Raw genomic sequence first — 142,147 nt, 5'->3', positions numbered from 1 at the left:
TAAAATAAAATTCTTATTTAAAGAAAAAAAAAGACATAAGACATACAAACACAGAGGTAAGCCAGGCAGAAAAAGTCAACTTCTGTCATTTATATGTGTAATTGGAAAAAAGTCAAATTCTTTAAAAGAGCCCTTATTGAACTGCCATGATATTACATGATAGAGGTACTTAATATCTCTATAGCAGCTATCATATCGTGATATTATTCACAGTATATAAATGATCACAACACACCGCACACCTAAATATATACAATGTACATGCCAACTACATTTAATAAAATGCAAATGAGAAGTAAGAATTTTTATACTTCATCCAAATGATGTAAGGAAATAAACCTAAAAGGAATGCTTCCTGAATAAGCAAACAATAAAATTAATTCAGAAGACCTCCTTTTCAGTGGATTTGCTGGACAAAATAAGGGATAAGGTGGAAGGGGTGGAAAGTAGGAGAGAGAAGGAAAATGCGAAGAAAATAAAAAGAAATACAAATTTCTATTGCTAAAAGAACAACTTCCTAACACAAAAAAATTTATTTAATTGGGTTGCAAATATCTAACCCCAACTGTACTAAAGATAATTTTTTCTGGTGTATGATTGACACTGTTTGAATAACCTATTTAAACACCAGGTGAATTTCAAAATGATTCCGCATTGCTGAGACAATCATGAAAGGTGGACTTGGAATCTTAAATGATATGATATGTTACTATCAGTATAAGTGTATCCAACATGTGTCTAATTTCGCCTACACAGCCTGAAAATAATAGGTAACAAAAGCTTTTAAGAAATACACATTTGTATAAGTTCCATTTTCTTTTCTCATTATCTATTGATACCGTATCTCATGTTCTAATACAATGGTTGTTTGGATGACACAAATTACACAGAAATGTACTGTTTTCCCTCAATCTTACCCATCACTCACATTCCAAAGTAAAGAAAAAGTTCCTCTAAATGAATTTTAGAACCTCCTTTTCTATCTATTAAGTTTAAGAAATAAATTAGGGCCCGAAAAGAGAAAAATACACTCAATATATTCCATGGTTATTTGCAAATATTATATTCCTGGGGAAGAGCCATAGAGCACTGTTTTTTTAACTCAAGATCAATAAACATCACCCAGCATGAACACACACACACACACACACACACACACACACACACACGCACGCGCACATCCACTGTGCTTTATATGCGATGCTGGGACTCGAGGAACCAGAGGAAGATTTGTGGAGTAAAATCTTCACAAAGCATATTACTCTGGATAAGATTTGGTGTCTATGAGTTAATAAATTTTTTGCCTGGCTGGCCCTTAGGATTACTCTTCTGCCTGAATTTTGGTTTTGTTTTCTCTCTGTCCCTCCCTCGCGGTCTTGAACCTGGAAATAGCATCATTCTTGAGCTCGTTAGTTTGATAAACTGGCCTAAGAGTGCAGCCACAATGGGTACCTCCAGCACAGAAGCATTTATGGGTACCCAGGGATTTCTGAAAAACACCAGAAAGTGTTTAGGTACTGAATCACAGCCAAGTATTCTGAATCTTTAATTTGTTTTCCCTACGAGGATGTCAGCATTAAAATATAGAGCGTGCTTCCTCCACTTGGTTTCTATTACCTGGAAAGAATTTCTAGGCCAGAATTTCCTGCATCCCAAGCAAAAGAACAGGCAAAAATTCCAAGGAACGTGAATTTTCTGTTCCTGCTGTTCTTCTGCTACCTGTTTGACCCAACATTAGAGGAAAAATTACTAAATTCCCAGCTCGAGATTCAAGCTTCTAAAGCCACTCTCTTTCTCTTCCTTCCTTCCTTTCTTCCCTTCCTTTTTAACGATATTGGTCCCTGCCATGATCTCATCTTTGGTGGTTTAGATAATGCTTCTTGAAATGTTTCCAAAGATAACTAGTTTATTTTCTGGGGTGACACATCTACCCTCCAAATAATCGGGCAATTATGACACTGAAAACCTTTCCCATAAATGGTTTGCTTTGAAAGGTGGTCGAGGTTACAGATACAAATTAGCGTTCACAGCAGCGGCAGGAAAACAGACACAATCAATGTTTGTAAATAAGAATTTACAATTGAATTTGGGCGGAGTGGCTGCCTTTGTCTGGTGAGTCTTTGTTTTTAATTAAACACATTTATTATTTATGTTGGGATTCTTCACAGCGCTGGGGATAGAGAGATTACAACTCTATTGTCTGAAATCTCCCTCTGTTTTGTTTTCTGACTGCACCAGTGTTTGTTTGGTTTTTTTTTTTAACAAGCCGCCCTCCAGTTTGAACACTGAGCCATGTATTAAATACAAATAAAGGAAAATGTAGGTACAAAGGTGTCAGGTGCACCGTTATAATACTAGCTCGTTGGAGACAGTTTCCCATGACTGGGGAATGGTGAATAGATTTTGATTCCAGTCAGATGATAAAAGTGTCAAGACCTTGCAGCCATGGCTAAATCTTGGACAGGGGGGCTGGAGAGAGCTCCATGGGCTTTGCATGCGGGGGGCCTGGGTTTGATCCCCAGCACCATACTATTCCCTAAGCAGCGCCAGAAGTCACCCCTAAGCACTGAGCGGGGGTCAACCTGAGGACCCAGGCGTGGCCCAAAGTTAACAGCAAAAAGAGCTGGACGACTGCACGTGGACTGCGGGGCTTTTATCCAGGATCTAGCGGCACATGCAGACAGCACTGGGCCTGCAGAATGTAATAGAAAGAGGCACACGGGGACTAGGGAGCATCATTTGCATTTTGCACCATCTATAAATACGGCAGTGGGGCTGGGGGGAGGGGGAGGGGCAAGCCAAGTGCCCCGGGCTATTGCTGGCTCTGCTCACGAGTGACCCCTGGTGGTGCTCAGGGACACCGGCATCACCACCAGAGCTTCCACTAGCAAAGTGCCTTCCTTCCGGTACCACCTATATTTTTTCACTGTCACTGTCACTGTCATCCCGTTGCTCATAGATTTGCTCGAGCGGGCACCAGTAACATCTCCATCTTGAGACTTCTTGTTACTGGTTTTGACATATCGAATATGCCAAGGGTAGTTTGCCAGGCTCTGCAGTGCGGACGAGATACTCTCAGTAGCTTGCCAGGCTCTCTGAGAGGGGCGGAGGAATCAAACCCGGGTCAGTCGCGTGCAAGGCAAATGCCCTACTGCTGTGCTATCACTCCAGCCCCCTATATTTTTTAAATAAAATTATTTTTTATTTAAAAAAATTTAAGAATTATATTATTTACATGCCCTTTGGGACTCCAAAAGGTTCTCAGGGCTTACTCCTGGCTCTGTGCTCAGGGATCACTCCTGGCAGCCTCCGGGAGGTATGTGGTACTAGGGATCAAACGTGAGTCAGCCACATGCAAGAAACAGCCCTACCCACTGTCCTATCTCTCTGGCCCTTCATATTGGTTTTTCATGATTTTCTAAAAAGTTTAGAAGATTCCAGATCAGACTGACTATGGTGCGGCTTGAAAGTGCTCACGGTGCCAGGAACACACACACAGTAGGGGTGTGGATGTACGTGAGACCCTGGGGGTTAGAACTCACCACGGTGCCTTGCAAAGCAGGTGCTCAAAACCCCTGTACTTTTCCTTCATTATTTATGTGTTGGTTGGTTTTGGTTTTTGGTGGGTTTTTTTTTTTAATGGTTTTGGGTTCTTTTGTTTTTGTGTTTTGTTTTTTGGGTTGTTTTTTTTTTTATTTTGGGTGGGGTTTTTTTTTTTTCTTTTTAGGTCACACCTGGCGATGCTCAGGGGTTACTCCTGGCTCTGCACTCAGGAATTACTCCTGGCGGTGCTTGGGGGACCCTATGGGATGCTGGGAATCGAACCCAGGTGGGCTGCATGAAAGGCAAACGCCCTCCCCGCTGTGCTATTGCTCCAGCCCTGGATTTTTGTTTTGTTTTCTTAATTTTTTTTGGGGGGGGGGCAGGGTCACACAGTGGTGCTCAGGGGCAGGCTGTTTGCTGTGCTCAGAAATCATTTCCAGCCAGGCTCAGGGAATCCCATGATGCCAGGGATCCACCCAGCGGCTCCCACACGCAAAGCCTGTGGCCAGCCCTGTGAAGCATCTTCCCGGCCCCACAGCTGGAGAGTTCTTTGTTTTGTTTTTTGGGTTTTTTTTTTTTTTGCTTTTTGGGTCACACCCGGCAATGCACAGGGGTCACTCCTGGCTCTGCACTCAGGAATTACCCCTGATGGTGCTCAGGGGACCCTATGGGATGCTGGGAACTGAACCTGGGTCAGCCACGTGCAAGGCAAATGCCCTCCTCGCTGTGCTATCATTCCAGCCCCAGCCAGAGAATTCTTAACAACAGCTCCAGAGTAACTAGGTCTAGAGAGAGCCCAGCGGGAAGAAGCCGAGGGGGAGGGAGCGTCGACAGACAGGAGCAAGCTGGAAGGGGGTCCCCCTCTCAAACCTGGGGAGACTGTGGAGGGATCAGAACGAAGAAGGGACCATTGCTGTCCATGGAGTGCTGAAGAATTGGGCTGGTTTCCTAACCTGCTGCACCCTGTGTGGGGACCAGCAGGACACAGGAGAGGTCAGGCTGGCAGCCCGGGCAGTGAGAGGAGGCGGCAGGGCCCGTGTGAGTCAGGAGAGTTGGCTGTGGGCCTGGCAGCTGTTCTCTGGTGTGGAACAAGAGTGGAGATGCCACAGGCACCCCCCCACACCCGAAGTATGACCCCCGCCTTCCCTGGTCTGGCTGGAGAAAGAAGCAAAATCAAGAGTCAGACCCAACCCAATAAAAATACCAAATGCGGGGCTGGAGCAATAGCACAGCGGGAAGGGCATTTGCCTTGCACGCAGCCCACCCGGGTTCGATTCCCAGCATCCCATATGGCCCCCTGAGCACCGCCAGGAGTAATTCCTGAGTGCAGAGCCAGGAGGAGCCTCTGTGCATCAGAGAAAAAAATATATATATATATATATATACATATATATATATCCCGAATGCCCTTAACAAACACCATGACCTCTTAGCACCTGTGTTGCAAACCATAATGCATAAAAGGAAAAGGAGAGAGAGAGCAAGAAGGAAATGCCTCCCATAGAGGGAGGCTGGGGGTAGGGGGTTGGGGGCTGAGGGATGGTGGTGGAGAAACAGGGGACATTGGTGATGGGAAATGGACACTCGTGGAGGGATGGGTCCTGGATCACTGTATGACTGAAACCCAATCATGAACAGCTTTGTAAGGGTGTATCTCACAGACACCCAATTCAAAAAAAAAAATTTTTAAGTCATGTGGAGTTCATGCTCAATTCAATCAGCTTAATCAATGACTGAATAAATATCAGTACGCCTACATTTGTAATCATACGATAGCACAGCGGTTGGGTGTTTGCCTTTCATGCAGACAACCCGAGTTCGATTCCTCCACCCCTCTTGGAGAGCCTGGCAAGCTACCAAGAGTATCGAGCCCACGAGGCAGAGCCTGGCAAGCTCCTCATGCGTATTGGATATGCCAAAAACAGTAACAATAAGACTCTCAATGAGAGACGTTACTGGTGCCCATCACTCAAACAAATCGATGAGCAATGGGATGACAGTGATACAGTGATATGCCTATATTTAAAAAAAATAATAAGAGGGCTGGAGCAATAGTACATCGGGGAGGGCATTTGCCTTGCACACGGCCAACCAGTCAATTCCCAGGATCCCATAGGGTCCCCCGAGCATCACCAGAAGTGATTCCTGAGTGCAGAGCCAGGAGTAACCCCTGTGCATCGCCGGGTGTGACCCAGAAAGAAAAAATAAATAAATAAAACAAAATAGGGAAGGGATATTAACACTCCGTACATCTCAGCTGCTTCGTAGCTTTGCTACTGCCAGTTGAGGCCTTTCTGATTCTCCAGGACAGATGGGGTCACAGTGCCATGTGGCCACAGCAGCTTTCTCAGAAAAAAGAATGGCAGGTGTTAGAGAAAGAGCATGCCTGGGTCCTTGTCGGGGATCGTGGGATGGGTGTTCTGAGTGTGGGGGGCCCACCTGCATCATGTGAATGATACTCTTTGCATGATTTGGTTATGTTTTTATTTATAAGAACAACGTCTTATGCATATGTATGCATTTGGGGCCACACCCAGCAAGGCTCAGGGCTTACCCCTGGCTCTGCACTCAGGGGTCACTCCTGGGGGTCTCGGGGGGACCATACGAGGTGCCAGGGGTACCTAGGTCAGCTGTGTGCAAGGCAAGCTTCCTACTGTGCTATCTCTCTGGCCCCAACAAACTCTTCATTTTGTTTTTTTGTTGTTGCCACACTGGCAAGGCTGAGGGGTCACTCCTGGCTCTGCACTCAGAAATTACTCCTGGCGGTGCTCAAGGTACTGTATAGGATGCTGGAGCTTGAACCAGGTCAGTCTCATGCAAGGCAAACGCCCTCCCCTCTGTACTGTCACCCCACCGCACCCCTGCAAACTCTTATATTTGAAAACTAAAAAATCTTATTATTAAGAAAACGTCTTGGGGCTGAAGCGATAGCACAGCGGGGAGGGCATTTGCCTTGCACGCGGCCAACCCGGGTTCGATTCCCAGCATCCCATAAGGTTCCCTGAGCACCCGCCAGGAGCGATTCCTGAGTGCAGAGCCAGGAGTGACCCCTGAGCATTGCCAGGTGTGACCCAAAAAGCAAAAAAAAAAAAAAATTAAAAAATTAAAAAATTCATTCCATAAGAAAACGTCTTGTGGTGGGGGTGTCAGGCTTGATGTGCTGTTGGGTGGAGTTTGTAAGATGCATAAGGATAACCCAAGAAATCTTTTTTCCCTCCTGTCCCCTCAGGGGTGCACGCTCTGGAACATTCTGGCAAAAGGTGGGTTACTGCTCTGAAAAGACATTCTTCAAATGACTAGCTAGTCTTTCCAAGAGTGATTATGATTTCCTTCTCTCCGATTTGATGAAGCCATTTGAAGCCCTCCAATGCGTTACTCTGACACTTCCCGCGATGTTTATGCAACAATCATAAAAATTAATTGTCTTCCTTCCCGAAACGATTTAAAACCCCCATCTCCAGCCTGCCTATTGGCACGTGCACATTCAAGTATGGCTGTGTGACAATAATAATTTTACCACCAAGAGTAAACGTCAAATTAATTATATTAAAATAGCAATTTGTCTACTTCCTTTCTCCCCTGTGTAATTATTAATTGGGGGGGACATGTGCAGAAAATATTAAGCACTTTTGTCAGAAACAACAAGGTCCCACCTCTGGAGAGAGATTCACTCTTCACTTCTGGAATGTATTGTTTGGGAGTTTCCGAGAATAAGTATGGGGGAAACTCCGGGCCATGTTGAAGATTTCAAACCAGACTCACCTGCCACATCCCCTGCCTCGCTGACTCACCCACCGGCCGTGTTCTACTGACTCAGGAGGTGCAAGCTAAACAGCTAACACTCACGAGAATGCCAGTCCCCCCCAGCTGGAAACTCCGGAGCATCCTTGGGAGGGGGCAGGCCCTGCCGTAACCACACCCGCCACTGCAGCCACGCCAAGGATTCAGCTACAGCGTCACTAATATTCTCTGCAGAGACACCAAACTGCGAACAGCTCCAGGTACCCCGGTGCCCTGGCTGGGAATGCTGGGGTCTTCTTAGAGCCAAGGGAGGCAGCCTCCCCCCAGGCCCGCAGCCACACTCACCTTCTCCAGGCACGCCCATGCCAACTCATTGGCCCAGACCAGAGATCCTGACGTCTGCAGACCAGGAAGCCTGGCATCCAGCTGTGAGACACCTTCAAATTCATCGGCACTGAGATTCCAGTGGGAGCACCCAAAATTAGATAGGAAAGTAACATAGACACCAAGAGAACTCAGCAAACTAAAACACTCACACAGAAGGCTCATCTGGCAACAAACAGCTTAGTAAATTCTTAGACAAGGACTGAATAACTGGGGCTGGAGTGATAGCACAGTGGGTAGGGCGTTTGCCTTGCACGCGGCCAACCCAAGTTCGAATCCCAGCATCCCATATGGTCCCCTGAGCACCGCCAGGGATAAGTCCTGAGTGCAGAGCCAGGAGTAACCCCTGTGCATTGCCGGGTGTGACCCAAAAAGCAAAAAAAAAAAAAAAAAAAGGACTGAATAACTCTGTGGCGAGATATAAGAGTTTTCATATTTTAGGGGCTGGAGTGATAGCACAGCGGGTAGGGCATTTGCCTTGCACGCGGCCAACCCAGGTTCGATTCCCAGCACCCCATATGGTCCCCTGAGCACCGCCAGGAGTAATTCCTAAGTGCAGAGCCAGGAGTGACCCCTGTGCATCCCTGGGTGTAACCCAATAAGCAAAAAAAAAAAAAAAGAGTTTTCATATTTAGAAAGGGCTGGAGCGATAGCACAGCAGGTAGGGAGTTTGCCTTGCACACAGCTGACCCGGGTTCGATTCCTCCATCCCTCTCGGAGAGCCCAGCAAGCTACCAAGAGTATCTCGCCCGTATGGCAGAGCCTGGCAAACTACCCATGGCGTATTTGATATGCCAAAAACAGTAACAATAAGTCTCACAATGAAGACGTTACTGGTGCCCACTTAAGCAAATTGATGAGCAATGGGATGACAGTGATACAGTGATATTTAGAAGACTGATTTTTAAACTTATCAATTTTAATATTGAAGCTTTGTTATTTAATCAATTTCAACTCCAGAATTATATCAATGGTTGCAGCTTTCTTCTACATTTTTAAAAAATAATAAAATAGCATTTTAACTAGGAGACTAGGAGATACCACTGATTATATTAACAGGACTTTCTGCTGATAAAAACTTTGAAGTTTTATTTGAAAGGAAGATCTTTCTTCTCTCATGGTGCAATAGTCTACCTTGAAAATTTATTTGTTTGCCCAAAGAGCATAGTCTTGACCCAGTTCAGGGTAATGGATAGATGGGAATCATATGTTCTGTGCATGCTTGAATTTTCCAGAAAAGAAAAACAATTATATCACTTAGAGAGTTTTGCTATATTATTTTTGTATGTGTGCATATATATATAGATATATATTATCATCCCCCATTCATTTTTTAAATTTTTAATTGATTTTTGTTCATAACTTTTTTCTATTTTCTACATAGTACAAGATCACTGCAATAATAATGCACTTCTAAGGCTGTCTCTAGACAATTCATTCATATTTCATTCCTGCTTTCTATTTAATTTTTGCATAAAATTATCTTATGTTATTTTTATAACTTCTGTTTCCATTTATTACATTGTGGCATTATTATTTCTACTATAATTATTACTTCTACTACCATTTTTTCACTAGATTTTTCTTTTTTCTTTTTTTTTAAATTTATTTTATTGAATCACCATGTGGAAAGTTACAAAGTTCTCAGGCTTATGTCTCAGTTGTACAATGCTCAAACACCCGTCCTTTCACCATTGCCCATATTCCACCACCAAAAACCCCAGTATACCTCCCACCCCCACCCCCCACCCCCGCCTGAGTAACTGATAAATTTCACTTCATTTTCTCTTTACCTTGATTACATTCCATATTTCAACACAAAACTCACTATTGTTGGAGTTTCAACACACAACTCACTATTATTATTGGAGTTTACCCCCAAAAAATATGGCCCTACTGACAAGGAAGCATTTGATAATTAGTTTTCCATACATGAGAATGAAGAGATATGAGGTCGCGTGGCCACAGTAGCAGCCACGCGGTTTAGGATTTTTGTATTTTAGTAATTAAGTCCAGGGAGATTTATGTTGGAAATTGCATCATTTCCCTTCCTGGGGCAGCATGGGGCTGAGGCTTAGTTCACAGTGGAGACATGGCTGCAAGCACTGGCTGGGACCAGAAGTAGTGTAGCTGGTTCTGGATCTTGGTCGTTCAGCAGCAAAGCGGCCGTGCAAAAGCATGGCCACCCGGGTCGAATCTCGGTGGAGCACGAGCCAGTATCAGCCTCAGCCCGAGACTGCCCAACCGTCCTGCTGTTTCAAGTTCAAAACACATGTTTTTTTCCTCCTTTTCACGCCACCAAGTTCATACCTGCTTTAAAGTCCCATAATATGGCGGATGCCACGCCGCTTCTTCCCACAAAGGGAAGAAAAACTGAGGAAGAAGGATATTTCCCCTCCTCGGCCAGCGTGGGGCAAAGGCTTAGTTCACAGTCTAGACAGATTTTTTCTTTTCCTCCCAAGTCCATAGGATTCATTCTTCACCATATGGCCTCCCAAATCCATTCCAGGAATAACCCCTGAGCACTGCGTGTGCGTGATTAGGTTTCAGTCATGCAATGTTGCAGTACCCATCCCTTCACCAGTGTGCATTTCCCACTACCAATGTCCCAGTTCTGCAAGCCATCCCACCCCATACCCAGTCTGCCTCTAGGGCAGGTACTTCTCTTCTCTCTCTGTCTCTGTCTGTCTGTCTGTCTGTCTGTCTGTCTGTCTGTCTGTCTCTCTCTCTCTCTCTCTCTCTCTCTGTCTCTCTCTCTCTCTCTCTCTGTCCTTCTGGTCATTATGCTTTGCAATACAGGCACCAAGGGTTATCATGTATGTCCTTTTACCTGCTTTCAACATGCAGTTCTTGTCCAGAGGGATCATGTCCAACTGTCATTGTCCTACTGATCCCTCCTCTATCTTAACTGCCCACCCCCTGCCCTTGCACTCTTGGTAAGCTTCCATCTAGTGGACAGTCCTTCTAGACCTGGTTCTTACTGCCGTATTAGTCTCACATTACCTATTGCAAACCAAGTATAGTTTCATTTATTTATTTGTCTTTTGGGCAACACCCAGTGGTGCTCCAGTGTTACTCCTGGCTCTGCACTCCTGAGGTTACTCCCAGTGGACTAAGAAGACCAAATGGGGTGCCAAGGATGAACCCGGATGCAAGGCAAGCATCTGACCCACTATGCCAGCTTTATGGCCCAACACATATATAGTTTTGAGCACCCATGATCAGAATACAGACACATGTTTATCCCCTCCCTCATCTCCCAAACAATACCCTTGGTAATCAAACCTCCCCCTTCCCTCTGAAGGATGGCTTCCCCTGATCTGTGCTCTGTCACTCTCATTTTGCTCTGTAGAGAATCCCCTACGTGTGGCATCATACCGTCACCTTTGGAAATGGGCGTCCCTCGTTGCACATATCTTTGGGAATCAGCCACATTTTTACCTGTGTCCATCATTTATTAATGAGCAACATTCTATCAGTGTAGAATTTTAAACTTGGAGTTGAAGCCATAGTTGAAGCAGGCAGGAGCTTGCATTGCAGCCGGCCGACCCAGGTTCTATCCCAGGCACCCCATACATTCCCCTGAGTCCACCAGGAGTGATCCCTGAGCCTGGGGCAGTCCCTAAGCACTACCAGGTGTGGCCCCAAGACAAACAAAGACTAGAATATTTTTTTTGGCTTTTTTGGGTCACACCTGGCGATGCACAGGGGTTACTCCTGGCTCTGCACTCAGGAATTACTCCTGCCAGTGCTCAGGGGACCATATGGGATGCTGGGATTCAAACCCGGGTTGGTTGCGTGCAAGGCAAATGCCCTACCTGCTGTGCTATCACTCCAGCCCCCCAAAGACTAGAATTTTGAACCCAACTTATCAATAAAATATAAGGATGCATGAATTAAGTAGTCAAAGTTACTTGTCCTTAGTTACTGTAATGTGTACTGTAATACACACACACACACACACACAAGTAAGCCAGGGGTCAGAGAGTTAGTATAGGGGATACAGCAAATTGGCTTGTACAAGCTAATCCCGGTTCAATCCCTGCACCCCCTATGGTCACCCCACCCCACCAGGAGTGATCCCTGAACACAGAGCCAGGGTTAAACCCTGAACAACACTGGGGATAGGCACCCCAATTTTTTTAAGAATAAGCCAAGAAGATAAAGATAGGTGGGCCATTGAATGAGAGGCAAGGGTCCTCTACCACGAGGATGTAAAAATCATAAACCCCAGAGTACAGGGAGGGCAATATCCTAGGACAATAGGTGCTGACTGCCTCAGGCCAGATTGAAGCATCTTCCTCCTAAGACTAAATCAATAGAATCTATAATGTGTTGGAATACAGTGAGGAGAGATTTATACACCTGGTAGTTGACCAATTCAGATGACTTAGTACACCGAAAAAGTATGCAGACAAACCGGAAAGGACATTTTTTAACTCTAATGAAAACAAAAAGTTGTGCAGAACAGAAAAAGTCATCAGAAAATACAACAGCTCAGCTGGGACTGGTATTTACATAATGTAAACATTGCATATTCGTCTAAACATAATTATGCTATAATTCCTTTGGGGCCCGAGAAATAGACATGGGGAGATCATTCTTTTTCATAACAAGCCTTTGGAAGATGATTTAACTCCTTAAACTGTGGGCCTCGATAATGTAGATCAAAATCGAAATGCGACTTCAAAATTCAAGATGCTAAAAGTCCTTCTTCCTCAGTGGGCGCTAAGAGACAGAGAGACCGTTGCTGACGCTACTCGAAGGCAGAGTCCCAGATCTCTTCTTGGATGAAAGCCAGTTCCAGCTGGGATGTCTGTCATTCACAAATAAGACACAATGGGTAGATACCAGAGAGGTGGACCTCAGTCTTCTCTTGGGTCCTCTGCTGGCCCGCCCCTGTGGGGCTTGCGAGGTAGAACACAGCCAGAAGCAGTGACCAAGACATCACAGACATGCCGGAGGATTTCTTTTCCAGATGTTTGAAAAACATGACACCAAAACCCACCAGTATGGGGAATAGTTGGGACCTGAAACACCTGATTATTCCTGGTGTTTTTTTTTTTTTATTATTTAGCTTTTTGGGTCACAGCTGGCAATGCTCAGGAGTTACTCCTGGCTCTGCACTCAGGAGTTACTCCTGGTGGTGCTCGGGGGATTGAACCGGATGTCAGGGATCAAACCTAGTCGGCCATGAGCAAGGCAAATGCCCTACCCACTGGACTATCGCTGTGGCCCCTAGTGCTAATGTTTGACCTGACATGATTAGGTCCCCGTTCTGCTCTCTCAGGGCCTGCCTCCTTCATGGGTTCCAGTGAGCTGCTGAGATTGTCGGCACCATGTCTGAAAGTTCTGTAAACAGGAATCTCACCATTTGTGCGAAATACTGCTAGCCCTCATTTTAGACCCTTCACTTTATTGCATCTTCCACCAAGCTCCCCACCAGGAAAAACGATTTGGACAACGGTTTGTATTTTTGGGAAATAAAGTGCCATTTTGTTTTGTTTTGTTTTTTTAAGGAAGCTATGTCCATTTTTTAAGACACATTATTATGGCCACAGTAGAGAGGAAACACAATTTGTATGTGCACCAGGAAACTGAGATACACATGGGACTACCGTTATTGCAATATTTGCTTTGTTGTGGTTTTCTGGAACGGGACGGGCAATATCTCTGGGGTAAACCTGCTCATAGGATTGCATCTGTAAATCTAATTGGATTAGAGAGCATCTGCATTATCATGAGAAAGTCCGACATCTGTCAAGGAGATGAGACAGACAGCAGCTAAGGGACCCCTGGCTATGACTTTCAGGGAGGAATAAAACCAAGTTGTGATTGGAAAAAAGAGACTTTCCATCAGCCTGAGATTTGTGCTTTGGAGATAGAGGATTGGGAGCTGATGAAACCCTAAATGAAGCCTGTGCCAGCCCAGAGAAGGTTGCCCGCCCCCCAGGAGAGGGAAGGAAGGAAGGAAGGAAGGAAGGAAGGAAGGAAGGAAGGAAGGAAGGAAGGAAGGAAGGAAGGAAGGAAGGAAGGAAGGAAGGAAGGAAGGAAGGAAGGAAGGAAGGAAGGAAGGAAGGAAGGAAGGAAGGAAGGAAGGAAGGAAGGAAGGAAGGAAGGAAGGAAGGAAGGAAGGGAGGGAGGGAAAAGGGAAGGAAAAAAGGAAGTAAGGAAGGAATCAGTGACTATGAATTTGAATGGCTACAGAGCATTTAAAAGTTTCCAGACTTTTTGTAAATCAAAAAATGTGTAAGTCAACTTTGGGGATGTCCTATAAAGGAAGGGTATGTGAGAGGTTTTTTCTTTCCTTTTTCTTGAGGGGGGCAACTCTCTGAGTCTTAATCACTCCCTCCCAAAAAAAAAATACAAATATTTGATTTTTTTTCTTTCACAAAGAGGACAGACTTAGAATTCCACAGAAGGGATGGGCTCCCGTTTCCCCCCTGTGAAATGAGAACAAGGTTGGGTTATCAAACCACAGCGTGACTGAGCGTGTTCCCAAAAGCAAATGTGTCCCATCCACTCAGGGTCAACTTTAACCCACCAGTGGAACAAGCTGCAAACGCACAATAAATCCCTGCTGGCCCCACACACCTGGGGACCCCAGCCAGCTGTGGGTGACACTTTCTGATGAGCTCATTCAGATGCCAAGCCAAAGTGTCTCCCTGGCCACCCGTGCCTGATAGTTGAGCCTCTTCCGAGTCAATAATTACAAAGATGGTGACGATCTCTCTGAGTTTGGTTGGAGGTCGCTGAGTGTGGTTGTTTGCCGCAATTCAGACCCGTGTCCTAATTAGAGAATCATCTGCTGACATGTCATGTTCGCCCCCAGGAGTGGGACAAAGATCAGAACTCTAACGCTGCAAGATGAAGACATGTGGCACAGGGGTCGAGCCGGAGTGCTGAGTGGCAGAATTAGTGCTCGCTTGAGGTGGGCTTACAGGACCCCCAAAACTATGACATTAAGAAAAACATATAGGGGCTGGAGCAATAGCACAGCGGGGAAGGCATTTGCCTTGCATGTGGCCGACCTGGGTTCAGTTCCCAGCACCCCATATGGTCCCCTGAGCACCGCCAGGGGTAATTCCTGAGTGCAGAGCCAGGAGTGACCCCTGTGCATTGCCGGGTGAGGCCCAAAAAGCAAAAAAAGGAAAAAGAAAAACATACAGGAACGAAAGCAAAGCTTCAAGTTAAGCAGAAAAGCATGATTTGAGACCTTCTGTAAAACTCTTTCGGATAGTTTCAAAATCGGAAATGCCTCTATCTGAAAAAATTCGGAGGTGGGAGTGGAGGGGGGTCGTTGGGTTTTAGGTCCAAGCCTGGTACTCAGCAGTCACTCCTGGCTACATGCCAGGGGCCCAAACTAGGTTTGGGGGATCAAACAGGGTCCGCCACATGTAAGGCAAGTGCTTTAACCCCTGGACTAGCTCTCGGGCCCTGTCCCAGATATTCTACTTTAGCTAATCATTTTTTTGTGGGGGGGGGCACACTCGATGATGCTCAGGGGTGACTCCTGGCTCTGCACTCAGGAACTACTCCTGGTAGTGTTCAGGGGACCCTATGGGATGCTGGGAATCAAACCCAGGATGGCCGCGTGCAAGGCAAACGCCCTCCTGCTGTGCTATATCACTCCAGCCCCTTTAGCTAATTATTTTACCGATGCCCTCTCTCATGTACAGATCTAGATAGAACTTGCAGGATTCCCTGCAGTAGCTGAACAGTATAAGCAGGCTGACCATCCATCAACGTAGATTGCTTCGTCCAGTAGCTGTGTACATACAACGGAAGACAAAACTCTTTTCAAGAAGCTACAAGGCCAGGGCGCATCCGCCTCTCAACGATATTTCCCAAGGTGACATTCCGAACCACAGTCGGAAGGTAGAAGGTAGAACATAGACTAATGTCTGCAGTAGGATAGCAACATGGACAAAGAGAAAGGGAGGAACATACACAGATAGTTTTTTTCTTGAAATGTTCTAAAGAACACTCAAGAGATTGGCTGTGGCAAAAAAAAAAAAAAATTGGGGCTGTAGTGATAGCACAGCTAGTAGGGCGTTTGCCTTGCACGCGGCCGACCCAGGTTCGGTTCCCAGCATCCCATATGGTCCCCTGAGCAGCGCCAGGGGTAATTCCTGAGTGCAGAGCCAGGAGTGACCCCTGTGCACCGCCGGGTGTGACCCAAAAAGCAAAAAATAATAATAATAAATTAAAAATAAATAAATAGAAAGAAAGAAAGAAAGAAAAGAAAGAAAGAAAGAAAGAAAGAAAGAAAGAAAGGAAAAGAAAGAAAGAAAGAAAGAAAGAAAGAAAGAAAGAAAGAAAGAAAGAAAGAAAGAAAGAAAGAAAGAAAGAAAGAAAGAAAGAAAGAAAGAAAGAAAGAAAGAAAGAAAGAAAGAAAGAAAGAAAGAAAGAAAGAAAGAAAGAAAGAAAGAAAGAAAGAAAGAAAGAAAGAAAGAAAGAAAGAAAGAAAGAAAGAAGAAAGAAGAAAGAAAGAAAGAAAGAAAGAAAGAAAGAAAGAAAGAAAGAAAGAAAAAGAAAGAAAGAAAGAAAGAAGAAGAAAAAGAGATTGGCCGTGGCAATGACTTCTTGGAAGGGAAATGGGGAGAGGGTTTGAAGGGCACCCACTTTTCACTGTAGACCCTTTCATGCTGTTCGAGTGCCTTCATGTTCTTGCATTAATTATATAAAAGAGTGGGGAAAGCAGGCCTGTGCGTGCTTGCTCGTTTGAAATGATCCAAGTGAAGACGCCATTAAACACAGGTGTGCCACCCTCCGCTGGATGCCAGGCAAGCCTCCAAGCCAGTGCTCGTCAGAATAATTGGCTGTGTAATCAACGCTGACCGCCCCAGACAGGTTGAGTCTTGATGGTCTCCCATTACGCAGGGCTTCTTATCCTTATTTTAACTTGCAGTGTTTCTTCACTGACTTTTATGTTTATGTAAGGGGATTGCAGGCAATTGTTAAATGTTGTCAACAAATCCACTCTGTGATAAATTTGCCCCTAAACTCTGCCAAGGTTTTGGATCTGATTTCAGTGATGATGTCAGGGGGCACGGGTTCAAGTCCGCTGAGGTGTGTCTCCATGTGAGGGCCTGGACCACACGTCAGCCTGAGATTATATTCCAGCTCAGGGAGTGGTGCCCGAGCCTGTGTGTCCCCGGCAAGCTACTCTGGAGAGGAGGAGTCACACCCTAGCTAGAAATCACTACAGGTTCCAGAAAGGCAAGAATAAAATTATAGGTCCCACGGCTCTTAATCCAGCCGTGTCACCAGAAAAATAGAGATGTAAGAAAATTCATGGCATGTGTCAATGATAAAAGAGGCCAGAAGTCAAGTGGGGATGGATGGATGGATGGATGGATGGATGGACGGATGGGTGGATGGATAAATGAATGGGTGGATTGGTGGGTATATGGATGGATGGATGAGTAGATGAGTGGATAGTTGAATGGGTGGGTGAATTGGTGGGTACATGGATGGATGGATGAGTACATGGTTGGATGGATGGATGGATGGATGGATGGATGGATGGATGGATGGATGGATGGATGGATGGATGGATGGGTGGATTGGTGGGTACATTAATGGATGGATGAGGGATGAGTGGGTGGGTGGATGAATTGATGGATATATGGATAGATGCAACTGGAAAGATGAATGGATAGATACATGGATGGGTGGGTGGATGGTGGATGGGTGGATGGATGAATGGATGGATAGTTGAATGGATGAGTGGATGGGTTGATAGGTGTCCACCATCAAGGCTTGTGTATGTACTCTCTTACATTTACACAATGACAAAATTGCTAAAGATAAACTTCTCAAAATGTATCACATTGTTAAGTAAAACAATTGACACTTTAAGCCACAATGTCTTATTATTTTTGAGAAAAGTGGGAAATTTGCTGCTTCAATCACATTGTTGTCCCTGCTGTCTTGGAGGGAGTTTGAGGGCCAGTGAGCGGTGGGGATCAGACTCCCCCACCTCCCCAGGGGCAAGGCAGGTGCTCCACCACTGAGACTGCAATCCAAGCCCTCAAGTACTTTTTTTTTCTTTTTGGGTCACACCCGGCGATGCACAGGGGTTACTCCGACTCATGCACTCAGGAATTACTCCTGACAGTTCTCGGGGGGACCGTATAGGATGCTGGGAATCGAACCTGGGTCGGCAGCGTGTAAAGCAACTGCCCTCCCTGCTATACTATCGCTCCAGCCCCCCACAAGTACTTTTGAGTACGCAAACTCCTACGTTAGTCATTCTTGGTAACCTTTAGAAAATGAAGGACAGTTTGCGATAGTGCAAGGATGAAGGTGGTCAGCCTGCACATGCCCAACCCAGATTCCATCTCCAGCACTGAGCCCTTTTGGGAGTGGCCCCTGAGCACAAAGCCATAAGTAAGCCCTAAGCACTGCTGGGTGTGATCCACCCCCCCAAAAAAAAAACAAGAGGGACCAGAGTGATACTACAGTGGGTAGGGCACATGCCTAGGTTGTGGCCAACCTGGGTTCAATCCCCAGCACCACATATGGTCCTCCAAGCCCCACCAGAAGTGATTCCTGAGCACAGAGCTAAGAGTCAACCCTGAACATTTGGGTGTGGCCCAAACACCAACAAATAATAAAAAGAGGGGAGGGGAAACTAAAGGACAGGACTCAGTCTTCAAGCCTGTGTTCTCCCTCAAGTGCGTATCTCACTGAGGGTCGTCACTATGCCTCAGCTTTACCCCCCCCAGAGAAGCCTGTGTTCTTCCGTGAACACATGCTGCCTCTCTTCCCCTCTAGTCACCTCTTTCTAAATAGGTTTCATACAGTAAAAACTGTCTTGCCCTGGGGCTGGAGCAATAACACAGCGGGGAGGGCGTTTGCCTTGCACGCAGCCGACCCAGGTTTGATTCCCAGCATCCCAAATGGTCTCCTGAGCATCGCCAGGGGTAATTCCTGAGTGCAGAGCCAGGAGTAACCCCTGCGAATTGCCAGGTGTGACCCAAAAAGTTAAAAAAAAAAAACTATCTTGCCTTTTTGCTTCCTTCACTGCCTCCAAGAAAGCATGATGGGTCATGAGCACTTCTATTGGAGTCATCTGAGAAAATCTGGCCAACGATGGCTCTCTTGCCGCGTCTGCTCCAACCGGAAATAAGACTTCAATATGTGCCACCAGTGTTTCCACCAGCGTGCGAAGGACATCGGCTTCATCAAGCTGGACTAAGTGAACTTCCGGGGTTGGTCATCAGAGAATCTACCTGACGGCAGAAACACGAGCTCTCTCTACATAAAATAAAGTGACTTCAATGATAAAAAAGAAAAAACTATCTTGCTTCACCTTTTTTTTTAATTAAAAGAAAAAGCTATGGGGGATTTGAAAAGATCTGCATAGCAGCACCTTAGAATTTACATAGAATGTATTGTTTTTTTAATAAATTATTTATTTTTAATTAGTGAATCAACGTGAGGGTACAGTTACAGATTTATACATTTTTTTTAATTCTTTTATTGATTCACCATGTGGAAAGTTACAAAGCTTTCAGGTTTAAGTCTCAGTTATACAATGCTCAAACACCCATCCCTTCACCAGTGCACATATTCCACCACCAAGAATCACGATATACCTCCCCCCTTCCCCCCACCTCCCCAGCCTCCCACACCGCATGTGTAACTGGTAAATTTCACTTTACTTTGATTACAGAATGTATTGTTTTTCTAGCTCTATCTCACCAGGTGTGTATGTTGACTGGAAGTGTGGAAACACTTTCCTGTCAATGGCCGGAGGTTTGTTTTAATAGTTATCTTTCAAGGTAACCTTGTACTATTCTTCATTAACCCACCCACTCACCTACATGCACCCACACATCCATCACCGCTACCCACAAAGCTGCCCATCCATCCGTTCATCCATCCATCAATCCCTTCTTATGTCCTAGGTGCTACATATACACAAAGGTACACCAAGAAGGAAAATAAACAAGAGTTCCTATCCTGAGAACTAATCCTCAATTGAACTATAGGTGATTACTAGAAGAAATCACATTTGTTAAAACGTTCACTGTGGGGGAATTTTTGATCACTAAAAAATAGGTACTATTCTGTTCTTTGGACTGGAGCACAGTGGGTAGGGTGTTTGCCTTGCATGTGGCTGACCCAGGTTCGATTCCTCCGCCCCTCTCAGAGAGCCCGGCAAGCTACCGAGAGTATCCCGCCTGCACGGCAGAGCCTGGCAAGCTAGCCATGACGTATTTGATATGCCAAAAACAGTAACTACAAGTCTCACAATGAGAGACATTACTGGTGCCCGCTCGAACAAATCAAAGAACAGGACGACAGTGCTACAGTGCATTCTGTTCTTTGCTCACAACTTATAACAATGACTAACATAGTCCAGTAACTACGACTTTATTATGCACTGTAACACTGTATCACTGTCACCCCATTGCTCATCGATTTCGAACCCGGGTCGGCCACATGCAAGGCAAACACCCTACCCACTGTGCTATCGCTCCAGTCCTTATTCTTATTACAATTAATATTACAAAAAAATTTTCTTTAAAGAATGTATCAGGGGGGCTGGAGCGATAGCACAGCAGGTAGGGCGCTTGCCTTGCACGCAGCTGACCCGGGTTCGATTCCCAGCATCCCATATGGTCCCCTGAGCACTGCCAGGGGTAATTCCTGAGTGCAGAGCCAGGAGTGACCCCTGTGTATTGCCAGGTGTGAACCAAAAAGGAAAAAAAAAAGAATGTATCAGGGGCCATAGAGATAGTATAGAAGTTAAGAAACTTGATTTGCATCTGGTCAGTGTCTGTTCGATCCCCCAGCACTGCATATGGTCCCCAGAGCACCATCAGGAGTGACACTTGAGCAGAGAGTCAGAGTAAGCTCTCAGCACCGCTAGGTGTGGTCCAACCCTCCAAATCCCCCCCCAAAACACAAAGCACCTAAGAAATTCCTGCCAGAAATTATTTAAGCAAGGAAAATCATTCTCATTCTAACATATTAGTTCTGAAACACTACACAAATCTCTGTTCTACAACTTGTCTTTTTTTTTCCCTCTATTTTTGTTTTGTTTTGTTTTGTTTTGTTTTGTTTTGTTGCTTTTTTGGGTCACACCTGGCAATGCACAGGGGTTACTCCTGGCTTTGCACTCAGGAATTACTCCTGGCGGTGCTCAGGGGACCATATGGGATGCTGGGAATCGAACCCGGGTCGACCGCGTGCAAGGCAAACGCCCTACCCGCTGTGCTATCTCTCCAGCCACTTTCCTCTATTTTTGTTAAGAAATATAACAAAAATATAATCCAGAGACTATAAGACCAAGCTCCCGGAAGAGAGTGACGTAAAGTCTCTTGCCCCCGGGCCTGGCTGTCTTCACGGGGACCCTCGGAGGGGGTGGGTTGAGTTTCCCTCTCCGCCCCGAGCAGAGCTCCCGTGGCCGAAGACCTCTGGAACCCAGCCACAGTCATGCTCAAGGCCCCCCTCCACATGTTTGGATGAGCCTCACTCGTGAAGGAACTGGCAGAGGAACCCAGGTGTGTGGGACTCAGGGCCAAGAGTCTCCAAGCCTGCTTGGATCGGGACTGGGCCTCTTCCACCCAGATCCCCCATTTTCCAGTAGCTAGGCAGTCACACCCAGAAACTGCCCCCAGTGCCCTGTAATCCCACCAACGGCCAATATCCAGAGACTATAAGACCAAGTTCCTGGACATCTTATAGCCTAGTTCTCCCTCTTGGAGAACCTGGCAAGCTACCGAGCGTTTCCTGACTGCATGGGAGAGCCTGGCAAACTCCCCATGGTGTATTCATATGCCAAAACCAGTAACAATGATGGTATCATTCCCCTGTCCCTGAAAGAGCCTCCAGTGGGGCACCATTGGGAAGAACGAGTAGAGAGAGGCTGCTAAAATCTCAGGGCTAGGACGAATGGAGATATTACTGAGATCACTCGAGAAAATCGATAATCAACGGGATGATGGATGATGATGATGATGATGATGATGATGATGATGATGGTGATTTTGTTAAGAATCTTTGGTTAAGAGACTTCAAAGATTCTTGATGGAGATAGACTTCAAGTCCCTTTTGTGAAACTTGGTTTCTCATCCATACATGCTCCAACGACACAGTCTTGGCAACATAGCTAAGTCTTAGTTTCTACATCCATACATGCTCCAATGACATGGTCTTGGCAACATAGGTAAGTCTGGAGACATTTGGTCCTTCAAAAATATTTATAGAGGGCTGGAGCGATAGTACAGTGGATAGGGCGTTTGCCCTGCACGCAGCCAACCCAGATTCAGTCCCCAGCATCCCACATGGTCCCCTGAGCACCTGCCAGAAGTGATTTCTGAGTGAAAAACTAGGAGTAACACTTGAGCATTGCTGGGTGTGGCCCCAAAATGAAAAAAGGAGATATTGATATCAGAGGAAGGGATAAACTCTTTCTCTCAGAAACATCATGGATATTTAGGGAAAATTCAAATGTATGCAGTATAAGGGCAGTGACCTTGGGGAGTGACACCCAATCTTGATATCAGGAAGTCAGGGGCAGAGTGAGAACTGAGGTCACCTGGAAAGTGGAAAGGCCAAAGTCCATCCATGCGGTCCCAGACATGCCACTAGGGTATAACCCAGACTCATAAGAAGCAGAGGGACGGACATAGAAGGACTGCACTTATTTGTGGAATATAAAATAACATAATGGGAGCCTGACACCCAAGGACAGTAGACACAAGGGCCAGGAATATTGCTCCATAGCTGGAAGCTGCCTCATGAGCAGGGGGAGAAGGCAGCTGGGATAGAGAAGGGATCACTAAGTCAAGGATGGTTGGAGGGGTCGTTCGGGATGGGAGATGTGTGCTGAAAGTAGACAAAGGACCAAACATGATGGCCTCTCAGTATCTGCATTGCAAACCATAATGCCCAAAAGTAGAGTGAGAGTATGGGGAAAATTGTCTGCCATAGATGTAGGGGGAGGAAGGGGATGGGGGGATACAGGGGACATTTGTGGTGGAGAATGTGCACTGGTGGAGGGATGGGTGTTTGATCATTGTATGACTGAAACTTAAATATGAAAGCTTTGTAACTGTATCTCATGGTGATTCGATTTTTTAAAAAAAATTTTAAATAACTAAATAACCCAGACTTATTTTTGTCAGATATTTTCATTTCCTTCCTCCGCCCCCCACCCCCCACAAATGCTATCAGTCCCATTTTTATGAGAAATCTACCACATTTCAAGCATTTTTGTCAATAGCTGCAAACTTTCTGTAGAATCTAGATTTAGGATTTGGAGTAGAATGACCAATCTGTACCCATAGCAAGTTTGCTATTTCTGTTGTATTGAATCTCTTCCATCACAAATGGTCTAAAACTTAAGAACAGGAGAAACTATGGGCTTCATGTCAAACAACCATGAGTAATATTTTTTAAGAAATGGCATCTTTAAAAAAGCTACTCCAGCCTTAACTTCCCGATAAAAATACTGAACACCTGTATTGGAAACCATAATGCACAAAAGTAGAGAGATAAAGAAGAAAAATGCCTGCTATTGAGGCAGGCTGGGGATCAGGGGATGGTGGGAGGGAAATTGGGAACATTGGTGGTGGGTAATGTACACTGGTAGTAGAAGAAGAAGAAGAAGAAGAAGAAGAAGAAGAAGAAGAAGAAGAAGAAGAAGAAGAAGAAGAAGAAGAAGAAGAAGAAGAAGAAGAAGAAGAAGAAGAAGAAGAAGAAGAAGAAGAGAGGAGGAGGAGGAGGAGGAGGAGGAGGAGGAGGAGGAGGAGGAGGAGGAGGAGGAGGAGGAGGAGGAGGAGGAGGAGGAGGAGGAGGAGGAGGAGGAGGAGGAGGAGGAGGAGGAGGAGGAGGAGGAGGAGGAGGAGGAGGAAGAAACTACTGAGAAAACAGTTTTGAAAGGGAAGGTGTGGGGGAGGGGCAGGGGGATGCTAAAGAGATAGTACAGAGGGTTGGGCACTTGCTTTGTATACTTGTCCACTCCAGCATCCCATATGGGCCCCCGAATCCCACCAGGAGTGACCCATGAGCACTGCTGGCTGTGGCTCACAAACCTAAAGAAACAAAAGGGAGGCAAGGGGGAAAGAATCTTTTCGTGGGACTGAACTCAGTGATCTCAGGGGCTCTGCCAGGACAGCTACCAAGGAATGTATCGCATGGTCTAATAAAAAAGTTACTGCAGTATATTATTCATGATAGCTAAACCAGCATTGGCGACCTCCAGCAGCATATCACACAAATTATAGCACAGCCCTCTAATGAAATATTACGCAACCGTTATGATTAGCGGTGGAGGACGGGCTTGCAAGCACCAAGCCGATGAGCATCAGATGGGGAACGCAGCAAGTGTCGTTCTGCTCAGGTCTACACTGGCCCTTGTGCAGCGGTCTTCACAAGTAGGGCTGGGGTGCTGAGAAGTAGCCCAGCAGACAGAGAACTTGCCTCACACACAGGCAGCCCGGGTTCCATCCCCAGCTGCCCAGGTGGTCCCTGAACCACACCAGGAGTGATCCCTGAGCTGCCAGGTGTGGCTCACAAACCAAAACCAAAATAAACAAACAGCACAAGCACATGTGGGGCACCTGTATATTTAACAACCCCCCCCCCCATTATTCTAATGCAGCCACTAAATTGTGAAAACGTCCAGAATCAAAGTCAATTGTGAAAACAGGCACAGAGTGTTTGTGAAATTAGAATTCAATTCACCACATGCAACACACACATATATACAATCACACAAAACAGTACCTGGAAGAAGAGGCACATGCATTTTCATGTTAATGCAAGTTATATTCTCATGTAAAGCAGAAAATAGAGAATAAAGCTGGCATTTGCTACGATCAGCTCACCATTCCACCATACCCTGACTATAAACAGTCTCATAGTCCAAAATGGCAGCCAGAGCTCCAGCCATCACATTCTCATCTCAAGCAAGGGAGGAAGGGAAAGGAATGAAAGGGGCACGGGATATGTCAGCTGTTTTTTAAAGAGATTTTCCAGACGTCACAGCACAGCCTCTCATTTACGTTGCCAGAATTTAGTGATAGAGTCAGGTAGCGAAGGAGAGGGCTGGGAAACATGTTTCCCAAGAGTTTATACCCTCAGTTGCAAACCAGAAATTTCTAGAACAAAGAAATTTCTTTGAGATAATTGATGTTGGGCTCTACTGGTGTTCTACCAGAAGTAAATGTTCATAGGGTGATGTACTGATTTGAATAATATAAAGTTACCATTTATGTAAAGTAGACTTGCAATGGATGTGATGCACCATTATACTTTTGTAGAAAAAAATCTAGAAATATTTTTCATAAATTACAAAAATTGTATATACTAGTTATCTCTGGGCTGAGATCTCAGATAGTCATGCATGATTTGTACATATTTTGTTGATAATCATTATAAAGGACTGAGAGAGAGTAAGTACGGGGTTAAGATGCTTGACTTACATGCTCCAGCCCAGTGCAATCCCTGGCATCACACATATGGTCCCCCAAGCATCGCCAGGGTGACCCCTGAGCAGAGTCAGACAGAGCCACTGAGCACTGGTAGGGATAGCCCCCAAACCCACAAAAAGTCATGAAAACAGTCGCTGAAAGTGACTTAAAATAGCATATCAGGGGGCTGGATTAATAGCACAGCAGGTAGGGCGTTTGCCTTGCATGAGGCCGACCTGGGTTCGATTCCCAGCATCCCATATGGTTCCCTGAGCATGGTCAGGGGTAATTCCTGAGTGCAAAGCCAGAAGCAACCCCTGAGCATCGCCGGGTGTGACCCAAAAAGCAAAAAAAAAAAAATAGCATATCAATTGTAATCAGTTTTCTAAAATATTCTTATAACATAGTGATTTACCAAGTTAGTCATCTAACAATTGTTTCTGGCGTTCAATGTTCCAACACCGATCCCACCACCAGTGCGACCCTCCCTCCATCCATAGCCCCAGTGTCTCCCCTACCACCCCCAGCCTGCCCCTCACAGGCACAAATTGTCTTCAACACCAAGGCAAATGAAATGACCAAAACGTAGATCAGTCACCGTCCACCTGTGGTACGTGTTCGATCTCACGAGGGTGACACTATTGTCACTGAGGGTCTGCAGTGTTGGCCCGTGCTAGTTCACCCTCTGTGTTATTGTTTTCACATGTTGGCAGGTTTCTCTGCAACTTTCCCACCCCATTGACTGTGATCCTGCGGGGCTGACAGTACTAAGGAACTTATTGGACCGCCACGCCGGGAACGATAGATCTGGAACGATTTGGTGGCCTGGTCATTTGATGGGGTTCAGTTGTGTAACTCAGCTGTGGCTAAGTGGGAGGGTGTCAGGTGTGGCTGCAGACTGCTGGTCCTGCCACAGAAGGGGGAACCCGTTGCCCCCATTCCAAGAAGGCCCCGAAGTTGTCAGCTGCTGCCTGAGAAGGTTCAGCGGCATCACGTTCTGTTGGAGATTAGCTGAAGTTAGAATCATTTTTATAAAATATCCGAGCCCTACGTGTGGGCTTTATGCATCGCTCCTGACACATTTCCACAAAGAAAGAAGCTTAAGTATGTTAGCCAATCAAAATTTATTTCAGAGTCGTTGATCATACATGAGTTTTATATTTCTATTTTCCTCATATTTTTCTGCAATACATTTTCCAGTTTCTAAGAACTTGTGATACTCTGATAAAGAGGAGGCAGGATCGAGTCACTAAAGAAAAGACAAGAATTAACAGAGGCCGTTTTAAGACCAGGGAAACCACCATGGTAGAGATCTTGTGTTCAATGAAGAAGGTCTTACCTGCTGGACTATCTCTCTGGGCCTTTGTATTCTTTTTAATACATTTTCGTTTGTTTTTTTTGAAGCGCCTCCCCTGACAGTGCTCTGGGGTGACTCCTGGATCTGTGCTCAGGAGTCACACCTAGTGATGCCCAGAGGACCATGCACTGCTGGCGATCAAACCTGCCAAGCCTGCACTGAGCCCATTGAGCAATCTCTCTGGCCCTTAAAAATACATTTACATCACCAGAGCTCATATTCCACCACCAAAAAAAAAAAAATAAAAAAAAAATAATACATTTACAGGGGCCAGAGAAATAGTACGCTGGGTAGAAATAGTAGAGTAGGTAGTTTGCCTTGCATGTGGCCGATCTAAGCCAGGAGTAAGCCCTCTGCATCACCAGAAGTGGCCAAAAAAAAGGAAAGTAAAAATTTACCATTTTTAAAAGGAAAAGAGGACTATTTTTTAGTGGCCAGAGGGAGAAGCAACACAGACACACAAACGCACATTTCCCCATACCAGTTCATTAAACAACAGCAAAAGGTACAGAAAACCCCTGGGTGCCAGGCCCCCTTCCGTGTTTTGGGGGTACCCAGGTCAGCTCTCCTGGGACTGCTGGCTTGGTTTGGTTTATTTATTGAGTGAATAAAACTGCCCAGGGGGCCGGAGCGATAGCACAGCGGGTAGGGCGTTTGCCTTGCACGCGGCCGACCCAGGTTCGATCCCCGGCATCCCATATGGTCCCCCAAGCACCGCCAGGAGTAATTCCTGAGTGCAAAGCCAGGAGTAACCCCTGAGCATCGCTGGGTGTGACCCAAAAAGCAAAAAAAAAAAAAACTGCCCAGGCCAACTGTCCTGGGGCTTCCAGTTTGCTTTAGAAGCAGACACTAACCAAGAATAAATGTACAAGGGCTGGAGCAATAGCACAGCGGGGAGGGCATTTGCCTTGCACACGGCCGACCCAGGTTTGATTCCCAGCATCCCATATGGTCCTCTGAGCACCGCCAGGGGTAATTCCTGAGTGCAGAGCCAGGAGTGACCCCTGTGCATTGCTGGGTGTGACCCAAAAAAGCCCAAAAAAGAAAAAAGAATAAATTTACAAAAAATAAGAATAAGAGTTTTGAGTGATTCAAAAATAATAGCATAAAAAATTAAATAATAATAATACAAATTCATTACCCACTTGTATCAATCAGATATGGTTCTCAGCATTTGGTCCAAATGGATGGATTTTCTTTGCCAAGCTCTATGAGCAGATACTAGGGTACCTAATCTGAATGAACAGATACTAGGGTACCTAATCTGTAGGAACAGATCCTAGGGCACCTAATCTGTATTAATAGACACTAGGGTACCTACTCTGTAGGAACAGAGACTAGAGTACTTAATCTGTAGTAACAGAGCCTAGAGTACTTAATCTGTAGTAACAGAGACTAGGGTACCTAATCTGTAGGGACAGATACTAGAGTACCTAATCTGTAGGAACAGAACCTAGGGCACCTAATCTGTATTAATAGACACTAGGGTACCTACTCTGTAGGAACAGGGACTAGAGTACTTAATTTGTAGGAACAGAGACTAGATTACTTAATCTGTAGGAACAGAGACTAGATTACTGAATCTGTAGGAACAGATACTAGAGTACCTAATCTGTAGGAACAGATCCTAGGGTACCTAATCTGTATTAGTAGACACTAGGGTACCTAATCTGTAGAAACAGGGACTAGAGTACTTAATCTGTAGAGACTAGATTACTTAATCTGTAGCAACAGAGACTAGATTACTGAATCTGTAGGAACAGATACTAGAGTACCTAATCTGTAGGAACAGAGACTAGAGTACCTAATCTGTAGGAACAGAGACTAGAGTACCTAATCTGTAGGAACAGATCATAGGGTACCTAATCTATAGGAACATACACCAGGCTACCTAATCTGAATGAACAGACACTAGGGTACCTAATCTTTAGGAACAAATACTAAACTACCTAATCTGCAGGAAAGAAGTCAGAGCAGAGCGCAGAATTGTGGGGGGCAGTGGGGCCCTTCACCCCCTTTTGGCCAGGCCCAGATTGATAGCAGGGCACGAATGGCGAAGGCCCTGGAGGAACGGCTGCAAATCAGGCCCAGGCCTAGGACACTCTGACGCAGTGGATTCGGACTCAGGAGTTTCTTCTTCAGCAAAGCTTCTCGGCTGCCTCTCGGGGACAAAGGGGATAAGGACAGCTCTACTGACAGGAGGACTCGGGGCCAGTGGACTGCGGAGCAGGATCCATTCCCCGGGCCGCGGCAGCCTCGATGGAGGGGCCTGAGCTCGAAATGTCTCTTGATCCAAGGAAACACAGAAAAGACTTCACAAAAAATACTACCTGAAAAAGAGCTCTCTAAAAGAGTGCTCCTCTCTCTGTCTCTCTCCGTCTCTCTCTGTCTCTCTCTCCTCTCTCTCTCTTCTCTTTCTCTGTCTCTCTGTCTCTCCTCTGTCTCTCTGTCTGTCTGTCTGTCTGTCTGTCTCTCTCTCTCTCTCTCCCTCCCTCAGGAAGGGACATGCTCCAGGCAAGTCCTTCGGCCTTGGATGCCAGCAACCAGTGCAGCCAAGATGAGGGGAAAGCAATCCAGGAGGCCCGGGGGAAGCACAAATGTAAAGGACCTGGGGCAGGAAGAATTCGGCTGCTTTGTACAACACTAATGATACAGCTAAGAAAGGCACTGGGAGAGCCCAGAGGCAGCTCAAGAGGCGAGGGCACTTGCTTTGCATGCGGGAAGCTCAGGTTCCATGTCCACACCGCTTTGGGTCTCCCAGGCAAGAGTGACCCCCTAGCAACAAGCAAGGAGTAGCCCTGAATAATGCCAACCCCAAATAAAGGCCCACACTGGGACCTGGGGCCAGGGGAACTTCCCACCCAGCTCTCTGCCTCAGGCGTCTCTCCCACACTATGTACAGCACAACTTCATTTTACGGTCTTCCAAGACCTGCTCAGTATCAAGCAATCAAACTGTGAGGCAGCGGGGCCCCACTGGGCAGGTTCCCTGAGAGCGGGTGTTGTCCCTTGGGGCGCCATCCTTCACTGCAAGCCAGCCCGCGGCCTGGCACCTTGCAACTGCCTCGACGTAAATAGCGCTGGGAGGAATGAGCCCTGAAAGGGGGAAGGAGGGAGGCGCCAGTACCTGCACCAGCCCTGTGTCTTGAGAGCCTGCCTTGTGCCACCACGAAGCCTGCTTGGCTGGGGGAGATTTATCAGAGAAGCAAAGAGATTTCCAAAAACACAACGCTCTCTGTCTGGGACGCTTATAATTTTTTTTTTTTAATTTCACAGAGCATTTCCTCTGAGTACTTTGCAAATACACATTTTATTTTTTTTTTAATTTTATTGAATCACCATGTGGAGGGTTACATAGTTCTCAGGATTATGTCAGTTATGCAATACTCAAACACCCTTCCCTTCACCCGTGCCCATATTCCATCACCAACCACCCCATTATACCTCCCGCCCCCTCCCGCCCCCCCAGTCCCCGCCCTTGTAAGTGATAAGTTTCACTTCGTTTACGCTTTATCTTGGTTACAGTCCATGTTTCAACACACAACTCACTACCGTTGTTGGGGTTTCTCCCAAAAAAGAAAAAGACAGTCCTATTGCCAAGGAGGCATTTGATAGTTCTCCACTGCTAAGAATATAGAGATATTAAGTCCCGCTGTTTGTTACATAACTTTTCTTTTTCCCCCTTGCCCCGCGCCACCGAGGTCACGCCTGTTTAGTAATTGCCACGCTGCCTGACAAGGGAAAAAAAACCGAAAAGGATGGTTATTTCCCGTCATCAGCAGGCGTGGGGCTCTGGCTTAGTTGATAGACTAGTAGAGTGTCTGCAAGCAGTTTCTGGAACCGAAGGTCTTGCGCTGATATCGGCTCCGGCTCAAGATTCCACCAGCGTGGGACGCTTATAATTTGAAGGAAGACCAAAGTTTGTTTTTTGTGGGTTGGTTGGTTTTTTGTTTTTGTTTTTGTTTTGTTTTGTTTTTGGCGTTTGAACTAGAGGGAAAGAAACACACGTGCTCAAGAGAGAACAGGAGCTTCTCCGGAGTGGACCCAAAGTCCCCATCCAAGCAGGGAACGTGTGGACCAGCTCCCAGAACGGGGGAGCCACACCCCAAAGCAGGAAAGCTTGCGTCTTAGTGAGAGGAAGGCGCTGAGGGAAAGAAATCCTCCTCTGGAGGGGGTGGGGGGATGGATCTACATGAAAGGCGGCCTTTTCCTCAGCCAAGTTCCTTTCCACAGTTTCCCCAAACTGCCCCCCTCCATCTCCGTTGCTAGGGTGGTTGCCAAGGGGGAGAACTTGGGGCAATGGATGGTCTTTTGATATTCTTAGTGTGGGCTTTGTCTCCGCCAGGGGAGCCACCCCTCCTAGGGGGTCCAGCCCCCCTGCAGGGTCTTCTGCATCTCAATGGGATCCTTCCTGGGCTCCCCACCCGCTCTGAGGCCTTCATACCTTTGGGGTGATTTAGGTTACAGTGTTTTTCTCCCAATATGTATTCCAGGCCCCCCTATCTATCTGCCTGCAGGTGATGGTGGCTGGAAGGATGGATGGTGGGTGGGTGGGTGGGTAGAGGGATGGATAGACGGATGGATGGATGGACGGATGGATGGATGGATGGATGGACGGACGGATGGACGGACGGACGTGAAGACGACGGAGAGATACAGACATGGGTAGTAAACGTGCAGAGACATTCCAGTGTTAGAGCAATAAATTCTGAGAAGGCCCAGCTGACCGACCGGGGAGAGCCGCGGGGGATCCGCGCTGGGGACGAGGAAGCCGCGGTGCCAGATCAGGTAAGCCGGGGCCGGCTGGGTGGGGGGACTTAAGGGTGGGTGCCGGGTGGCTCGGAGGGAAGCGCCAACACAAAAGCCTCGGGACAGCTGGGGCAGGGAGGCGGAAAAGGAGGAGAGGAGCGAGAAGAGGGGAGAGAAGGGGAGAGGGGAGGCAGGCGGCCAGGAGGGAACGGTGAGGAGCGCCCGGTGCCCTGGGAACTTGCCCTGCGGCGCCCTCGCCGCCGCCCGACCGGGTCAGAAACGGAGGGGGGCGGGGGGGAGGGGCGTGGGTCTAGGTCGTGGGTCTAGATCGTGGGTCCAGGCGGCCGCGATGCACGATCCCGCGGGCCTCCAGCACTGGGGGCTCAGCAAGGGCCCCCCACCACCTCCCTTCCCTGCTGCGGGGCGGCCCCGTGCGGCTCCAGCAGCGCCCCGGGCGCCGGATGCCCCGGGGCGGCGGCAGGTGCAGGGGTGCGGGGGCCCGGCGGGGAGCGCGCGCCCCGGGGGCGGCGGCGGCAGGTGCAGGGGCGCGGGCGGGGGGCGCGGGCGGCCCGGGGCGCGGGCGGCGCGGGGCGCGGGCGCGGGCGCGGGCCCCGGGGAGCCGGGTCGCGGCGTGCGGGCCCGGGCAGCGCCCTCTAGGCAGCGGAAGTGGCGCCGGCCCGACATCCGTCGTCCCCGGCGCGCCGAGTCGGGCCAGGCCGGCCTGGGGGTGGGGGGGGCGCCGCGCGCAGGATCCCGGGGCGGGCGCGGGCACCATGTAGCCCCCCGCCCCGCGCGCCCCGCGGCCATGAACGCCGCCGGCGACGCCGAGAGCTTCCCGGGCTCGGTGCAGAGTAAGTGCGCGCGGGCGCGGGGGGCGCGCTCCGGGGCCCGGGCCCGAGCACGTCGCGACGCAGCCCGCAGGCCGGGGCCCGGGGATCGGGGTGACGCCGGCGACGCGGCGGCCGGGGCGGGGGGCCGGCGGCCGGGGGGGGGCGCTCGGGGGGACGCCCGGGCCCCGCGGGCGCGGTGCAGGGCAGCGGCGGGGAGGGCTGACGGCGCCGGCGATCGCTCGCCTCCCCCCCACCCCACCTTACCGCCACCTCCTCCTCCCCCGGCGGAGTTTAGGGGAGGGGGGCGCTGGGGGGTCACCCGGGCAACGGCGCCGGGAAAACTTCGGCTGGGGGTCCCGCGGGAGCTGCCGCCCGCCGGCCGCGCAAAGCGTTTTCCAGGCGCCCGGGGAGCGGGGCCGCGGCCGCCCGCCGGGGCTTGGGGGGCTCCCCAGGACGTGGGGGGGGCGGGGAGAGCCTCGGGGGGGCCCCGCGCACGCCATGGCCGCGGCGAGGGCGCCCGAGTTTGAAATGAAAAGGCGCTCGCGGCCCCACCCCGCAGGGGCGGCATCTGCGGCCGCGCCCCCGCTGCGTCCCGAGCGGCCCTGGGGGCGCGACCCCAGCTCCGCCCGGTGCAGAGCGCGGGTTAACGCCCCCCCCCCACACACACACACACACACTCGGCCCTGGGACCCCGGCCCCGCCGCCTGGAGATTGGGGGTGGGGGGCGCCTGGGCTGTGGGCGTGGTTAGCCACCGCACACACGCACACCCCACTTCCCGGGTGCTGGGGGGCTTTGGAGAACTTTGCAAAGATAAAGGGATAGCACAGCGGGGAGGGCGTTTGCTTTGCACGTGGCTGACCCGGGTTCGATTCCCAGCATCCCATATGGTCCCCCGAGCACCGCCAGGAGTAATTTCCGAGTGCATGAGCCAGGAGTGACCCCTGAGTATCGCCAGGTGTGACCCAAAAAGCAAAAAAAAAAAAAAAAAATAATAATAATAATAATAATAATAATAAAGGGATTCGTTGGCGGGGGTTGCGCAGGGTCCCTGGACCTCCTCCACCCCCCCCCAGTGGGTTTTACTGGGTGACAGTTTCTCCTCACTGCAAGCCCGTTTATCATTTCGAATAAGCCTAAGCCGGGGGTGGCGGGCGATTTAAACAAGGGTCTCTCCCCGCTGTGCCCAGTACCACGACTGGGACCCGCCCTCTGTGCTAGCGGTTGCTTTTGATTTGGGGGAGCGGGAGCGTTTGGGGCCGCACCTGGTGGGGCAGTTTCTGACTCCGCTCTTGCAGGGACCAGGTGTGGTGCCTGGGATTCAAACGGGGCTGGAGTGGGGGACCCTAAGGCGTGTCGGGGGCCGAACTGGAGTGGGCGGCGTGCGAGGCAAACGCGCTGTGGCTCGCTCGGAGACCCCCAACCCACCCCCAAACCCCGCTCACTGTTGTGGGGTGGCGAGGAGGCTAAGGGAGCCTCGCTTCTTCTCAGCATCCGCACCCAGGACATGCCTTATTATTAAAGTCCTTGGGGCCAGGAGAGATTTTTTTTTAAATTGATGTGCGGTTTTTTTATTTGATTTTCTTATTGAAGAACTGTGATTTACGACGTTATTGGTAGTTGAGTTTTAGGCATGTAATATTTCGACACCAATCCCATCACCTGTGTCAACGTCCCTCCATCAGTGCTCCCATAGGCCCTCCCTCCACCCCCATCCCTCCCCACCTGATCCCTCCCCACCCCAAACTCCTCCTGCCCACCTGACAGGTACATTATAAAGTTTCAGTGATGCAGCACAGATCTGATAATTTTCACCTTTGTTGAGTCTGTGTTTTCAACATATGGCCGTACCACTTACCCGTATCACTGGTATAAGTTGCCCGTTATACTTGGAGACTTGTCCCACAGAACTGGGAACTGCAGGACCTAAAATTAAAATTAAGGTAGTCACACTCGAGACTTATGCGTTATATTTACTTTTTTTTTTTTTTTTAGAAATTCTAATTTGAATGCAGATGTGATGTCATGGTCTCTTGCAGCCCTGTTGTAACTATGAGGAAAATACTAGGTCCCTTTGGATTTTGCCTCTTTATGTGGCTTGGAACCAACCAGCTCTAGATTTCTCCTTGTTCAGTCTTTGCTTTTCACTTCAGTTTTGGGGCCACACCTAGGGGTTACTCCTGACTACACTCAGGATCACTCCTGGTCGGACTCAAGGGGCCATCTGGGGTCCCCGGGATCTAACCCAGGTCTGCCACGAGCAAGGCCAGTGCCTTCCCCGCTGTACTATCTCCTCAGCCCCAGTGCGTCTGGGTTCAAAGCCAGGACAAAGCCAGGACAAGAAAGGAAGCGGGCCAGCCACCGCGGTTTCCTTTTCGGCACGAAAGCCAGAGTTCACCCACGAGCAGCTCCAGCCTGGTTCTGGAGATGTTTCCAGATAGACGGGGGTCCCGGCTCATTCCAGCCCGGGTTCTTAGATTTGGGCAGGCCGCGCAGAACTCAGGCGCGGGGGGCAGGACGCGTCTCGTCTGACTAACAAGAAGCGCAGCTCTCTTTCATTGGGGGAGGGATGTGAGCAGCCCCCCGAGAGCCTCCCGTCAGAGGACTCCAGGGCCCTGCGAGTACTTTGGCTAGGGCACTTGCCTTGCACACTCAGGCTCAATCCCTGGCACTCGGCATACTGAGCACAAAGCCAGGAGTAGTTCCTGAACACTGCTGGGTGTGGCCCAAAAACCAAAAAAAAAAAAAAAAGGTCTGTAGTGCCGCAGAGCTGGGTCCAGTGACATTGCTGCTAGGACAGCCAGGAGTGGCCCGGAGTACCCCCCTCTGCCACCCCACCCCGGCTCCCCACCCCTCCCCACCTCCCCGCCTCGCGCCGTCCCTTCCCGGTGTGGAGAGTTAACCTGTGACTTTCCCTTGGCCCCGTGGAGTCCCAGGGGGCACGACGGTGCTGGTGGAGCTGACCCCCGACATCCACATCTGCGGCATCTGCAAGCAGCAGTTCAATAACCTGGACGCCTTCGTGTCGCACAAGCAGAGCGGCTGCCAGCTGGGCAGTGCCGCGGGCGCGGCCGCCAGCACCGTGCACTTCGTGTCGGAGGAAACTGTGCCCGCTGCCCAGGCCCAGGCCCCCAGCAGGACCATCACCTCGGAGACGCAGACCATCACAGGTACGGGGTGTGGGGGGGGCTCTGTCCGTTTCCACAACCACCACACATACACACACACACACACACACTTATTTAAAAAAAATAGCGAGTCCCTGGGTCCAGCCTCTGCCATCGCTAATTCTTTTTTTTTTTAATTTATTTTGCTTTTTTGGGTCACACTCAGCGATGCTCAGGGGTTACTCTTGCCTCTGCTCTGAGGAATCACTCCTGGTGGGGCTCAGGAGACCCTATGGGAGGCTGGGAATCGAACCTGGGTTGGCCGCATGCCGCATGCAAGGCAAACACCCTACCAAACACCCTATTGCTCCAGCCCATAATTCATTATTTTTAACAAGCTCCGTTAGGGCAGCCACCAGCCAGATTTTGGATCTGCCGGGTTCTAACCAGAAATCTTAGCAGACTTCCATGTCATCACGTGCTCAACGGAAGGGGCAAGAAACAAGATTCCAGAACAAAGATCTAGATGCATTGGTCTGTATATATTTTGCTTCCTGCCAGTATTTTTTTTCTTGCTGTATATGTGTATGTGTAAGTTTTTTTCTTAATAGAGATATAGATAAACTACCGGGAAAGTCAGTGGAGACCCCCGAGTTGGCATTATTTAGGTAAAGGAACAAAGAACATGGGGCTTTATTTGTTTGTCTTAAATCTAAATAGACAGTCTCCCCCCTCCCACTGCCTGGGCGGGTCTGTCCACTCTGCCAACTGGACATTTCAGGTGACAGTTGACAATAAAACTGTCAAATTCCAGGAGGTCAGGCTGGAGAGAGTACAGCAGGGAGGGCGCTTGCCTTGCACGTGGCCAACCCAGGTTTGATTCCCAGCATCCCAGATGGTCCCCTGAGGAGTAATCCCTGAGTGCAGAGCCAGGAGTAACCCTAAGCATCACTGGGGACATGTGTACAGGAGTTAGCACAGGAAGGAAGGTAACCCTGGTTGCATGTAACCCTGGTTGAATCCCCAGTACCACATCGGTTCCCCTGAGCACTTCCGAGGTCACTCCTGAGCACAGAGCCAGGAGTACCCCTGAGCACTGCTGACTGAGCCCAAACCCATACTAACTCTAAAGTAAATATGATGTAGATATAAGATACATACCTGTACATGGGGGCTGGAGCGATAGCACAGCGGCAGGGAGTTTGCCTTGCATGTGGCTGACCTGGGTTCGATTCCTCCGCCCCCTACTTGGAGAGCCTGGCAAGCTACTGAGAGTATCTCGCCCTCACGGCAGAGCCTGGCAAGCTCCCCGTGGCGTATTCAATATGCCAAAAACAGTAACAAGTCTCACAATGGAGACGTTACTTGTGCCCGCTCGAGCAAATCGATGAGCAACGGGATGACAGTGACAGTGACCTGCACATGCATGCTCACATGTATGCACATAATTACACCTATATTTTGTCAGTCTAATTTGACTTAGTCCCCAAAGACATCTATATTGCTTTCCTCTTTCCCTTTAGTTGTACATATTAAACAATTAAGTTTATTTCTTATTAATCACTGTATCACTGTATATCACTATCATCCCGTTATTCATATTCAAGCAGGTGCCAATAATGTCTCCGTTCATCCCAGCCCTGAGATTTTAGCAGCCTCTTTTTACTCATCTTTCCCAATGCTGCCATATTGGAGGCTCTTTCAGGGTCAGCAGAACGAGACCCGTTATTGTTACTGTTTTTGGCATATTGAATATGCCACGGGGAGCTTGTCAGGCTCTGCCATGCAGGCGGGATACTGTCGATAGCTTGCTGGACTCTCTGAGAGGCATATTCATATACTTCCCTCTACGTTTTGTTGCCTTCTTATTAATACTTGCAGTTATTTGGATAAACACAATAAGAGATATAGGCTCCAAAACTTAGATTCTCTGGGCCCCAAGCAAGGCAAACAAGGTTTTTACCATAAATCCTAGACTAAGTCCTCAGGCCATTTCAACTTGTCCTTCCCCATGGGGGGTCCTGTCTCTTAATTAAAAAAGAAAGCACTCCTGGGGGCTGGAGCAATAGCATACCGGGTAGGGCATTTGCCTTGCACGTGGCCAACCCGGGTTTGATTCCCAGCATCCCATAGGGTCCCACGAGCACCGCCAGGAGTAATTCCTGAGTGCAGAGCCAGGAGTAACCCCTGAGCATCGCCGGATGTGACCCAAAAAGAAAAAATAAATATGGGGGGGCGTTTGCCTGGCACACAGCCAACCTGGGTTTTATTCCCAGCATCCTACATGGTTCCCCCAGCACCGCCAGGAGTAATTCCTGAGTTCAGAGCCAGGAGTAACCCCTGAGCATCACCGGGTGTGACCCAAAAAAAGCAAAAGCAAAAAAAAAAAAAAAAAAAGATGGGCAGAGCAGCTGTGCTCTTTCTGCAGCCCCCATCCCAATGCCATGGCGGGACCTCCCTTTGTGGGGTGTTAGGAACTACGGCAACCAAACCCCGAGCCAAGTAATTATGACAGATGCCCAGGAGTAGATATATCTCAGAGTCAATCAACTCCCAGATATTAGTAGCATAACATTAATGGTCTTTCTGTGTTTAAGCAAAGAACGTTGGTCTATGATAAAATATGAAAAGGCTATAGGGGAAATAGAAAAGCAAGTAATTCACTATAAACACAAAATCCAGAGTTACCAGAAAGTTTTGGCTTGGAAGTAACCAAGACTGACTTGGGGAACTGTGACAGTGACAGGTAAAACACAAAGAAAAGGTTCAAGATAAACTCAGGGGGTGAGGGGTGCTCTCAAGAGCACTGGAACTTCTCTGGGAGAAGGAAAAGGGGCAACTCACTGATGAAGCCTAAAGCACTTAGAGTTAATATCCAACGACGTCACAATATTACCTAAAGGACTTCTAGTATGTTGAAGATATTTATGAAATCTATTAAGATAGCAGATTTTTTCCCCCTTCACTCAGTGGTGCTCAGGGTTCACTTCTGACCTTGACCAGGGCTCATTCCCAGCAGTGCTCAGGGACCATACGTAGTGCCTGGATTCGAACCAGGCTCAGCCGCCAGGAAAGCGAGCATCTTCCTCCTATATTAAGATCACAGATTTTGATGAAGCTATGCTAGACCCGCCCTGACTTCCTCTCCCCGAGACAGACTTCTCCTGCGTCCACCCCAGAAATCATTACAAAGCTGCTCCTAGTTGGATTCTAGTCCTACAGTGCTCCAACTCCCACCCCTCCACCAGGGTCCATTTCCCACTTCTGAGACACTCTCCCTGGCTCCTCTTGCCAGCCGGCTGTGCCCACGCCTTGCCGTTCCCCTCGGGGTATTAAGAAATGTTGCATTGCAGGGGCTGTAGTGTTGCATTGCAGGGGGCAGGGTGTTTGCCTGGCACGAGATCCCCAGCATCTCACTGGATCCCCCGAGCACCGCCAGGAGTCATTCCTGAGTGCAGAGCCAGGAGTATCCCCTGAGCATCGCTGGGTGTGACCCAAAAAGCAGAGAGAGAGAGAGAGAGAGAGAGGGAGAGAGAGGGAGGGAGGGAGAGAGACAGAGGGAGAGGAAGTACAGATTTACCCCACAGGCCTGCTGGCTTGTGATCAGATTTAGGATCTGCCGGTCCGAGAGAAGGGGAAGCAGGAAGCCTTGGCACGGCCTGTGGCTCCTGGTCAGTGCTCACCAGACCTGAGGGGTCCTGACACCGGAAGGAAGCTCTGTCCCCCCGGGCCTTGGAGCTCCTTCCGCTGCGTGAATTCCCCGCGGGTGCTGGTGGGTTTTCTTGGACTCAGAACTCTGTTTCACTTTAACTCTCTTCTCTAAGGCTGCAATTTTTTATTTTGGGGGGTTTTTTTGTTTGTTTGTTTGCTTGCTTTTTGGCTTTTTGGGCCACACCCAGCGATGCTCAGGGGTTCCTCCTGACTGCACTCAGGAACCACTCCTGGCGGTACCCAAGGGATCATATGGGGTGCCAGGGATCGAACCCCGATCAGCCGTGTGCCAGGCAAATGCCCTCCCCGCTGTACTATCGCTCCAGCCCCGTGATTTTTGTTTTTAACGGAATCCCCGTGAGATAGAGCATTACAAAGCAGTTCTTGATTGGGTTTCAGACAACGTTCCAACTCCCACCCCCCGACCAGTGTGCACATCCCAGCACCGCCGTCCCCGGTTTCCCTCCCACCAGCTCCCCAAACCCCCCACACCAGCCTGCCTTTGTGTAGGTACCCCTGGTACCCCTCTTTGGGGCATTACAGTTTGTAATACAGTTACTGAAAGGTTATCATGTAGAGCCCTTGACCTATTTTCAACACCCAGTTCTTTTTTTTTGTTTGTTTGTTTTTGTTGTTTTTTGGGTCACACCTGGCAATGCACAGGGGTCACTTCTGGCTCTGCACTCAGGAATTATCCCTGTCGGTGCTCAGGGGACCCTATGGGATGCTGGATATCGAACCCGGGTCAGCCGCGTGCAAGGCAAACGCCCTCCCCGCTGTGCTATTGCTCCAGCCCCAACAGGTGAACTTCTTAAAACACTGCCTTTCATATTGATAACTCAACTAGAAAGATTGACTTTGAGAGGTGATATTATTATTGTGTTTGAAAAATATATATATATATATTTTGTTTTTTGTTTTTTTGGTTTTTTTGCTTTTTGGGTCACACCCAGCAATGCACAGGGGTCACTCCTGGCTCTGCACTCAGGAATTACCACTGTCGGTGCTCAGGAGACCCTATGGGATGCTGGGAATCGAACCTGGGTTGGCCGCCGCATGCAAGGCAAACGCCCTCCCCGCTGTGCTATTGCTCCGGCCCAACACCCAGTTCTTGTCCAGAGTGATCATTTCCACCCATTATTATCATCCCGACCCCTTCTCTATCCTTCTCTATCCTAATTGCCCTCTGCCCTTCCCACACACACACATACTTGTGCTAACTTCCAATCCCTGACCAGTCCTCCGGGCTCGGGGGCTGTAAATGAAGCCGAGCAGGAGATTGATGATGTGAAGGTCACTGTCACTGTCATCCCGTTGCTCATCGATTTGCTCGAGTGGGCACCAGTAACGTCTCTCATTGAGAGACTTCTTGTTACTGTTTTTGGCATATCCAATACGCACGGGGAGCTTGCCAGGCTCTGCCGTGCGGGCGGGATACTCATACTCTCAGTAGCTTACCAGGCCCTCCGAGAGGGGTGGAGGAATCGAACACGGGTCGGCCGCGTGAAAGGTGAAAGCCCAACCGCTGTGCTATCACTTCAGCCCGATGATGTGAGAGAGATGGGAAATAACAGGCTTGAGGGCCGGTGCGGCTGGAGTGAGATCAACCCGGGAACTAGACGTACGTTAGGGAGCTTGAGCGTCTCCCCGCTCCGAAGTATAGGTCCAGGGCCCTGATCAGCCCCAGGCCTGGACACGCTGCCCCTCAGGCCCTGCGGGGCGGGCGATTCCCTGGGTCACCTCAGCGGTGTGCTGGGAAAATTCCAGGACCACACTAGGTGACACCGGGGGGACCTTGTGGTGTTCCGATTGAACCAGTGGGGGGCCCGAGAGATAGGACAGCAGGGAGGGCGCGTGCTTGGCATGCGGCCAAACCGGGTTTGCTCCTCAGCACCCCCCTCTGGTGCCCCAAGCATGTCCAGGAGTGATTCCTGAGTGCAGAGCCAGGAGTAGCCCCTGAGGGTAGCCAGGCACAGCCCCCAAAGAACAGAAATGAACTGGGTTGGCCGAGTCCAAGGCTTGATCTCCAGCTCTGGCTGCATCAACTTAGTGTTAGTGGGACAAACGTTTGTTGTTGGAAGAACAGCTGCGGGTCTTGCCCAGCGCTAACCCAGAAGTCTCAGCCACACACACGGGAACGGGCAGACACGGACGGGATGTGAGCTCTGTCCCGGGGGGCGCAGTGGACCAGCCTGCGGCGGGCAGAGATGCAGAACAGGGGCGAAGGCGCTTGCCCGGCGTGACGCACATCCGGCCGGGTCCTGAGCACCGCCGAGTGAGAGCCCCTTGCACTGCTGGGCCTCACCCCCAGCCCTCCCTGCCTCCGAAATTAAAATAAACTGTGGCCAGATACAATCAGTGCTGTCATGATCCTTATCACAAAGGCCTCACTATTGAAAATAGAGGCGCTCCGGAGAACACTGGAAAATACTCTCGGAAAACTCAAATTTCAACATAGTACTCTGAGGAAAACATATTCTTGAACTTTGGCTGAAGTTTTGAGGAAAAAGAGAAAAATAGGCCATTTTCATTTTTTGTGACCATTGACGTTATCCAAGATCAAATAGGCAGATTCACACCACTCCTTCGAGTTTGTTAAAGTTTGGGGGACTGAGAGGGAATGCAGCCGACATGGGTTCGATTCCCAGAACCACATGGTCTCCTGATGGAGCTGGGCGCAGCCCTGGGGGTAGGGGTGGGGTGGGAGGGGGGGGTCCTTGCACTGAACTAAAGGCCTGATTGCTAGAGACTAGCCAAATGGGGTCCCTGGACCTCCTGAGCACTGCTTAGGAGATGCCACCCACCACCAAAAAACTTTTTTTTTCCACTTTTTGGGTCACACCTGGCGATGCATAGGGGTTACTCCTGGCTCATGCACTCAGGAACTCCTCCTGGCAGTGCTCAGGAGACCATATGGGATGCTGAGAATCGTTCCATCCCCCCAAAAAACTTTTAATTAGAATTTCATGATGACTATGTGTGTGTGTGTCTGTGTGTTCTTGGGGTCTCACCTGCAATACTCAGGGCTCTGTGCTCAGGGGTGATTCCTGGGCTGGGGGTAGAGGGGAATATGGAAATCCATTTGATATAAATGATGAAGACATTTCTTACTTGTTTAATGAGTCTAAATTTGGATGGCTTCAGAGCTCTGGTTTAGCATCTGATTTTTGTTCTTATGGGTTATAAAATAGCTCCCGGATAAAATAAATAAATAAATAAATAAAATAAAATAAAATCGCTCCCAGGACTCCAGGCCTCACATCCTCATCTCAGCATGTCCAGGAACCCCAGGACCATGAAACCTTGGCTGCCTTCTGCCCTCTAAAGCCCTGCCCCCAAATAGAATGACTGCATTTGTCTGTGTATGAAACTAAAATCCAAGGCCAGGGGAAACGGGCCAGGAGGACTGGTCAGTGGCTGGTCACTGGGGTGGGGGGTGGAAGGTAGTTAAGATAGAGGAGGGCCATTGTGACAATATTAGTTGGCAATGGTCACTCTGGACAGGAACTGAGTGTTAAGAGCAGGTAAAGGGATCTATGTGACAACCTTTCAGCATCTGTCTCGCAAACCATAATGCCTAAAATGAGAGTGAAAGATAGAGAGAGAGAGAGAGAGAGAGAGAGAGAGAGAGAGAGAGAGAGAGAGAGAGAGAGAGAGAGAGAGAGGTGCCTGCCATAGAGGCAGGCAGGGCTTGGGGGTGGCTTGAAGGGGTGGGAGGGAAACTGGGGGACACTGGTACTGGGAGATTACACTGCTGAAGGAATGGGTGTTAGGATAGTGTATGGCTGAAATGCAATCATGAACAACTCTGTGATGCTCTATCTCATGGTGATTCAGTAAAAAGAAAGAGGGAGGGAAGGAAGGGAGGGAGGGAGGGAGGGAGGGAGGGAGGGAGGGAGGGAGGAAGGAAGGAAGGAAGGAAGGAAGGAAGGAAGGAAGGAAGGAAGGAAGGAAGGAAGGAAGGAAGGAAGGAAGGAAGGAAGCCTTGTCCCCCTCCCCCGTCCCCAGGACATTGTCTCGGTTAGGACGGGGTCATGTGGCCATTCCTGAGTTTAGAAAGCGAGGGCGGCTGGCACGAGAGCGGTTGAGTTTTCCCAAACTGACGGTCAGGCCCCCCTCCCCCCGGCAGTGTCGGCGCCCGAGTTCGTGTTCGAGCATGGCTATCAGACGTACCTGCCGGCGGAGACCAGCGAGAACCCCGCGGCCGCCGTCCTCTCGCCGCCCGCCAAGTCTCGGGCCAAGAAGCCCGCGGCCCCGCCGGCCCAGAAGAAGCTCAACTGCTGCTACCCAGGTGAAGCCCACCACTGTCCGTCTGTCCTTCTGTCCCGCCAGGGAGGGGCCGGGATTTGCAGGCTTGGCAACTTTGACCCAAGTACTTCCTTTGGCTTTTTGGGCCACACCCAGCGATGCTCAGGGGTTACTCCTGGCAGTGCTCGGGGGGGACCCTATGGGATGCTGGGAATAGAACCCGGGTCGACCGCGTACAAAGCAAGCACCCTATCTGCTGTGCTATCGCTCCGGCCCCTCCCCCAAGTACTTCTGACCCTGGACAAGAGCTGCCTGGCTTCCAAACCGGGGCCACCCCCGGCACCCCTAGGGCCCCCCCACAGCGCCAGGGGGTATCCCCGAGTGCAGAGCTGGGAGGAAGCCCTGGGCAGTGCTGGGTGTGGCCAAAAAATTAATTTTAATTTTTTTTTAATTACCTGGCTTATGGGGCCAGAGAGATAGTACAGCAGGGAGAGCACTTGCCTTGCATGTGGCCGGCCCGGGTTCAAGCTCTAGCACCCGCTATGGTCCCCAAGCACCACCAGGAGTAATTCCTAAGCACCAACGCAAGAATAAGGCCTGAGCGAGGCTGGGTGTGGCCCCAAAACCAAAAGAGTAAACAAACTGAAACTGCCTGAACTAGAGCCCCTCTGAGGGCGAGCGGGGAAGCCCCCGGTTCAGACATTGGCGACACACGTTCCCGCTGCCAGGCGTGACCCCCAAAAATCAAAGCCTTATACATTTCTTTTTTCTTTTTGGGTCCCACCCGGCGATGCACAGGGGTTACTCCTGGCTCTGCACTCAGGAATTACTCCTGGCGGTGCTCAGGGGACCCTATGGGATGCTGGGAATCGAACCCGGGTCAGCCGCACACAAGGCAGACGCCCTCCCCGCTGCGCTATCGCTCCAACCCCAGCGTCACACATTCTTGCACCGTCAAGTCTGAGACTGGGAGGCACACTTTCAAGTGGTTGCGAATTTTCCTTCCCCTACTCAAGTTTAGAAGCAAATGGAAAGGTTTCCTCTCCTTCCTTTTTAAAAACACTATTTGCAGGCTGGGGTGTGGCTCTGAAGTTGAACACTTACTTGCCTTACCTATGTGTTCAGTTCCCGGCACCCCCAAAACTAATAATGATTTTTTTTGTGACTTTTGCTTTGGGGACACACCTGGCAATGCTCAGGGGTCACTCCTGGCTCTGCATTCAGGAATTACTGCGGGCGGTGCCCAGGGGACCGTGTGGGGTGCCAGGGATTAAACCCAGGTCTGTCACATGGAAGGCAAGTGCCCTACCCACAGTACTATTCCTCTAGCCTCATTTTTTTTAAATATTTTATTTGAAACTAATTTTGATTTTACTGAAACATTACAGTAATCATACTTGAAACCTCTGGCTTTCAGGTAGCTTCCCCAAAGGCTGTATATTGTCACAATCATTCTCTCTGGACTGGAGCAATAACACCGCGGGTAGGGCGTTTGCCTTGCATACGGCCGACCGGGTTTGATTCCTCCGCCCTTCTTGGAGAGCCCGGCAAGCTACCGAGAATATCCCGCTTGCATGACAGAGCCTGGCAAGCTCCCCATGGCATATTCGATATGCCAAGAACTGTAACAAGTCTCACAATGGAGACGTTACTGGTGCCCGCTGGAGCAGGATGACAGTGCTACAGTGCAGTGCTATTATTCTCTCTACAGATACGTGACATTTGGGGGGAGGGCCATACCTGGTGGTGCTCAGGGCTTCCTCCTGGCTCTGCACTCAAGGTCTCAGGGGACCATTCAGGGCGACAGGGATTGAACCCAGGTCGGCTGTGTGCAAGGCCCTATCTACTGCACTATCTCTCTGGCCCCCGTAGACATAGAACATTTTTCCCAGGCCAGATTTCCCAACTGCCAGTTGCTGACCTAATGTCCCTTCACCCCAGCTCCGTATTTTCTGGAAACAAAGAATTTCGTTTCTAGAAGCACAGCACAGTCATCAAAGTCAGGCCATCCATGTCCACATCTCTGACCCCAGATCCCCGCCCTTAGGACGGTCTGGCCGAATGGCCCGAGGAGGCCGGGGCTGGCTGGAGAAAAGTGTTTCTCCTGCCCGAGGAGCAAGCAGAGTGTCGCGACCATGTTCCACTTCCTTTTCAGGCGTCCTACATTTCCTTTCAGCCTCAGTTTTCCTCCTTCCTGAGCTCGATGCCTTAGAAAAGCGGTGTTGGTTCTGTGGTCAGCGGGCCCCCATCTCGTTGGCTGGTTCCTTTCCCAGGGCTCCTCTGACTGTGGACGAGGTTGACAAGAAACCAGCGTCGCGTCTGTCCACCTGGGCGCTGATGCCAGCCGGCCCTAGCTAGGGGGGAGACGCTTCCCCATGCACAGACCGTGTTTCCTTCCTAATCCATCTCTCCTTGCGTGCTCAAGGTTGCCAGTTCAAGACCGCCTACGGCATGAAGGACATGGAGCGCCACCTGAAGATCCACACAGGTGAGTCACCTTCCCCTCGAGCCCTAGACCTGATGTCCCAACCGCCAGTGGCCCACATAATGTCCCTTGACCTCTATCTCCATATTTTCTGGAAACAGAAATTCTTTTTTGCTTTTTGGGTCACACCTGGTGATGCACAGGGGTTACTCTTGGCTCATGCACTCAGGAATTACTCCTGGCGGTGCTCAGGGGACCCTATGGGATGCTGGGAATCGAACCCGGGTCAGTCGCATGCAAGGCAAACGCCCTACCCGCTGTGCTATCACTCCAGCCCCCAAGGAATTTCTTTTTTTTTTTTTTCAGCTTTTTGGGTCACTCCTGGCTCTTCTCTCAGGAATTACTCCTAGCAGTGCTCGGGGGACCCTATGGGATGCTAGGAATCGAACCCGGGTCAGTCGCATGCAAGGCAAACGCCCTACCCGCTGTGCTATCACTCCAGCCCCCAAGGAATTTCTTTTATAGAAGCATGATGTATTCGTTCACAACACCAGATCTAGATGAAGGCCAAGCGGATTGCATGATGTATGATTACCGTAACTTTTCAATAAATCCAAAATTAGTTTCAAATAAAATCCTTGTAAAACTTGGGGCTGGAAAGATAGTACAGTGGATCGGGCACTTGGCTGGCACGTGGCCAACCCAGGGGCCACTGAACTCAGCTGCTTGTCATGGAAATGCAAAGGCCAACCAAAGGGAAGTCAGGTGGGACCACTGTCCATGATTTTGGTGGAGAATGTTGGAAGCAGAGAAGAGCAGCGTGGCCAAACAGGAGAGTAAGCCTCAGTAGTGGAAATTGGGAACTTCAATTGGTCAGTCGGAATGTTAGTCTCCCAAGACTAAGAGTGAATTGAGGGGCTGGAGCAATAGCACAGCGGGTAGGGCGTTTGCCTTGCACGCGGCCAAGCCGGGTTCGATTCCCAGCATCCCATATGGTCCCCTGAGCACCACCAGGAGCAATTCCTGAGTGCAGAGCCAGGAGTAACCCCTGTGCATCACCAGGTGTGACCCAAAAGGCAAAAAAAAAAAAAAAAAGTGAATTGAGGCTGTTGTCATTTTGAGGAGAGATCCTAAATCCTCTGTGTAAGTGTAAGATAGACTGTCTCTGTGTGCATTAATGATCAGTAAAGAGAAAAATCAGGGGAGGACCAGATCTTCTTTGCATCTTTTCCCTGGACGTGGTGACTCTTTGGCCATTCTGAAGGAGGGATTGTAAATATGCATATTTTAAAAGGAAAGTGATGCATGAAAAAAAATAATAAAACATGACTACTATTTTTTTATGCTTCCCAGCTTTTCTGCTTGGAGAAGGAATTGCTCCTAGACTGAGTTTTCAGGGACCCGCTAGAGCCAGTGTTTTAAAAGTGGCCGGTAGCGCCCCCTACTGTCGGGTGGTGGGATAACAGGCCAGTCTTCTCCCTGCTGTCCCCAGAGCTCAGGTCTGGATGACTCCAGCCCCTTCAGTGTCTGACTGGGTGTCTTTTCCCTGGTCGCTTTCAGAAGGATTCCCGGTCCGGGTCCCAGGGCAGTGCTCCAGCAGGACCATTCACCAGCAGAATTGAGCAAAACCCACCCTGTCCCCTCCACCCCCTTCTGCTCCTAGTGGCAAGTCAGAGATGGGCAGCCGCTCGTGCTGTTGAGCAGTGGCAGTGCCGAGAAGTGGTTGGTCCTGGCTGGGGACATCTCAGGCTGGACATATGGAGGGCCAGGCCCCCGGTGCCAGGGATCAAACCCAGGCCTCCTGCTTCAGAGCACGTGCCCAGTCCTTTGAGTCATCTCACAGGCCCTGAATAGTTTCCATTATAAAATCAGCATCAGGGGCTGGAGCGATAGCACAGCAGGGAGGGCATTTGCCTTGCACACGGCCGACCTGGGTTTGATTCCCAGCATCCCATAGGGTCCCCCGAGCACCACCAGGAGTAATTCCTGAGTGCAGAGCCAGGAGTCACCCCTGTGTAACATCGCCAGGTGTGACCCAAGAAGAAAAAAAATAATAATAATAATAATAAATAAAATCAGCGTCATTGAGATGCTTTGGGGGCCTTCTTAAACCGCAGCTATCCGGGCTGATGGCGGGCACACTGCTCTGCTCAATGGCTCAGTTGGCGGCGTCCGCCTCACCCGGGCCAAGTATGTTTTTGATAGATAAAATCAGAAGTGAAAATCCTGGGCCAGGGGGCTGGGTCAGTGGGGTCTTGGCCCTGAGCACGGTCAGGTGTGGCCCCAAACACGACCGCCACTGACCTCCCAAAACACACTGCGTGTGTGGAGCCGGAAAGATAGGGCAGCGGGGAGGGCGCTTGCTGTGCACAGGGCCGGCCTGGGTTCGATCCCAGGCACCCCATAGGGTCCCCTGAATGTCAGAGGATTGATTCCTAAATGCAGAGCTAGGTGTAACCCCTGAGCATCACCGGGTATGACCCAAAAAGTAAACAAACAAACAAAAAAACGGAAGTACATTGGGCAGAAAGATAAGATGGTGTGTAGGGGAGGGGGGGGTGTTACTTTCTTCATAGATCAGGTGAAAAGAGACTATTTTTTTCTGGTTGGAATCATGTTTTGTTTTGCTTTGTTTCCCTGCGATGCTCAGGGCTCACTCCTGTCTCTGCACTCAGGAATTATTCCTGGTGATGCTCAGGGGACCCTTTGGGATGCCGGGGATCGAACCGGGTTGGCAACTGCCTTCCCCACTGTAGCTCCAGCCGCTCTGGTTCAATCCTGCCCTTTTTTTTTGTTTGTTTTTCTTTCTGGGTCCCACCCGGCAATGCACAGGGGTTCCTCCTGGCTCTGCACTCAGGAATTACCCCTGGCAGTGCTCGGGGGACCCTATGGGATGCTGGGAATCGAACCCGGATCGGCCGCATGCAAGGCAAACACCCCTCTGTGCTATCGCTCCAGCCCCTGAATCTCGCCTTTTAATCTGTGTGTGTGTGTGTTTGAAGGAGACAAACCCCACAAGTGTGAGATCTGCGGCAAGTGCTTCAGCCGGAAGGACAAGCTGAAGACGCACATGCGCTGCCACACGGGCCTGAAGCCGTACAAATGCAAGGAGTGCGCCTACGCCGCGGCCGACAGCAGCAGCCTCAACAAGCACCTGCGCATCCACTCGGACGAGCGGCCCTTCAAGTGCCAGCTGTGCCCCTACGCCAGCCGCAACTCCAGCCAGCTCACCGTGCACCTGCGCTCCCACACAGGTGAGCCCCGCGTCCGCCGCCCCGGCAGGCCCCGGCCCCCGAGCCAGGGCGCCAGGGCCCCACACCAGGGGGCGCTGCTGCTCTGCCGGCCTCGGCGTCCGCTGCCGGGGCGGGGGACACAGGCCGCAGCCTCCGGAGACGAACAGGATGCGTTTATACACACCCCTGTGGAATGGGAGCACGGGCGAGTGGCATATAGTGACTCAAGTAGGTGTCGGGGAAATATATCCAGGGACCAGAGCGATCGTACAGCTGGAGGGTGTTTGCTTGCACACTGCAGACCCGGGTTCGATCCCCGGCATCCCATATAGGGTCACCCCGTGATCTCTGAGCATAGAACCAGGGGGAAACCCTGAGCACAGCACAGCCCCCAAACAGTCAAACAAGCAAAATAGAAAGTATGTTCAAAGAAATCGACTCGAGCTTGTTAGAAAGCGTGAGCCGTGTGGGGGCTGGAGCGATAGCACAGCGGGTAGGGTGTCTGCCTTGCACGCGGCCGACCCGGGTTCGAATCCCAGCATCCCATATGGTCCCCTGCGCACCGCCAAAGGTGATTCCTGAGTGCATGAGCCAGGAGTGACCCCTGTGCATTGCTGGGTGTGACCCAAAAAGCAAAAAAAAAAAAAAAAAAGAAGAAAGTGTGAGCCGAGGGGCCGGAGCGACAGCATAGCAGGGAGGGCGTCTGCCGCACACACGGCCGACCCGGGTTCAATCTCCAACACCCCATAGGGTCCCCCAAGCACCGCCAGGTGTAATTCCTGAGTGCAGAGTCAGGAGTAGCCTCTAAGCCTCCCCAGGTGTGACCTAAAAAAAAGCCAAAAAACCAAAATACAAACCAAAAATGTCAAGTCAGGAGCTGGAGCGGTAGGACAGCAGGGACCTGCCTTACACCCAACCTGGGTTTGATCCCCGGCATCCTGTGGTCCCCTTAGCACCGCCAGGGGTGATTCCTGAGTGCAGAGCCAGGAGTAACGTGTGACCCTCACCCCCACCACCAAAAAAAAAAAAAAAAAAATGAAGTCTAAAGCCAGAGACATGGTACGTGGGATGAGACGTTTGTCTTCCACATGGCCCCTCCAGTGGGACCCCTGGGCAGTATATGGTCACTAAGCAGCATCAGCACATGATGTTTAAAGCTCTCTCGTACAGAGACAGCTCAGGGCTCAAGGCACGTGGCGTGGGTGGGACCCGCCTGGCTTAACCAGCCCAACCAGAGAAGGTGCCCTGAGCACAGAGGCGGGAAGGACCCCTGACCGCTGCCAGGGTGACCCAACCACAGCAAACAAATCAAAACCCAAAAAACATCTTTCTTGGGGCTGAAGTGATTGTGTAGTGGGGAGGGCAGTTGCCCTGCACACAGCCAACCTGGGTTCGATCCCCGTCATCATCCCTGGCATCTCATAGGGTCCCCTGAGCACTGCCAGGAGTGATTCCTGAGTGCAGAGCCGGGAGGAACCCCTGAGCAACATCGTGTGTGGCCTGATAAGCCAAAAGAAAAGAAAGGAAGGAAGGTCTGGACTGTGTGCGACAGCGCCGGGCAGCTGGTCACCTTCCTACTCTGAGCACTTTTATCAGCACAGGCTGGTACTGGGGGTTTTCCTCTGAGCCGCAGTTGCTGCCTGGGTTAGACCAGGTGCAGCTCCCCGGGGCTTGCTCTGGTCACGGAACTTCTCCCGCCCGCTCCGTCAGCCCCTCCTGAGACGCCAAAGTGCCTTTGAGAGCTGCCCAGGCCGCTCTCCCCGCTATAGGCTGGTGACGTCCTTGCCGGTAGAATCGCCTCGAAAGGGTGTGCATTCCCTGTCTCCTGGTGCCCAGACCGAGATGGGAGGCTTGGGGAGCTCTCCTCAACCCCCGGGAGCTTGTGTGGTCCCCACCTTAGGGGGAGTCTTTCATTCACACCCCGCATTTCTCTGTTCCTCTTTCTGAGATTCCCTTCCCACCATATATATATGATCTTCGGCCCCTGGCTTTTGTCTTTCTTCAAAAAACTTTTTACTCTGAGTCTTCCGCCATTCGAGCCCATCTTCGATGTTTGCATACTCTGTCTAAATTCCGTGTCAGAAGTAGACCCTCTTTCATTTTGTTTCTTACCTTCTTCGAGGGCCTTATCATAAACATGCTGCTTCCAAAATGTTTTCACGCATCTGCCCAGGAAGGATTTCTCCGAACAAGTCCAAAACTGCCTTTGATGCATTTTCTATCTTCTAAGTTCCTGCCCGTGATGGTGTTGCTGAACGTTTGCTGTGCAAGCGTGTGCGTTGCTGTGTTTCTGGTCTCTGCCTGTTCCCAGTCCGCAAGCCAAGCTCTTCAGATCACATCTCCGTTTCGATTTCTATTCAATTTCTCTTGTCATAATAATGCAGCATAACGCAAGTGTCATCAATAGTCATCAATACAGGCCAGAGACAGTGCGGCTGGTCAGGCGTTTGCCTTGCTTGTGGTCGGTCCGGGCTTGATCCCTGGGACTATCTGGTCTCCCAAGCACAGAGTCAGGAGTAAGCCCTGACCACCACCGGCTGAACTAGCAAAGCAAATTAGGTTGGGCCAGAGCCATAATACAGCGGGGAGAGGGGGCTGGAGCAATAGCATAGCGAGTAGGGCATTTGCCTTGCACGCAGCCGACCCGGGTTCTAATCCCAGCATCCCATATGGTCCCCTGAGCACCACCAGGAGTAATTCCTGAGTGCAAAGCCAGGAGTAACCCCTGTGCATCGCCGGGTGTGACCCAAAAAGAAAAAAAAAAAATACAGCGGGGAGGGCGCTTGCCTTACACATGGCCGACCCAGGTCCAATCTCCAGCACCCCCAGAGGGTCCCCCGAGGTCCACCAGGAGTGTTTTCTGAGCGCAGAGCCAGAAGTGAGCACTGCCGGGTGTGGCCCCAAAACCAAAACCCAAAAGATGCCATTGGCGGATACAACAAACCTTCTCACCTGCTGGGGGTCAGTGATGCTGTCTCGAGGCTTTGCCCAAGTCAGCGTTCCCTCACCCTCAGCCTCTGGCTTCCACTGGAATCATCCAGTCTGCTCCCATTTGTCTGTCCTCTGGGGACCCGAGGGCCGGGCCGGGCTTGTCCTCCTCGGGAAACAGGTGAGAGAAGCTGGAGCAGACGCCGGCACATGAGCTCCTGTCAAACCCCTGCTGGCGTCATTTTCCCCTCCCCTCCCAGGGGCCCGTCCGATGACAGGACCGAGCGTGTTGTGTGGGGTTCCAGGCCCGTCATTTTGCCCTTGTCAGGAGAGCGGGCGTAGTGGCAGACACCACGGGGAAGGGGGGAGTGGAGAGATTCGGGGACATGTCTGTCAGCTGCTCCTGCGAGCGGGGACACTGGGCAGAGGCCCGGCTGGTGTCCCGCGGACCTCTCGGGCCACTGGCAGAAGCATTGGCGGGAGTGTCTCAAAACCACCTGGACAGGGGCCGGAGCGATAGCACAGCGAGGAGGGCGTTTGCCTTGCACGCGGCCGACCCGGGTTCGATTCCCAGCATCCCATAGGGTCCCCTGAGCACCGCCAGGAGTAATTCCTGAGTGCAGAGCCAGGAGTAACCCCTGTGCATCGCCGGGTGTGACCCAAAAAAAAAAAATCCACCTGGACATAAGGAAGAACTCGCACTTTGAACTTGGCCTGAGCAAGACGGATTTCCTCGCCCTCCACATGCGAGCCATCCGTGCCTTCTTCCCCCAGCCCCCCTCTGAGCACTCTGTGGTACGTGTGGGTGTGTTTAATGAGCGGGAATTGGCTGCCTCCTTTCCCTGCTGTTTCTCACAGTTTCTCGTCCTCCGTGGGGCTTTGTGGAACCAGAACTCGGGATAGCCTGTGGCAGAAGTGTGCTGGGCACTTCCCGACACGGAGTTCCCACTCTGTCAGGACACCGGAATGAGACAGTGGGCGGGACCCTGCAGGCCGGTAGCTTCCGGAACTTTCCTTTCCCTGCAGCTGCTCACGTGTCACCTTTCAGGGCAGCCTAAAGGGAAATGACGCTTAGGGACTGAGATCCTTTACTTTCACCTCAGAACAGGGGGTTCGGTGCAGCCCTGTGAGGTTTGACAGTCTTGGTGTATGTGTATGGGCGGGACAGGTAGCGGGGTTGCCTTCTTAGGAAAGAAGAAAAGAGCCAGGATATAATTGGAAAACTTTCTAGAACATTCTGGGATGCTGTGGTTTTTGTTGTTGTTGTTGTTGTTGTTGTTGTTGTTGTTGTTTTGCTTTTTGGGTCACACCTGGTAGTGCTCACGGCTTACTCCTGGCTCTGCACTCAGGAATTTACTCCTGGTGGTGCTCAGGAGACCATAGGGGATGCCAGGGATTGAACCCAGGTCAGCCGTGTGCAAGGTAAATGCTCTCCTCACTGTCCTATCGCTCCGTCCCTAAGATTTATTACTCTTCATGTACAGATTCCTTCAACCAGGGGTCCATAAATATAATTCTGGACATCCGGGCCAGAGTGATAGCACAGCAGGGAGGGCATCTGATTTGCACGCAGCCACCCCAGGTTCAATCCCCGGCACCTCATATTGTCCACTGAGCACTGCTAGGAGTCATCTCTGAGCTCAGAACCAGGAGTCAGCCCTGGGCACTGCTGGGCATGGCCCAAACACACACACACACACACACACACACACACACACACACACACACACACACACACACACACACACACACACACACACACACACACACACACACACACACACACACACGGAAAGAATGACATCTTCATTTCCACTAACCTGCAGTAAGATGTGGCATGAGCCTCCGTGATGGAAAGAGGCCACCAGTCTGCTGACAGGGCGCGGAACTTGTCACCAGTTCTCTATCTTCCGAGAACAACCACTTCAGGGAGGTCCAAACACCCCCACACTTCTCCACTTAAAAACAACAGTAGATTCAGGCCTGTTGCTAGAACATTCTGTAATGCTTTCATAAAACAGAGGCTGCTGGAACACACTATTTTTTTCTTCTCGTATTTTATTAAATATTAAAATGAACATTTTTAATAACTTTCAACATAATGGATTTCTTTCATATTCCTGTAGATTTTTAGTTTCCTTTGTGCATTTAAATAGATTCTAAAGAAGCATACGTGGTTTTTGCTAAACTGTCCAAAGGGGTAAAAGGATTTTTTTTTTTTAGGCTAAGAATCAGAGAAATAGTACAAGGCTTAAGGCACTTCGGCCAACCCAGGTCCGATCCCCAGTACCCTTTGTCATCCCCCAAGTACCACCAGGAATGATTCCCTGGGCTCAGAGCCAAGAGTAAGCCCTGAGTGCCACTGGGGGTGGCCCAAAATACAGAAATGACTGAGAAGAACATTCTAGGCAAGTGTCCACTTGTCCTGTAACAGACCAGATAATATTTTAAGCTTTGGGGACCACAGAGTGTCACCATTTGTCACTCACCTCTGTCATTACTTCCATCGGTTTCTGTTGTATTGCTACATTTGACAAAACATTTGTCCATTATTTTTCTACCAGAACACCAGGCACTGCGGTGAGGCTTAGCAAATGCTGACGCCTTGCAGTTGGGGGTCCCTTTACTCCTGGGAACTAAGGCCCCTATCAGTTAGGAGTACATCGGGGCCATAAGTTATCACACTGAAGTATCTAGGCCTGAGGAGAAGTCTGGGATTGGTGGGTGCCAGGGTTATGCAGAAGATCAGGAAATGTGAGTCAGCCTCCACTGGGGTCCAAGCATTTTCCTCATAGTTCCAAAAGGGCTGCAGACACCTCTGGCATCACACCTGCATCCATGACAAATGGGAGTGGCTGTGCTCCCAGAGAATCTTTTTTGTAAGAAAATCAGAACATGCACCGGGTTCTGCCCGTGATCACTTAGCATTTCCAACTTGCGTGGTTTTGACAATGGTCATCCAAAGTATTGTGTAAATTTGGGGCCCTCCGTTTTCTAGACACTTGTGAAACCTTCCCCCGGCTGTCTTCAATCGTACTATCAAACGGCTCCTTGGTGACGTTTAAGACTAGAAAGCCAGAACATGGTCCCATTCATTTGAGCGCGTGGACCAAAAATCTAGCGAACATCAGTCACACGTGCAGATAATTTCAGAGCACCTGACGATAAGGCTTTGGCGACAGCCTGAACTGGAATCCCAGCCCGGCCAGGTACCTTTGGGTAAACAAACTCGGCCCCATGTCTCCCTGGGCCTAAGTCCATCTGCTCACTCGCACGGTCGTGCTGAGACCCGGGTTGGTCACAGTGTCCCCGGGGCCAGGGAGGGAGCGAGCACCGAGGGCTGGAGCACGGAGCGCGCATGCGTGTGGACGGCCCGGGGCCATCCTCGGCAGCACACGGTACCCCAAGCAAGCCCTGCCAGGAGCACCCCAGCCACTGAGCTGGGAGTAGCCCTCTGAGCTCCGCCAGGCCTGGCCCCCCAAGGAAGGATAATTAGGGCCACTCCTGGCGGTGTCGGGAGCCCGAGAGGGAACAGCAGCCTCCACACCAACGCCGCCGCGCGGAAGGGGCTTCATTGGCACGAATCGCCACGCTGGCGCCAACGTGCTAGACCCTATTTGAAACAGGAAGTTCAGCCACATGTGTAAACTTGGACTTGACTTTCCTTGAGGACATTCCCTCGGACCCTCCTTGTCTGTCCTGGGCCAGCTCACTCTCCCTGCTCACCTTGGCAGCAAATGGCGAATTTTTTTTCTTTTTTTCTTTTTTTTAAATTTTAAATCAAGCAGCTGGATCTTGTAACTTCACAAGTAAAGAACACAGCTGGCGGTGGGATAAGTCCATTTTGCACAACAAACGCGTCTTTGCTAATCAGAATCGGCTTGACCGGTAAGGCCAGCAACCCCATCGTTAGAAAATAAAAATAAAAAAAGAATATCCTGATGAGTTGACTAGCCTGGAGCAAATGGACTCACTCAGGTGCCCCCCCTGAATCCGTGGCAGCATCACCACCGATGGACTGTACAAACGTGCCCCACCGGGAACCGTTAACTAGCGGAGTGGGTGCGTGAACTCTGAGGACGGGTGCAAGGATTGTGGCCAAAGGATATCTGGCGCCTTTTTTGCAGCTCTCGTTTCGTTTGGGAACAATTCGGCAGTTCTGTGCTGTCTTCTGCTTGATTTCTGGGCTAGAGAATCGGGGTGGGGGGTGAGATTCGGGAAAAGAAGCCCTCAATCCCCGCCCCCAGTTTTTTTTTTCTCTCTCTCTCTCCCAGGGGCCACGTTAGAAGGTCTCCACCCACCCGGCCGCGGTCTTAGCAATTTTTCTGGTGTGGCTGCGGGGGGCTGCCGTGCGTGGGGTTGTTGCCTGTTCTTACGGAAAACTCACCTTGTGTTGACAGGCGACGCCCCCTTCCAGTGCTGGCTCTGTAGCGCCAAGTTCAAAATCAGCTCGGACCTGAAAAGGCACATGCGCGTCCACTCGGGGGAGAAGCCGTTCAAGTGCGAGTTCTGCAACGTGCGCTGCACCATGAAGGGCAACCTCAAGTCGCACGTGCGCATCAAGCACAGCGGCAATAACTTCAAGTGCCCGCACTGTGACTTCCTGGGGGACAGCAAGGCCACGCTGCGCAAGCACAGCCGCACGCACCAGTCGGAGCACCCGGAGAAGTGCTCCGAGTGCAGCTACTCGTGCGGCAGCAAGGCGGCCCTGCGCGTGCACCAGCGCATCCACGGCCCCGAGCGCCCGTTCAAGTGCGCCTACTGCAGCTTCGACACCAAGCAGCCCAGCAACCTGAGCAAGCACGTCAAGAAGTTCCACGGGGACGCGGCCAAGGCCGAGGCGGCCGCCGAGCGCAAGGACGCGGGCCGCCAGGGCGGCCGGCAGCTGGCCAAGCTGGACGCCAAGAAGACGTTCCACTGCGACCTGTGCGACGCGTCCTTCATGCGGGAGGACTCGCTCCGCAGCCACAAGCGGCAGCACAGCGAGTACCAGGAGGGCAAGAACCCCGAGGTCACCGTGCTGCAGTTCCAGATCGACCCCGGCAAGCCACCGGCCACCGCCACCGCCGCCGCCGCCACCGCCGCCGCGCCCCTCACCGTGGGCCACCTGCAGGTGCCCCTGCAGCCGGGCCAGGGACCCCCGTTCAGCGAGGGGAGGGTCAAGATCATCGTGGGCCACCAGGTGCCGCCCGCCGGCGGCCTCGTGCAGGCGGCGGCGGCGGCGGCCACCACAGTGAACATCGTGCCGCCCGCGCTGGTGACCCCCGGCGCCGAAGAGCTTACCGGGAACGCGCGGCTGCAGATCCTGCGCCAGGTGAGCCTCATCGCGCCGCCGCCGCCGCAGCCCCCGCCACCGCCGCCGCCGCCGCCGCCCTCCGCGGGGTGCCCGGGCGAGCCTGGCACGCTGGCACAGCCCGCCGCCGTGCTCCTGAGCGCGCACGAGCCGCCGGACGCGAGCGCGCTGCACCCCGCGCTCCTGCCCGCCGCGCCCGCCGCGCCCCCGGGCAGCGCCGCCAACCAGACTTTCATCACCAGCTCGGGCATCACCTGCACAGACTTGGAGGGCCTCAACGCGCTGATCCAGGAGGGGGCGGCCGAAGTGACGGTGGTGAGCGACGGGGTCCAGAACATCACCGTGGCCAGCACGGCCCCCCCAATATTCTCCTCCTCCTCCTCTTCCTCCTCTTCCTCCGCCTCCTCCGCTCGGCCGGAGCTCCCCAAGCCGACTTACTCCATCATCCAGGGTGAGACCCACCCGGCGCTGCTCTGCCCCGCAGATTCCATCCCTGACTAGCTCTGCCACGGAGAGCTAAGGGCCAGGAGGTGGGGGGGAGCACCTCCGGTCCCCCACCCCCCCCACACACACACACCTGAAAGCCCTAATTGGACACTTCTACGGGGGGTTTTGCTAAAGGTCATTCTTTTTTTTTTCAGGCTTGTTTTGTGGGAAGCCATCCCTCCCCATCCCCGGTAATAAATTGTAATTTTATACTCCTCCGATCCTTTTTTAACACTGTAATGATTTTGAGAATCCCTCCGACCTCTCCCCCCGCCCCCACCCCCGCAATGTTCTAGAATCTTCTTGGGCATCAAGATGATGCTGCTGATGGTGGGTCGGAATTACATGCATTAAGACATGAAGGCGTTTGTTTGTTCCCAACTCGGTTTCCCAACTCTAATAAAGGGGTTTTCCCGACTCATTAAACGCGTGTAGGAGATGGTACTTTCCAGCCCCTCTGAATTCCCCGTTCTGAAATAGGCCCTCGGAGGGGGCGTTCACGACATGGCTACAGATTTGCAGGCTTGGAGGAGCGTTTTCCACGGAATAATTTCCCCGGGTAATTAATTCACTCCATCACAAACGGTTAAAGCTGCTGAGCAGACAAGGAATGGTTTTCTAATAAATTGATCCATGATTTAAAATATACTGAATGTTCATGATTCTTGAGGGTCATGGTCTAATGGGGGGGGGGGGGGTAGCGTGTAATTAAAGAGCACGGGTAATGAATCTTAGACAAACATCTTACCTCCTTCACAGTCCAATTAAATATGTGTGATTCCCCCAAATACTCCAACTATCGTTTCCATCTTGAAACTCATGGAACCTAATATTTCTCTTCAGAGGCAAAAGCGATGCAAGTGTTTCTAATCTTCCAGGGTTTTCTGTCACTGTCACTGTCATCCCGTTGCTCATCGATTTGTTTGAGCGGGCACCAGTAACGTGTCTCATTGTGAGACTTATTGTTACTGTTTTTGGCGTATCCAATACGCACGGGTAGCTTGCCAGGCTCTGCCGTGCGGGCTCTATACTCTCGGTAGCTTGCCGGGCTCTCCGAGAGGGGCGGGGGAATCAAACACGGGTCGGCTGCGTGAAAGGCAAACGCCCTACCTCTGTGCTAAATACCTTATTTTAGATATTAATAACTGCGCAGTCCTAGTGTCCTGGGGCAGTGGAATTGGAAACCTAGCACTGTCCTCCCTCCCGTTGTTCATCGATATGCTCGAGCGGGCACCAGTAACGTCTCCATTGTGAGACTTGTTACTGTTCTTAGCATATCGAATATGACTCACGGGTAGCTTGCCTGGCTCTCTGAGAGGGACAGAGGAATCGAACCCGGGTCGGCCGCGTGCAAGGCAAACGCCCTACCCGCTGCGCTATCGCTCCAATCAGGGATTGGAAACACTCCTACATTATTCCAAGGAGGCCACTTGGAAAAGAGAAGTCAAATCTGTGTTGCTTTGAGCTGCAATACTATGTGAACGGCAGGTGGCGCCAGAGAGCAGGCTAGAATTACTCTCGCTTCTGCATCTAGCTCTAGCAGGCGTTTCAAGGCTTAGAGATGCTCTAAGTTCACAGACTATCATCAAGAACTGGGGAGGTGCAAAGGTGAGAGGAGCAGAATGATGGGAGCAGGACAACCCTTAGATCCTCCTGGTCCAGAGTTGTCTGTAATCCTGTTAACGCCAGATGCTCCATCAGGACTGGCATCGTACTGTCTCATCTCGCGTGAAAGATACTCTAGCCTTTAGGCCAGACTTAGCAAATGTTGGGGCTGGAGCAACAGTACAGAGGGTTGGGTGTTTGTCTTGCACGCGGCCGACCCAGGTCCAACCTCTGCTATCCCACGGTGAGCACTGCCAGGAGTGATTCCTGAGTGCAGAGCCAGGAGTAGCACTGTAGCACTGTCTTCCCGTTGTTCATCGATTTGCTCGAGCGGGCACCAGTAACGTCTTCATCGTGAGACTTGTTGTTACTGTTTTTGGCATATCCAATACGCCACGGGGAGCTTGCCAGGCTCTGCCGTGCGGGCGGGATACTCTCGGTAGCTTGCCAGACTCTCCGAGAGGGAGAGAGGAATCGAACCCGAGTGCTATCTCTCCAATCCAGAGCCAGGAATAACCCCTGGATATCACAGGGTGTGAGATCCCCCCCAGAAAAGCAAATGTTTGCCCGTGGGCAGTGGATTGTTGGTGTCCCTTTAAATTAGGAAGTTTGCATTGGCCAGTTCCTTGAAGATTCAAACACAATTCTGAGCATTCACCTTTTTTTTGTTGTTTTCATTGCCAGATTGTGTCTTATTTTCATGTTTGCAATGATAATGAATTGATAAGGATGGTATGGCAAGAAATAGAAGAGGCTGGCACTGTGCGGGGATTATTTTAATAATTCTTGTTGAGTTTTTATAAATGTTACATAGTACATACGGTGATTATTATAAAATTACGATATTGCTTTGAGACTTTTTTTAAAAAATGCCCCTGCTGTTGAATCTTAGCTGCGAAACTTCCAGTGTCGTGATGTTCACAAAAACCCTTTCCCCCAGGGTATCTCAGGTTTTTTTTTTTAGATTTTAAAGCATTATCCCAGGGTCAGAGCAATAATCCAGTGAGTAGGGCATTTGTCTTGCATGTGCCTGACCCAGGTTCAATTCCTGGCATTTCTATGGTCCCCCAGCACTGCCAGGATGATTCCTGAGTGCAGAGTTAGGAGTAACTCCTGAGTGCAGAGTAAGGAGTAACCCCTGAGCATCTCTGTGTGTGACCCAAAAATTTTTTTTTAAAAAAAAGATTATCCCTCTGTAGCACTGTAGCACTGTCATCCCATTGTTCATCGTTTTGCTCGAGCGGGCACCAGTAATGTCTCCATTGTGAGACTTGTTACTGTTTTTGGCATATTGAATATGCCACGGGGAGCTTTCCAGGCTCTGCCGTGCAGGCGGGATACTCTCGGTAGCTTGCCAGGCTCTCCGAGAAGGGTGGAGGAATTGAACCCGGATCAGCTGAGTGCGAGGCAAACGCCCTCCCCGCTGTGCTATTGCTCCAGTCCATCTCTCAATTATTTTAAATAAAATGTGTGTTTAAGGTAGAAACTAAGGAAAATGCATCATATTAAGAAAAACAGTTACTAAAAATCTTACTCTCCAAGGTAAATATTGTGAATATTTGGGGGCGACTTTTTGTTTTGGGGTTTGGGGCCACCCCTGGTGGTGCTAGGGGCTATTCCTGGCTCTGTGATCAGGAGTGATCCTTGGTGGTGCTCGGGGCACCGTATGTGGTGCTGGAGATTAAAACCAGTGTTGGGGCAGTGTTGGGGGGCTGGAGCGATGGCACAGTGGGGTGGGCGTTTGCCTTGCACGCGGCCGACCTGGGTTCGATTCCCAGCATCCCATAGGGTCTCCTGAGCACCGCCAGGGGTGATTCCTGAGTGCAGAGCCAGGAGTGACCCCTGTGCATCGCCAGGTATGACCCAAAAAGCAAAAAAATTAAAAATTAAAAAAATAAATAAAACCAGTGTTGGGGACTGTAGTGATCGTACAGCAGGTAGCTGCTGGCCTTGCATGCAGCAGGCCCAGATTCGATTCCCTCGGCATCCTGTATGGTCCCCTGAGCCCACCAGGAGCGATTCCTGAGTGCAGAGCCAGAAACATCAACAGATGTAGCCCTAAAACTAAAATAATAATAATAATAAAAGCAAAACAAATAATAAAATCAGGGTCAAGCCTCACACAAGGCAACAGCCTTATCTTCCTTACTCTCTCTCCAACCCAAATTGTGATTATTTTGATGAGCTTGCTTCTCCTCTTTTTTCTGTGCTTCTGTATATAAGTATTTTGTCCGAGTGAGAGTTGGAGCTGGGTCGTGAAGACGATCTCATTGCTGCTCTGTTTCTGCATCTTTCTGCCTCCGCCTTCCTGCTGCCTTTCCCCCATACACAGACACACACACAGGTATCTGGATTTTTTCAAACAAATTCAGACAGCAATAGTGACTTGCTGAAAATGGAATTTTCTAGCGATTTTTCCAGAACCCCCAAGCCCTGAGTCCCTGTGCCTCCCCTAAGCCCCCAGCTTGCAATGTTCCCTTCCCTCTCTACCTGCCAACAGACAGATTTGCAAAAGACCCTCTAGGGAAACTGCTTCTGCAGCCTTGGTACCACCTAGGACGCGTCTTTTAGCCGCTTGCTCTGTTGTTCGCCTGACCCGATAGACGGCGCGGCTATTCCCAGCATCTCGGCACTCGGGAGGCCGTAGAATGGTTCACCCCTGCTGACTTGAACCCGCTCCCCGAGCACTGCCAGGGGTGATCCCCGAGAGCAGAGCCAGGAGGAAGCCCAGAGTGTCAGCGACTATGGCCTCCCGCCAAGAGATGGTCCTGATGTTGGAGGCGGTGTGGGCACCCACCCCCGTCACCATGCCCAGGGGCTCAGCGCTCTGACGCTGGGAGCATGTGATGCGGGAACCAGTGATGCGGGAACCAGTCCTCTGCCCCCAGCTCCGTCCCCCACCTCTCTGCACGCAATTTTTTTTTAATTTTTTTTTTTCTTTTTGGGTCACACCCGGCGATGCTCAGGGGTTCCTCCTGGCTCTGCACTCAGGAATTACTCCTGGCGGTGCTCGGGGGACCCTATGGGATGCTGGGAATCGAACCCAGGTCAGCTATGTGCAAGGCAAACACCCTCCCCGCTGTGCTATTGCTCCGGCCCTCTGCTACATTTGCTGAGCTGAGCATCATTTGCCTTTCATCCATCCTTCGCTGTGAACTTTCAGCAGACACGCCCACATTTTCTCCTTCAGCGGGTTGGGAGCTTGGGGGGTGGGGAGGGCACCGGCCTGTTCCCAAGTTTTCCACCTGCTGTACTTTTGCTTTCAGCCTCCCTAGGGGTGCCAGAACCAAGAATCACTTCTTGGGGCTGGAGCGATAGATAGCACAGCAGGTAGGGCGTTTGCCTTGCATGCGGCCGACCCGGGTTCGATTCCCAGTATCCCATAGGGTCCCCTGAGCACCACCAGGAGTAATTCCTGAGTGCAGAGCCAGGAGTAACCCCTGTGCATTGCAGGGTGTGACCCAAAAAGCAAAAAAAAAAAAAAAATCGCTTCTTAAGTTCCACTTGAGTCATTTGTAGCTTCTAGTTTTACTCTTTATTTATTTTGTTTCCTGTTTTGTTTGGGGGGCCATGCCTGGGGGTGCTGGGGGCTGCATCCTGGCTCTGCACTCTGAGTTCACACCAGGTGGGGGTGCGGGAACATACGTGGGTGCTGGGAATCACAAATAGGATTTTATTTTTCTCTTTCTGAATATTTACTGCAAGCAAATACAGATTATCTATATTATGTTTGGTTCTATGGACTATCCTAGCAAAAATCCTTATTAACTGGCAGTTTTTGTTAGAAACTGTTGGTCTCTGATAGAGATGATTTATGATGATTATGATAGGCATCTCATTTATGGTTGTTTTATTTCTTTGCTCCTAATGCTATTTATTTTCACTTACAAGAAACCCCTAGTCTTGATACAGCTGGCAGCTCTACTGTGTCTCTAATCAGTTTTCTTACTGAGTTTTTTGTTTTATTTTGTTTTTTTTTCCTTTTGGGGTCACACCTGGGGATGCACAGGGGTCACTCCTGGCTCTGCACTCAGGAATTACTCCTGACGATGCTCAGGGGACCATATGGGATGCTGGGAATCAAACCCAGGTCAGCCGCATGCATGGCAAATGCCCTACCTGCTGTGCTATTGCTCCAGCCCTGAAAGCAATTTCTGAGTAGGGAGAGAGCCAGCTCTCTGCCCTGGAGCGGCTGTCAGACCCTGGCTGAGTTGCCCGTGTAATATGTGAGAGACGTGTTTCACAGTGGAATCGAGTAGCTGAATCCTTTGCTGGTGGCGCTGTAAACAATAGCACTTACTGGTCCAACAAGAAGATAAAAGACGATGTGTGATCATGTCTTCACGGGAAAATCTGATTTCCCACAATTCCTACCAAAGGTCATATCCCAGAATCAGATTATCCAGGATGAGGTGTAATGTCGAGGGAAGGGGCCCAGTGTTCAGCTGACAACTACTTTATGAAATTATTTTATTCCCCCCAAAGGAGGAGCCACGAGGGATGCAGGTAACGCTAAGTATGCCTGTAACGCCAAATCAATTTTGGTCATTTACATTTCAAATTTAAAGAAAGTATTTCCGGGGCTGGAGTGATAGCACAGCGGGGAGGGCATTTGCCTTGCATGCGGCCGACCCGGGTTCAATTCCCAGCATCCCATAAGGTCCCCCGAGCACCATCAGGAATAATTCCCGAGTGCAGAACCAGGAGTAACCCCTGTGCATCGCCCGATGTGACCCAAAAAAAGCAAAAAAAAAAAAAAAAGTATTCCCTTTATTGTAAATGTCCAAACTGTACCTTTTCTCGTGCTCCTAAAATTATGTTTCAAATGTTGCGATTTTGGGGCTGGAGAGATAGCACAGCGGGTAGGGCGTTTGCCTTGCACGCGGCCGACCCGGGTTCAAATCCCAGCATCCCATATGGTCCCCTGAGCATGGCCAGGGGTAATTCCTGAGTACAGAGCCAGGAGTAACCCCTGTGCATCGCCAGGTGTGACCCAAAAAGAAAAAAAAAAAAAAAAAATCAAATGTTGCGATTTTCTTGGCAGTTGGATTCCACCCGCAGCACCTCAAGCTTCTCAAGCACTGCCGAGGTGACCAAAAGAATCCTTTGCCATGTTTTGGTCTTACTAGCAGTGGATTGTTTTTTTTTTTTTTTTCAGTATTTTCAAAATCTCTTAGTTTGCCAACAGCCAATCTATTTTGTCATTCGTATGTGTAGGCACTTGGGAGGAAATTTTCCCCACACCTCTGGTTTATTCTCCCCACTGGTGAAGCAAACAAATTCATCTCAGGCAGATCAGGGGGAGGGAAAAGGCCAGATTTAATGGCACGCATACATAGAAGGTACAGGGCTGTGGATTACAGCAGGAATGAGATGGACTGAAGGTCTGTACTAGAGCCGAGGGTAACGACAGGCCTGAGGACCCAGGAGAGAGGAGGCGTGACATCAGATGACAAGAGTAGAGACTCTCTCGGGGCTGGAGCCATAGCACAGCAGGCAGGGCGTTTGCCTTGCACGCGGCCTACCCGGGTTCAAATCCCAGCTTCCCATAGGGTCCCCCGAGCACTGCCAGGAGTAATTCCTGAGTGTAGAACCAGGAGTAACCCCTGTGCATCGCCGGATGTGACCCAAAAAGCAAAAAAAAAAAAAAAAAAAGTAGAGACTCTTAACTTCCTGCATAACTAGCGGGTCTTTTTTTCTCTCTCTTTTTTGGTTTTTGGTTTGGGGGCCCACCCAGCAATATTCAGGGGTTATTCCAGGCTCTGCACTCAGGAATTACTCCTGGCAGTGCTCGGGAGCCAAGGGCCCGTATGGGATGCCAGGGATCAAACCTGAGTCGGCCGCGTGCAAGGCAAGTGCCTTACCAGCTGCACTTTCTCTCCAGCCCCTGCAAAATTAGCCTGTCTACGGGCTGGGGCCACAGTGCAGAGGTGGGGTGCTTGCCTTGCACGCAGCCAACCCTGGCTCCATCCCAAGCACCATCTATGGTCCCCCAAGCCCTGCCAGGAGTGATTCCTGCATACAAAGCCACTGATCACTGCTGGTGTCGCCCAAAGTTTGTTTGTTTGTTTTTAATTTAAGTCTGACTGGAGCGATGGCACAGCGGGTAAGGCATTTGCCATGCATGCATGCAGCCAACCCAGGTTCGATTCCTCCATCCCTCTCGGAGAGCCCAGCAAGCTACCAAGAGTATCCCGCCCACACAGCAGAGCCTGGCAAGCTCCCCGTGGCATATTCGATATGCCAAAAACAGTAACAACAAGTCTCTCGATGAAGATGTTACTGGTGCCCACTGGAGAAAATCGATGAACAACGGGACTACAGTGCTACAGGGCTTTAATTTAAGTCAAAATGGACTGCTTATTATTATTAGCCAAGTGGTTACAAATCGTGAAACCCTACACTGCTTTTGGTTTCTGATATTAATGGGTTTGGGTCTGAGAATGTGACCTACAAACTATGTGCTTTTAGTAACTTATTAGTTTTTTGTAATGACTGTGTACTTGGCCAATCATTGGCCAGGGCTGATGGCTATCTAGCTATAAATCAATCCTATTCGTAGCCTTTCCGCACTAAGCCTCTTTGAGTTTTTGTCCATTTGATGAATTTTGAAAGAGGAATTTTTTAAACCCTCACTGTGGGTTTAAGTGTTTTGATTTTTCAAACTTCTCTTACATTACAGGTAAACATTTTATCTGGGGCTGAAGCGATAGCACAGCGTGTAGGGTGTTCACCTTGCATGAGGCCGACATGGGTTTGATCCCCGGCATCCCATAGGGTCCCCCAACCCCACCAGGAGTAATTCCAAGTGCAGAGCCAGGAGTAACCCCTGAGCATCACTGAGTGTGACCCAAAAAGTAAAAAAAGTAAAAATTAAAAAAGTAACCTTTCATCTGTCACAGATACCTTCCTTCAGTATGGCCCCTTATTATTTAATAAGGCACATTATTTAGAAAGTAAATTACTTACTTAGAAAGTCTGTCTCTGATCTGGTCTTCATTAATTTCAGCTTTAGCCCTTCTTCCCGTCCAGTCCTTCCACTTTCTCAGAAATCTATCCTACACCCACTTTCTACTTGTCCGGTCTGTCCTTGACCTCCCTCCGCCTTGGCTCCCCTGCTCTGTGGTACCTTTATCGGTTTATCTTTGGGAGAAGAATCCAAACCATTTGCATTTTCCCTGTTAACCATATACTTAGCATCATTTACTCAGACTGCTTCGTAGAATTTCCCTTTTTTCTACAAAGCTCATCTATACGCAGCCATTCTGCCGATTTTTGCTGTCCAGATTTGACGATGAAATTTCTTACTCTCTTCCTTGAAGACACCTCCACCCCCTCTCTACACCCATCTTCTGAAATCCCGCGTTTTCCTGGCGTTTTCCTGGATCAACTCTCTGAGCCAATATCCAAGATTTTGTTGATTTCCTCTGCCCGTTCCTATATCTTTTATATTTTAATATTTTAATTCCCAAACTAGCATCACCCACTGGGGGTAGCCAAGGAGAAGACATCCACTGTTTGCTACCATCTCTTCCCATCTTGTACATCTTTACTCAGATTTCTAGTTCGAGTCCTCCCTTGGGGTGTCCCTGAAGCAAGGGATAAGGGACCCCATTGGAAATAATACTTTCCCTTCTCTCTGCTGAGCATTACTTTGTCTGTTTGTTTGCGGGGGGGGGGCACATCTGGAAAGACCCAGGCTGTCTCCTGACTCTGTGCTCAGGGATCGCTTCTGGCGGTGTTTGGGGCAGCATGTGGGGTGCCAAGAGTTGAACCCTGGTCAACTGCCTCCCTGCCCACTGAGCGTTCAGTTCTGCAGATGAGGCCATGAAGTGTTGATACCCACCTGACAGTTCCGCAGATGTCCCCAAAACCAGTCAAGGGGAGACAAAATGCCAACATTGCCTAAGAAGACAGCGGGTGTTGGGGGGTAGGGGCGGCTCTCTCCCTAGCCAGGATGGGAGAACCAGTCTCTGAAGCTTCCAGACTAGAGGGAGAGACTTAACAGAGAGAAACAGGGTTTATCTGGACCTTTTTGTGGTGCTCCCACTGTTTCAGCAACAAAAATTACGGTTCTCAGGGCTGGAGGGGTGGGACAGCGGATAGGGCACTTGCCTCGCACACGGTCGACCCAGGTTCAATCCCTGGCATCCCTCGTGGTTCCCGAGCCAGCCAGGGGTGCGGAGCCAGGAGTACCCCCGAGTCCCACCAGGTAGGGGCCTGCTCCAACCTCCCCAGATAGGACTCGTTTGCAGGAATCTCTCCTCTCTGTCAGCCCCCGTGGGGTCTCTGGGGAACACTCCGGGGGGCCCGGCAGGCCTCTCAGTGCCCAGTGCCCAGACGCCAACGACAGTTTGTTCAGCCTCAGTGGGCAGAGGCAGTTGTGGGAATTCCAAGATAACATCTTTGCTGGAGCCTCGTCCACGGACCAAAAGGCTTCCGTCTTTCTCCACATTCTTCAGCCTGCCTTGCTCTGAAGGAGGCGAGATAAGCCTGCCCGTGTCGGGGGCTTGTCGGGGGGAGCCCAGAGTTCAAGGTTGCGTCTGGAATGTGGGTGCTGCGTGCATCGCAGCTACCTGTGCTTTGCTTTCCTTTTTCATGTGGCCTCTACAAGGCTCTTGCTCCGAGCCATGGATAACTGCAGTATTTGCGAGTGGGATTTCTCTTAGCTTCTCGAGCCAGAAATGCATCTGAAGACTGTGGATTTTGAGAGATTCTCCCTGGCCCTCCGCGGCTTTTACTGCTACGACCCCGTCCTTGCTTTGGGGTGATCTGAGGTTGTCCCCGGAGGGGGAGTCAACCCCCGGGGCTTTCTACTCTGGGACTCCCTGACCTCAATCTGAAACAGCAAAATTTTCAGCAGTCTAGGTGCTCAAGCGATAGTCCAGCGGGTAGAGCATTTGCCTCGCCTGTGGCCCACCCGGGTTCAATCCCCAACACCTCTGATGGTCCCCCAAACCCGCCAGGAGTGATCCCTGAGCACAGAACCATGAGTAAGCCCTGAGCATCACCAGGTGTAGCCCAGAAACAAACAAAACAAAAAAAAAAAAAAGCCTGGAGAGAGAAACACTCAGGCCAGAGACATTCCAGGGGTTAAGGCACTTGCCTTGCTCACAGACAAGTCCCGTTGGGTCCCCAGCAGTGCAGAGGGTCCCCCATACCACCAGGAGTGATCCCTGAGCATCACCAGCTGTGACCTAAACCACTCCACCACCACCCCCAAAAAATCGATGGTCTGTTATCTTGGATTCCATCTTTCCAGCATTCTCTCTCTTGCGCTGAATTTTGAAGCTGGAATTGGTGTGTCTTAGCCCTGGGCAATGGGACTTGCAGGGTGGACACCATCAGCCTTGAGGATCTCGAGGGTTCCGGACACGGGGACCCACGAGGTCACCAGAAGGGCTCAGCCGCTAGCCTGACGCAGCGGGCCCCTGCTCAGTGTCCCTGCTTCTGGGCATTTCTCCGCAAAACCCTGGGTCTTGAGGGCCAGCAAACTCCTCCCCCGGGAAAACGCTCAGTAAATACTTGTGGAACTCCCGGTTCTTCTGTTCAGAGTTTCTTGCGCACCTACTTCGCGGTGCGCACCTTCTCCAACCGCGGAGGAATCGGGGACTAGAGTGGCCCACGACTTGTGGGCAGGCCCAACGCGGGCGCCTTTCCTGGCCGCGCTTGTCCGCCTGTCTCTGCTGCCCGAGCTGGGGGAGACCCCGGCACAGCATCAGAACCCTCCACCCCGCGCGCGCACGCGGGTATCCCGCAGTGGGCTTCCCTGCCCAGCCAACCCGCGGAAAGACGGGTGGTTTGCACAACTCAGGGGCCTGGGGTGGGCCTGCTGGGCAGAGGGGTCTTGCACTGTGGTCCATCATGTGACCTCCCTGTGCCCGGCAGGAGCAAGAGTGAACCGTGAGCATGCGCAGAGCTGCGCTCACCCCAGCGCAATTTCCCGAGAGCCAGAGCCAGGCGCGGGCCAGAGAGACATCGGGGCCAGGCGCTTGCCTTGCACGCGGCCGACTCTGGTCTGATCCCCAGCCTGGGGTCCCCCAAGTATCCCCAGTAGTGACTCCTGAGCACCCCCGTATGTGCAGTCTCACAGTCTCAGACAAAACAAACAGCACGTGTGTTGGAAGTGTGAATTTGTTCTCTTCTTTTAATTTTTGGGACAGGAATCGACCCCGGGTCGACTGCGTGCAAGGCAAACGCCCGACCCACTGTGCTATCACTCCAGCCCCGGGAATACTTTCTTTTAATTTGAAATGTAGCACTGAAGCACTGTCATCCCGTGGTTCATCAATTTGCTTGAGCGGGCACCAGTAACGTCTCCATTGTGAGACTTGTGCTGGAGTGATAGCACAGCGGGTAGGGCATTTGCCTTGCACATGCCCGACCTGGGTTCGATTCCTTCATCCCTCTCAGAGAGCCCAGCAAGCTACCGAGAACCCGAGAGCCCAGCAAGCTACCGAGAACCCGCCTGCACAGCAGAGCCTGGCAAGCTACCCATGGCGTATTGGATATGCCAAAAACAGTAACAACAAGTCTCACAATGGAGATGTTACTGGTGCCTGCTCTAGCCAATTGATGAACAATGGGACGACAGTGCTACAGTTTTGGGGCCACGCCTAGCTTACTCCTGGGGAGGCTCAGGGACCATATGCGGGACCGGGGGTCAAACCCAAGTCGGACACACACAAGACGAGCTCCCTATTTTCTGTACTATCTCACTCCGACCCTGTCACTGAGATTTTATGTTACACTGGGAAAACTGGCCGGATGGGGGTCACCACAGAGTGGCCAGACCTCACGGTCTGCATCACTTGGAATGAAATGGATGAAGTCACATTTTTCTTACAACACTTTTCTCTTCTGCAAGCCGCAGAGATACTTGCTACCCACTACTTCCCACTGCCACAATTATTGATCTCATCACAGGACTTTTAAAAAATAATAATAAGGGGCCGGAGCGATAGCACAGCGGGTAGGGCATTTGCCTTGCACGTGGCCGACCTGGGTTCGATCCCCGGCAACCCATATGGTCCCCCAAGCACCGCCAGGAGTAATTCCTGAGTGCAGAGCCAGGAGTAACCTCTGAGCATCACTGGGTGTGACCCAAAAAAAAGCAAAATAATAATAATAATAATAATAATAACAATAAAATGATCCTAGGGCCTGGAGCAATAGTGGATAAGGCACTAGCCTTGCACGGTGCCGACCCGGGTTCAATCCCCGGTGTCCCATATGGTCTCCCGAGCATGACCAGGAGAAACCCTTGAGCACAGTTGAGTGTGACCCCGAAAATGTTCTGGCTGGGTGGTGGTAAGGCACGTGTCTTGCTTGCAGAAGATACGGGTCCATTCTCGACACTGCAAAAATGAATTAGTAAAGCAAAAAGAAATTGTACTCGCTGAGGGAAATACAAGGTAAAGCCGTCACGTCGGAACGCATTGGCCTTTCCTAGAGCACTTGACTGTCATCGTGTTTCTCCCCCCCCATCCCCCGCGCTGCTGTCTCAGTCTTGCCGTGCGAGATAGTCGCAGGGGACCTTGTTAAATGCAGATTCTGAGCCCCGAGTGTCTCTGCGTTTCACCTGCATACAGATCACCCGGGACCTTGTTAAGGCGCAGAATCTGCCTTCAGCTCTTTTCAGACCCGGGAGCTCGTTAAATGCAGGTTCTGGGCGGAGACCTGCCAGCAGGAGATCTGTGGAGTTTGTTCTCGCTCCGTGGCTCGTAATTACCAAGTGAGTGGCCTCCGATCGCAGGGAAGGTGCGGATAAAATGCAGCGCCTTCCCGCCCTGGAATCGCAGGGGGTGAGAGGGGATGAGCTGTAGCCACCTGCAGCCACAGGTTAAATCTCCCCGGCAGAAACGCGTGCAGGGAAACCGCTCCAGCAGTTCAAAAGGCTTCACGTAGCAGCAACATGTTACTTAGTAATAATCACGCAGAGTTAGAACTGATGGGGGCGGTTGGGGGGCTGAGAGGTGAGAGACGTTGGAAGACGGAGGCGGGACTGGGTTGCGTTAGTCCCAGGGATGTTCCAGGCCAGACCACGGTCATGGGGCTGTTGGCTGTGGTACTAACCTTGCATGTATATATGTCGTCTTTGGGCTCTGGGGGTGTTGAGTAGCACAGGGGACGGAATTCAGGGCCTCAAGTGCTCTCCTGCCCAGCGACACCCCGAGGGCCACATGTCTCTATGTTCTATGCCCTTTTTTTTTGGCTTTTTGGGTCACACCCAGCGATGCTCAGGGGTTACTCCTGGCTCTGCACTCAAGGGACGCTATGGGATGCTGGGAATTGAACCCAGGTCGGCCGTGTGCAAGGCAAATGCCCTCCCTGCTGTGCTATCACTCCAGCCCCTGTCCTATACACTTTCATCCATGCGCCAGATTTTAAGATTCCAAAAGCTTCAACTTAGGGGCTGGAGAAATAATACAGCAGGCAGGCTGTGGACCCCAAACCAAGCACTGTAGCACTGTTGTCCCATTATTCATCAATTTGCTCGGGCGGGCACCAGTAACGTCTCCATTGTGAGACTTGTTGTTACTGTTTTTGGCATATTGAATACGCCACGGGGAGCTTGCCGGGCTCTCCGAGAGGGACAGAGGAATCGAACCCAGATCGGCCGTGTGCAAGGCAAACGCCCTCCCCACTGTGCTACAATAAAACAATACAAATTGAAAAAAAAAAAGCAATCAAACATTACCATCAGGCAGATTCACAGGAGAAAAAAGACCTAATTAAATTACATCCTCAAGAAGAATCCCTGTGGCTGCCGACCGCAGAGCAGATGAAACTAAGCAGGCGTTAGACCTTGGGCTCAGGGCCTGGGCAGGAGAGACGAGGGTGCTCACGCGGAGAGGCAGGGTGACTTCTGGGCCCAGAACCCGCCTCTGCGGTTGGCCTCCCTGGAGATGGAGATGAATTTTTTGTTTTTTGTTTGGGGGCCACACCTGACTGTGCTCAGGGCTTACTTCTGCCTCTGTGCTCAGGGGCATTCCTGGCCGGGCTCGAGGGACCATCTGGGAAGCCAGGGCGGTCAGGTGGGTCAGCTGCATGCAAGCAAGTGCCCTACTCACTGCTCTCTCTCTCTAGCCTCTGAGGGCAGAGATGCCTCCGTCCCTCTCGAAGAGCCTGGCAAGCTACCGAGAGTATCCCGCCCGCACGGCAGAGCCTGGCAAGCTCCCCGTGGCATATTGGCATATTCAATATGCCAAAAACAGTAACAAGTCTCACAATGGAGACGTTACTGGTGCCCGCTGGAGTCAATCAATGAGAAACGGGAGGACAGTGACAGTGTTCTCTAGATCAAGGTTCTTTCTGTTTGTTTTTGGGTCACACCCTGCAGTGCTCAGGGGTTACTCCTAGTTCTGCACTCAGAAATCACTCCTGGCAGTGCTCGGGGGGACCCTATGGGATGCCAGGGATCAGACTCAAGTCAGCCACATGCAAGGCAAACGCTCTCCCAGCTGGACTCTCGCTCCAGCCCCACACGGTTCTCTCTGGAGCTGGCAGGAATCTCAGTGGTCTCTCCTCTGTGCCCCTCTGGGAACATTCTCCCAGGGCCAGCCGGCGGCTTCGCCCCTGTGCTCCCAGCCCACAGACTGAATCCTCGTCACTCTCAGTGTCTGGGGAGGCCGATGAGGAAGTGGTTCCGCTGAGGAGTGGCCCCGCCATCTAATTGGTGGCTACCTGCAGGTGGGAGTTGATTTTTGAGCCATGCTTAGAAATGCTCAGGGCTTGCTCCTGGCTCTGTGCTCAGGGCTTCACTCCTGGCAGTGCTCACTGTCTCTTTGGGGTGCCGGGGACCAACCTGGGGTCAGTTTCATGCAAGGCCAATGTCTTGTTTGGCCCCTGTATTATCTCTCCAACCTAATCACTACTTTTTAATTAAAAGCTGGTAATGAAATACATTTTAACTTAGAGCAGAGGGGGCTGGAGTGATAGCACAGCGGGGAGGGCATTTGCCTTGCACACGGCCGACCCAGGTTCGATTCCCAGCATCCCATATGGTCCCCTGAGCACCGCAAGGAGTAACCCCTGTGCATCGCTGGGTGTGACCCAAAAAGCCACAAAAAAAAATTAAAACTTAGAGCAGAAATCAACGACATGGAAACCAAAAAAAAAAAAAATCCAAAAGATCAATGAAACCAAAAGCTGGTTCTTCGAGAAAATAAACAAGATAGCACAGTGGTAGAGCACTTGCCTTGCACTCGGACGACCTGGGTTCGATTCCTCTGCCCCTCTCAGAGAGCCCGGCAAGCCACCAATAGTATCTCTCCCACACGGCAGAGCCTGGCAAGCCCCCGTGCCATATTCAATATGCCAAAAGCAGTAACAAGTCTCACAATGGAGACGTTACTGGTGCCCGCTCGAGCAAATCGATGAGCAACGGGATGACAGTGATACAGTGAGTGAAATATATATGAAATACATTCCCTATCTTTTAATTGGGCAGGATGGTTGGGGGGCAGGTGGGGGTAACACCCAGCGATGCTCAGGGGTTGCTCCTGGCTCTGCACATAGGAATGACTCCTGGCGGTGCTCAGGGGACCCTATGGGATGCCGGGGATTGAACCTGGGCCAGCCTTGTGCAAGGCAAACGCCCTTCGCTACACTCTCACTCTGACCCCGTCCCCTATCTTTAAAAGAGACTATCTTACGAAAGCTGATTTTTCTTACACACTCGTAGAAACTTGGGGGTCGTCTAATCCTGCCTCCCAGGCCCCCCACCTTGCTTTAACATAGAAGCAAGTGAGTGACCCCAGGACACTGCATCTCTCTCACCATCCACATATCCAAATGAGCATGGAACTCCGAGTCTCCACAGAATGGACTGCTGTTCTGTGCCGTGTGCTGCGTCAGCAGCTTCTCGTCTGCAGAGAAAGCCGGGTCCTTCCTTTCCTTTGTTGCCTGGCATTTAAGGCTGTGCTTAAACTTCAGTGCCATCAAACCCTTTCCCTACTGTTGGACCTTTATACACTTTAAAAAAAAAAAAAGGTTCCTGCAACAACTGGTATTACCATAAGCAGCCTTGGGCAAGCCCTCCCCGGGTCTCTGGAGAGTGGATGAAAGCCATCAGGTCATTGGCAGCTTGCATTGAACTGTTTTTGCCGAATTGCCCTCCAAGGAGGCTGCTCACAGCTCACCTGCACGCTTGTCCCCAGGGATGGGCGGGTTCCGTGGCTCGGGTGCAAGAGGGGAATCCGGGAAGATTTCAATACACATTCATTCCTTCCAAGGCCGAGGCCGAATGCCTCTTGGAGGTGTTTGTTGCCCAGAACCTGCATTTAACGAGCTCCCAGGTCGTTCGCGGGCGCGGGAAGGGCTGAGAAGTGCTGAAGGCAGGTTCTGCGCCTTAACAAGGTCCCGGGTGATCTGTATGCAGGTGAAACGCAGAGACACTCGGGGCTCAGAATCTGCATTTAACAAGGTCCCCCGCGACTCTCCCGCCGGGTGGCTCTGAGACGCTGGCACTGGAAGGATGACTGGGTCACGCAGTCGCTCGCCTTCAATCACTTCTAGTCAGACGGGAGACACGGAACAGGGTCCCAATTTCTTTTAACTTCCAAGTAGTTAAGCTTGGACTTTTGTCAGGGGAGGGGGCAGTGCTGGCGGATTACTTCCGGCTCTGCACTCAGGGATTACGCCAGGCAGTACTCAGGGGACAGCATGGGGTACTTGGGATCAAACCCAATTAGCCTCATGCAAATCAAGGGCTCTACCCACTGTACTCTGTCTCCAGCTCCCGCTTGCACTCTTTGGAGGGGTTTTGGTCTCCATATTTTTTGTGGGTTTTGTTTTGGGACTGGAGTAATAGCACAGCGGGGAGGGCATTTGCCTTGCACTCGCACACAGCCGACCCAGGTTCGATTCCTCCGCCCCTCTCGAAGAGCCCGGCAAGCTATCGAGAGTATCCCGCCCGCACGGCAGAGCCTGGCAAGCTCCCTGCGGCGTATTCGATATGCCAAAAACAGTCACAACAAGTCTCACCATGGAGACGTTACTGGTGCCCGCTCGAGCAAATTGATGAGCGACGGGACTACAGTGCTAGACAGTGTTTTTGTTTGGGGGCCACAAAAAAAAATGCTCCAAGTTTATTCCTGGCTCTGCGCTCAGGGATCACTCCTGGCAGTGCTTGGGAGATCATATGGGATGCCAGGAATCAAACCCGGGTCCTCCACATGCAAGGCAAGCACCTTCCCCCTGTACTATGGCTGCAGGACTGTTCCCAAATTTTTACAAGTGATTTTTTTGGGCACCAGCTAGTCCCCTAATGCAGCTTCACACGTCCCAAAGCTGATGCCCCTCAAGGCTTTGCTGTTGTTTTTTGGGTATGTTTTTTTTTTTTAGTTGGGTTTTGTTGTTGTTGTTGTTGTTGTTTTTGCATTTTGGGTCACACCCAGCAATGCTCAGGCATTACTCCTGGCGGTGTTTAGGAGACCATATGGGAAGCCAGGTATCGAACCCAGGTTGGCCACGTGCAAGGCAAACACCCTACCCACTGTACTATCACTCCGGCCCCTGTTTTTTTTTTTTTCCAGGAATGTTCTCTCTGAACCTTTCCCAGGTTGCTACCAGCACTAATATATTTGGATTTTAGCTTCAAGGGTCAAACTCCTCTACTCCCACCACTCCTTATTGCATCTTGATGGCAAATAAGTGCATTTGTTCATTTTTTTTCTTTCCTGTGGAAACACCTTTGTCCCTCACGTAGAACAACGCCAGGCAATGTGTGCTCTCAGAAATGCTTTAGCAAGGGGCTGGAGCGACAGCACAGCGGGTAGGGTGTTTGCCTTTCACCCGGCCAGCCCAGGTTTGATTCCCAAATCCCATATGGTCCCCTGAGCACCGCCAGGAGTAATTCCTGAGTGCATGAGCCAGGAGTAATCCCTGTGCATCACCGGGTGTGACCCAAAAAAGCAAAAAAAAAAAAAAAAAAAAAAAAAGGCAAAAGAAATGCTTTATCAAGGGGCCAGGGAGAGTGTGTCGTGGGCAGGGCATTTGTCTTGCATGCAGCCGAGCTAGGTTCAATCTCCAGCACCTGAGAGCCCGCCAGGAGTGATCCTCAGTGCAGAACCAGGAGTAAGCCCTGAGCGCCACCAGGTGTGGCCTCCCCCCAAACACACACACACACACACACAAAAAAAAAAAAAAAAACCACAAGAGAAAGGTGTCATGAGAGGCGTTCCATCTTTCAGGCTTTTGCCCACTGTGCAGAGCAGAAGTGGTTCCCCAGGGGCTCAGAGGACGACCCAAGCGAGAGGCTCCACTGACATGAGGCCGGAGCTAATTAGGACATGGTTTCACCTCTCACTCTCAAAAAAAAAAAAAACAAGGCAATTTACTCAGGTACTAGGGAGTGAGTAATATTAAATTATGGGGGGAAACGGGTCTGATGGCCTGGGAAAGCCAAGTAATGTCAGGCTGCGCTTGTTTATTTCCCCTGTTTCCACGCAAACCAGAACAGGGGGCGGCCGCCCGCGGGAGCGCGACGCTCGGTGTGCTGTGATTAAGATTGCCGGGGCCCTCACCCTGTTATTAGAAATAATGATCACTCGCCTCGGAGAGGCCAGCCCGTGCAGGGCGCCTGAAAAGCCATTCCTTCTCTGTCACCTCTGCCAGTGCATGGACGAGAAAACCGGGGTTCAGGGCAGCTTCCTTGGTGGGGCCACACCGGCATACAGGCAGGATTTACCTCTGGCTGTGCTGCGGGTTTTTTGGTTTTTTTTTTGCTTTTTTTTGGGTCATACCTGGCGTTGCACAGGGGTTACTCCTGGCTCTGCACTCAGGAATGACTCCTGGTGATGCTTGGGGGACCCTATGGGATGCTGGGAATCAAACCCAGGTTGGCCACGTGCAAGGCAAATGCCCTCCCCGCCGTGCTATCGTTCCAGCCCTGCTCTTAATTATTATGGTTTGGAGGGAGGTGGGGAAGGGTGTTTGCTTGTTTTTGAGCTACACCTGGCGATGCTCAGGGTTTACTCCTGGACCATATGGGTGCCGGGGGTGGGCTATGTGCAAGGCAAGCGCCCTCCCCACTGTGCTACCCCCCTGGCGCCCTGTTAATTATTATATTGTACCAGCTCTTTGTGGTTTTGACTTTTTGAATGGTGATGTCCAAGGCTACACCTGGCTCTGTGCAGGGGTCACTCCAGGTGATGCCAGGGACGCAGAGCTGACTACATTTAAGACAACCCCTGGGGGCTGGAGCAATGGCATAACGGGGAGGGCATTTGCCTTGCACGCGGCCGACCCAGGTTCAATTCCCAGCATCCCATAGGATCCCCTGCGCACCGCCAGGAGTGATTCCTGGGTGCAGAGCCAGGAGTAACCGCTGAGCATCACCAGGTATGACCCAAAAAGAAAAAAAAAAAAAACCAGAGAACCCCCTGAACACCTGTCATATCTCTCTGGCCCTGAACTCTTTTTTTTTTAAATTGTTAAATATACTCTTTTATTTCACTTTCCCTTCTATGTTGCTACACATATAACTAAGCTGTCTGTGTTTGCCCATGGACACTCAGCACCAAGAACACGTCTCTGGGGTGTTGGCACATACCAGACACCGTGATCACACACTATTTAGCAGCCAGGCTACTGGGACCATGCTCAGGACACGAACTCATGGCCTGACAGCTGCCAGGCAGATGCTTCTAGCCACTGAACCGTCCCTGGGCCCTCCCCCGGAATTTTGACATTGTTTCATAAGGAAAAGTGACCACGGGGCTGGAGCGATAGGACAGCGGATAGGGTGTTTGCCTTTCACGTGCCCAACCCGGGTTCGATCCCTGACATCTCATATGGTCCCCGCAGCACCACCTGGAATAATTCCTGAACACAGAGCCAGGAGTAACCCCTGAGCATCACTGGGTGTGACCCAAAAAGAAAAAAAAAAAAAGGTGACCAGGGGTTGGAGCAATAGTCCTAGTAGGTAGGGTGCTAGCCTTGTACGCAGGTGACCTAGGTTCAATCCCTGGCACCCCATAAGGTCCCGACAGCACCCACAGGAGTGATTCCTGAGGGCAGAGCCACAAGTAAACCCTGAGCATCACCAGGTGTGACCCAGAGACAAAAAAGTAAAAGTGACCAGAAAGTCTGTTGTGCAATTCAAGGGCTGAGCTACTCATTCCTTGACAGGCTACTAAATAGCACTTGCAACTTTGTAGTAGTGCTTAATACTACTATTACTAAAACATGTTATTTGGGCCAGAGGGAGAGCACAGGTGTTAAGACACTTGCCAGGCACGCGGCCGGTCCAACTGCATCCCCGGCACCACCAGGGCTGATCCCAGAGCACGAGCCTGAGCCAGCCCTGAGCCCTGACAGGTGTAGCCCCCGAAACAAACCCAAACAAACTAGCTAAAAGAAATGTTAGGAATGAAGGCGATAGGTGTGCAGTGGGCGAGGTCACTGCTTGTCCAGTGGGCAGCCTGCATGAGTGTCCAGGCGTGGACACTAGTGCATGATGCCCTTGCTGTGTGATTGAGCTGCTGGAAACGGTGACAAGCTGTCACCCACAAACTCCTCTCTGGAGCCAGAGCGCAATCACGGCAAGTGAGGCGGCGGCCTCGCATGAGGCCAACCCAGGCTCAATCACCGGCATCCCTTATGGTCCAGCCAAGCCCCGCCAGAAGTGATCCCTGAGCACTGCTGAGTGTGGCCCCCAGACAGCAACAACCCGCCCCCCAAATCCTGTGCATGCAGACACACCAACCAGATCTTCTCTGCAGACGTCCTGGGAATCAGAACCCGGTAGGTTGAAGAGACTCATTTGCAGGCTCCCCACTGGGTGGATGAAAATTTGCAAACAGGGTGAGTGGGACACATGAGGGGGGACCGAGCCTGCAGGCGCAGTCGGGAGGGAATCCTGTCCCCCTGGGGGTCCGCATCACCTGGCGGGGCCTCATTTCTTCACTGCAATCAAACCATGGCAACCCCACTCGTTCATAAGCTTTATTTCAGCTTATAGGTTGGAGTGTGTGTGTGTGTGTGTGTGTGTGTGTGTGTGTGTGTGTGTGGTGGAGCACAGAGAAAATCCCCCCCATGCCTCTGCACCCACCTTGGACTGGATGAGCAAAAATATTTTTGGAGGGGATGGCGCCCAAGCAGTGCTCGGGGGCCCAGAAACCCCTCCCCGTGGTACCCAGCCTACTCACGCGGGCCTGACAGCTCAGCGGAGATGCACCGCTCCAGCCCAGCAATGCTGGGAGCCACGAGGACCACAAAGGCCGTGCGGGGGTGGGTGTCCAACTCGGGGCCTTCGGCGTGGAAGGCATGTGCATCTCCAACCCCTTGGAGTTCCCACTTCAGCCCAAGAGCAGATGCAGTAACCATCAGGCAGATTGGTCACTGTCACTGTCATCCCATTGCTCATCGATTTGCTCAAGTGGGCACCAGTAACGTCTCCATGGTGAGACTTGTTGTTACTGTTTTTGGCATATTGAATACACCACGAGGAGCTTGCCAGGCTCTGCCGTGCGGGCGGGATACTCTCGGTAGCTTGCCGGGCTCTCTGAGAGGGGCGGAGGAATCGAACCCGGGTCGGCCACGAGTAAGGCAAACGAGCTACCCACTGCGCTATCGCTCTACCCAGGCAGATTGGTAGGAGAAAAACTAAAAGACCAAATTTTATAACATGCATAAGGAGAATTTACAGACTCTCAATTCTAGAGTAAATGAGATAAGCCACAGGGTGTGTATGGGGGTGGTTTTTGATTTTTTAATTGCTTTGTTTTTGTGTCACACCTGGAAATACTCAGATCCTGTGCTCAGCAATCACTCCTGCTGGTGCTCAAAGAACCATATGGGGTGTCGGGGATCGAACCCAGGTCAGCTGCATGCAAAGCAAGCACCCTCCCGCTGTGCTATAGCTCCAGCCCCAAAAACCATGTTTTTTTGTTCTTTGTGGGTCACACCCGGCTATGCATAGGGGTTACTCCTGTCTCTGCACTCAGGAGTTACTCCTGGCAGTGCTTGGGGGACCCTATGGGATGCTGGGAAATGAACCCGGGTCTGCTGCGTGCAAGGCAAACACCCTACTCGCTATGCTATCGCTCCAGCCCCAAAACCACATGTTTTTGACCCTGAGCAGAGACATTGGGCCGAGGCTGAGGGCCCCGAGGAGGAGGAAGGACTGACTTCACAGGACAAAATCTTCCCTCTGGACACTTGTCCTGCTGTCAGATGGGTTTTGCCCATAAAAAGATTCTTTCCTGGGAGCTGGGTAATCTGCATTCTTTCAGGTACGGGTAACTTTCTCCTGAGGCTCATGGGGCCTCTGCTGACCTTAGTTCCACATTCCAGTGGGACATGGATTGGAAAAGACTTGCTCAGAACCTCTTGGGAAAAGGCTCCCTGAACACTCGGGGAGAGGCGGGGCTACCGTTGCAAAATATTCAAATAATGCCGCGGCCTCAGTGAGACGAGTTTAAACAGCCGCTGTCATTATACTTGGGGAAAGTATGAGTAGTTTTCTCTTTGCTGGTTTCTGTTGGAACAATGCATACGGGGGAAAATGCAGACGCAGAGCAGGGGATTAGGCCAGCGTGACTGGCAGAAGGGAAGGCGCTGGGGAATTCCGAGGGGGGAGCAGATGGGGCTCTGAGCTGTCTCGCTGACCTCGTGGGGGCACGTGGAGCAGGGCCAGTCCGACCCCGGTGCCTGCATCCACGCCCTCAGCACCCTTTCGACGGCGTTTAGACAAGCACCTGCCGTCCCGGTCCGGGTATCCACCCCCTCAAGGAGCCTGGCCACTTGATTGCTGTTTCGGAGTCCTACCCTACTCCTAGCGGTGCTTAGAGGCCCGTGGGCAGTGCTGGGGATTGAACCTGCGTCTGCCCCAGGCAAGGCCCGCGTCTTCTCCATCGAACTGGTTCACCAGCCCCAGTGGGCACTTTATAGAAAGATCACAGAGGGGCTGGAGTGATAGCACAGCAGGGAGGGCGTTTGCCTTGCACGTGGCCTACCCAGGTTCGATTCCCAGCACCCCATAGGGTCCCCCCCCCCGCCCCGAGCACCGCCAGGAGTAATTGCTGAGTGTATAAGCCAGGAGTAACCCCTGTGCATCTCCAGGTGTGATGCAAAAAGAAAAAAAAATCGCAGAAAGCATCAGATGGCAGAAACCAGTAAACAGCCCAAAAGTCCATCCACCAAAGAGCAGAACATAAATCAGGGCGTTTCAACACCCTCCCCCCGTGCAGCTCAGTGCAAAGGGCCCCCCCCAAATAAGAACGGCAATTTGGACCGGCTTTGCATTGAATGTGGGAGAGAGAGGGCTTCCTGGAATAAAGGAACTTCTTTCTTCTTTAACTTTAGAAGTTAACAATGTTTGGGTTTGTTTGTTTGTTTTGTTGTTGTTGCTCATCTGGGGGCTTCTGGTAGAGAAGTTCTTTCAGAGTTAAAACTGTCACTGTCACTGTCATCCTGCTGCTCATTGATTTGCTCGAGCGGGCACCAGTAACGTCTCCATGGTGAGACTTGTTACTGTTTTTGGCATATTGAATACACCACAGGTAGCTTGCTGGGATCTCCGAGAGGGGCGGAGGAATCAAACCGGGTCAGCCGCATGCAAGGAAAATGCCCTAACCGCTGCGCTATTGCTCCAGCCTGTTAAAGCTGTATGTTATTATTATTATTATTATTATTATTATTATTTATTATTATTATTATTATTTGCTCAGTTCATTTATTATTTATTATTATTTATTACTTTTTGGTTCATTTGGGATCTTACTCCCAGCTCTGCACTCGGGGATTACCCTTGGTGGTGCGCACCTGATTATATGCGGTGCTGGGGATCGAACCTGGGTCAGCTGCATGCAAAGCAAGCACCCTGCCCACTGTACTGTCACCCTGACCCCCAAATTGTACCCCCAAATTGTAACCTTTTAAGTTTTTGCCACACCCAGGAGAGCTTGAGTCACCAGGCAGTGCTGATCCCCTTTGGTCCCCACTTCAGCCCTCCCCGTGTTTGGTTTTATCTCCAGAGCTGCGTGCCAGAGGGGGCAGGTGACCCACAGCAGCTCCTGGTTTGCAAGCAGGAGCCTCCAGGGTCCTTGAGCCCCGCCAGGTGTTTCTAGGAGCAGGGAGCTTCTTCCGTGGTTAAAGTTCGGCCTGTGGAGCTCTGGGTCCCACCCCTAGCCCTGCAAAAACAGGTGCAAAAAATCTCTTAAAAAGGAAAAGAAGGATGGGGCTGGAGTGATAGCACAGCGGGGAGGGCGTTTGCCTTGCACTCGGCCGACCCGGGTTCTATTCCCAGCATCCCATGTGGTCCCCTGAGCACTGCCAGGAGTAATTCCTGAGTGCAGAGCCAGGAGTAACCCCTGTGCATCACCAGGTGTGACCCAAAAAGCAAAAAAAAAAAAAAATGGAAAAGAAGGGGCTAGAGCTATAGCACAGCGGGTATAGCATTTGCCTTGCACACGGCCAACCCGAGTTCAAATCCCAGCATCCCATATGGTCCCCCGAGCACCGCCAGGAGTAATTCCTGAGTGAATGAGCCAGGAGTGGAGTGACCCTTGTGCATTGCCCGGTGTGACCTGGGGGAAAAAAAAAAGGAAAAGAGAGGGCTGGAGCAATAGTACAGCGGGTAGAGTGTTTGCCTTGCACGCAGCCGCAGCCAACCCGGGTTTGATTTCCAGCATCCCATATGGTCCCCTGAGCACTGCCAGGAGTAACCCCTGTGCATCACCAGTGTGACCCAAAAAGAGAAGAAAAAAAAAAGGAAAAGGAAAAGAGAAGGATTGAAATGGGTGCCGTTTCGTTTGTTTTTTGCCCGCATCCTGGCGAGACTCAGGGGACACCAGGGATAGAACGGGGGTCCGCCAGGTGAAAGGCAAGCGCCCTGACCGCTCTGCCCCTGCTCCAGCCTTAGAGGTTGTGTTTGACGCTTATGAAGCGGCTGGAGGCGGGTTCTGGAGTTGTAAGTGATCATTGACGGCTTAGTTTGGGGAGACCATGAAAAAGATCTAGGCCAGCCACGGGTCAGTCATTCGCCAAGGATCCAGGGGGACGCCGGCCAGCAAACCCACCTTCCCCGCCGTCAGGGCATACCACGCAGCTGTGCTGAGGGGTGGGGGGGGGGGGGGCCGTAATCCGGCTCCTGAGAATTCCAGAAGAAGGCTGGGCCCACCTCAGCGTGTCCGCCAGGAGATGCGCACGGCCTGGTGTGCATCTAGCCAAGCTCTTTACAAAGTAGTCGCTGGTCTCCCGGTCACCTCTGCCTCTCCCGCCTCGCGCACACCCGCAGCCGCTGCAGCTGGGCAGCCGGCAGCCGCGAAGAGCGAGGCCCTGCTAGAGAATTGTGTTTTATAAAAGCTCTCTTGGTAGGTTGGCAGCCCGTTCCTTTCCCACCCCCCACCGACCTCTGGGGTCATGCTCAATCCCGGGCGCCGGCCAAGCCCTTCAAAACCAGCCCCGGCCGCGTGACAAATGCAGGTTCCCAGGCCCGGAATTGCAGCTGAACCGGAGCCTTTTTGAACCCGAGGCGCGTGGTCCTCAGGTTCGGGCAGGCTCGGGGCGCAGCCTTGCCCTGACGCCCCAAATTGGGGAAAGTAAACACCTGGGGGAGGGGCTTCCCGCTCCCCGGGGGTAACGTCGTTCACCTGGCGCGAGGCGAGGTCCCCCTCTCCCCGCGGGTCTCACCCCGGTCCCAGCCAGTCTGAGCACGAACGCCAATTAGCGCCCGCCCGGCCCGGGGCGCGCCTCCCTCCGTCACCTGCCGGGCGCGGCCGCACCCCCCAGGGGCCCCAAGGCCGCTCCTGGGTGGTCCCGGCCCCCCCCCGGCGCCTGCGTCTCGGTGCTGGGAGCCCGGGCGCTGCACGGAAAGGCCCGACTGAACCCCAAACTTCAACCCCCTGCTGTTTTCGCTGGCTCCCACCGCGGTGCGCCCCGGGCCTCCTTTTTCCAACGTTACAATCGCAGTTCGGGCCGGGGGCGCCCGTCGGGGGTCGCGCCGCAGAATACCCCGGAGAGGGGGGGGGTTAGAGCAGGGGATGGGGGTGGGGAGGGCGGCTGCTTTTACAACAAAAAAGTGCCCGGATGCAACCCCGCGCGGTCCGAGTCGCCGCCTCGCCTGGGAGCTCGTTAGAAATACCGGGGCTCGGGCCTCTCCGAGTGAGAATCTGCATTTTAACGAGCTCCCCCGCGACTGGAGGTGGCGGGCAGCGGAGCGCCTGCAATTTTAATGGGCAAACGGATCACCTGGGGAGCTCGTTAGGCGGCGGGCGCGGGGCCTGCGGCTCGCACGTGCGCGCGCGTCACCTGGGGGAGCGGCCCCGAATGCAGATTCCCGGCCGGCGGGGCCGGGGCGGGGCCCTGGGCGGCGGGGTGCGGGCGGGCGGCGGGGAGGGGGCGCGGGCGGCACCTCCCGCGGGCCCCGGGCCTTGGCGCGGGGCCAATCAGCCTTCAGGGCTCGGGATAAAGCGGCCGCCGCGGCCCCGGCGTGCAAACGGCGCTGCAGGCGCGCTCGGGCCGGGCGCGGCCGAGTTCCCAGTCCCGGGCCGGGCGCCCCCACCCCGGATCCGCACGACATGTCGCGGCGCAAGCAGGCCAGACCCCAGCACCTCAACTCCCGGGAGCCGCAGCCTGCACCCCCGGAGGGGGCGGCGGAGCGAGGTGAGGGGCGCCGCGGCCACCCCGGGACTGGCTTTGGCTTCGCAGCCAGTCGGGGGTCGCCGTCGGGCACCGCGGCGGGACCACGACCCTGGCGGGGGCGGGGGGGCGGCTGCGAAGCGCCGCCGCTTCTAGCTGAGGAGCGGGGTCCCCGGTGCCACCTTCTGGGCGCACCCGCAGCCCGCTCCGTCCCTTGCAAGTTGCGCGCTTCGGGGCCGCGCAGCTTCCCCGGGGCGCGGGTGACGCGGGGTCCCGCGCCCGAGACGGAGCGTCTTTGGGGTGCGCGGGGCCGCTTCTGAGAGCCGCGTCCGAGCTGGACCGTGCGGAGCGTCTGTGTGTGTGTGTGTTTGGGGGGGGGGGGGACGGGGGAGGGGGAGGCTTTGGAAAACGCTTGAGTTCTTGGCTGGCGCCAGCCCGGGACCAACCTCAGGGAGACGCAATGGAACGGGGTCCGAGAAAGATGAGCGGCGGCGCGTGAAGCGAGTTAGGGGTGAGGGTTGAGGGGCGGCGGGGTGCTGGGGGCCCCCGGGAGGAGGAGGCGAGGCTGGGGCACCAGGTGGGGTCCGAGAGAGGTAACAGGGGGTCCTCAGGTAGTGGGGGAGCACTGTGTGTCAGATAAAGCTCGGGATAAAGCGGGGGAGGGGGGCGGCCAGGGCCGAGCCGCAGGGGGACTTTGCAGTTTCACCCCCCACCCCACCCCCGCGATGTGGGTCAGGACCTTGGGGATAGACTCGGGTGCGGACGGGCCAGGGAACCTGCCTTTCCAAGGCGCTTCCTCTTCTCTTTATCCCGCTTTATGTCCCCGGCGCTAAGAATAAAGAAAGGTTTCTTCTTGCCGGTGGCCAGCGCGGTTCTACCTGGGGAACCCCGAGGGGTCCCCAAGCCCTGCCAGGCAGTGACCCCTGAGCACTGCCCCTCCCAAAGGAAAGAATAAGTTTCCCCTCTGCCTCTGCAGGGCCCTTCCCAGCTCCGAAGGAGGGGGGAGCCTCTCTAACACCCCCCAAAAAAGGTTCTGCGGGTGTTTGTTGTGGGACAGGTCAGAAAGGAGGCGCGTTTTCTGGGGAACCCTCCCCCAAAGGCGTCTCCCAGCTGCTCTCAGGCTGCTGTTGGCAGTTTGCGCCACTTTTTATACCTGTGACCCCTCTTCCTGGCACATCCTGGCATGGGGGGGTGCCGGCAGCCTGGGGTCCGCGCCCCCCAGGCACTTCAGAGGAACAGCCGCCCCCTCCCCCACGCCACTGGCCTTCACCAGGCCTGCATCTCAGGCGCCCCTCAGAGCCCCAGGAACCCCCTCTTTCTCTCGGGGCTTTTCAGTTTGGGCCACTCATTTGCAAATGACGTTGTGGCTTCTGGGTCACTGGGGCCTCCCCCCAGTTTCTTCTGGCGACCCCCCAACCCCCATCACACTCTCCTCTGGGTGGATCCTGGGGATGTCTGCATTTTGCAGAGGTGAAGACTGTTCTTGAGGTTCCTCCCACCTGCCCACCCCCTGGGTGCCCTGAGAGTCTGGGCCCACCCTGAGGGGCCCCTCCCCCACCTCCCTTTGTCTTGAGTTTGCCCCTCCTGGTGGCTGGGGCTTCTCCCCCCACCCACACTTCTACTCAACTCTGCTGGACCTCTGAGGTGGGGGACCCTGAGGTCTTGGGAACAGCCCCAGCACCTCTGGGTTCTTTCCCCCCAGCAAATGGACCCACTGGCTGGGGAAAGACCACACAGAATTCCACCGTCCTGGAGAACGCGTGAGCCTCCGTGCCTGAGCACAGGCTCTGCAGGGGTCGGTCCCTGGGTTTGATCCCTGACATGGCAACACTTAAAAATACAGTTAGTAACGGACGCTTCTAGTTGAGGGAGCAGCTAGCATCTGGGGTGCAGAGAGAAGAGAAGGGGTGGCTTCCAAGGCCTCGTTTTTGCAGTGTAGACGCTTGCCCTGCCTTCGGAGAGCTCTCGCCCATAGGAAGTTTATTTTTAGGACTGGATAGATAGCGCAGACGCTGCCTCCCCAGTGGTCAAAATCCCTGCACTGCATCTGGTACCGCTAGGTGTGACCAAACAAATGTATAAGGGTGTGTGTATATGCATATATAATTGACGTTTATTTATACATTACATTGTTATATAATATTAAATGTATATTTACTGTGTTATTAAATAATATACTATTAGGATATGTTATTGATATGTTTCTATCTTTCTGGGGCAAGAAAGTACAGTGGGTAGGGCACTTGCCTTGCACATAGTTGGCCCAAGTTTGATCCCCAGCATCCCATTTGATCCCCCAAGGACAGACAGGAGCAAACCCTGAGCATCGCCTGGTTGGACCGCATACACATACACACACACACACAAAAAAAAAAAAAAAAAAAAAAAAAAAACCACCCGGGGCTGGAGCAATAGCACAGCGGGTAGGGCGTTTGCCTTGCACGCGGCCAACCCGGGTTCGATTCCCAGCATCCCATATGGTTCTCTGAACACCGCCAGGGGTGGTTCCTGAGTGCAGAGCCAGGAGGAACCCCTGTGCATCGCCGGGTGTGACCCAAAAAGAAAAAAAAAAAATAACACCCACAAAGATTTCCGGAGATGTCTCAAAATCTAGGTAATCTGCATTCTTTCAGGAATGGCCAGTTTCTCCCGAGGCTGACCAGGGCCCAGCTGACCTTAGTTCTACATACCAAGTGACTCATGCTGGAAGCAGCAGCCCTAGTCCTTGGGAAAGTCCATGTGCCCAGGGGAGTTTGGTGCCCCCAGACCATGGTCCAGATGTGGACACAGAGGGGCAGGCACCGAGTGCCTTCCCTGGGGTAGAGGGGTCTCAGCACCGTAATTAGGGACTCTGGTCTGAGGGAGCCCAGTCCCCCGGAGTTGGCCCATTTTCTCCCTTTCTGGGTGAACCGTGAGGCCATGCAAGGTGGACTGTGCAGCCTGTCTACACGGCGGACCGGCAGGGGAAGACCACTGGTCGTGGCTGCAGAGCTGGCCTTGGAGCTGGGCTTTCTTGCGGACTGAAAGTCTCTGGCCACCCAGCCACGGGCATCTCCCGAGCCAGGTGGTCCTGGGGCCAGCTCCGCTGCACGGGCGGGGAGCGTGTTGGGAAGGCGACTCGTCCACAGCCCTGCCCGGGGCCCGGGTGAGAGTACAGGGGTTCATACAGGGGTTTAGGCGCTCACCGCACACGGCTGACCCCATCCAACCCCAGCACCTCGTGGGATTCCCCGAGCTCCCCCAGGAGTGATCCCTAACGCAGAGCCAGGATTCAGCTGCTGCTGGGTGCCGCCCCGAAGCAGAACCGAAACAACAGACATGAGCCTTCCCGGAGACCCGGTGCCCGGGCGGGCAGGTGGAGAAGCCCCGGGTGGAGCCGTTTTTCCACTTGTGCATAGTCATTGGCTGGGGTCTGTTTCAGGGGCCAGATCTGAAGCGGTGACAGGGCTGCCTGGGGTCTCCTTCTCACACCCCTCACGTGTGTTGAGGTGGAAAAGATTCTCTTTCCTTTTTCTTTCCTTTTGGGTCACACTCGCTGATGCACAGGGGTCACTCCTGGCTCTGCACTCAGGAATCACTCCTGGTGGTGCTCGGGGGACCCTATGGGATGCCAGGAATCGAACCCTGGTTGGCCGAGTGCAAGGCAAATGCCCTCCCCACTGCGCTATCGCTGCAGCCCAAGGTGGGAGAGATTCTCCAAACCGGGTCTCCAAGGCTGGGCCGGGGGTTGGGGGTGGGAGACCACATTAGCCGGGGCAGGCCTGTGGCCTCTGTAATTAGGGGCTCGGGGAGGCCTGGTGCCTCCTGGGTTTCAGCGTCAGGACTCAGTCGTGATGTTCTGAAAGCAGCCGGGCCATCCGCGGACAGCGGCGAACCCCCGAAAGGCCCCGTCGCATCCGTTCCCTCGGAATCCAGGGAACCAGCTTCGACCCTCGGCGAGAGGACGTTCAACTGCTGCTACCCAGGTCAGGAGGCCGCCGGCCGCCCCTGCCCTGCTCGGGGGGGGGGGCGGGGCTCCTGGCTTCCGGGGTGCCGTCGACTCAAGAGCACTGTTTTCTTCCCTCCTAGGGTGCCACTTCAAGACAGTGCACGGTATGAAGGACCTGGACCGCCACCTCAGGATCCACACGGGTAGGTGCCGCTCTTCTCCCGGGCTGGGTGAAGGGCCGGACCCAGGGTTTGAGGCGGGGGGGAAGGCGTGGAAACGGTCCCTCTGCTGACATGGTCTGGCGGGGACACGGGGACAGGACGTCACACGGATGCTCCACACGTCACACAGCAAAAGCACAGGACGGAGCAGGGGCCAGGATGGAGGACCCCAAACCTATCGGACCCTTTACCCCCTTTTCAGAAGAAAAAAGCACTTAGAACCTCCACCCAAAAAAAAAAAGAAGTTTGTTGGGGATTAACCCCCAGCAGGGCTTTCGGGGACTTAGGCAGGGCTGGGGGTAGAACCCGGGTCAGCTGCATGCAGGACAAACCACCCACCTACCCCCGTCTGCTGTACTTTCTCTCCAGCCCCTTTAACCTTCTTTTTTTTTTTTCTTTTTGGATCACACCCGGCGATGCACAGGGGTTACTCCTGGCTCTGCACTCAGGAATCACTCCTGGCAGTGTTCAGGGGACCCTATGGGATGCTGGGAATCGAACCCGGGCTGGCCGAGTGCAAGGCAAACGCCCTACCCGCTGTGCTATTGCTCCAGCCCCCCTTTAACCTTCTTTAAGCAAACACAGCCCCCCCTAATTCCACTGAGCTTTCTGCTCCCTCCCCCCCACCATCGTTCCGATATTCTACCCCTAGGGTCCGCTAACCCCCCACCTTGGGCCATAGAGATCTAACAGCCGGGAGGCGGGGGACTTGTCCTGAAAGGCCCCTGCAGGTGGGACGAGAAGCAGGCTTGGCTGAGAGGGAACCCGCCCGCAGGACCAGGGCCGGGTTCGGGGGTGGAGCAGAATGGCTATGGGGCCCCTTAGCCACAGTGCCTGGAGACTCGCCCTCCTGGACCAGGGCAAGACCCCGGCTTCTGGCTGTCCTCCCCGGGCAGGGCAAAGCCCCAGCTCCCGCCTGGCCTCGCCAGAGAGGCTGCCACCTGCCAGGCCCACGCCCCGACACAGACGCACTGCAGCCTTGCTCCCACACGCTGGGTCTCGGCCCCGTGGCAAAGGCTGGGGGCCGGGGACAGCACTGCTTGTGTCCCTCCGTGGGAAGCACGTGCCCTGCCTCTGCGAGGCCCAGGTCAGTGCCCGGCACTGCTTGCAAGCAGCTGACCAGGTTCGCTCCCCGGTCTCCGGGATGCTGGTCCCGAGAACGGCCAGGAGTGAGCCCTGAGCAAAAACAAATCTTTGTTGTGGGGCTCTGCCAGCAGTGCTCAGGGCTTACTTGCTGTTAGGGCCCCAAAGCAAAGAATAAATAAGTAAACTGGGGGCAGGAGCTCGTGCAGTGCCTGGTACCCCCAATGTCATCCCCCGAACACCGCCAGGAGCAACTCTGCAGCCGGATGTAGCCCCTCACAGCTCCAGGTGTGGCGGCCGGACAGCCTCCCCTCCAAAAGAAAGAGCAGGGGCTGGAGCGACAGCACAGTGGGAAGGGCGTTTGCCTTGCATGCAGCTGACCTGGGTTCGATTCCCAGCATCCCATAGGGACCCCCGAGCACTGCCTGGAGTAATTCCTGAGTGCAGAGCCAGGAGGAACCCCTGAGCATCGCTGGGTGTGACCCAAAGGGAAAAAAAAAATCCAAAGCCACAAACAAACAAAAACACAAAAGAAAGAGCAGCCCTGGGGCTGGAGCCATAGCACAGCGGGTAGGGCATTCGCCTTGCACACAGTTGACCTGGCTGACCCAGGTTCGATTCCCAGCATCTCATATGGTCCCCGGAGCACTACCAGGAGTAATTTCTGACCCCTGAGCATTGCAAAAGCAAAGAAAGAGAAGGAAAGAAAGAAGGAAGGAAGGGAAGGAAGGGAAGGAAGGGAAGGAAAGGAAGGAAGGGAAGGAAGGGGAGGAAAGGAAGGAAAGGGAGGAAGGGGAGGAAAGGAAGGAAAGGGAGGAAGGGAGGAAGGGAGGAAGGGAGGAAGGGAGGAAGGAAGGAAGGAAGGAAGGAAGGAAGGAAGGAAGGAAGGAAGGAAGGAAGGAAGGAAGGAAGGAAGGAAGGAAGGAAGGAAGGAAGGAAGGAAGGAAGGAAGGAAGGAGAGAAAAAGAAAAAGTAAGAGCAGCCTGCAGGAGGCTGTCAGTGGGTGCATGCAGAATGCAAGACCCCAGGAACAGAAGTGGGGAGGCCCTACCTCCCTGCCCGAAGGTGCAGTAAGCAACCTCGAGGGGCATCTAGATCCCAGTTCAGCACTGGAGCCCAGTTCTCAAATGGGAGCTGCTACTGCCACCTAGTGGGCGGAGGCCTTGGCGGTTCCACAGTCGGCCATGCCTGGGACCCCTCAGCCATAAAGAATGACACATGTAGGGAGGAGGGGGAATACGGGAAGGATGACAAGGCCCGGGACCAGAGAGCTAGTACAGGAGTTAAGGCACTCAGCTTTCACAGGGTGGACCCAGTTCTATGCCCCTGAGCACCGCCAGGAGTGAGCCCTGAGCCTGACCCCAGGAGTGTGACCCTAAAGCAGAAGCCCCCAAGAGCCCCAGGTGTTTGACTTGACTGAGTCAAACGCTGCTCCTCACCCCAGGGTGATTTCAGCTGCTTCTCCAGAGCCAGGGCCCCCATTCTCTGGATCATTCTCTCCCCCATGGAAATAGGCCCGGGGACACACAGCACCCGTCCCCACCCCCCACCCAAACATGCCCAGAAGACACAGTCTCGTGATGAGCTGAAGAGTGAGACTCCTGGCTTCTCCGGGAGCTAAAGCCTGTTGGCGTGATAATGCAGAGGCTGCCTTGCATGTGGCCGACCCAGGTTCGATCCCCGGCAGTATCTGGTCCCCCAAGTCCTCTAGGAGTGATCCCTGAGCACTGCCACATGTGGCCCTCAAACACCACCTTCAAAAATAAAGTACTGTTGGCCTATGGACTGGAGCAATAGCACAGCGGGTAGGGCATTTGCCTTGCACACAGCCAACCCAGGTTCGATTCCTCCATCCCTCTCAAAGAGGGATGAAGAGACCGGCAAGATACTGAGAATATCCTGCCCCCACGGCAGAGCCTGGCAAGCTCCCTGTGGCATATTCAATATGCCAAAAACAGTAACAGTGAGGGGCTGGAGCGATAGCACAGTGGGGAGGGCGTTTGCCTTGCACGCGGCCGACCCAGGTTCGATTCCCAGCATCCCATAGGGTCCCCCGAGCACTACCAGGAGTCATTCCTGAGTGCAGAGCCAGGAGGAACCCCTGAGCATCGCTGGGTGTGACCCAAAAAGAAAAAAAAAACAGTAACAATGAGTCTCACAATGGAGACGTTACTGGTGCCCGCTCGAGCCAATCGATGAACAACTGGACGACAGTGCTACAGTGCAGTGCTACTGTTGGCCTGTGCTGGTTGCGGAGCCCTGGTGTAGGGGTCTCGGGCTCGTGGGTGCCAGGCTGTCACTCGCAGGCTTGGTCTGAGACAGTTTGCCGCCTCCTGAAAGGCGCAGAGCCGTCGGCTGTGTCACTGTGGTCGATGTCCACACGGCCAGAATCCGGCCGGCAGCCACTCTGCCAAAGAGACAAAGCCTGGGAAATGGAGTCCTGGATCTGGCATGGGCGCAGCCGTGAAGAGAAGGTTCTAGCACCAGGAAAAGGGGAAAACTAGCCCACTTGCCCACAGGGTCCCTGACCCAGGCGGCCTCGGGCAGTGGGGTAGGGGACCCCAGAAGGCTGGAACTGAGGTTCTCAAAGCAGCCCTCTACCTGCCGTCCATCCTTTTATCCTTCAAAACTATCAACCTCACGGGCCAGAGAGACCCTACAGGGTGCCAGGGTCCGTTTGCCTTGCGTGCAGCCACCTGGTTGCATCCCTGGCATTGCCTATGGTCCCTGGGCACTGCCGTCTGGTCTAACCCCCACGCTGTCTCTCCCTACTCTCACACAAAACTCACTAAAAGGGGGCTGGAGCGATAGCACAGCAGGTAGGGCGTTTGCCTTGCATACGGCCGACCTGAGTTTGATTTCCAGCATCCCATAGGGTCCCCTTGAGCACCGCCAGGAGTAGTTCCTGAGTGCAGAAAAAAAAATCACTAAAGGCACCAGGGGGCAAAGTTCGGGGGTGTAATCCTACTGCCACCCATATACAGCCCCTGAGGACCAGGAGTGGTCCCTGGGCACTGTCAGGTGTGGTGAAACCCGCCCCCCCCCAGAAAATTAAATTTTTTTTCTTTTGGGGTCACACCCAGCGATGCACAGGGGTTACTCCTGGCTCATGCACTCAGGAATGACTCCTGACGGTGCTCGGGGACCATATGGGATGCTGGGAATTATTGCATGAACGTTTGTACGGTCGGAGGTGCTGAGATAAGGAATGTGGAAGAAATGTGTTTCATGGAGGACCAAGGTTCTCTCTGACTCTTGGCAAAGGTAGAGAGCCCTGTAGTCGCCTTTTACTGATCATGGTACCTCCAAAGGCGCGATACAGTGATATCATCAAAGACATGACAGAAAATTACAGAAAGAACATTGAGACAGCGAAATATGTTGTTTCCTTGTACCTGTAGGCCTGTAGCCTCTCGGGAAAAGCTACAAAGCCAGAACTGAAACCTTTCTTGGGCTACAGGCACCTGGAATTACATCCCAAAGACTAGGCTGGGCTGCCCCCTGAAATCTACCCTTCAAATACAAACTGGGCAGGCACCTGGAATCTACATCCCAAAGACTAGGCTGGGCCAGAGCCTGTATTTTGCAATATGGCATTTTGCAATCTCAAAGGTCAGGCCTGGCTAACACCGGAGATCTGCATGTCAAAGACCAGCCAGGCTGCTGTGAGAGAAGGAAAACTGCTCTTTTCAATATACTGAAATTATTTTTCTGAAGGCAGCTTGGAGGGGGAAAATGTTCAGCTTCATCCAAACCAGTCAGGACACACGAGAAATCTCGCCCATGTTCATGGGTCCCTATGTTCCTGTCCGTAGTACGGTACAGTCTTCATGGGCTCGCCCTGGTAGCTCAGTCCAGCCCCAACAGGGAATCCAGCCCGGGTCGGCTGCATGCAAGGCATACGCCCTCCCTGCTGTGCTATTATTGCTCCAGCCCCCAAATTGAATTTAAAAAAAAAAAAAATTGTGGCTGGAGCGATAGTACAACGGTTAGGGCGTTTGCCTTGCACATGGTCGACCCGGGTTCGATTCCCAGCATCCCATATGGTCCCCTGAGCACCGCCAGGAGTGATTCCTGAGTGCAGAGCCAGGAGTAACCCCTGAGCATTGCCAGGTGTTACCCAAAAAGCAAAAAAAAAAAAAAAAAAAAAACTAAAGGGGCCAGAGCAATAGTGCAGTGGGGAGGGGGTTTGCTCTGCACATGGCTGACCTGGTTCAACCTCTGCCACAACACAACACACCTGAGCCCCGCTAGGAGTTAGCCCTGAGCACCTCTGGCCTCTCCCCTGCCCCTCCCCCCCAAAAAAACCAGAAGCAAACAAAGACAAAACTGAAGGTCCGGAGTGTTTTGTTTTTGTCTGCAGTTAAATAATGTCTTAAAGGCGCCGGGCCCAGGATGTAGCTCAGTGGAGAAACGCATGCTCGGGACCCATGGAGACTTAGATCTGAGCTCCAGCGCGAGGAAGTATTCATTCACATATCAACATTTTTGTGGAAACAGCTTTTCCAAAACGAAGGTGACGCGTGGCATCATTTGCTTCGCGTGTCTCGTCTAAGAGAAGCTGGATTCTTTCCCACGCGCACGAGTGCGCATGTGTCTGGTGGAACTGCAAGAAACCAGCTTCACCTCTCTGGAAAGGAGAGGCTTGATGAGCCGTTGCAGGTGTTTTTATTTCTTGCATTGTCTTATTTGGGACGCACACCTGGCTCCGCTCCGGGCTGCCTCCTGGCAGGGCTTGGAGGGGACCAATCACCTGGGGGGTCGGGAATCGAACCTGGTTGGCCACGTGCAAGGCATGAGCCTCCCCGCTGTGCCGTCTCGGGTGTTTTTATTACTAGATCAAAAGCCTGTAAGTTCGCTTATTCCAAAAGAATCGCTCTAGATGGGGGCTGGAGAGATAGCACAGCGGGGAGGGCGTTTGCCTTGCATGTGGCCGACCCGGGTTCAAATCCCAGCATCCCATAGGGTCCCCCGAGCACCGCCAGGAGTAATTCCTGAGTGCAGAGCCAGGAGTAACCCCTGTGCATGGCCAGGTGTGACCCAAAAAGCAAAAAAAAAAAAAAAAAAAGAATCGCTCTAGACGCTCCAGTCAGCCATAAACTTCTCAGGTTATGACAGTTAAAATCCATGAGACCCCAAGTTTGACTCGGGGCACTGCCGTTTGTGTTTTGCTTTGAGTGGCCCCCTCCCGCCAACCCCCCTTCAGGCCTGTTCTCATCCCCTCGCAGCCTCTTGACCAGTTTCTCTTTATCTGGCAGGTACAGGCCGGGTCCGGGCCGGGGGGTGCTCCTGGCCAGTGTTTCGGGGGTCGGTCACTCCCAGCAGTGCTCAGGGGTACAGGGGATCACGCAGCCTCCAGCCTGTGCTGTCTGTGCTCATCGGCCCTTTGAGCACTTCCCTGGCTGGGGGGGGGGGGTGGCTGGGAGCACTCCCAGCTCTGCTCCTCCCCCTGGGCTGCGCCCTCCCATGCTGGGGGTCCTGTGGGGATTCCCGCCCCAGTACTGCGCCCCCCCCCCCGGGTTGGGACAATATACCAAATACCGGATGTCGTCCAGCAAAACCCCCACGGGAAACGCACCTGGTTGAGTCTTTCCCACGCGGCCCCCCTGGGCGCCCCGAGCCGCCCCCCTTTCTAGTGCTAAATGTGGAAGGCCTGAGCCCAGGCCAGAACTCATGGGCTTGGGGTGATTCTCCCGCCCGGCTCGGGCCCCGGGGCCTGTCCATGGAGGTGCCCTTGTGGGAGAGAGGACAGAGATGCAGGCAGCGCCGGGGGACGGGAACGGCCAAAGGTGGGCTTGGCTCATACACCGCAGCCCGGGCTGCAGCCACCTGCTCCCCACTCCGAGCGAACCCCCTTTCGAGCAGCTCCGTCTCCATCGCTCCCCCCACCCCCGGCCTTTGGAGCTGCACGGGGCCCACCCGTTTCTAGCCCCTGGTTGAAAACGACTCTGGTCTGCGGCTGGCCACACTCCGTGTGCTGGACGCTTGGTTCTCCCAGCCAGGCCCCCCCCCGCCCTGTGTACAGTCAGAGGTGCATTCTTTCTTTTTGGGGGGGTTCACACTGGCAGTGCTCACGGATCACTCCTGGCCAGGGTGCCAGGCGGGGAACCTAAGTTGGCCGTGTGCCAGGCCAGCACTTTTGCTCAGCTAAATCTCTGGCCACTCACTGGGGGCCATGGCCCATCAGTTCTCCCAGACGGGGCCACGTGTCCCCCGGGGTCTCGAATCCTCCATCGAGCCTGTCTCCCCCGCTGGACGTGGCCCTGGTCTCCCCCCATCTGACTGAGGGTCCCTGTCGTTGCCCCCTCGTGGACCCTCAGTCTTCTCCCTCCCCAGATATCCTCCCCCCCTTGGGATCTGGGCCAGCGATGGCGGGGAGGGGGAGGGGAGGGGCGCCAGAGGGGAGGGGGGAGGGGGAGGGGGAGGGGCGCCAGCTGCCATCCGGGCCGCGCGTCCAGGCGGGTCCTGCCACCGACGCCATGTCCTCCCGCCCCGTGTGTTTGAAGGGGACAAGCCGCACAAGTGTGAGTTCTGTGACAAGTGCTTCAGCCGCAAGGACAACCTGACGATGCACATGCGCTGCCACACCAGCGTCAAGCCCCACAAGTGCCACCTGTGCGACTACGCCGCCGTGGACAGCAGCAGCCTCAAGAAGCACCTGCGCATCCACTCGGACGAGCGGCCCTACAAGTGCCAGCTGTGCCCCTACGCCAGCCGCAACTCCAGCCAGCTCACCGTGCACCTGCGCTCCCACACAGGTGAGCCCCGCGCCCGCCCAAGCCCCCGGACCATCCCCTCCGGCTGCTGCCCTGCCTCGGGGCGATGGTGGTGAGGGGGGCGGCTGTCCACGGGGTCAGGACAGCAGCCGTCGGTAGCACCCTCAGGCGTTCTCGCCTGGTTCCCTGGGTGACCGCTGGGTATGACGCCAGGTGGAGGCTCAAATACGGTCTGAGGGGGCCAGAGCGATAGCACAGCGGGGAAGGGGCTTGCCTTGCACTTGGCCAGCCTGGGTTCAATCCCTGGCATCTCCTACGGTGCCCCCAGGACCCTGCCAGGAGTTATCCCTGAGCACAGAGCCACGAGGAAGCCCTGAGCACTGCCAGGTGTGGCCCAAAACATTTTTTTTCTTTTGGGGTCACACCCAGAGATGCTCAGGGGTTGCTCCTGGCTCTGCACTCAGGAATCACTCCTGGCGGTGTTTGGGGGGACCCTATGGGATGCCGGGATTCGAACCTGGGTCAGCTGCGTGCAAGGCAAGCACCCCAAAAACCAATTTAAAAAATCAAATCAGGGGCTGGAGCGATAGCACAGTGGGTAGGGCGTTTGCCTTGCACGCGGCCGACCCGGGTTCTAATCCCAGCGTCCCATATGGTCCCCTGAGCACCGCCAGGGGTAATTCCTGAGTGAAGAGCCAGGAGTAACCCCTGTGCATCGCCGGGTGTGACCCAAAAACCAAAAAAAAAAAAATCAAATCAGGGGGTTGGAGCAATAGTACAGCAGGTGGGGCATTTGCCTTATACGTGGCCAACCCAGGTTCGATTCCCAGCATCCCATAGGGTCCCCCGAGCACCACCAGGAGTAATTCCTGAGTGTAGAACCAGGAGTAACCCCTGTGCATCGCTGGGTGTGACCCAAAAAGAAAAAAAAAATCAAAACGACACTCCCAGCCCCATCTCTGGGTGCCCTGAGAGTCTGCCGCTTGTTGGCTGTGGGGGGCGGGACTGGGTCTCACCTGCCGGCCTCTAACGCGAACACCCTCCCTTGCCAGGGGACACCCCGTTCCAGTGCTGGCTCTGCAGCGCCAAGTTCAAGATCAGCTCGGACCTGAAGCGCCACATGATCGTGCACTCGGGGGAGAAGCCGTTCAAGTGCGAGTTCTGCGACGTGCGCTGCACCATGAAGGCCAACCTCAAGTCGCACGTGCGCATCAAGCACACCTTCAAGTGCCTGCACTGCGCCTTCCAGGGCCGCGACCGCGCCGACCTGCTGGCGCACAGCCGGCTGCACCAGGCTGACCACCCGGAGAAGTGTCCCCAGTGCAGCTACTCGTGCTCCAGCGCCGCCGCCCTGCGCGTGCACAGCCGCGTGCACTGCCAGGACCGCCCCTTCAAGTGCGACTTCTGCAGCTTCGACAGCAAGCGGCCCAGCAGCCTGGCCAAGCACCTGGACAAGGCGCACCGGGACGAGGCGCGCACGGAGAACCGCGCGCCGCCGCCGCCGCCGCCGCCGCCGCCGGGCCCCGACGCGCCCCGGGAGGGCAGCGGGCAGCCCGTGGCCAGGGTCCTGACGCACAGGGCCTTCCGCTGCGACGTCTGCGGGGCCGCCTTCGTCAGGAACGACTCTCTGCGCTGCCACAAGAAGCAGCACAGCGACCAGAGCGAGGCCCGGAGCCTGGAGCTGGTCACCTTCCCGCCGGAGGGCGGCGTCTCGGGACAGCTGGAGGCCACGCTGGAGCCCAGCCAGTGCCTCTAGCCCCCGCGGGCAGAACCCGGCTGCCAGGACGAGCTCGGAAGCAGTTTCCCCACACCTGCACTGACGTTTTCCCTGCGAGACCCCTGTGCCAGTGCAGGGCTGCCCCCAGGGGGGACCCACCGCCGCCTTGCCGGCCCTAGGGCTGGACAGAGGGGCAGGAGGTGACTCTGCCTCCAGAATGCCTCGGTATCCACCGAGGCCAAGCTGGCTGGCCTGCATCGTGGGAAAGATGAAGAGGAGGAGGAGGAGGATGGGACCTCGGAGGGTTGGGGGCGGGGGAGGGAGGTGGCCAGGGTAACTGGCCAGCCCCCTCCCAGTCCCTCTCTGGTCACTCTGCCTGGTGGCAGTTGTTCGCCTTACGCATTTTCATGTTTCACCTTGATCCATAGTCTTGTAATAAAAGGGCAAACTCCTCTCGAGAGGAATGGCAGAGGCACGCTAGTCTTTCTTTATGGCTTCCGAGCACAAGTGATGGGGAAGGGTGAGGGTGGGGCCGGGGTGGCTTCCCCACGCCCGCCCCCTACCCACCTGCATCCTGGTTACCTGTTACCTGTCTTCTGGCGGTGAGGCTAAGCGCCATGTGGCCTGTAGGGGGCGTCGGAGATCCAGCGAGTGATGCTTCCCGCTACCCCTGGGGAGCTACGCTGCGCGTGTGTCTATGGTCACTAAGGGAAGGGCAGCCACTGGCCTGGGTTGGAAGCTGGGGCTGGTGAGTTGGGCCACGGTTCTGGTCGGATCTGTGCGCCGGACCGGCCAAGGAGCACCCGACGCCCTTCTGAACAGGCGCTTCTGCGGCTCCGACGAGGTTTCTGGCGTGTGTGTGACTCACTCGTCCGAAACACGAACCGAGGGGTTGGAGCGATAGCACAGCGGGGAGGGTGTTTGCCTTGCACGCGGCCGACCCGGGTTCGATTCCCAGCATCCCATAGGGTCCTCTGAGCACTGCCAGGAGTAGTTCCTGAGTGCAGAGTCAGGAGTAGCCCCTGTGCATCACCAGGTGTGACCCAAAAAAAACAAACAAAAAACACGAAACGAGACATAGTGAACTCAAGCTTTTCGGGCCGCAGAGCTGGAGGGTGTGATGTGCTCACGGCGGATGGCCAGGGAAGTGTAGAAACTACTTTCTGTGAATGTTGCTTGAGCAAGCCCCACACTGCCTCGGTTTACCTTCTGGGGAGGGACATGCACCTCTGGGTCTCTTTGCTGTAAAGAAAAAAGGCGAAGATGATGCCAGGGGCTGGGAGCCAAGCACGTGCTCCATCCCCAGCCCCCTGTGGCCCCCAGGCAGGACTGGGAACAACCCCTGAGCACTGCCGGGTGTGACCCCCCCAAACCAAAATGTGATGGTCAGTCCCTGTGATTTGACTGGTCCTGGCATTGCCCTGGGGTGCGTGGCTTGGCTGGACAAAAATGTGGCTGCTGAGTTGGGGGAGTCTGTGCCCCCTCACGGCCCCCTCTAGCCCTGCCAGGAAGCGGCACGTTCACCTAGGGACAGAGGGGTCAGCGTTTGGGGGGTGAGGGGGGACCCAGAGGTGCAGATCAGGTCAATGTTTCTTTTTTTTTTTCTTTTTGGGTCACACCCGGCGATGCACAGGGGTTACTCCTGGCTCATGCATTCAGAAATTACCCCTGGCAGTACTTAGGGGACCCCATGGGATGCTGGGAATCAAACCCAGGTCGGCCGCGTGCAAGGCAAACACCCTCCCACTGTGTTATTGCTCCAGCCCCAGGCCAATATTTCTTGTGGCATCTTTCGGGGGAGCAGGAAGCCTGGCCCGGGTGGACAGTGTGAGGGCCAGTCTGTGGTCACCTGACATATCTGTACAGCACAGGGCTCAGCCTTGACTTGGTTCCACCTATGACATGTTGGGGACATTGTGGGACTTGTTGGGGACATTTTGTGACTTCGCAACTCTGGGAGGTTTGTTTTGGTGGAGCGGGTCTTCGGGTCACACCCAAAAACACTCAAGTGCTCCTACTCTCACCTCAGTGCTCAGGGCTCCTGGCAGCGTTCAGGGGACCGTGTGCCCGCGGGGACTGGCGTGGAGTCTGCCACACGTGAGGCGAGCGCCTTAACCTGTGTCTCTCCGGCCCCCAGCTCCAAGGTCTGAGGACAGAAGCAGAGACCCGCGTGAGAACGAACACGTGTGTTCCAATACGACTCTGGCCGCTCCCCTCCGTCCCGAATTCCTTGATGAGCTGAGCTGCCGGGGTGAGAGTGAACAGGGCACTCTCCACCCACTGCACCCCCTTCTGAGCAGTCCCTGTGGGGGAGGGGCTGCAGAGACTGCGCAAAGCTGAAGGCTCTCAGCGGTTACGGCCTGTGTGCGGGGAAGTGTGTCTGGGGAGGGAGACGGATGGTTCGCAGCTCAGCGTCTCTTGGACCAGACACGGGCTTTCTCAGTCAAGGGCCAGATGTGGAATAGATGAGCTTTTACTGCCCCCTCGTCTGCACTGTCGTTCCCCCCTTGACTCAAGACCATTCGGGGGCTGGGGCGGGCCGGGGAGGGGGATTCAACATTTGGGGGTGTTTTTTTGTTTTTTTTTTTGTTTTTTTTTTTGTTTTTGGGTCACACCCGGCGATGCACAGGGGTCACTCCTGGCTCTGCACTCAGGAATTACTCCTGGCGGTGCTCAGGGGACCATATGGGATGCTGGGAATAGAACCCAGGTCGGCCGCGTGCAAGGCAGACGCCCTACCCGCTGTGCCATTGCTCCAGCCCTGGGTTCAACATTTGGGATCTCTCTAGTCGCATGGTGAAATCTAGCATTCTACAGAGAAAGTCAATTGATATTTCTTAGGTCGGAGTGATAGGACAGCAAGGAGGGTGTTTGCCTTGCACGCGGCCGACCCGGGTTCGATCCCCGGCATCCCATAGGGTCCCCCAAGAACTGCCAGGAGTAATTCCTGAGTGCAGAGCCAGGAGTAACCCCTGAGTATCTCTGGATGTGACCCCCCAAAAAAAAACATTTGTATTTGTTAGAGTCACTTCATCGCAATGTCTCACCCACCACCCTCCGTCGGCTCGGAGATCCCGTCCAACCATGGCGCTCTCCTCCAGGTCCTGCCTTCGAAGCCTCGGGCATCCTCCTGGTGGCCCCCCGTTGAATGGCCACCCCCATCCCCACCCCACAAAACCCACGTTGTCATTTTTGTTGTGTTTGTTTTTGTTTTCTGGGCCACTCGGGGGAGTACTCAGGGCTTACTCTTGGCTCATCTTGGTTCGTTCGGGCACCCCTCGGGCGTGGGTCAAGGTTTCCATTCCAAATGTGTCCCCCTGGCCGTGTGGGGCCAGGCCAGGAGCCACAGCTAAGCCTCCAACCGCTGCCCCTCAGCAGAATGTCCCCAGTAGGAGGCTGTCCACCCCCATCGCGACCAGAGCTCCTGGAAGTGGTCACCGGCCGCTAGGAGGCTGGGAGGGGTTCCTTACTGCCCAGGCACCCCCAAGCCCCAGCTGCACCCCGCTACTCTCCACCCCTACCCATGAGACGCAGCCTCTGCTCGTCCCGTTCTGGGTGGTGGCCCCACGGGCGTGTCACACGCCTGAGTGACGTGACCTGGGACCGGCCGCCGAGGGCTGACAGAGCATCTCACTGCTCTTCCGGTGATTTGAACTCGGTCCTGTTTCAAGATGATGTGGAGGGGCTGGAGCGATAGCACAGCGGGGAGGGCGTTTGCCTTGCACACGGCCAACCCGAGTTTGAATCCCAGCATCCCATATGGTCCCCTGAGCACCGCCAAGGGTAATTCCTGAGTGCATGAGCCAGGAATGACCCCTGTGCATTGCCGGGTGTGACCCAAAAAGCAAAAAAAAAAAAAGGATGACGAGCAGGAGACGCATCGGACGGCTGCCCTTGCACCCGGCGGGCACGGCAGCCACCACAACACTCCTCACTCCCGTTTCTTAGGCTCTGGGGGCAACTCAGCACCCTCACCGGGAGGGGGACGCAGCTGGACGCTGGCCAGGCCCTCCCTCGGGCTGGAAAATGAGATGCTGGCTTAACCTGTGGGCTCTGAGGGTCAGGCCGGGTGCGGCCCTGCATGATGAGGCATTTGATTGGCTGTTTGTCTGTTTGGGCATCACATCAGCAGTGCTCAGGGCTTACTCCGGGCTCCGCTCAGGGATCACACCTGGCAGTGCTCAAGGGACCCGATGCGGAGCCAGGGGTGGTACCTGGGTCAGCAACGAAGCTGTAGGCGCTCTCGAGCCCCAAGAAAGACTTTGACGGATGTGTGATGGTTTACGGGACCAGGGCTGCCCGGGGCTCGGCTTCCTGGTCTGAGTGTATAAAATTCCCCACACCCAGGGCTGGGGCAATAGCACAGCGGGTAGGGCATTTGCCTTGCACACGGCCAACCCGGGTTCGAATCCCAGCATCCCATAGGGTCCCCTGAGCACCGCCAGGAGTGATTCCTGAGTGCATGAGCCAGGAGTGACCCCTGTGCATCGCTGGGTGTGACCCAAAAAGCAAAAAAAAAAAAAACACCTCCCCACACTCACCTCCAAACGCCCCTCCGCCCCTCTCCCACCCGTTCCCTCCGCGGTACCCACCATGGTTTTCCCACCGAGTCTAAGAATGAGCGTTCGTGGATTTTACGCATTGGTTTGCTTTAGTAATTCTGCATGTGCACGAAACCATCTTGCGTTTCTGGATATATATTTGTTAGTTTGTTTGTTTGCTTTTTGGGTCACACTCGGCAATGCTCAGGGGTTACTCCTGGCTCTGCACTCAGGAATCACTCCTGGTGGTGCTCAAGGGACCCTATGGGATGCCGGGATGAAACCCGGTTTGGCCGAGTGCAAGGCAAATGCCCTCCCCGCTGTGCTGTCGCTCCAGCCCATTTCTGGATATATTTTATTCAGTAAAATCTCGAGTTCTGTTCCATGCATGTTCCCAGCAAAGGCATCGTTTTTCCTGTTCTTCACGGCGGGGCACTTTTCCCTGATGGATCTGGGCCCCGGCCTTTTGTTCCAAGCTCTCGAGAGGCTGCTCTGAGCTTGATTCCTTGTGGGATCCTGGTGGATGAGGCTACCATGACAGCCTCCCCTCTCTGTGACAGATTTCCCACCCACCCCCAAGCATCCCATCCCGCAGGACTTGGTCAATGTGGGTAGCCAGGAGAGGGTGATCGAGTGAAAAGGACACAAGAAGAAAGAGACACACAGACAGACACACGAGAAGGAGACGGACACAAGAAGAATGGGAGCAAGCTCCAATTTTATTTCTCCTAAGCTAGTCTTTTACAACTGATTAGATGAGGAAGTGGGCAGAATGGGAGAATAGCAAAGAATGCAAACGTTTAACGAAACTGGATGTGGGCCCCGATGGCAGTCACCCTGGGCATTGTTCTGCAACCTTCAGAGGGTACTTTGAAGGGCTGGAGCGATAGCACAGCGGCATTTGTCTTGCATGCAGCTTACCCGGGTTTGATTCCCAGCATCCCATGTGGTCCCCCGAGCACTGCCAGGAGTAATTCCTGAGTGCATGAACCAGGAGTAACCCCTGTGCAATGCCAGGTGTGACCCAAAAAGCAAAAAAAAAAAAAAAAAAAGTACTTTGATATTTTTCCCAAGAAGCGGTTGTTCCTTAGTTACAGGTCAGTTTGTACTGACATGTTGGTTCCCAGGTGTAGTGGGATTGCTTGGAGCACATAGACTAGAGACTAGAGACCAGCGTGGGACAATGAACTTTGTATGACCTGCACTGGGGGCTTGGGAGAGTCCTGTGCAGAGGGCCTCTTGAAAGAGGGGCCTTGAAGGTAAAACCTACCAACAAGATAAGCAGGGCACATCCTGCCCATACATACTTCTCGTGCTCTAAGTAACCTTGGGAATAATTTGACTTGGTATTTTTAATGAGAACATCTTGAGACAAACACAAAATATGTCTAACCCATGAGAACATCTTTGGACTTGGCTACGTGCCTGGGCCAAGGTATGCAAATAATATAAAACTGCTTGCTTGAGAATAAACGGGGCCTTCAGCCTCGATAGCTGCTGGTCAACACATCATCTCTGAGTCGGCTAGCCATCATGCCGGAGCTGGACTCCGGCACCCAGGCACTGGCCCCGGCACCCAAGAGAGGTGGTCACTCGCGCTCCTCCTGGATCCTAGGTGACTGTAAGCATCTAGGGGCCGCCTGAGCACTTTCTAACTGGGTTCCTCGCACTTTTGGCGAATCATACACGCACTTTACATATTTTGGCTATAAACTCCTTGTCAGATGTAAACAGTGGGCAAATATCTTCCCCCACGGTTTTTCTTTTTCATTTCTGTGATCATTTCCTTTGCGTGGTGAAAGTTTGTTTGGGGGGGTGTTGTGGTTTGGATTTGGGTTTTGGGGGTTTTTTGGCAGGGACTGGTGGTCTTGGCTCATACTCACTGTGCTCAGGGCTGTGTCCTGGCTGCACCTCAGGTGTCACTCCTGGTGATGCTCAGGGGACCGGGTGAGGTGCCAGCTATGGAACCCAGGTCGGCCGTAGGCAAGGCCAGCGCCTTCCCGCTGTACTATCTCTCCAGTCCCTTGCTGGGTCGAAGTTTTATTTGATGATGTCCCGTTTGTTCCAGCATTTGGTTCCCCTGACATTAGAGTCGAGTCTCCACCTGTCTCTGAGGCTGACGTCCTAGAGAGAATGACCAGTGTTTTCTTCAGCGGGTGTTATGGTTTGGGGATCTCAGGATGCAAGCTTCTAACCCACGTTGTCATTTTTGTTTTGTTTGTCTTTTGTTTTCTGGGCCACTTGGGGGTAGTGCTCAGGACTTATTCTTGGCTCTGCACTCATGGATCGGTTCTGGGGGGCTCAGGAGACCATCTGGGGTGCTAGGGATTGAATCCAGTTCAGCTGCGTACAAGGCAAGCACCTTAAGCACTGTGCTATTTTTCTGGCCCCTGTTGTAACTTTTGTGTTGTGCCTCAATTTTCCAGTCTGCAAAATGGAGATAACCGTAGAGCCTACCTCCCAGAGCCATCATGAGGGTTAAATAAATTAATCCTTGGGGCCGGAGCGATAGCACAGTGGGTAGGGTGTTCGCCTTGCACATGGCCGACCTGGGTTCAATCCCCGGCATCCCATATGATCCCCCAAGCACCACCAGGAGTAATTCCTGAGTGCAAAGCCAGGAGTAACTCCTGAGCATCGCTGGGTGTGACCCAAAAAGCAAAAAATAAAATAAAATAAAATAAATAATAATAATAATAAATTAATCTAAATAAGAACTTGGATAGGGGGGCTGGAGCGATAGCATAGCGGGTAGGGCGTTTGCCTTACACGCGGCCGACCCCGGTTCTAATCCCAGCATCCCATATAGTCCCCTGAGCACCGCCAGGGGTAATTCCTGAGTGCAGAGCCAGGAGTAACCCCTGTGCATCGCCGGGTGTGACCCAAAAACCAAAAAAAAAAAGAAAAGAAAAGAACTTGGACAGGGCCTGAGCAGTAGGACAGGAGGGAGGGCACTTGCCTTGCATGCAGCTGACCCAAGTTTGATCCCCAGCATCTGACTCTCTGGAGCCCACCAGGAGTAGTTCCTGAGTGCAGAGCCCTGAGCACAACTGGGTGTGGCCAAAATAGGGAACTGGGATGGTTCCTGGCACAGAAGACCCAGACAGTGAGCTGCCTGGTTATCAGTTAAACTTTTTAGTGGTACTTGCTGTCAGTCATTGCCAGTTCCCAGATCTCACTGTGATTCAGGAGTTTCCCTACTCTTCGACTCATTTATACGTGACTTTGAAACGATAATTATACAACTTCTATGTTGGAGGGGCTTTGTTAGCAAAACTTGCTGATGAGGACCAAGTCAGAGGCTAGAGAGCTCATCCTCTCTCATCTCTCTCTCTTCTCTCTCTCTCACTCTCTCCTCCTCCTCCTTTTCCCCTCCCCTCTCCTGCCCTCCCCTTCCCCCACCGCCCTCCCCCCTCCCCCTTCCTCTTGTGAAAAGGGCCTGTGAACTTTGAAAATCAGTGGACATCTGGGCCAGAGACCTAGCACAGCAGGCAGGGGGCTTGTCTTGCATGCCGCCAATCCAGGTTCAATCCCCGGCATCCCATAAGTTCCCCCAAGTCCTGCCAGGAGTGGTCCCTGAGGGCAGAGCCTGAGCGCCACCAGGTAAGAACCAAACACGAAAGAAAATCAGTGGCTGTCGTTGAAGGAAGCAGACACAGAGAATAGAAACTACCTCTTCATTATACACAAAATTTGATCCCACCACTGAGATGGAAAAAGTAATTCTTCTTTAAAACTTGAGATACACTTTATTTACCATAAAGTGCTGACTTAACTGTACAGTTATATGAGCTGTATGAGCTTTCACAAATTTATATAAGAATGTTATCACCGGGGCTGGAGTGATAGCACAGCGGGTAGGGCGTTTGCCTTGCATGCGGCCAACTCAGGTTCGATTCCCAGCATCCCATAGGGTCCCCTGAGCACTGCCAGGGGTGATTCCTGAGTGCAGAGCCAGAAGTGACCCCTGTGCGTTGTCAGGTGTGACCCAAAAAGCAAAAAAAAAAAAAAAAAAGAATGTTATCACCATTAGAATTCCGACACCATATTTCCATCATTCACCTACACCCAGTCCTAGGGAATCACTGATTTTATCACTGTAGATTAAGTCTACTTTTGGGCTGGAGTGATAGCACAGCAGGTAGGATGTTTGCCTTGCATGCGGCCGACCCGGGTTCGATTCCCAGCATCCCATATGGTCCCCTGAGCACCGCCAGGGGTAATTCCTAAGTGTAGAGCCAGGAGTGACCCCTGTGCATCGCCAGGTGTGACTTAGAAAGCAAAAAAAAAAAGATTAAGTCTATTTTTTTCTGGAATTTTATAGACCAGAATAGAATCTATTCTATTAGAAGAGATATAGAAATATACTGTTGGCGCTAATTTATATTTGATGTCATTGGCGTTATATGAAATAGGAACAGGAAAATAAAATTCTTCTGTTCCGCTAGGGGGAGACACAGTGACGAACCGTTTCGCGTTATCTACCTACAGGAAATGCCAGTACCTGGACCAGCCATCGGCTTACAGGAATGGCAGCTGTGGAATGAAGTGGATTAATTACACAAATGAAATGGGTGGACACTGTCCCCAAGGAGATCAGCTATTTTACTGGTGGCCCTCTGGAGACAGAAATGGCACTTCTATTTCCTTTATTGTTTTATTGTTCTCTTAGACCTTTTATCACAAGCTAGAAATGAACAAAAAATAAAAGTGGGCTAAAAATGTGTGTCAGGGCTGGAGAGACAGCACAGCAGGGAGGGCCTTGCACACACAGCAACCTAGTTTCTCTCCCAGCACCCATAGGATCCCTCGAGCCTGGCCAGGAGTAATCCCTGGGCACAGCGTCAGGAGTTAGACCTAAGCACAGCTGGGTGTGGCCCCCAAACTAAAATAAAATGTACCTGCCAAGTCCTCATACCTACTAGTTGTGTGACACCCCCACAACTAGTACAGGGAGCACTGTAGCACTGTCGTCCTGTTCCTCATCGATTTGCTCAAGCGGGCACCAGTAATGTCTCCAATGTGAAACTTGTTGTTACTGCTTTTGGCATATCATATATGCCACAGGGAGCTTACCAGGCCCTGTCGTGCACCAGGATACTCCCGGTAGCTTGCCAGGCTCTCCGAGAGGGACAGAGGAATCGAACCCGGGTCGGCCACATGCAAGGCAAACACCCTATTTGCTGTGCTATCACTCTAGTCCACACCCAGGCACCTGCATAAAGTCCATTGATTTAGAATTCTGTGAACATCTTCCTCCTCACGACCCTTGGACAGTTTCAGCCCTATTTCCTGCCCGTTTCTGAAAAATCCTTGAATAGCAAACAGTTCTTCAGGATGTCATTTATTTATAAATTGCAAAGAACTACTTTTTTGATTGTCTGGTTGGTGTTTTGCCACATGGGCAATGCTCAGGAGTTACTCCTGGCAGTGCTCGGAGAACCATATGGGATGCCAGAGATTGAACCTGGCCACTCCAGCCCCTACATAGAACCTCTTTTTTGCAAATCTAATGTGTATACGGGGGGAGGGGTAACTCAAGGGTCTGGCATGCACAGAGCCCCCCAATACCACAGGGTGGTCCAGATGGGACCCAGGTGGCCCCCAGCTAAGACCAAACACTAAAGAATAAAAAGAAAGCACCCCAAACTAGTGCTGGGATATTCCTGGGCTGCCTTTTTTTATTTTCTGGAATTCCAGCTTGCGGCTCAATTAAGAATTTGCACAGTGTGGGGCTGGAGAGATAGTACAGCGGGTAGGGCGTTTGCCTTGCACACGGCCGACCTGGGTTCTATTCCCAGCATCCCATGTGGTCCCCTGAGCACCGCCAGGGGTGATTCCTGAGTGCAGAGCCAGGAGGAACCCCTGTGCATCGCCGGGTGTGACCCAAAAAGCAAAAAAAATAAAATAAATTTTAAAAAATTAAAAAAAGAATTTGCACAGTGTGTACAGAAGGTGATTTAGCCATCGAGCTCTTTTGGGGAAGTAAAAGAAATCACATGCAGATGTAATCCGTGACTCTTTTTTTTTTTTTGGCTTTTTGGGTCACACCTGGCGATGCACAGGGGTTACTCCTGGCTCTACCCTCAGGAATTACTCCTGGCAGTGCTCAGGGGACCCTATGGGATGCTGGGAATCGAACCCGGGTCGGCCGCGTGCAAGGCAAACGCCCTCCCCGCTGTGCTATCGCTCCAGCCCCCAGTATTCCGTGACTCTTCACACCCACATCACCCCCATTCTTTCTTTTCTCAAACATTCCCAGGGCCAGAGACACAGGACAGAGCTGAAGGCATCTGCCTCACATGCAGCCCACCCCGGTCCAATCCCCAGTACACACACGGTTCCCTGAGCGCAGAGCCGGGTGTGTCCCGAACTCTTTCTTAGTCTTTGCTTCTGCTTCGGTGTCTTGACATCAGTGTCGGGGCATGTCTACGGACCCACACCTTTTCCTCGTTGAATCCTACCGTGGCATCCCAGGTGACCATAGGCAGTCAACTCTCTACCGCCTGACTCTGCGTGGTCTCATGACAACATAGAGGGGGAAGGAGGTGGCTCAGCTGACGGTGATCAGGGCTTGCTATTCTGGGACCTGCTTTTCTGAATGTGTCATTTCCCCAGTGTCACAGGTGCCAAGAATGCACCCACGATGCTGAGAATGTTCTGTGAGTTTTGTACCTAGGAGTTACTGATAACTGAGAACCACCTCCTTACTGCTATTTGACTGTTCTCTCTCTCTCTCTCTCTCTCTCTCTCTCTCTCTCTCTCTCTCTCTCTCTCTCTCTCTCTCTCTCTCTCTCTCTCTCTCTTTGCTTTTTGGGGTCACACTCAGGAACTACTCCTGGCTCTGAACTCAGGCATTGGTCGTGGCAGTGTCTGGGGGACCCTATTGGACATCGGGAATTGAACCCAGGTCAGCTGCGTGCGAGGCAGCTGCCTTCTCCACTGTGCCATCGCTCCAGCCCCTGTTCTCGCCTTTTTATCACTGTATCACTGCACCACTGTCATCCCGTTGCTCATTGATTTGCTCCAGTGGGCACCAGTAACGTCTCCATTGTGAGACTTGTTGTTACTGTTTTTGGCATATCGAATACGCCACGGGGAGCTTGCCAGGCTCTGCCGTGCGGGCGAGATACTCTCAGTAGCTTGTCGGGCTCTCCGAGAGGGACGGGGGAAATCGAACCGAGGTTGGCCGAGTGCAAAGCAAATGCCCTACCTGCTGTGCTATTGGTCTTAATCGGTAAAGTTTACTTCATATTTAGGATTATTTGTAGATTCCCAGACAGGGAATTACTCAGTCAAATAATAAAATACCCCTTTTATTATTCAGGCTCTTATGAAATGTTGCCCAATTTCCCCTCACCGGGAATGCTGGGAGGCTAGGTTTACCTTACTCTTCGCCAAAACTGGGTGTCACTTTGCTATGCTAGACCAATTCGGATTCGCTGATTATCAGTCTCGCAGAGGAACATGCAGTATTTTATTTGGGGGCCACACCTGGCAGTGCTCGGCAGTTACTCCTGACTTCTGTGCTCTGGAATCATTCCTGGCAGTGCTCAGTGGCTACTCCTGGCTTCAGTGCTCAGAGGACCAGGTGTTGCTGAGGAACTGAGTCCCAAGCCCTGCAAGCAGACGCTGCCCTCAGCCCTTTCAACTCATTCACTGCATCGTGACTTTTAACGGCATCAGTAGAGAAGTGCTTTATTTATTTATTTATGTTTGCTTTTTGGGGGTCACACCCGGCGATGCTCAGGGGTTACTCCTGGCTCTGCACTCAGGAATCACCCCTGGAAGTGCTCAGGGGACCCTATGGGATTCTCAGAATCGAACCCTGGGTTGGCCATGTGCAAGGCAAACGCCCTCCCCACTGTGCTATCGCTCCAGCCCCCAGGAGTGCTTTTTTTTTTATTAATTTTTTATTGTATCGCTGTGAAATACAGTTACAAGCTTTCATGTTTGTGTTTCAGTCATACAATGATCAAACACCCATCCCTCCACCAGTGCACATTCCCCACCACCAATGCCCCCCATATCCCCCCTCTTTCCAGCCCTCCCCCTGCCTCCATGGCAGACAATGTCCCCTACAGTTTCTCTCTACTTTTGGGCATGATGGTTTGCAATACAGATACTGAGAGGCCATCATGTTTGGTCCTTCATCTACTTTCAGCACACATCTCCCATCCCGAACGACCCCTCCAACCAACACTGACTTGGTGATCCCTCCTCCACTCCAGCTGTCTTCCTCCAGCTCATGAAGCAGGCTGCCAACTATGGAGCAATCTTCCTTCCCTTGTCTCTACTGTCCTTGGGAGTAGAGGAGTTTTTTAAAATCCCTACAATGGAGCTGGAGCAATAGCACAGCGGGGAGGGCCTTTGCCTTGCACGCGACCAACCCAGGTTCGATTCCCAGCATCCCATAGAGTCCCCTGAGCACCGCCAGGGGTGATTTCTGAGTGCAGAGCCAGAAGTCACCCCTGAGCATCGCCGGTGTGACCCCAAAAAAACAAAATAATAATAATAATAATAATAACAATAATAAAAAATAATAAAAATCCCTACAAGACCATCCACTTGCAAGATCTGGATGATTACATGAAAGAAAGGCAAAAGAATCTTAAGGTTTTAGGGCAGGGCCGGAAAGATAGTCTAGGGGTTAAGGCATTTGACTCGCATGTGGCTGACCCCAGTTTGATACTTAGCACAACTGTCATCCCCCAGGTCAGGCATGATCCTGGAGCTCAGAGCCAGGGGTAAGCTCTGAGTGCCACTAGATGTGACCTCCAAACTGCCACCATGACCCCCCCCACCCCCCCCCCCACACACAAAGAATATCAAGGATCATGAGGGTCAGGGCTGGTGTGATAGCACAGTGGGGAGGGCATTTGCCTTGCACGGGGCCGACCCAGGTTTGATCCCCAGCATCCCATAGGGTCCCTGGAGCACCTCCAGGAGTAATTCCTGAGTGCAGAGCCAGGAGGAAGCCCTGAGCATCACTGGATGTGACCTAGAGAGGGAAAAAAAAAAGTAAAAAGGATCCTGAGTGTCCAGATATCAATATGCAAATAGACTATGTGTCATTAATCTGCAAATCTAGCTGCGAATTTAGCACTGTGAGACATCAAAGCGTTTGAAATTCACTACTCAGCACCTAATTATTACAGTCACAGCCAAAAGAGAAATCATTTAAAACCTGGGCTTTTTGCTCCGGGAATGCTGGCGGCTTGTCACCGGCGCCTTGCTGTGCTGAGTCGGAGACTCCCTCTCTGTGAATCACGGCAGTGAGGGCTGTCACCTCGCCGTGTCCGGTGCTGCTGCCCTGCCGGAGAGCCGTTCCCCATCGATTATCCCTCATTGCTAATAGCCTCTGACGGCCCGATTCCTGTGTCTTAATGCAGTTCTTGATAAGCGGACAAAGCCTCGTTGGGGGAAGGATGTGGACACCATAAATGTCCAGCTCTGCCGGATGTTCAGCAACGCCGGGGCAGCCTGAGCCCTGGACACGTGCAAGAGTGGACAAAGCTCTTTGTTTAGTTTTTTTCTTTTTGGATCACACCCGGCGGTGCCCAGGGGTGACTCCTGGTTCTGCGCTCAGGAATTACTCCTGGTGGGGCTCGGGGACCCTATGGGATGCTGGGAATCAAATGCAGATTGGCCTCATGCAAGACAAGTGCCCTCCCCTTGACATGCAAGACTGTGCCGTCACTCCGGCCCCAAGGACAAAGCTCTTTGGGAAACATCAGAGAGCCAGACAGATGGTACAAAATTGGGCATTATTTTGCTAACATGCATTAATTTAGATACGCTGGTCATCAATCTTGCGGAAGAACTTGAAGTATTTTATTATTTTTTTTTTTTTTTGCTTTTTGGGTCACACCCGGCAGTGCACAGGGGTTACTCCTGGCTCTGCACTCAGGAATCACTCCTGGTGGTGCTCAGGGGACCCTATGGGATGCTGGGAATCGAACCCCGGTGGGCCGCGTGCAAGGCAAACGCCCTCCCCACTGTGCTATCTCTCCAGCCCCTACCTCCACACTTTTAACCCTCCTCCTGCTCCTCATATCCGTCCCAAGAGACATCGATGTCATCAATGCGCCAGAGGTGCCCACAGAGTCCTGGAGATGTGGACACAGATGCTGGCCAATCCGGGAGCCATGCAGAGGACACTGGGTTTCCCCCAAAACAGGCTTTTTTTGCTCTTACCTTGGATCACTGCGTCCATTTTTCACATGAACAACACCTCGCTGGCAGGCTTTTGACAAAGCTGGTGGGACAGCGGCACCAGTCTACTCTAACCTACATGGCCCAGAGAATAAGCCCAGGGCACAGAACCTCTGTCTCACAAGCGTCTGGTCATGAGTTCAAATCCTTGGCGTCCCACATGTGCTGAGCAGCTCTGCTCTTTTTATTATTATTATTAGTGAATCACCATGAGGTACGGATACAAACATATGAACTTTCATGTTTGCATTTCGTTTACATCCCTCCACCAGTGCCCATTCTCCTCCACCAATGTTCCCAGTATCCCTCCCACCACCCCACCCTGCCTCTGCGGCAGGGCATTCCCTTTTGTTCTCTCTCCTATTGGGTGTTATAGTTTGCAATAGAGGTATTGAGTGGCCATCATGTTCGGTCTCTAGTCCACTTTTGGTACGCGGCTTTCAACCCGAATGGGTCCTCCCAACGTCCTCTACTTGGTGTTCCCTTCTCTGTCTCAGCTGCCTTTTCCCCCAGCATGTGAGGCCAGTTTCCAAGCTGTGGGGCAGACCTCCTGGTCTTTATCTCTACTACTCTTGGGTGTTAGTCTCCCACTCTGTTACTTTATATTATGAGTGTGATCTTTCTATGTCTGTCTCTCTCTTTCTGACTCATTTCACTCAACATGATACTTTCCATGTTGATCCACTTATATGCAAATTTCATGACTATATCTTTCCTAACAGCTGCATAGTATTCCATTGTGTAGATGTACCGAAGTTTCTTTAATCAATCGTCAGCTCTGCTCTTTGAGCCCAGAAACTACCATCATGGTGTCTGGTGCCCTGGTGACTTCCAGCTGCGTTGCAGACGCCATCTGTGGTGCTGTTTGTGCTCATACACCGCCAAATGGGGTGTGAGAACTCTGGCTGTCAGCGTCTCTCGGATATTCTTCTTTGGCGCCCTGGGATTGAGTCAGCCTGAAAAAATGGACCCACGTGCAGTGGCAGAGCAGTTTTTAACGCCCTCTGCTGGTGGTGGACAGAGTTGCATGCTCCTGCCTCTTGGAAGAAGTTTTGCTTCAATTTGGAAAAAGGGCCAGAGAGAGAGCACAGTGGGTAGGGCGCTTTGTTGTTTTGATTTGCTTTTCCCTGCTGGTAAGTGATGCTCAGCACCGTTCTCCAGCCTTATCGGCCATCTGTATGTCTTCATTGACTAAGCTTCTGTCCATCCCTTTCCCCATTTTTTGATGGGTTGTTTATTGGTTTTTTTTTTTCTTTTTGGGTCACACCCAGCGATGCTCAGGGGTTACTCCTGGCTTTGCACTCAGGAATTACTCCTGGCGGTGCTTGGGGGACCATATGGGATGCCAGGGATCGAACCCAGGTCGGCTGCGTGCAAGGCAAACGCCCTACCCCCTGTGCTATCGCTCTGGCCCCTTATTGGTTTTTTTTTTATAAAGTTCTACCAGTGTTTTATAGCTCTTGAATATAAACCCCTTATCAGCCTTATCAGATGAGTGATGGGCAAATATTTCCCCCCAGACTGGGGGTGTCTTTTTATTCTCTTGTTTCTTTTGCAGTTCAGAAGCGTCGTCTTAGGTTGAGGTAGTCCCGTTTATCTTCGTTTCCCTTCTCTTGGCCAATGGCACTGAATCTTTGGAGATAGCGCTAGCTTTAATGCTAGGGCATGTTATGAAGCAGCATTTTAAAAAAAATGAGGTTCTGGTGAGATTTTACTATTTTTTTTAAATTTTAAATGTATAAAATGGTGAGTGCAAATGCTTGGGGCCAAAGCTCCCCTTCAGTCCTGTCAGAAAGACTGAAGGCTCAGGGGACCGAATGGGGTGCCGGGGATCGAATCCGGGCCAGCTGCGTGCAAGGCAGGCGCCCTTCCCGCTGTCCTGTCGCTCTGGTCCCTGAAGACCCTTTGGGCACAGTTTGCATCGTCTGTCATTTTGTCCTTTTGAGGCAGGACCAAAAGTTCTCAGTCTCTCTCTCTCAAACCGGCTGGGGGGGGGCTAAGGCGGGGGGGGGGGGGGAAATCCCAGAGGCTGTTCTTCCCGTCCAGGGTTCTGGGTTCAGAGTCAGCCCTGCTCCCCCTGACCCCGCCGGCTCGGACCGGGCAGAGAAGGGGGTGGAGCCTGGGGCACCCTTCTTCCAGCGCCACCTCAAAAGAGAGTTGGCCTTTGACAGTTTAAGTCTTCGGACACTCTCTCTCTTTGTGGGAGCCTGGGAACCCCGCGGGTCCCGGCTTTGTATTGGTAATTGTTTTAATTAGCCGCCCGGCAGGGCCCCTGGAGCCAGCTCGGATTATGGGCCTCTCCGCGGGGGGGCCCTGCCACCCGTTAAAATAAAGCTCAGACTTGATGGCGCTTCATTTCTTTCATCTGTATGTATCCATTTTTTCTTCTTTCTTCTTTTTGTCTCTTCCACCCCCTTCTTCTCATCTTCTTCTTCCGTCCTTGTTGCTGGATGGAACATCCTGGATGTTGTTGGGGGGTATGGGGGGGAGTTTTGCAGCGGCAAAGAGCTCTAAGGCCCGAATGACTTCGCTTTTAAAGACTCAAAGAATCGTGGGGAGGAAAAAAAAAAAAAAAAAACTCCACTGCGGGCCCGTCTTGGCTGAGGGCGACGCTCAGCGGCTCAGCTCTGCGAGGGGAGGGAAGAGACCCCTGTCCTCGGGCCCTTCCGGCCGCCTCTCGCGCCCAGGAATGGGTGGGCGGTCGGGCACCTTCGCCCGAAGTTGGCCCCTCGGTCGGCGGGTGCTGTGTGCGCTCCCCGCCCCCACTCCCTTCCTTAGCGGCTGGGCATCCACGCGGCTCTGGCATCGTGGTCATTGGTCATTCCCCGTGGCCAGGGAAGTGCGGGGGTTTGGGAAAGCCTTGTGTGGTTGAAAGGGTGTTTGCCCCCACTCTGGGCAGGACGGGTGGGTCACAGTCAGCCTGATGTCATAGGACCCATGCATCTCAAGGGCGTGTGTGTGTGTGTGTGTGTGTGTGTGTGTGTGTGTGTGTTGGGTGGAGGGTGGACTTCATTCTGGATCCTTAGAAACTGAAGAGGGGCTGATGCTGGAGCAGGAGGGTAGGGGACCATCATTTCTAAAAGTAACGCGCATGCGCCCCGACTCTCAGAAATAATCTCCTCTCCTGGTCTCCTGATCACACCCCAAATCACTTGTTCCCAACGCAAAAAGGAACGTAATGCTGGTCACCAGATGAAAGTTCTTGACCGGTTAAATTATTTTTTTTTTTAGTTTTAAAATATTGATGAGGAACTGGATAGGGCGCTTGGTTGCCTTGCATGCTGCCAACAGGGGAGAAGGCAGATGGACTAGAGAAGGGATCACTAAGAAAATGATGGCTGGAGGAACCTGTTGGGATGGGAGATGTGCCGAAAGTAGATAATGGACCAAACGTGATGACCTCTCAGTGTCTCTATTGCAAGCCATAATGCCCAAAAGTAGAGAGAGAGTATGGGGAATATTGTCTGCCATGGAGGCAGGGGGAGGGTGGGAAAAGGGGGATATTGGTAGTGGGGAATGTGCACTGGTGGAGGGATGGGTGTTTGATCATTGTGAGATTGTAACCCAAACATGAAAGCTTGTAGCTATCTCACGGTGATTCAATATTTTTTTTTTTTTTGCTTTTTGGGTCACACCCGGCTATGCACAGGGGTTACTCCTGGCTCTGCACTCAGGAATTACCCCTGGCGGTGCTCAGGGGACCATATGGGATGCTGGGATTAGAACCGGGGTTGGCCGCGTGCAAGGCAAACGCCCTACCCGCTGTGCTATCGCTCCAGCCCCTGATTCAATAAAATTTAAAAAATAAATAAATAAATAAAAGAAAGTACCTAAAGGTAAAAAAAAAAAAGAATGCTGCCAACATCCCGTGTGGTCCCCCAAGTACCACCAGGAGGGACCCCTGAGTGCAGGGCCAGGAGTAACCCCTGAGCATCATGGGTGAAAAAAAAAAATCAGGACCTGAAGCAATAGTACAGCAGGTCAGGCTCTTGCCTTGCACACGTTGACCTGGGTTCGATCCCTGGCATCCCACATGCCCCCTGAGCACCTCCAAGAGTGATTCCTGAGTGCAGAGTTAGGAATAACCCCTGAGCATCACAGGATATGACCCCCAAAATCTAAAAATACAAAACACAAACAAAAAAATACAATCAGTTAAACATCATGCTCTGAAGTATAGACACCTTACCAACAGACACCCCCCCCAAAAGTGGGTCACTTTTCTGTCATTGTTTCGCTATTATTTTTATTTACATCATTACATCAATTTGACAGCATTGATCCAAGCACTTATGCAACTTTAGGGCTAAGTGTAGAGGCAGTAGGAATGGTTTCCTTGGGATTCTTTTTTTTTTTTTTGCTTTTTGTGTCACACCCAGTGATGCACAGGGGTTACTCCTGGTTCTACACTCAGGAATTACTCCTGGCGGTGCTCAGGGGACCCTATGGGATGCTGGGAATCGAACCCGGGTCCGCCGAGTGCAAGGCAAATGCCCTACTCACTGTGCTATTGCTCCAGCCCCTTCCTTGGGATTCTTGGGAGAGCCTTAATTCTCGGTGACATCCGAGAGGGTCTCTCTGGGCTGAGGGGTGGGACACCCACACTGTGAGGCGTGTGGCCATCTGCACAGAAGGAGGGGCGCCGGCTGAGCGCCTGCTCTGGGGTCCTGAGGCTAGAGAACTCTTGGGGCCCTTGATTTGGGGGCTGCTTTCCTTCCACTCGCCTCTGTCGCAGGACAGAAGTGTGGGATCCGAAACACAGTCCCCAGCGTTCTTGGAGCACACCGTGTGAAAGCGCTGCCCCACACGGGCAGAAGAGAAACGCCCATAATGATAAACCGCGCTTCGACAACGGAAGGCCCGTTCCCGGCTCTACTGTAAAGTTTCTTCTTTCGTTTTCTTTTTCACCCTGGGGGGGTGCAGGTCACACCCCGAAGAGCCAGGGGCTACACCTGGCCCCACAAGGGTCCTGGAATCAAACCTGGGGCTCCTTCAGGAACACAAGCTTCAGCTCTGAGCATCTCACAAGCCCGGATTCTTTCCCCATTTTCAGGCCACTCCCAGCAGTGTTCAGAGGCTCAGATGCAGTGCCAGGGATCGAACCCAGGTCGGCCGTATGCAAGGCACATGTGCCTTAGCCCGTGTACTAACACTCCGCCCCCTAAATCTTCAGCCCTAGAATACATATTCTTCAGAATATATCAGGGGCAGGGATGTAACTCAGGGGAGAGTATAAACCTCACGTGTGTGAGGCACTAAATTACATCCTACATACATACACATACACACACATAATCACACACTCACACACTCATACACACAATCACTCGTACACAATCATGCAATCACACACACTTATATACATGCTCACATATACACACATGCACTCACACACATATATAGTCACCGTCATATGTACACACATTTGAATACTCTCACTCATGCACACACACACACACACACACACACACACACACACACACCACCGTTTTTTCAGAGGCCTCTGAGTTCCATGCAGGCCCCTGTGTTGGGTGGGTGGGGGGTTAGTAGTGGTGGCTGTGTGGACCTGTGTGTTGGTCACATGGGGGAGGGCCGGGGAGTTGATATTTAGCTGCAGATGAATGTCCCACGCAGTGATGTCACTCGTCCCTACAGCACGATGCCGTGTTCTGTGCCCAGGAGGTCCATGCACACCCAGCAACTCCGCCCAGGGCCTTTGTTTGTTTGGTTATTTAAAGGGGGAGCTTGAAGGCAACCGTTCTCAATTAAGAAAATATAAAGTTGGGGCCGGAGTGATAGCACAGTGGGGAGGGCGTTTGCCTTGCACATGGCTGACCTGGGTTTGATTCCCAGCATCCCACAGGGTTCCCCAAGCACCACCAAGAGCAATTCCTGAGTGCAGAGCCAGGAGTAACCCCTCTGCATCACTGGGTGTGACCCAAAAAGCAAAAAAAAAAAAAAAAGAGAGAGAAAGAAAGAAAGAAAGAAAGAAAGAAAGAAAGAAAGAAAGAAAGAAAGAAAGAAAGAAAGAAAGAAAGAAAGAAAGAAAGAAAGAAAGAAAGAAAGAAAGAAAGAAAGAGAAAGAAAAGAAATAGAAAATAGACATGCTAGAAGTGCACAAAGGCTTAACCGGTAACGTGTTAGTAATCTCTTCACGGAGTTCATAATGGTTCCAGGGTGAGATACAATGATATCCATACCCCTCCTTCTAAGGAGATTTTTTTAGCAAATTCACTGTCACTGTCACTGTCATCCCATTGCTCTATTTGCTCGAGTGGGCACCAGTAATGTCTCCATGGTGAGACTTGTTGTTACTGTTTTTGGCATATCAAATACGCATGGGGAGCTTGCCAGGCTCTGCCGTGCGGGCGGGATACTCTCGGTAGCTTGCCGGGCTCTCCGAGAGGGATGGAGGAATCGAACACGGGTCGGCCGCATGAAAGGCAAATGCCCTACCCGCTGTGCCATCGCTCCAGACCTTTAGCGAATCATAACCAACAATATGAAATAAAAATAACGATGATGGGATTGGTGTTGGAATATTGAATGTAATAAATCACGGACAATTTTTAAAAATAAATAAATAAATTTTTAAAAATTAAAATTAAAAAATTCAAGGGGACTTGCCTGGGACTCTGCACCAGGCTAGTCCCGACCCTGTGCTCAGGAGCGGCCCCTGGTGGTGGTATGGGGCAGGTGCAACGTGGATGCAGTGAAGGGAGAATTCTGCAGCTGGCCGCAATGCAAACGGCTACACCATCTCCCCACCCGCCCTGGGCTTTTGTTTACTGTCACCTGGAGGAGGGCCATGTTACATAGCAGCTTGAGGATGCTGCTGGGGCTCCAGCAGTGCCAGGGATTAAGCCCGGAGCCTGTGCTCAGCCCCGGGAGCCGTCCCTCTGCCTCCGTTCTGATTGGCCGGCACCCCTCAGCCAGAGGGAGCGGTCAGTGTCCTGTTTCCTTTGCCCCGCTTTCGTGTTTGCACCTATAGTGGTGGCCAGCCTGCCGCCTATGGGGGTCACTCACCAAGTGGCCTTTGGAGTTTGGGCGGTGATTGACAGGTCTCCAGAGAACCGAGTCTCCAAAGAAAATATGTCAGGCTGAGGGGCCAGAGAGATAGCACAGCGGGGAGGGGGTTTGCCTTGCACGCAGCCGGCCCAGATTCAAGCCCCAGCATTTTCCCCTGAGCCCACCAGGAGTAACCCCGAATGTCACTGAGTGTAGCCCCAAAACAAAAATAAATATATATGTGTATATGTGTGTATATGTGGGTGTGTCTGTGTGTTCCATTAAAAAAAAGTACATGGGACTGGAGTAATAGCACCAAGTTCGATTCCCAGCATCCCATATGGTCCCCTGAGCACCGCCAGGAGTAATTCCTAAGTGCAGAGCCAGGAGTAAGCCCTGTGCATCGCCGGGTGTGACCCAAAAAGAAAAAAAAAAGTACAAAGATGGATGCAAGAGGGATAGTACAGCAGATAGAACACTTGCCTTGCATGCAGCCCCCCCTGGGTTCAATCCTCTGCACCCCATATGGCCCCCTGAGCCCTGCTAGGAGGGATCCCTGAGCACAGAGCCAGGAGTAACCCCTGAGCATTGTCAGGTATGGCCCCAAAATAAAAAAAAAAATAGAAGTAAAGAAAAAGTGTGCAGGGAATGGGGGTCGGAGCGATAGCACACAGGGAGGGCATTTGCCTTGCATGTGGCTGACCCAGGTTCAATCCCCGGCATCTCATATGGTCCCCCAAGCACCACCAGGAGTATTTCCTGAGTGCAGAGCCAGGAGTAACCCCTGAGCATCAGTGGGTGTGACCCAAGAAGAAAAAAAATGTGCAGGGAATGAGTGTAATTTGCAGGGCTGGGGCTGGAGCGATAGCACAGCGGGGAGGGCGTTTGCCTTGCACACGGTCGACCTGGGTTCGAGTCCCAGCATCCCATAGGGTCCCCTGAGCACTGCCAGGGGTGATTCCTGAGTGCAGAGCCAGGAGTAACCCCTGAGCATTGCCGGGTGTGACCCAAAAAGAAAAAAAAAGTTTGCAGGGCTGGGAATGATTTGGAGGGGAGCGATCAGCACCAGCGCCAGTGTGGGGCCTGGGGTTCAGTCCCTGTCCCGCCCCACAGCTGTTCCAGAGCCCCAGGGCCCCAACAAAGGGGCTGCTCCTAAACCAGGTGACCCCGAACAGGATCCCACCCAAGGCCCAGCCGAGCTCACCCACCTTTGACAAGCTCCTCTCGGGGAGGGAGTGATCCTTTCGCAGGCACAGGAGGGTCTCACCCCATGGCTGAGCTGCAGCCTGGCCGAGGGGTGGCCTCTCTGTTTAACCCACAGGGGCACGGCCTCGCTCCAGTGCGCCCCCAGCACTAGGGGGTTCCCCAAGCACCATGGGGTGTGTCCCCATCCCAAAAATATGTAGAGAAGTTGATCTGAAGACCTGTCCTTTTTTTGTTGTTGTTGTTGTTTTGCTTTTTGGGTCACACCCGGCGACGCACAGGAGTCACTCCTGGCTCATGCACTCAGGAATGACTCCTGGCGGTGCTCAGGGGAGCATATGGGATGCTGGGATTCGAACCCGGGTCTGCCGCGTGCAAGGCAAACGCCCTCCCCGCTGTGCTATCGCTCCAGCCCCAAGACCTGTCCTTCTTATATCAATGCCTCAGAAGTCATTGTTGTTTATGGCTTCACAGCCCTGGAAAAATACACGAACATTTGCCCGTCCGGAAGTATCTCCCTTTACAGCTCCGGCCTGATTTGTCTTTGTTTTTGCTTTTTATTTTTGTTATTTATCTTGTTATTTATTTATTTTTATTTTTATCTTTGAGTCACACCCGGCGACGCTCAGGGGTTACTCCTGGCGGTGCTCAGGGGACCCTATGGGAAGCCAGGGATCGAACCCGGGTCAGCCATGTACAAGGCAAACTCCCTCCCCGCTCTACAGTCACTCCGGCTTCAATCCCTCATTTTTATGATCCCTCCCCAGGCTTATCTGGTGAAATGCCTCTCTTTGCGCCCCTCGAACATGCTGCTTTCTGCTCTGGAGTAATTACAGTCCCCACCATCTATCCAAGCCCGGTGCAGATGTTAACTGTCTCACAGTTTGGGACAATTCCCTCCTGCAGGGCTGAATGCAGCATGGAGACCCAGAGACACCCCGTGTCATCGGTCCTCTGGCGTGGCTCATTCGCTCCCACTGCTTCAGAATTCAACAGAGGGGAGAGTTTTCCATCTGTCGGGGGCTTAATAGCGCAAAGAAAGGACATGCCTTACAGACTCGATATACTGAAAGCTCTTTTTTTTGGTGGGGGGAGGTATTTGGGGGGCCACACCCAGCAGTGATCAGAGATTACTCCTAGGTTGGCACTCAGGGATCACTCCTGGCAGTGCTCGGGGGCCCTATGGGATGCTGGGGATTGAACTCAGGCCAGCCGCATGCAAAGCCAGTGCTCTGCCCACATACTTTCTCTCAAGCCCCTCAATGCCCATATTCTTTTTTTTTTTTTATTTTGCTGTTTTTGGGTCACACCCAGCGATGCACAGGGGTTCCTCCTGGCTCTGCACTCAGGAATTACCCCTGGCGGTGCTCAGGGGACCATATGGGATGCTGGGAATCGAACCCGGGTCGGCCGAGTGCAAGGCAAATGCCCTCCCCGCTGTGCTATCGCTCCAGCCCCTCAATGCCGATATTCTTTTTTTTTTTTTTTGAAATATACTTTTTGTTACTTTTTTTTTTTTAAATTTATTTATTTTTAATTAGAGAATCACCGTGAGGGTACAGTTACAGATTTATACACTTTTGTGCTTATACTTCCCTCATACAAAGTTTGGAACCCATCCCTTCACCAGTGCCCATTCTCCACCACCCGTAAATCCAGTGTCCCTCCCACCCTCCCCAATCCCATCTCCCCCCCATCCCACCCTGCCACTGTGGCAAGGCATTCCCTTCTGTTTTCTCTCTCTAATTAGCTCTTGTGGTTTGCAATAAAGGTGTTGAGTGGCCGCTGTGCTCAGTCTCTAGTCCTCATTCAGCCCGCAACTCCCTTCCCCCACATGGCCTTCGACTACAATGTAGTTGGTGATCGCTTCTCTGAGTTGACCTTTCCCCGGAACGTGAGGCCAGCCTCGAAGCCATGGGGTCAACCTCCTGGTACTTATTTCTACAGTTCTTGAGTGTTAGTCTCCCACTCTGTTATTCTATATACCATAGATGAGTGCAATCTTTCTATGTCTGTCTCTCTCTTTCTGACTCATTTCACTCAGCATGAAACTTTTCATGCCCATCCACTTGACTACAAAATTCTTGACCTCCTTTTTTCTAACAGCTAATGCCGATATTCTTAATTGTGCTGAGTCAAAGCTGTTTTGCAGATCAGTCGTGTCGCCAGACCTGGCAAGCCCACCCGCCTGCCCGCTGGGCCCCCTGCACGAAGAGGCTTTCCCCAGCCCCGCCTGGTCCTGGTGGTCAGGGGCAGGGAGCCCAGCCCGGCCCTGGCACTGGGGTCGTGGAGGGGGCTCTTAATTTAGTAATTTAGTAATTACTGAGGAACCACAGCATTTGGTATGCTTGGTGATGGTGTGTGTGTGTGTGTGTGTGTGTGTGTGTGTGTGTGTGTGATTTTGTTTGTTGTTTTGGATATTGTGTTCAGGAGCCCCAGCCAATGGTGCTCTGGGGTCACTTCTGGTGGTTCTCAGAGAACTACAGGTGGTGCCGGGAATCGAACCCAGGCCGGGTGTGTACAAGGCAAGCTCCTCGTCGGCTGTACTATCCCTCTAGCCCCATTTTAAATTCTTTTTTGTTTGTTTTTTGGGTTTGAGTTTGGGTTTGGGTTTGGGTTTGGAGGCCAGACCCGGTGGTGCTCAGGGCTTCCTCCTGGCCCTGCACGTGATGGTCACTCCTGGTGCAGCCTGGGGTGCACCTGGGATGCCGGAATAAAATCCAGTCCGCTCCGGACAAGGCAAGTGCCCTACCCACTGCACCATCTCTCCGGCCCCTGTTTCTAAACTGAGGCACAGCTGGCGGTTGGTGCGCTGAGCTCAGATGCTCGGGAATGACCTGACGTAGACCACATTGTGAAATGACCCCTGAAACGTGGCGACCGTCCTGCAAACACCTACACATGGGCACGGCTCTGCTGGTCACTTTGGCTTGAGGCGCCACGCCCCTAGAGCTCAGGGTCAGTCACAGCAGACTGAGGGGTGGACTCCGTTTCGTTTCTCCCCCCTCCGCCATGACCCCCCCCACACACACACACAGCGTGCTGTAGCCCACCCCGCCCCTCGCATGCCCTTAGGACCGCCCCACCTGCACCTCCCCGTCGCGTGTCCCTTGGTGACATCCTCTTTCTTTCCCCCTCTCCCTCCTTTCCGGGGCTCGTGCTGGCAGGTTCCTGTCAGGGCTCAGGCGGCTCCTGGGTCCCCGTGCTCCCGCCCGGAAGTGCTGTGGTGTTCACACGAGCCAGCCAAGATGCCCACGTGTCTGTGTGTCTGGGCCACACCCGACAGTGCTTGGGGATCACTCCTGGAGGGGCTCAGGGAAGCGTGTGGGCTGCCGGGGATTGAATCCAGGTCAGCACCGTGCAAGGCAAGGCCCCGCCCACCGCCCTCTGTCTCCAGCCGCCCACGTCTCTTTTACCTGGGGTGCACCCGGGGTCCACGCACTTCAGGTGCATGGTTCACAACAGAGATTGCACTCTGGTCGCCCAGAGACCCCCGACAGCAGGGCCGCAGGGGCCGTGCTCTGCTCCGCACGGGGTGGCCCCGGGGGTTGAACTCACAACCAACAGCTGTTCCGCAGGGCCTGACTGAGGAGGAGGGGGAGGAATCGCTGTGGACTGGAGAGATTGTTCCAAGGTAAGGTGCTTGCCCGCCGCTGATCCAGGCTTGATCCTTGGCACCACATATGGTCCCCCCCGCCCTGCCAGGACTGATCCCTGAGCACAGAGCCAGGAGTTGAGCCCTGAGCACAGAGCCAGGAGCGACCTCTGAGCACAGAGGCAGGAGTGAGCCCTGAGCACAGAGCCAGGAGTAATCTCTAAGCACAGAGCCAGGAGCCATCCCTGAGCACAGAGCTGGGAATGATCCCTGAGCACAGAGCCGGAGTCAGCCCTGAGCACAGAGCTGGGAGGGATCCCTGAGCAGAGCCAGGAGTGATCCCTGAGCAGAGCCAGGAGGGAGCCCTGAGCACAGAGCCAGGAGGGACCCCTGAGCAGAGCCAGGGGTGAGCCCTGAGCACAGAACCGGGAGTCAGCCCTGAGCACAGAACTGGGAGTCAGCCCTGAGCACAGAGCCGAGAGCAATTCCTGAGCACAGAGCCAGGAGTGAGCCCTGAGCACAGAGCCGGGAGCAATTCCTGAGCACTACTGGGTGTGCTCCACCCAAAGGAAGAGAGTGAACAGAGCTGACCAAAGGGACTGTCACGTCGCTCTTGGGTGGCCCACCTTCCCGCCTGCGGGGTGGGGTGTGAGACTTGGGGCCTCAGAGCTGCCCCTGGAGCCAGCCAGGGGGACCCTGGGGTGTTATCCAAACACGTCCGTCTCTGGTGACAAATGGAGCCACCAGGCGGTGACGCCCCTGGGCTGCGTGACAGGTGGCGAGTGGGGATGGATGGGGTGCGCTGAACCCAGACGTGTCGCCAGACCTGGCAACCCCCCCGCGCCCCCCCCCCCGCCTGCCGGGCCCCCTGCAGGAAGAGGCTTTCCCCAGCCCCGCCCGGCCCTGGTGGTCAGGGGTGGGGAGCCCAGCCCGGCCCTGGCCCTGGGGTCGCGGAGGGGCCTCTTCAGGGCTCCGAAACGTCCCGACGTCGCAAAACAAACTCACAGAACAGCGAGGAGGAAACTCCGCTGACCCAGACGCGGCCGGGCTGGGGGCCCCAGAGTTCGTTTAGTTTTTGCTTTTGTTTTTAGAAAGTTGAAGCGCGTGCTGGAAGGCAGGGGAGAGAGGGAAAGGGACTCCCAGCCGGGGGAGGAGTTTACTATCGCGTTTCCTCTGCTGGTGTGTCTTTAAACAGACAACAGCAAGAGATGGAGGGAGGGGGTGACAGCAGGCGGGCTTGGGGGTTTTGTTATCATCGTGATGGTCGCGGTGGTTTTAGTCATTAAAAACTCGCTGGAGCTGGAGCGATAGCACAGCACAGCGAGTAGGGCGCCAGACCTGGGTTCGATTCCCAGCATCCCATAGGGTCTCCTGAGCACCACCAGGGTGATTCCTGAGTGCAGAGCCAGGAGTAAGCCCTGTGCATCGCCGGGTGTGACCCAAAAAGCAAAAATAAAGAAAAAAAAACTCGCGGGACATTGCAGAGAAACCCAGCGCAAGCAGGGCTGGGGACCGATTCGCACAGAAGGTCCCGGGCGACTCCCACCCGCGGCTGCCGCCTGCCGCGCTCGCCCCCTGCAGGCCGGTTTCGGCGGCGCAGCCGGGTCATCCTGCGGGCCGCCAGCCTTCCCGCCCGACCGCCTCCCCCCCCCCCCCCCCCCCCGCCCCGCGCCGACCCCGCCCAGGCTCGTCTTTCCCTCCGCCTTCACTTAGGGACTCTATTCCCGGTTCCATTCCCTCCCCGTCGGTCCTTGTCAGTGTCACTCCGGGGTGACCCACCAGGGATCACTCACATGCCTGGGTCTGGGGTCACCCCGGAGCTCAGCAGGGTCGCCCACCAGGCCGCAGTGCTGCTCCCTTAGCTGTAGTGCGCACACTTACCCGGGTCACCTGCACGCACAACTGTGGCGCCTACACACTTAGCGCTGCTGCCTGGATCCTTAGCGGTGCTCCCTGGCATTTGCACGCCTCTGGCCACGGTGCTCCCTGGCATTTGCACGCCTCTGGACGTGGTGCTCCCTGGCATTTGCACGCCTCTGGACGTGGTGCTCCCTGGGGCTTACACACCTCTGGCTGCGGTGCTTCCACACACACTCCAGGGTTCACACTCTCAGTGAGGCACAGGTGCTCCCTGGAGCACTGCAGTGCTCACACACTTCCTCCCGGGAAATCACGCTTCCCGGCCGCAGCCCTCACAGAGTTTCTAGTTGAGCTCACCAGGGTTCGATCCGTTTCTGGTGGCATTTGCAAACACCTGGTCGCAGTGTCGACGGATGTCCTGGTAGGGAGCATGGCACGCCACAGAGCGACTGGGCAGGCCAGAGGCTGTGCGGCTCCGGGGCGCTGAACTCTGAACCACGCGCTGGCAAGGCAGGTGCTCCCCAGGCCCACGTGTCTGTGTGTGAACGGTGCAAGGCTGGCACACGGGGGCCAGAGCAACAGCACAGCGGGGAGGGCGTTTGCCTTGCACGAGGCCGACCCGGGTTCGATTCCCAGCATCCCATAGGGTCCCCCGAGCACCGCCAGGAGTGATTCCTGAGTGCAGAGCCAGGAGGAACCCCTAAGCATCGCCCTGTATGCTCCCGCCCCAAACATTAAATAAATAAGTCAGAATATAGTTAAAATGGTTTACGTGTGTGAATAAGCAATATTATTTCTGAGTGAATTCGGAGATCTTTATAAAGTTGGTGTTTTCATTGCTAAGTTGGCAAATTAAAGGGGTGCAATCTGCTGGCTTAGATGCGTCCAACGCCATATGCGTGGCACAAAATCAGGGGCTGGTTCCCAGGATGGGGCGGAAGCGGCTGCCTCTCTCTAAGAAAGGGTCTGGGACACACCTTCTGGGGGCACGGAGCAACCCACAGAGTCATGGACACCACCCCACGCCCTGGCAGCATCTCCCCTCTGAGTCCGATTGCTTGTTTTGTTTTGTTTTTTGCTTTTTGGGTCACACCCAGCGATGCTTAGGGGTTACTCCTGGCCTTGCACTAAGGAATTACCCCTGGTGGTGCTTTGGGGACCATATGGGATGCCGGGGATCGAACTTGGGTCGGCCGCGTGCAAGGCAAACACCCTCCCCACTGTGCTATTGCTCCAGCCCCTGTTTTGTTTTGTTTTGTTTTGATGCCCTACCTGGCGGTGCTCAGCAATCACTTTGGCTGTGCGCACTCAGGGGTCACTCCAGGCCGGCTCGGGGACCATACGGGATGCCGGCGATGGAACCCAGGCTGCCCACGCGCAAGGCAAACGCTCTCCCCGCTGACCTGTTGCTTTGGGCCCTGATTTCTGTGACTCTTCACTTCTCCCGTGGCGCTGAGCTGAGGTCAGACTAGAGTGCTCCTGAGTGGAGGAGCCTGCGGCTTCACCTTCACCACCAGAGAGTCCTCCACCCCCTGGGATATGGGTGCCTGGGTCCTTCTTCGCATTTGCAGGTTTAGTCTCAGGGTGGGTTAACGAGAGGACTTGTAGGTGCTAGAATCACGTGGGGTTTGTTATCACTGTCCATAATCTTTATTTGTTTTTTTTTTGGGGGGGTCACACCCGGCAACACTCAGGGCTGACTCCTGGCTCTGCACTCAGGAATCACTCCTGGCGGTGTTCAGGGGACCATATGGGATGCTGGGAATCAAACCCGGGTCAGCCGCGTGCAAGGCAAACGCCCTACCCTCTGTGCTATTGCTCCAGCCCCCCATAATCTTTAGTTCACTGTCACTGTCGTCCCATTGTTCATTGATTTGCTCGAGCGGGCACCAGTAACATCTCCACTGTGAGACTTGTTGTTAGTGTTTTTGGCATATCGAATATGCCACGGGGAGCTTGCCAGGCTCTGCCGTGCAGGCGGGATCCTCTCGGTAGCTTGCCGGGCTCTCCGAGAGGGATGGAGGAATTGAATCCGGGTCAGCCGCTTGCAAGGCAAACGCCCTCCCCGCTGTGCTATCGCTCCGGTTTTGGGGGAATGGTGCCCCCAGCAGGTCAACCTGTACCTGCGGGGTGACTGCATCAGCAGCCTGACGGTGCCTCCAGGCCGCCTGACACCCCAAAATTGCCTCTGTGACTTTGGCTGGACCCCAACAGCTTGGGACCAAGTCTACCGAGAAACCAAACGGCCAAAGTTAGGTCTGTGGGAGCCACGCCCACAAGCCTCAGCCAGCCGAGCTCATTTCCTGGCCTTATTCAGAGACCCGAACGTAAATCTCGAAAGAGATCAAAACTGAAGGTAATCTCGGACCCACACAGGGCTGAACAGACCGGGGTGAGTCGGGAGGGGTCAGTCAGCCTGGGGCCTGCCCGAGCAGAGCCCCGAGCGGCCGCTCGCTTCCACAACCCAAACTCACCACCATACTCCCCACCTTTCAAATACTCCCGGGAGCATTGCTGTCACCCCCCACCCACCAACTCCAGCGCCTCCATGTACACCCTCCCCCAGCCCTGCTCAGACACCCCAATAAACCCAGAGAGATCAAGAGCCAAGGCTGACTTTGGACCTGCACAAGGCTGAGCAGACCGGGACAAATAGGAGGGGGGCTCCTGTTTGTCCCTCTCCCCTCTCCCCTCCTCTCTCCTCTCTCCCCTCTCTCCCCTGTCCCTTCTCCCCTCCTCTCTCCTCTCTCCCCTCTCTCCCCTGTCCCTTCTCCCCTCCTCTCTCCTTTCTCCCCTCTCCCCTCTCCCCTCCTCTCTCCTCTCTCCCCTCTCCCCTCTCCCCTCCTCTCTCCTCTCTCCCCTCTCCCCTCTCCCCTCCTCTCTCCTCTCTCCCCTCTCTCCCTTGTCCCTTCTCCCCTCCTCTCTCCCCTCTCCCCTTCTCTCTCCTCTCTCCCCTCCTCTCTCCTCTCTCCCCTCTCCCCTCCTCTCTCCCCTCCTCTCTCCTTTTTCCCCTCTCACCTCCCCTCTCCCCTCTCCCCCACTCTCTCCTCTCCTCTCTCCCCTCCTCTCTCCTCTCCTTTCTCTCTCCTCTCTCCTCTCCTTTCTCTCCTTTCTCCCCTCCTCTATCGTCTCTCCCCTCCTCTATCCTCTCAGCTTCCCTTCTCTCTTCCTCTGTCCTCTGTTCCTTCTCCTTTCCTCTCCTACTCCATCCCGTCTCCCCTCTCCTCTCCCCCTTCCTCTCTCACTCCAGGCCTCCTTCTGCCCCCCCCTCAAATGTGTGTGTTTCTTTATTTCCCCCAGACTTTCTGTCCTATCATGAAGGAAGTGAAACAATAAACAGACCCAGTAAGCAAATTCCCACCCTGCTTTATGGGTTTATTGCGTTGCGCCCAACAGGGGTAAACTGTTATTTTTCAAAGGGCCCAGGGGACTGGTCTCCTTGTCATTAATGAAACGGTTCTGGCACTAAACAGTGTCGCCGGCTACGCGGCCGGCCGTGGCAGCTGCTGCTGACCCTGGCGCTCTCCCCCGCAGGTGGCACCACCCTCAAGAAACAAGGGGGTCCCCGGGACTTCCGGGGGAGCGGGAGGTGCCCAGCCTCCAGCCTCCAACGCGAATCCTACGTCTGCTGGAGACGGGCGCGCTTCACACCTGCTGCTCTGAGGGCTCAGAAGGCGGCTCCTGAACACACACACACACACACACACACACACATACACCCCCATCCCCTCACACACATGCGCACTCTCACCTGCACACTCACACACTCACACTCATGTACACACCTACACTCCCATACTCTCTCACACTTACACATGCACAGACTCACTCTCACACTCACACACAGCCCGCTCACACGCACACACTCACCTACTCTCACACTCGCACAGACAGTTACGTATTATTTATTTATTTTTTTTTTTTTTTGCTTTTTGGGTCACACCCGGCGATGCACAGGGGTCACTCCTGGCTCTGCACTCAGGAATTACTCCTGGCGGTGCTCAGGGGACCCTATGGGATACTGGGAATCGAACCCGGGTCAGCCACGTGCAAGGCAAACGCCCTCCCCACAGTGCTATCGCTCCAGTCCCAGTTATGTATTCTTACACTCTGACAATCACACCCCCCCCATACCCACTCCCCCCTTACAGACTCACACACACACTCACACTCGCACACATACACTCACATACTGACACACTTACACAAACTCACACTTGCATTCTCCCACATTTTCCCACTTGCAAGCCCACTCCCATTCCCGCCCGTACACGCACACATTTGCACACTCGGTATCCTCACACTCTCACACACTCAGCAACTCAGTCTCGCACGCCCCTGCACTCTTACACACACACCTGCACACTCACCCACCCCCTGCAGACACGTGCGTCTCCATCCTTCTTAGAGAGCAGCTCTGTGCCCATCCCCCAGCCCTCCGCCCGTCCCAGCGGCCTGGGTCTCCTTGGCTTGGGACTCGGGGGTCACCTGGGGGTGCCCAAGGCCTGCGTGTGCGGCTCAGTGCTTGGGGCTCATTCCAGTAGTGCTGGCGGGTGACCCTGGCAGGTGGGGGGAGGCGCGGGGGGTGGGGATGGGGGCTCATTCTGCAGTGCCCGGAGCCAGACCTGGGTCCTAGAACCAACCGTGCGGGTCCCTGTGATGTCCCCGTGCCCTGGTACCAGACGGGCACTTTCTCGCCGCATGGTCTGTCCGTGGGGGCCTGGCCACCCTGCCTCATGCTGCTCAGCGCGGGCCTGAGCGCGTCACTGTCCCGGGGTCTTTCCGAGACCCCTCATGGATGCGAGTGGCATCCTGGGCCTTTGTCCAGGCCTCCAGCGAGAAGGCTGCTTTCTCGAGGGCCGCCCTGCATGGACGGCGTGGACCCCCTCCCAGGAATCAAGCCATAGATACGTGTCGGGTGATGACTGAGCAGGAGGGCAGCCCTGGGGGGCTCTGCCAGCAGCAGTGCGGGGAGACCCTGTGTCTGTCCCTCGGACCCCAGCCGCAGTGCCAGGGAAAACACCCCCCCTCCACTGCCAAAGCCATCAGGCTCCTGATTGGGGGGGGCGCCGGAGCCCCTCCAACTCACGCCGGCAAATATCAACAACATTCCTGCCCCCTGTAATCAAATACTTCCCTCGAAGGCTCCGGAATGCGCAATAATAACTTCAAATCAAAAAGCTACGGAATGCGCAATAATTTGTCACATGTCCCTTTACGGGGAGGCCGGGGCAGGGCGGCTGGGGCCTCTGACCCCGCAGAGATGCTGACCTTTGACCCGGTTGGGGCCTCTTTTATGTGGGGGCCCCCCCCTGGCCAGATGGCTAAACTATCAAAGGATTTTATGAGGAAAAACTGCTTTCTCCACTCCCGGGCTGGGGAGTCCCCGGCCGGCCGGCAGCGCCAAGGCCCGCTGGCCACCAGAGAGCCTTTGAATTAAAAGCACAAAAGGGTGTCCTGCAGCTGGGCCCCGCCCCCCGCCCCCCGCCCCCCACCCCACCCCCGCACCGTGTGCGGGCAGAGAGGGCCGGTCTGTGGCGAAGAGAAAACAGCTGACGCCCAGATGAGGACAATTTCAGCTAAATATTTAAAATAGCCATCAGGAGAGGAATGATTGATTGATGGGGCGGGGGGGGGGGGGGGAGGGGGGCTCCGGCCCTGATCTTTTATCAAGCTGCAGGCTCCTGTGCGCACTCACGCGCTGCTGTGGAGGGGGGCCTCGCTCTGCGCCGGCCCACCCCAAGGGCCTCGGCAAACTGTGCTCACAGCGCCCCCCGTCCTGTCTCCGGGGATGGGGGAGGGGCCTGCAGCGTAGGGAAGGCCTTTGGGACGTCCTCGGGAGTGCGCGGGAATGACCTGGGGGGGAGGGGCGGGGCGGGGCGGGGGCAGGCTGGCCCCTGGCACCTCCGGCTCAGCCCCCTCACGCCACACGCCTCCCCCCGTGCTCTGCCAGGGCTGACCCTGGCGGCCCCAAGCCCACAGGGTAAGCAGCATCCGTGTCACTGCTGAGTGCCATGGGGTGGCCCTGGGCCCATGAGCGCCCCGCGGGATGCCAGAGGGGGAGGGGGGAGGGGGTCGAGGGGTGACCAAGGCCCAGACTCCATTCCCAGTGCCGCACGGGCACTCCAGGAGTGCCCCCCCAGGACTAAGCTCAGAGTAACCCCTGAGTATCATTGGCTATGACCAGGGGGAGGGAGGGAGGGAAGGAAGGAAGGAAGGAAGGAAGGAAGGAAGGAAGGAAGGAAGGAAGGAAGGAAGGAAGGAAGGAAGGAAGGAAGGAAGGAAGGAAGGAAGGAAGGAAGGAAGGGAGGGAGAGAGGAGAGTGAGGGAGAGAGGGAAGGAGAGAAGGAAGGAGAGAGAAAGGGGAAAGGGAGGGAGAGAGGGAGGGAGAGAGGAAGAAAACAGGGAAATGAAGGAAGGAAAGAGGGAGGGAGGGAGGAAGAAAAGAAAGGAGGGAGGAAGGAAGGAGAGGGGTGAGGAGAGGAGAAGGGGTGCGGAGGAGAGGGGCAGGGGAGGAGCCGTGTGGGACAGATAGGAGCAGGGAGCAGACAGTGGTCAGCGTAAGGCCACGCAGAGGTGCTGGACACTGGGCTTCTGCTGGCCCGGGCACTGCAGGCACGGACAGGTGTTCCCGAGGGTGTGAGGGAGGCTCTGGGCTTGGTGCCAGCCGCCCCTCCCCCACTGTGCTCCCCAGGTTCCCCCCCCTTCCCCGTGCGTCCTAGAGCTGAGCGGAACCGGGACACAGAAGAGTCGGGGGAGAAGTTCCGGGAGAGAAGGCCAGCGGGCGGGGCGGCCAGCAGGGGCTCGGGCATGGCCCGCGGGAGCCCAGGGGCCCGGACAGGGCTGGGCCACCCCAGGCTCTCCCGGACCCCAGCACGCCACCCTGCCCAGCGTCAGTCCCGAGCTGCCCAGCACCCTTGTGGTTGACCGTGACTGTGGCCCCTGTCCAGGGGACGAGGGCCGGGATGATGGGCTCTCACGACCCGACTCAGCCCTGGGCCTGTTTCCTCCCGGGCACCGGGTTCAAACAGAGCGGGGAGGAAACGGGCCGGCGAGGCAAAGCCCCTGCCCGGCCGGCTCCGGGCTGCAGTGCTCAGAGCCCTCAAACTCGAGGCGTGTCCCCCAACCCCAGACTTGGCATCCTGGTCCCCAGAGTTTGCACGTGGGTTTGTGTGAGTTGGGTTTTGTTTGTTTCTGTTTGGAGGCCACACCAGGCCGTGCTCGGGGCTGACTCCTGGCTCTGTGCTCAAGGACAACTCCTGATGGGGATCAGGGGACCCTATGGGGTGACACGGATTGGACCCAGGTCGGCCGCGTGCACGGGCAAGTGCGCTGCCCACTGCGCTTTCTCTCTGGCCCCATACCTTGTTTATCCCAAGAGCACATCTCAATCCACACGCGGTTCTCAGGCGAAGAGCCTGATCCGAATTGAGATGATGTGACGTTGCAGAGGGAAGGGTGTAGTCACACTCACAAACTCTAACACCCAACTTAACGGTGTTGAACAGGCAGAAGCACACATTTCAGGGGCCAATGGAGGCGGCTGCACCAGGCAGTGGTCAGGGGCTACTCCTGACTCGCTCGAGTGACCCCACACGCCAGGGATTCGAACCAGCGGCATCACAAGGCCAGTGCTTTTTTGGTTTTGGGTTTTTCCCCTTTTTGGTAGTCAGGGGAGGCAGTTGGGCTGCCCCCCGCGATGCTCAGGGCTGACTCCTGGCCCTGTGCTCAGGAATTACTCCTGGCCGTGTTCAGGGGACCCTATGGGGTGCCAGGTCGGCCGCGTGTAAGGCGAATGCCCCGCCCGCTGTGCTATTGCTCCGGCCTCGCAAGGTCAGTGCCTTATCCCCTGGACAGTGACCACTGTCACAGTCAGTGACAAGTGTCCTGGACAGCTTGGGGCTAATCCTGGGGACAGTGACATGCCGAGCCCGGGAGTGGCTCCATGGGTGGAACTAGCCTTGCTAGACTGGGGCCCTGGTACACCACAGCGAAGTTGGGTGCTGCTGCTGCCGCCCGGGTTTGCCAGTGAGGAAACCGAGGTGCAGAGATTTCGGCCCCTCGCCCAGGCCATGAGGGTCCTGCGTGGTAGAGCCGGGATTCGAACCAGGCTCTTCTGCCCTCGATGTACCGAGCATCCGTCACCTGGACGCCTGGCTGAACTCAGCACCGCCTGCGGCTCTGCCACCGCGTGGCCTGGGTTCAGAGAGGCACCTTCTCCCGGTTCATGCCTCCTCCCGCTCCCGGTCCAGCCCTCCGGGATTAGCTCTTACTTTAGTAACCTCTGAAGAGATAAGAGCTACTGTCATTGTAGGGACATTGTCCTTTGGGGTCAGAGGTAACTGAGCTTCCTGGAGTGACCTGATGAGTATCTCAGCCAGATGAGAAACCAGAGGGTGAGTGAGCTACAGAAGCTTGATACTTTTAGCTCAATTTTATTAAAGCACCATGATTTACAAAGTTACACTGTAGCACTGTTGTCCGCTTGTTCATCAGTTTGCTCGAGCGGGCACCAGTAACGTCTCCATGGTGAGAGACTTGTTACTGTTTTTGGCATATCGAATACACCACGGGGAGCTTGCCAGGCTCTGCCGTGCGTGCGGGCGGGATACTCTCGGTAGCTTGCCGGGCTCTCTGAGAGGGGTGGAGGAATCGAACCCGGGTTGGCCGCGTGCAAGGCAAACGTCCTACCCGCTGTGCTCATAGTTGGGTTTTAGACACACAGTGTTCCAGCTCCGAACCCACGCCCCGCCAGTGTCAGCTTCCATTCGCAGGTGTTCCCAGCTTCTGGCTCCTGCCCCCTCCCCCCAACCCTCCCCACTCCCTCTCCCTCCCCGCCCCCTCCGCCCTTTCCACAGGAGCCTTTTTAAGTCTGGCTGCTAATGTTTGGGCTGCATGAATCCAATGCTGTTGACTCTGGGGTTTGGCTATTTTAGCTTTATCAGCCCTAACACCACCACCGAGGTACCTAAATCCCCTGGACTCTTTTTTTAATTTTTATTTTCATAAAGCTGTTCACAATAATCCCATTGACTCTTGGCCCCTGTTGTTTCTTGGCCATTTCTTCTCAATCTCTTTTCTTTTCTCTTTTTTTTCTTTTTGCTTTTTGGGTCACACCTGGTGATGCTCAGGGGTTCCTGCACTCAGGAATTACCCCTGGCGGTGCTCGGGGGACCATATGGGATGCTGGGAATCAAATCCAGGTCAGCCGCGTGCAAGGCAAATGCCCTACCCACTGTGCTATCGCTCCAGCCCCCTCAGGAATTACTCTTAATGGTGCTTGGCGACCATGGGGGATGCCGGGGATTGAATCTGGGTCGGCCACATGCAAGGCAAATGCCCTCCCCCCTATACTATCGCTCTGGCCTTCTTAATTTCTTTCTTTCTCCTCCCTCTATTCTGGGGCCAAGGATGATCTGGACACCTTCCCCTTTAAGCCATTGCATTTGCTCGCCAAATTACTCTCAATACTACCTATAGGTGATATCATCCTGTGTTGATCCTTCTTCTTCCGTCTGACGTTATTGCACCTAATATCTTCCAGTTCCATCTATGTTGCAGTGAATTACATGATTCCATCATTCTTCACGACTGCATAGTGTTCCATTGTGTCTACGTACCACATCTTCATGAACCCCTGACCTGCGGTTGGGCATCTTGCATTGATTCCAGTCTTAGCTTTGTACTGAGTGCCACGATGAATAGTGGTGTGCCCGTGTCCCTGTGAATACATGCTTCTTCATAGATACCCAAAGTTGGAGTTGCTGTATCACGTGCCAGCTCAGTTCTAAGTTTACTGAGAAACCCTCCACACTGCTTTCCTTAGGGGTTTAACCAGACACCATTTCTACCAGCAGCAGATGAGGGCTCCTTCCTTCTCACCACACCCCACCAACACAGAACACAGATATTGTTCCCATTTTATATATATATATGTATGTATATATATGTGTGTGTGTGTGTGTGTGTGTGTGTATTGTGTCACATCCAGCTAGCACAGGGGTTACTTACTTACTCCTGGCTCATGCACTCAGGAATTACTCCTGGCGGTGCTCAGGGGGCCCTATGGGATGCTGGGAATCGAACCCAGGTCCGCTGCGTGCAAGGCAAACGCCCTCCCCGCTGTGCTATGGCTCCAGCCCCTGTTGGTGGTCTCTGTAAGTACTTTATAGACCCTGGCTTTCAACCGTTCCTCACTTGTGCTGACACTAAACGTTCTTTCTCATTCAGTTTTCTTTCATTTTTCTGCCCCCAGTGTTCCCTCTGCCAGGCACAAACGCCCCCATTAGGCGCGGTCCCGGGTGTTTGTTTTTGATTAAGCTTGCTCCCTACACGCGGGATCCCATGGTGACCCGCGGCCAGTCACGGTCTCAAAGGTTAAGTGTGTATGGAGCGTCCCCTGGGGTTGTATGTCATCTTGGCGGTACCCGAGTTCCAGGAAGGGCGCGGAGAGCCTGAGCTCGGGGCTTGGTGCCCCGAGACCTGGGCATGCGGCACGGGGGTCCCATGCAGAGCAGCACAGCTGACTCTGGGAGGGGGCGGGGGAGGGGTGCCTGTCTTCAGGCAGGGACAGATCCAGGTTTTGTGGGTCCTGAATTGTCACCACCAAGGGAAGTTGTGGCTCTCCAGGACAAACCTCTGACGACCTCGCATGTGTCCAAAGGCTCCCAGTGCACCTGACCTGGTGGCTTCAGACCAGCCAAGGGGCCTCGCGAGCTAAGCCCCCGCCTCCGACAAGCCCTGAGGTCTCCCGGTGTGAGTTTGGGGAGTTTGGGGGAAGGACGTGCAGAGATGCCCACGGGGCAGTTTCCAGGATCTTTGCCACCTGCTAAGTCTGTCATGGCAGGATGTACGTAAGTCCCTCGAAGTTCAAAACTACCCAGCTGGCGGGGGGCCCTGCCCAGCCCCCCAGGACGCTCCTCATGGGAGAGGCAGCTGGGGACTCTGTACTTATACCGCTGAGGAACCAGCGATGATGGGGTGGGACCCGCTTGATTGTGGTGACCCGGGCACTGAGCGTGCGCCAAGTTGGTCATTGGCACCCGGCCCTGCAGGTGCCCACAGTCTGCCGGGTGCTCTCCAAGGACCCCTGGGGGTCACACCTGGCTACCCTGTACTAGACAGTCATAATGTCCCGGCCCCCGGCTGCCGAGTGCTGGACAGTCCGGGTGTCCAGGCCTGGCTATCATGTACTGGACAGTCCCAGTGTCCCTGGCCTTGGCTATCATGTACTGGACAGTCCTAATGTCCAGGCCTGGCTATCATATACTGGACAGTCCCAGTGTTCAGGCCCTGGCTATCATGTACTGGACAGTCCCGGTGTCCAGGCCTGGCTATCATGTACTGGACAGTCCCAGTGTCCAGGCCTGGCTATCATGTACTGGACAGTCCCAGTGTCCAGGCCTGTCTATCATGTACTGGACAGTCCAGTGTCCAGGCCTGGCTATCATGTACTGGACAGTCCCAGTGTCCCGGCCTGGCTATCATGTACTGGACAGTCCAGTGTCCAGGCCTGGCTATCATGCATGTACTGGACAGTCCAGTGTCCAGGCCTGGCTATCATGTACTGGACAGTCCAGTGTCCAGGTCCTGGCTATCATGTACTGGACAGTCCAGTGTCCCAGCCTGGCTGTCACACTATCGTGGTCCCCACACTCGAGCACGTGTGTGTCACTGGATCGGGGCCTGATGCTCGTGGTGGGGCCTGTAGCCCCGGGCCGCCCCCGCCCGGAGAAGCTGCTCTGATGCGCTTTTGCGTTTGCTCAGGCCCAGCGGGGCCTCCTGCGTGCCGGCCTGTGCCCCCCGCGCCCAGCACCCACACCCGGGCTCTCTCCGAGGGCGGGCGAGCTGCAGCCCTCGGGAGCCAGCCGGGCACAGCCTTGGCGGGGCTGGCCCCCGAGACTCGGCTCCAGGCTCGTGGGCGGGAGGACAGGGGCTTCTCTGAGGGCTGAGGACCCGCCAGGGCTGCCCTGGGGGCTGCAGTTCACGGTGGAGAGGCCCGCGGTGGGCCGGCCCGTCCAAGGGGGAAGTCAAGGGTTTGCCCGGAGCACTGTCCTAAGCTGCTAGGAGAGTGAGTGCTTCTGCCCGCCTGGAGCGGCTGCACCTCCCTCTTCACTGAGGCGGGCTTGGGGTGTTTGTTGCTGTTCTTAGGGACCCCACACCCAGTGCTCAGGGCCTGCTCGTGCCAGTGCTCAGGCGACCATATGAGGACCCAGGGTTTGAGTCAGGGTTGGCCATGTGCTAGACAAACTTAGCCCCTGTCCCCTCTCTCTCTCTCTCTCTCTCTCTTTCTCTCTCTCTCTCGCTCTGTCTCTTTCTGTCTCTCTCGCTCTCGCTCTCCCTCTCTCCCTCTCTCTCTCACTCTCTCTCGTTCTCGCTCTCTCTCGCTCTCACTATCTCTCTGTGTCTCTCTCGCACTCGCTCTGTCTCTCTCTGTCTCTGTCTCTCTCTCCCTCCCTCTCTCTCTCTCCTCTCTCTCTCCTTCTCTCTCTGTCTCTCTCTCCCTCCCTCTCTCTCTCGCTCTCTCTCTGTCTCTCTCTGTCTCTCTCTTTCCCTCTCTCTCTCTTTCTCTCTCCCTCTCTCCCTCCCTCTCTCTCTCCCTCTCTCTCCCTCTCTTTCCCTCTCTCTCTCTTTCTCTCTCCCTCTCTCCCTCCCTCTCTCTCCCTCTCTCTCCCTCTCTCTCCTCTCTCTCCCTCTCTCTCTGTCTCTCTCTCCCTCCCTCTCTCTCTCTCGCTCTCGCTCAATCTCTCTCTGTCTCTCTCTGTCTCTCTCTTTCCCTCTCTCCCTCCCTCCCTCTCTCTCTCTCCCTCCCTCTCTCTCTCTCTCCTTCCTTCTCTCTCCTTCCCTCTCTCTCTCTCTCTCTCTCTGTCTCTCTGAGCCATAATTCAATAAGATTTGGAACCTTTGTGTGCCGTATTGGGGGCTCTCTCGGTGTCAGGCCAAGAGGCCCACTGTTGTTACTGTGTTTGGCATATCGAATACGCCACGGGGAGCTTGCCAGGCTCTGCCGTGTGGGCGGGATACTCTCCATAGCTTGCCAGACACTCTGAGAGGGACGGAGGCTTTTAGGGCGGCCTCCAAGCACCCTTACTGGTGTTCCCATGGTTCAGATCGTATTTGGAGCCCATCAAATACGGTGCGAAAATTATGGAAAATGGGTATTAAGTGTTCTGTGCTGTGTCTGAAAGCGTCTGGAGCGTGGCGGTGGCTGGGTAGGGCAGGCTGGGTAGTGGAGGCAGTGGAGGCCGTGGAGGCCGTGGAGGAGTGGAGGTAGTGGAGGTCAGCGGTGAGGTATTTATCTGGCTTCCGTAGGGTGGGCCGTCTGGGTTTGATCCCTGGGCGGGGCACCAGAGACTGTAGGAATTTCCTGTCCGTGGAGCCTGGAGTGTAAGGTCGCCAAGTTCTGCCTTACCTGGCTCTGTGCGCTTCACTCCTGCGTGAGGCTCGGCCGCGCGGTCCAGAGAGCATCCTGGCGCAGGGTGGTGGCTGGGTCGTGGAGGCAGTGGATGGTGGCAGTGAGCCTTTGAAGCTCCACACTCAGACCCAACCGCCAGAGCCCGGCACTCCCCTCTGACCTAAGGACGGCTCTCTAGAAAGTGCTCAGGGGTCATTCCTGGCAGTGCTCTGCGGGCCCTGTCGGGAATCCTGGGTGGGCCGTGTGCAAGGCGAGCACCCTACCTGCTGAGCTATTGCTCTGGCCTCCCTACCAAAAACAATTAATTTGAAAAACATCACTAAGGCAGGGCTGGAGACAGAGTTCAGGGGGGAGAGCATTTGCCTTGCACGCGGCTCACGGGGGTTCAATCCCCGGCTTTCTCTATGGCCCCTCGAGCTCCCAGGAGTAATTAATTCCGGAGTGCAGAGCCAGGGGATGACCCCTGAGCATGACCGAGTAGGGCCCCCAAACAAATAATAATAATTAATCAATTAGGGGCTGGAGTGATAGCACAGTGGATAGGGCGTTTGCCTTGCACGCAGCCAAACCGGGTTCGATTCCCAGCATCTCATATGGTCCCCTGAGCACGGCCAGGGGTAATCCCTGAGTACAGAGCCAGGAGTAACCCCTGTGCATCGCTGGGTGTGACCCAAAAAGCAAAAAATAAATAAATAAAAATTTAAAAATTATTAATTAATTAACTTTTTTTTTTTTTTGCTTTTTGGGTCACACCCAGCAATGCACAGGGGTCACTCCTGGCTCATGCACTCAGGAATTACCCCTGGCGGTGCTCAGGGGACCATATGGGATGCTGAGATTTGAGCCCGGGTTGGCCGCGTGCAAGGCAAATGCCCTACCCGCTGTGCTATCACTCCAGTCCCCAATTAATTAACTTTAAAAATAAAGTCACGTGGGCACCTAGGCCATCTCAGTTCACGCTCCCCTCCCGGCCCCGCAGACTCAGGTCTAGTGTCCACTGTGTGTTTCAGTGACTCTCCGCAGCTCAGGGGGCTGGGGGGCCTTTATACTGATCACCTGCGCCCCACATCCCCGAGAAAACAGTCGAGAATGCAGCTGTTCGCGTGTTCCCAGCCCCCTCAAACATCTGGCCCACAGATACAGTGATAAATCAGCCACTGAGACCGCAGGGATGATGTCACGTGATTCTAAGGGGCGGCAGAAGGGCCCGCGGGCAGCGGGATGGACCCGGCGCCGTGTCCTTCGCCCCGGGCGTCTGGGCTCTGTCCTCACCGGGCAGTGCATTGAGGCGGGAAAGTTCTGTTTCACAGGAGAATTTTGCCAAGGCCCAGACGTGTTTCCCAGAGCAAGGAGCGCTGGACCCCCAGGGAGGTGTCGCCTCGGGGACCTTTGGGGGGACATTTCTGCTCCCTTAGAGACTCCAGGGAGGCACCTGCAGCCTGGGGCAACCGTGAGAGGGGCCACGCCTCCCTCTGCCCCAGGTCTCGCCTTCCTGCCGCCCCACCCCTGCAGAGCAGCCCACGTTCCCTACAGAAGCCAGTCAGGCCTCGATCCCGGCCTCCTGCCCTCACCTGGCACCCCTACCCGCACCAGGCACTCCTGCCCTCACCTGGCACCCCTACCCGCACCAGGCACTCCTGCCCTCACCTGGCACCCCTACCCGCGCCAGGCACTCCTGCCCTCACCTGGCACCCCTACCCGCGCCAGGCACTCCTGCCCTCACCTGGCACCCCTACCCGCACCAGGCACTCCTGCCCTCACCTGGCACTCCTGCCCTCACCTGGCACCCCTACCCGCATCAGGCACCCTTGCCCTCACCTGGCACCCCTACCCGCGCCAGGCACTCCTGCCCTCACCTGGTACCCCTGCCCTCACCTGGCACCCCTACCCGCACCAGGCACCCCTGCCCTCACCTGGCACCCCTACCCGCACCAGGCACACCTGCCCTCACCTGGCACCCCTGCCCTCACCTGGCACCCCTACCCGC

The 142,147-nt window shown here is 53.3% G+C and overlaps 1 protein-coding gene and 1 pseudogene across 6 annotated transcripts; both read left to right on the top strand.

Moving 5' to 3' along the window:
* The first annotated feature begins 18,718 nt into the window (after nucleotides 1–18,718).
* On the top strand, nucleotides 18,719–18,874 carry LOC129405117 (40S ribosomal protein S29-like; annotated as a pseudogene).
* A 12,572-nt stretch (nucleotides 18,875–31,446) lies between these two features.
* On the top strand, nucleotides 31,447–98,619 carry ZFP64 (ZFP64 zinc finger protein). Of its 6 annotated transcripts, none has more exons than XM_055139277.1 (9): nucleotides 31,447–31,745; nucleotides 34,973–35,206; nucleotides 42,984–43,145; nucleotides 45,528–45,590; nucleotides 48,530–48,781; nucleotides 88,475–88,624; nucleotides 88,728–88,790; nucleotides 96,398–96,649; nucleotides 97,660–98,619. In XM_055139277.1, the coding sequence occupies exons 1-9, from the start codon at nucleotides 31,670–31,672 to the stop codon at nucleotides 98,361–98,363; spliced, it is 1,956 nt and encodes a 651-aa protein (XP_054995252.1). In that variant the 5' UTR covers nucleotides 31,447–31,669; the 3' UTR covers nucleotides 98,364–98,619. The 6 variants fall into 6 exon arrangements, with proteins under 6 accessions (XP_054995252.1, XP_054995249.1, XP_054995253.1 ...); XM_055139278.1 differs by lacking the exon at nucleotides 31,447–31,745 and adding an exon at nucleotides 31,822–32,059 and having other exon boundaries at nucleotides 34,967–35,206; nucleotides 97,660–98,618; XM_055139274.1 differs by lacking the exons at nucleotides 88,475–88,624; nucleotides 88,728–88,790; nucleotides 96,398–96,649; nucleotides 97,660–98,619 and adding an exon at nucleotides 56,089–58,109 and having other exon boundaries at nucleotides 31,504–31,745.
* Nucleotides 98,620–142,147: the final 43,528 nt, after the last annotated feature.

The sequence above is a fragment of the Sorex araneus genome, chromosome 5 (assembly GCF_027595985.1).
Source record: "Sorex araneus isolate mSorAra2 chromosome 5, mSorAra2.pri, whole genome shotgun sequence".
NCBI classification, from domain to species: domain Eukaryota; kingdom Metazoa; phylum Chordata; class Mammalia; order Eulipotyphla; family Soricidae; genus Sorex; species Sorex araneus.
Note: the sequence above shows the minus strand (reverse complement) of the source record. Positions and strands in the feature narration are given on the sequence as shown.

Bases quoted from the DNA above. Each gene is read 5' to 3' on its own strand.
- ZFP64 (XM_055139274.1), top strand. From the start codon at position 31,670: ATGCCCCGGGGCGGCGGCAGGTGCAGGGGTGCGGGGGCCCGGCGGGGA. The intron at 31,746-34,972 runs GTGCAGGGGCGC...GTGGAGTCCCAG, and splicing joins CCCGGGGGCGGCGGCGGCAG to GGGGCACGACGGTGCTGGTG. The intron at 45,591-48,529 runs GTGAGTCACCTT...GTGTGTTTGAAG, and splicing joins CCACCTGAAGATCCACACAG to GAGACAAACCCCACAAGTGT.